Genomic DNA, 122,533 nt, shown 5'->3' with positions numbered 1-122,533 from the left:
AATATAAAAATACTAAAAAAACCACTAAGATAATAGTAAGTAGGGCTAAACTTAAGGCATATGATAACCTATAAATAAACTGGGGACAAGCGAAGGTGAAAAAGCAGTCTTCAAACTAGCAAAAATGAAAGAGAGGAAAGTATAAGGATCTAGATCATATCAAATGCATTAAAAGTGAGGTTCAGAGGGTGTTGGTCAAAAATGACGAGGTCAACAAAAAGTGGCAAGTATATTTTCAAAAATTCTTAAATGATGAATACTTTGGGAGCACACCGTTTAAAGAAACCTTCGACTTAAATGAAGTCGTAGGTCATTAATACATTTGTAGGATTAGGAGATCTAAAGTGAAAGAAGCTTTAAGACGAATGAGGGAAGTAAAGGCTTTAGGACTATATGGTATCCCAATAGAGGTTTGGAAGTGTATGGCAGAAACTAGCATCATCTGGATGACCAAACAGTTCAACAAGATGGTGAGAACAAACAAAATACCAAATGAATGGACAAAAAGTATTGTCGTGCATGTTGTTCGTGGATGAAGAAGTTTTAATTGATGATATCAAGGTGTCAATGTAAAGTTAGACCTTTAGAGGGAAGCTTTAGAATCTAAAACTTAATAGGATTAAGTCAGAATATATGGAATGCAATCTTGGTAATAATACGAATATTAACGAGGAAGTAGTTACGATTGATGACCAATAAATACCTAAAAGAGATTATTTTTTATATCTTGAGTCGATAATCTAGGAGAATGGAGAGATTGAGGATGATGTCGCACATAGGATTAGAGCTGGCTGGGCAAAGTGGAGATGTGCATCCAGAGTTTTATGTGATTGCCGCATAAAAATGAAACTAAAGGGAAAGTTTTATACGATGGCTGTAAGACTAGCCATGCTTCATGGATGTATGTTGAGCGGTCAAGAAACAACATATCCAAAAGATGAGTCTAGTTGATATGAGGATGTCGAAATGGATGAGTGGCACAATAAGAAAGGATAGATTCAAAATGAGTATAAATGAGGGAACTTAGATGTGGCTCCAATAGATGAGAAAATGAAGGAAAGTAGATTAGGTGGGTTGGCCATATGCAACGTAGACCTAATAAGGTTTGAAGTTGTTTCTTCTTCCTCATAGTATAATAGAAGTCTTGAATACCTCAAATCATTTTGAAACTGATGAACCTTAACATATTACAAAGTAAACCTTGTCTCCATAGGACATTTTATTCCTGGGCTCATATTAAACTATCATGAACAATCCGTATCAAGAAGATCCACCCGAAACAAAGCTCTGTAGTCATTCTAATACCAACAAACCATTCTATGCAAAACAAATTAAAGAAGAATATCCTATATCAAGCAAAGAAGCCAATGCACGCACATCAGGCATCCGGGTACTTTTCAAGTAAATTAAGTCCAACTAACATCCTTTTCCTTCATGGATTATCCTGTTTTTAAGGTAATTCAACAATAAATCACTATGTAAATCTTTCATTCACATCTATTCACAAATTTCAAGCCAATAGCTCATGCAGATCCCGGTTCACTTTCAATTTATGCACTAGTCAGAAGGCAAGTCCTTTTGGAAGTAAACTAAAAAATGATGATTTTGAGTTTCTTTACAAATCAATTTTATGATGCGATTCTCTGAATAGGATCAAGCAACCCCACTCCTAAATTAATAATCCAAGCAAACAGTAGACTCCAGCCATGTATGCTTGTCCCATAACCTTAAAACGACAAAATATTGAACTAAAATGAAGAACCTTGAAATCCATACCCTGATTCTGCTGGTTTTCAAGAATGCATTTGAAAACTAAATTGTATCCATCGGATCTAATCGCTTCATTAAAATCAGTAGATCTTTATATTAAACACCAAAATACAAACCAAAATGATCAGTTCTTTTTCTATACATAGATGTTGATCTTTAAGTTGCTTCTGACATGACCTCTCTATAACTAAAATATTTTATAAAGGGACTGGTTTTCAGAAGGGGATGTAGCTCAGAAGGTAGAGCACTTGCTTAGCATGCGAGAGGTACAGGGCCGATACCCCACATCTCCACCTCCTCATTGACTTCTCTAAGAATTGCAACTGTACTCTCCCTTTTCCAAAAAAAAAATAAGACTGGTTTTCTGTATTTTTATTTTTCCTTTTTAAATTTCAAGGTTTTCTTTGATACTTCTTTTAAAAACGCTTAGCTAATCAAACTGAAGTGAAACACATGAGACTCGTATGGATTGATACTTGTTAAGTGGACAAGCAAACTTGATTCAGTGGTTGAACAAGTCGCTATCAAGTGCAATATGTTTACCTGGCTGTAGGCTTGAACAGTATAAGATGAAGAAAAGAATTCATTGTCTTTCTGTGCATGTTTATTTCTTTTTTGAAATTAACAACAAAAAGCTATTCTTTTTGAAAGACCATCAGCATACAAACTATTTATAGCAATTTTTTTTTATATTTCTTAGAGGCATAACTATATATAGCTAATTTTCTTTATGACTTAGTTTTAAATATTGAAAAGAATTCATTGTTTTTCTGTGCATGTTTATTTCTTTTTGAAATTATCAACAAAAAGCTATTCTTTTCAAAAGACCAACTGCACACAAACTATTTATAGCATTTTTTTTATAGTTCTTATAGGCATAACTATATATAACTAATTTTCTTTATGACTTAGTTTTAAATATTTTTCTACAACTATGAAAAATCTATGAATTTTTTTCAAAATTTCTACATGTTCCAATTTTTTTCATTTGTTAAATTAAGTAAATAACAACTAATATTAACTGACTTTTGGTAAATCATCCAACTTACAAAAATGGCTGAATGAGTTGCTACAAGGTGGCAATTTGGATAACTATTATAGATGTACACACTTGTAAAAGATTCCATTCAAATGTTGAAAATGCTCAAACACCAAATATTGGATGGGGAACAGTAATGCAACAGTCTTAGATGGTTAAAATATACAAACCACCAATCAAAAAATAAAATAAAATTATACCCTTGAAGAAGAACGGAATACCATGTCGATTGAAATGTAATGATGATGTCCTATAGTGCATCATTAAATGCTCAAACACCAAATATTGGATGGGGAACAGCAATGCAACAGTCTCAGAGGGCTAAAATATACAAACCATCGATCAAAAAAATATATATATGTATACCATTGAAGAAGCACGGAATACCATGCCGATTGAAATGTAATGATGATGTCCTATAGTGCATCATTTATATCTAGCATTGTGAATGAGGTTTTGCAAAAAAGGGGAATTAGAAAGATTGCATTTATAGGACACAAAGGGCAGTTTGAGCCATATTTATTATGTATTGGACAGGGAAAGAAATTTCAAATGAATAGATACTCTGAGTGTCAACCGTAGTGTTGCAAATTCGAATTCCATGCTCACCAGCAACAGAAATGCACAGGAAAAACTCCATAATGCAATCTAGATACCCACTAGATAAGGCAAGAAAGTCAAGGAAACAAAGTGCAAAGATGGCACATAATCACAAGGAAGAAACCTAAGCTCACAGGGATATTCATTACTAGAACACAATAAGCTCAAGGACCACATACTTTCCTCAAAAATAACTTTGAAAGAATTACTAATGACATAGAATCATTCGGATATTCAGGCATAGGAATGCCGGATCTGGTGTTGAAAGTTGCAAGGCTACATCCCAGGCTCAAATCTCACCATCAGGAAAAATTTAAAAAAGAAATACTAGCAAATTGTTAAGAGAGGAAGAGTAAAGTTGCATTATTGGCTTAGGCATCCAGGAAGACAAGGTTCCGGTCCTTTAAAAAAATACAATCTGCACCAGTGGATATTAAATCTATAAATATAGACTGATTTTTAAGGAACTATATTTGCGGCCGTGGTCATATAGCCCATGGTCAATTAATAATGCATAAATTATTTTTTGGTTGATATCCATAATCAGCTCCATAACATTTTGTGCTTAAATCTTCTTGCCCAACATATCACAAAGATATATTTTCAAACTAATATCTAGCAAAAGGAAAAGGAACCTAATATGCATCGAAAGATGGTTCTTTCAAGTTCCCATCCGCCCAAACAATAATAATGTCATGATTGAATGCTACACAAACAACTCTAAATGAATAATAATAATGTGATCCTTGAATGCTTCACAAACAAATCTAAATGCATAAAGACTGAAAGTTCAAGATCCAAGTTACAGGATCAGGAGGAAGAGCAGTACACAAGAAGCAGTGGAGATGCCTGGATCAATAAAATGATTAAGATGGCTTTTCGTTAAATCAATGTAAAATTAATACCAAACACCATTTCAAGAAAAATAAAACCCTAATTCATCAGCAGAAGCTCAATGAAATATAAGAATCAGGAGCAACATACTTCATGTCTAGACAAGAAATCTAAGCAGCCTGAAATATTCAAGTAAAATGATATTAAAGCAGCACTCTTATATGCAAACACTCTTCACCAAAATCAATAAAGGCCCAGAATATGAATTTCAGTAAAGGTATCTGACTCTATGATGTTCTCACTCATTACATTAAGCAGCTAATTTAAGCTCCGAAATGCATACAGCAATCTTCATAGCAAAGAAAGCCACTTCTGGTGCAGGGGACAACCCAATGTCAACAAATCTGTAAGCTAAAAAAGGGGAAAAATACCTCTACCTTTTTCTTTGGACTTGAAAAAAAAAAAATTAAGAAACCAAATTTGGTAAAATCCTCCTAGGGATTAATACTCAAATGGGTAGAATGCAAAAAAAAAAGTAATAAAAGAAGGAAAGAAAAAGGGAATCTAAGTTCCAAACCAGACCCTACAAAAGGATGAAATCAAATTAAGGCCACACATCCCAATACAAACTACCAACTTGAAAGTCTTACATTGAAATGTATGGAGAAAAATATCCATTTTCACATAAAAAATAACAACCTGCAAAAGATTTCAATGATGAAACGCCCATGCAACACCAAGTATAAACCTGTTACTCAACTACCATGAAAACCAACAAAAAAGGATCACTTTTACTCATCAACCACACAAACCAACAAAACAGAAAAAGAAAATAAGGAAGAGAACAAGGCCCAGGCTTACAATAATGGCGAAAAAAGCACCATGAAGTTATCCAAAAAACAGAAGGAAAAAAAAAACTTATAAATAACCATCTCAATTAATGTAAAAAGGGTACATTTTTCATGCATAAACATCGCCATAGCCATGGCCGAAAAGAGTTACATACCCCCCATCAAAAACATCTCCAAAGACCTCAACGAGCATTCTCCCATAGATTCCACCAAAAACCCATTTAAAAATCACATTTATAAACATATCTCCCATTCAAAATGCCCCCCTCCTTTCTCTGCTATTTCTTTTTCTTATGTATATAAAAATCTACTACTGCCTGGCTCCATCCTGTTTGCCTTCTACACTATACCACTGTACAAAACTTCATTGCATGCTCTCTCTCTCTACCCCAAAAGTGGTTTACAGAGAGAGAAAACAGAGAAGGAGCCATGGATTTCCAGACCAATGTGGGTAGTGAGGCACGGCGACCAAGCTTAGTACCTGAATTTGCAGGCCTTTTGGTGGGTCACAAGAGATGGGTTCTTCTTGTTTCGCCATAAAAGCGTTGAGAGAGAAGGAAGAGAAGCTTCTATCTTGTTTTAGAGCGAGAAAGGGAGGGGTTGTCCTCTGCAAATTTCAGATGGTGGGGTTTACGGGGTGGGGTGCCCTTTAAAAATGAAGAGAGAGACAGAAAGAGGGGTAGGGCTTCGGGAACCCCGCCCCTGAAGGGGAGAGCTGAAATGTGGCGAGGAGTTGGGTTTTTTAAAAAGCAGAAAATGGCGTCCGTGTGCGGTTGTTTAGCCATGGCGTTGGCCGGTAGAACGCACCTTTCCTGCCACTCTTTCTCTCTCTAGGGTCAAGTCATATTCATCTCTCTTGGTTTTTCTCTCTCTAGGTTTTTCTCTCTCCAGCTTCAGATCATATTCATCTCTCTTGATTTTCTCTCTCTACCGTTAAGCTCTATTCATTTCTCTCTCTACCATTAAACCTCTATTCATTGCTCTCTCTTGGTTTCTTTAGGCCCTGTTCATTTCTCTCTCTAGGTTCTTTCCGTCATTTTCATTTCTCTCTCTCTCCTGTCCATTTTGTCCCTCTGTCTGTCTCTGACAATAATCAAATATTTGTCCCTCTCTTGGTTCTATTCATATCGCTCTTTTTCTCTCTCATCAAAAAAACCCGTTTTCAAAAACCCGTTTCTTGAGCTCATGCATTTTGACTCTCTCTCCCTTGAGCTTTCCTTTTCTCTAAAACACCGTTTTGTCTTTCTTGTTCGTACGCTCTCTCTCTCTCTCTCATTATTTTGATCGGAAAAATTTATCAAACTGACTAATTTAAATATGGAAATTTATTTCATGGTTGTAGTGCAAAAAGTGCACAGCATCTATTTTAAAGATGGATTCAAATATGCGTTTACTAGAATTATTTTTTTTAGTTTTTAAAATTTATTTATTTATTCATATTTAATGCATTTCTAAATGGAAAAAGTTTACATAGAGCCAAGGCTTTAAACAATCAAATTAAAACCTACATCAAAAATTTCACTAGAAGAGGTTTTTTTGATGCCCAAGTATCTTCAAATTGGTCATCTCGACATCAAGATGCATTGACACGAGGAAAAAAATGATTTCAAGTTTTGAAAATAGTGTATTTTGTAATGTATTTTTGAACTGTCAATTTTTAAGATTTTCAAGCTTTTATAGATCTGCAGATCTATACTATTTGTTAAGCTTTAAACTTTATAATAAATATGAAAATATGTTTCAAGGCTATCACAAAGATTGTCGGTATTTACACTTTTTGAAGGTACGTACTAATTTGATTGTTTAGAGCTTAGGCTATATACAAACTGCAACCTTTATACATATGCAGGCTTGGCCACATGGAAACTGGGTCCTTTAAATATTTAGAAAAGAAAATAGGTCTGCATGCTATGGGGACCGCATTTCTACATTTTGCGGTCCCCGACGTATAAAGCATCAATTTTAAAGATAGAGGCAAATAGGTAGTTCATCTAAAAACAATTGAAACTAACTGTCCAAATATTTTTTTAATAGAATTATTATTTTTAAGTTTTAAATTTTATTAATTTTTTCGTATTCATGGTATCCATGTTAGAGATTATGTCCTTAAAAATTAGGTGAAAAAATCCATCTAAAAAATAGATTTTTAAGAGGTGATTCATTTTTAGATGGACACATAGAAACGGTGTACTTTAGAAAAATATATAATAAGACTAATTATATTGAGTACATGGAGGCTGTGGAATTGGGTGGCTGCATTGTTTCATTGACTAGGTTTAAACTTATCTAAACAATAAGATTTCACATCCGATGGCTATAGATAACTAATATCTCTATACCAATAGTGAATGGTCTCATGGTACATAATCTCTTTTTTTTATACTATTTCAGCCTGGTAGACAATTTGAAATTAAAGCAAAATATACGAGTAAAATGACAAATACCCAATATTGCAAATATATTTTTAATTATTACCCCTCTCTCCTCTAAAAGCCTGTTTGATTTATCTCTCTTCCGTCGAAAAAAGCCTGTATGCCCTCTGCCTCTCTACGAGCCCATTTGCTTCCTCTCTCTCCTCTAAAAGGCCAGTGCTCTCTCTCTCTCTCTCTCTCTAAACCCCATTGCTTCAATTGCTCTCTCCCACTCTCAATTCTTTTTTGTCTTCTAACTCGCTTCAAATTCAATGCCAAACTCGTGAATATCCTCAGGCTTTGGAATCTCAAATTTCCTGCCAATCTCTATACATTCCCGAGATTGAGCCCAAACCAAAAGGCCTTATGCATACGACATACATGGCTGTGGTTTCTATAAGGTCGCAACCTTAAACAATCCAATTAAGGCGCGCCTTGCAAATTTTATCTTAACAAGTAACTTTGGTGTAATTTAGGATTATCTCAAAATCTATTTTCATATTTAATTATAAAATTTTAAACTTTAACGATAGTTAAAATTAAGTAGATCTATGAGGACCTTGAAAATGGATGGTCTAGATAATGTGTTGCAAGATGCACTATTTTTAGGATTCAAAATCTTTTTTTTTTTTTTCATATTCATACATCTAGTTGTTGAGGATGATCAATTAGAAGGTTTTTTAACATTAAAACAACCTTTTCTGATAGATTTTTAAGGTGCATATATAATTCCACATTTTAAAGTCACAACCTTATATAAACTTTTTCCGACATATATAATAATTGATAACCGCTAACTATCGAATGAAATTTAGCCATATCATCTATCGTTATTTTTCTTTGACTTAGGAAATACATTTATCTCAAAACTCCATAAAAAAAACAATGAATTTGAGTTCCAATTCACACAAATATTTCCGCCCCAACCTTGTGGGAAAAGTAGACTTTGGGCTTACACATTGTGAAGAACCTTAAAGTTCGAAATTTTATTAGCCAAAATATTTTCTACTCCTGCGGTAGTATATTATCCACTCGCGTATAACACATTCTAGATATCAAAATTTGGGTACGTAATCTCTACAACCCACAAACAAATCTTAACCAAAAAAAAACTCTTTCCCAAATAAACTCTCTACGTACTTAAAAATAATAATATCTCAAGGTTGAATAGAGACGTCCAATGTTTGCAGTGTCACAAAAGTTGAAATTCAAATTTTTCTTTTGAAAATAATTAATTATTAGTTCTTATATAGTTCTCAAAATTTTAAACTAAAATAATTGTTTTAAATAGATAATTTGCGTAAGGGAGTAGATGCATAGCATAGTATACTCCCGTAGAAACATAGTATATGTGCTCATTTTATTATAATTTATAATAAGTGGATGCATACTATGCATTTATTTATTCATTTACATTGCTTTCTTAAGTTTTGTAATGTTGTGGTCATCCCCAGTATGAAGCAACCCTTGATGTACCTTAAACGTCACTTGTTGTCCAAATTCTAAATCTCCATCACTCTCTCTATCCACCCCTACCCCACAATGTTCCTAGAATGTTAATAAACATTTGGAACAATATGCTCGACAAAGGCTGACCTCAAAAAACCATGTATAAACGCTATATACCTATTTTAATCCACCATTAGAGGCTTTTCTTTCCTCTCCATCTCTTCATATGAATCCTTACAATAAAACAAGCTCTAGGACACAATGAGAATGACTTGCCCATGTATTTATGGTTTTTTATTTATAGCAAAGTCTTCTCATGCTCCAAACTCATATGCTGAAGTGGTCTACGCATTGAGGAACGCATAACTACATGTGCCTCCCCTGAGGCATCCCAATTGATGTGAAGTTGTATTCTTTCCAAAAAAAAAAAAATAATGTAAATTCAATCGTTTGAAAAAAATTTCAAAAAATTATTATTTTTAGTTTTAAAAATTCACATATTAATGTTTTCCATATTAGAGATTATATATATCTAAAAGATTAGATCGAACATCTATCTCAGAAAAAGGTCATGAACGGGGGACGCATATCTATATATGAGTCCGAGGACTCATAAAAACTGTGTCCAAATCATATAGCGAAAATTACATACATATCCCTTATAGGAATTTTTTTTTTAAAACCCTTTTTTGGTTGCTGAACGACATATTCATAGTATTTTCAGTTGTTCAACAACGAAAAATACACCAAGTTCGGTTCTTGAATAACTGAAAAATGTTTTCTCTCTCTCTTGTGGTGTATTTTCTCTACCTCTCTCAAGTCATAGTTATCTCATAAAATCAAAGGGGAACAACTAGTTTGAACTCCTAACTTTAAGAGAAATCTTAGGGATATGATATTGGAAGATTAGGAGAAATCTTGTGGTGTATTCTCTCTCGGCCTCTTGAAGTCATGTTATCCAATAAAACTAGGAGGAATAGCTAGTTTGAGCCCTTAAATTTAAGAGAAATCTCAGGCATTATGAACTTACCAAAAAAAAAGACGTTCGGTGAAGGGTAGAAAGAGAGTTTAAAAAAATAACATGTTTACCCATGTAATGTAGAGAGAGAGGTGAAGAGAGGATACGTAGACCCACGAGATATTAAAAAAGATTCGGTTATTGAAGAACTAAAATTTTTATTCAAGAACCAAAATTGGTGTATTTTTGGTTGTTGAACAACCGAAACCGAAAATACATTGAATTTGGTTGTTAAACTTCCAAAAAAATGATAAAGTTGTCTTTTTAAAAAATTTCCGTTTTGACATGAAAAAAACGAACACGATGATAATAACGGAAACTATTCGGTAGAGCCGTAATAACAGAAACTATAACGAATATATATGTAATTTTCCAATCATATATGCTTGCCTATCTCCCACATAGGTTCATTGTGCCTCAATTTTGGCATTGGTATTTTGCTTTGAATATAATAATTGCATCTGTATACATTGAAAAAACTAAACTTTGAATATAATAATTGACTCGGTATACATTGAAAAAACTAAAATTTGAATATAATAATTGAATTCGTATACATTGCAAAAATAAACTTTGACTATAGTAATTGCATCCATATACTTTGAAAAAACTAAACAAAAAAATAATGGCAACCGTATGGTAGGTATGATGGTAACATAGCAACAATGTTTAGCAGTCAATAAACCATAAAACACAGTGCTTATCAAGGGAATATAACCAAACGTCAAAGGACAGGTATGAAGTATTATATAGCAAAGAGTGATTCAAAGAACCTTGCTCACTATTGGAATCAAGCTTGCCTCTTAGGTTTTTTAAATAATATTTAGGGGACAAGGTAGGAACAAAATATCCTATTGTGTGGTAGGAAGCAAGGAAATATTAAATGGAAAAGTATACAAAAGAGATTATTTATTTGCTATAAAAGGAAGTCGCAATCACTCTTGTCCGTTAGAATTTAAATCTGATGGTTGTAAGTAAGTCATTGACTAGACTCAAAGTTATTTTAAAAAAAAAAGAACTCGCAAACATCGTGACCCAATCCAAACCATCGAATTTGACATCTAATAGCTAGACTGTAAAAATAGTTAACAGTCTCATAGTATATAATCCCATGTTTTTTTTAAAATAGAGTGTAGCAAGCTTTAAGGTGGAGTACTCTCCTTAAATATTATAAAGAAGAATGTAAAATAAAGCTCTTTTTTTTTGTCTAAGAAATTTATCAGAATACACATAAGGCTATTTAATATTTTATTTATATCTTTTGATTTATTTGCAAAATACCTATCAAAATACACTTGTAATAGTTGAAAAAGGTAAACTGTTAAATTGTTAACAAACTAAAGATATTGCAATAAATTTATCATTTTTATGATGTCAAATTTTAAAATTAACCACAATGAGCTTTTTGTCTTCTATAAGAGAGGGAGAAAGCAAAAATGTGTGGGTTATAGGGAAGGACACAATTAGCATGCCGGCCAAGCCCGTACATGTAGAAATGCGGGCTTGGTAATAAATATATTTTTAACTATAATTTAATCTTAATTTTTAGATAATATATAATCTTTAACATGGAGATCATGAATATGAAAAGAAAAAAAACATTGGAAACTAGAAATAATAATTATAATAAGAAAACATTTCAACCGTTAGTTATAATTGTTTTTAGATGGACTACCTATTTGTATCCATTTTTAAGATAGATGCTTTATACCGCTGGACTGCATATTGTAGAAATGCAGTCCAGCCCGCATGAAACACTTGTTCTATAGGAAAACACATAATTATGAAGAGAAGAAATGCTCTAGAAAGCAATGTGGAGAAAAATATGAAGGCTTGACATAGAAATATTAAAATTTTATGAAGAAACATATGCAAATCCTTCTAATTGCATGTCCATTTTAAGTTTTGAAATAGAAGGATGCAATTACTTGAGTTCCCTCTTTTGACAAATTAAATGAATTAGGAGTTGCAATGTACATTTGTTGCAGTCCTTTTCCTACTAATAGATTGTAGATTGTAGTGCTTTTGGCTCATTAAAATTGGGAGGAAATTCAAGGGGAAGGACATTAAAATCTCTAGAATCGCGTGAATAGATATCAGCTATTATTGGGCATTGTCACAATTTTTCTTTGAAAATTTATGAAATCTTGCATGAGATTTGAACTATTTAATTTTTCATGCTGTTCTTTTGATCTTATACCAAATAGCTCATCATTTTGATCTAATTTAAAATGGCATCATGGGTGATAAATTGGAGGGATGCTTTCTAATTCTACCCCTCTATCAAAACACCGGTTATTTTGCTATAATTTACTTGCGAATATGTCATTCTTTAAGAAATGTCCATAAAACACTGGTTATTTCTTAAAAATTGACATATTCGCAATTACATTATATCAAAATAGAAGCCATGCCTCAACCTTTAATTAATTTGCCTAGTTGAATCTTCCCAAATTGATCTTTATATTTTAGCAAAGAGGTGGAAAACATTTAAAGCTTCTCGGGCCTCATGATAGCATCGAATCATAAAACTTGAAACACCTGGCCTTCATGCAAATTATGATCTGTCACATTCCTTCTAAAATTGATCTTTATTTTTAGCAAAGAGGCAGCAAACATATAAATCTTCTCATGCCTCATGATAAGATCGAATCTTGAAAATCAAGACACATGTCCTCCATGCATATCAATCTTCTCATGCCTCACGATAAGAACGAATCATGAAACTCAAAACACTTGTCCTCCTTGCAAACCATGACCTGTCACCTGTATGTCTCAAAATTAGTCTTTAATTTTAGTAGAGAGCAGTGTTTGAAAACTCGTCGAGTTGAACCGGACTCGCCCGGTTTCGACTCGGGAATCGTCTGCTACCGAGCCGGTTCCACGAAGAAACCGAGAATCACCTGTGTCCAGAGAGAACCAGGTGATTTCCAATAGTGAATCGCGAGTCTCACCAAAAACACCTGTATTTTTTGGGTTTACACGCGGCTGCGTCATGGGATACTTTCTAATTTTACCCCTCTATCAAAACACCGGTTATTTTGCTATAATTTACTTGCGAATATGTCATTCTTTAAGAAATGACCATAAAACACTAGTTATTTCTTTAAAATTGACATTTCGCAATTACATTATATCAAAATAGAAGCCATGCCTCAGCCTTGATTAATTCGCCTAGTTGAATCTTCCCAAATTGATCTTTATATTTTAGCAGAGAGGTGGAAAGCATTTAAAGCTTCTCAGGCCTTATGATAGCATCGAATCATAAAGCTTGAAACATCTGGCCTTCATGCAAATTATGATCTGTCACATTCCTTCTAAAATTAATCTTTATTTTTAGCAAAGAGGCAGCAAACATGTAAGTAAATCTTCTCACACCTCATGATAAGATCGAATCTTAAAACTCAAAACACATGTCCCCCATGCATATAAATCTTCTCATGCCTCACGATAAGAACGAATCATGAAACTCAAAACACTTGTCCTCCATGCAAATCATGACCTGCCACCTGTATGTCTCAAAATTAGTCTTTAATTTTAGTAGAGAGCTTCGACTCGGGAATCGTTTGCTACTGAGCCGATTCCACAAAAAAATCGGGAATCACCCGCTTCTCTCACCGAAAAGACCTGTATTTTTTGGGTTTACACGCGGCCGCCTCGCGGGAGTGACACTTGACACACGTGGCCACACGTGATAACTCACCTCACGTCTGCCCCCCTCACTTTCCAACACGCGCAATGGAGTGTCTCTTACACATGACTTTATAGAGAACCACGCAACACTCATCTTTCGATATGGGATAATTCCCACAAAAAATCATTAAAGCAAGATGATTGAAATAGGAGACGTGGCTGTGTTGGTTGACAGCACTGATTTTTCGGTGGACGTCTTGAATTCGAACCCTTAGCGCATAACAAAAAGTATTTTGAGTTCGAACCCCTTAGCGCATAACAAAAAAATACAAAAAAAATTTTGTTGTAAAAAAAATAAACAAAAGCAGAAAATACTGTTGTAAAAAAATAGAAAAAATATAAAAAAAAGGCTTTTCAAGATAAAGATAAAAAGGATAATACAACATTTTTTTATTTTTCTTGCAAAAAAAATACAATTTGTTGTCAAAAAAATAAACAAAGGCAGAAAATACTGTTGTAAAAAAATAGAAAAAATAAAAGGCTTTTCAAGATAAAGTTAAAAAAAATAATATTTTTTTTATTTTTCTTGAAAAAAATACAAAGTAATATAACAAGTATTTCTTGCAAAAAAATAAAACAAAAGGCATAAAAAAATAAAATGTACTTTGCCAGCATCATTTTTTTATTTTTCTTGTAAAAAAACAAAAAGTAATACACCAAGCAAAAAAAAATGTAGTACAACATCTTCTTCTTTTTGTCAAAAAAAAAAAAAACAAAGATAATCAACAAGTATCATATTTTTCTTGTAAAAAAATATAAAAGATAACATAATAAGTATTTCTTGTTAAAAAAATAAAAGGTATTTCTTCATACAACTTAAGAATAAATGGTCTAATTATATTTTTTATTTTTATAACATGACAGTCTTTAATATAAATGTAGTAATATTAATTTAAAGATAGGATTCATACAATGAGGCCATTTGAAATCTCTCTCTTTCTACTAACAATCTCTTCTGCTAACTTATTCTATAAACCTAAAAATTTTAAAAAAATTGGTACGCATTCTAATAATTTCTACATTGATAACCAAATCTTTTATTTTATTTATTAATTTTTGTATTATAAATCATGTAGTGTACTATTTTTCTTACAGTTGTCAATAATACATTTTAAATTAGATGATATTATAAAATATTTTGGATTTGTTATTATTTATATTTTTTTGTGTGATGTAAATTTAATGGTCAACATAAGTTCATATAGGGAAAGAACATCTAAATATTCATAAATTGATGAAAACAATGAAAGTTAATAATGTAGTACCCTCATTTCTTATTGGATTCCTAAAAAACAATATTTATAATGAATTTTAATAATTTTTTTAAGGCTTAATCCGAGCGATTCGGCCTGATTCCCGATCCAGATCGCCGATTCACCGATCCAGATCGGTTTTTGGGATGCCCGATCCGGGTCACCGATCCGTTTTTTAAACCACTAGTAGAGAGGCAACAAACGCTAAGAGCTTCTTAGGCCTAACAATAGCCAACAAAATACGAAACTCGTAACATCTAGCCTTCATGCGAACCATGACCTACCGCTTCTCCTTCAAATTTATCTTTAGTGTTAAGAGAGAGGTAACAAACATTAAAATATCTTAGGTTTTACATTAATAGCAAACCTTGAAATTCTAAAACACTTGGCCTCCATGCAAACCATGCCACACCTCTTCTCTTCCTCAAATTGGTCTTTAATTTTTGTAGAGAAGCAACGACATTAAAAGCTCCTTAGCTCTTACAATAGTAATGAACTATGAAAACCTAAACATTTGGCCTCTATGCAAACCCAGGCCCATTGCTTCTCTCTCAATAATTTCCCCCATTAGAAAATCTTTAATTATAAGAAATTTGATGAACCAATAGACAAAGCACCCCAAGAACCCTAAGAAGTAACACTTTGATGACTCACACATTCTGTCTCTCTAAAACTTTTCTCACTATAAGAAAACTAGTTCAACAAAATAGACAAAGCCTCCCAAGAAGTTGAAGAAGAACCAAGACTCTAACCTAGAAGATGAGAAACCTAGTTTCTCTAGACACTCTCTTTAACTACTTGTCACTAAACTTGTATCACTTTCAGTTCAGAAAATATGGTAGAATCATCTCAAAAACTTAATCATTTATTAGTAAAATTGTTGATTTGACCACCTTGGTTTTCAAAAGATCCATCCAAAAACCACAAGAGAAAGACTATTTAACATTGTACGCATTTGCAATTATTCTAATTCAAGATTATCTGTTTTTTATAGGTATTTTGAAATTAAATAAAAAACTATGGATAAGGTTTTAAATTATTCATCTCAAATGATAGTCATCATCATCATTATCATTTGAGCCTTGCTCCAATTGTTTGAGATCGACTACATGAATCATGTTCCTCCATATAAGCTTAGGGTTCATGAAAAGATATGGCAAAGTCTTACACCGATTGCCTACCTAATGCAAACCTCCTCCTTTATTGAGGTTTGGGATTGGCATGACTGCCTTAGTAAATTTCCCTTGAATTCTTTAAGGTGGTTTGACCATTTTAATGACATCTTCCCTTTCATTTATATGATTAACACCTTCAACCTTTTGAATATCACTCAAATCTATTAGGCATTCTTATAAAGCATGTCATGGTCATGTTTTATCTCAATTAATACTAATGTATGTTCTTTCTTTTTTCTTGGTAAAAGCTTTTTAGTTCCAATTTGAAACACTAGCCTACTATGTTGTTTTTGACAAAATAAAAAGGAAGGGGCTTAGAGAGAGTGTGGGCATGGTAAGTGGCTGGGGTCTAAAGGAATACCTTTTGTCTATGGATGGTATGGTTATTGTGTGCACAAGAAGATATTGAATGTAAAGCATAAATTAATTGCATGGAAAGGAAAATAAATTTTACATCAAAATTATGATTGACATTGCTTTTGCTAAGATTTGATGCAATCGGACAAGAAAAGCAAAACTTAGGAGTTATATCAAAGGAATTGTTAGGGGAAAGAAGGAAACATATAAATTCCATGAATGATGTACTTAGATTTGAGGAGATATATTGGAAGCAGAGGTCACGAGTGAAGTGATTGAAAGAAGGGAATATTAACACTAAACTTTTCTATTCCATTGCCAATGCTAGGAGAAGGCAAAATGACATTTCGGATTTGTCCTTTGTTAGTGTTGAAAATGATGACATAAAAGGCTTAGGAGGGCGGATTCATAAAACAATTCGAAAATACTTTCTCAAATGAAATGAAATTTGTAGTTAAAATGGAGGGTGCTCCCTTTAGGACGTTGCTTGATCGAATTTCAATATATTTAGAAAGTAATGTTACTGAAGAAGAGCTCATAATGGCAATTTATCTATTGTCATGGATTAGGCACTAGGGGCTAGATGACTTCCCACTCTTCTTCTTTCAAAGATGTTGGACTATGATTAAGGAAGACCTTTTATTAATAGTGGAGGAATTCTAGGAAAGAGGGGTTTTGAATAAAGGCATAAATTCCACATACATTACTTAAATATCGAAGATATCGAGCATTTTTTACATGGATGATATACAACCGATTAGCTTGTTGCCAAGTTTATGTAAGATCAATTCAAAAAAATTAGCTGAGAGATTAAAAATGGTGTTATCTCTACTTATTTTAGATACCCAATTAGCCTTCATTCAAAATTGGTTAATTACTGATAGTGTCCTCATTGCCCAACAATACATACATTCTAGGATTCTTGATGGAGAGCCTGATGTTTTAGTTAAACTAGACATGGAGAAGGCTCATGACTGAGTAGAATGGGATGTATTGTAAATAAATATGATTTATATAGAATTTTGGGATAAATGGCGAGGATGGATTAAAGGTTGCTAATTAATGCCCATTTCTCAGTATTGATTAATGGCAATCCCAAAGGATTCTTTTGTGCAACACCAGAGGTATTTAACAAGGTGAACATCTTTCACTATTCTTGTTCACATTAGTAGCGGAGAGTTTCAGTATGATGTTAAATAATGTATAAGATAAATGTTGATTCAATGGTTTTAAAGTTGCTACCGACAGCCCTTGTGTTTCATTTTATAATATGTTGATGACACCTTTACTTTATGAGATGCAAAGTTGGATTAAAATTTGAATTTGAGAAGATTCTTAAGATGTATTAAGTGGTTTTGGGACTTAAAAAGATAATTGTACTAAACTTCTATCGTTGGGGTACAGTTTTCAGTTGATGGGCTTGCTTTCTTGGCCTTTCATATAGGTTGTATTGTAGGAAGCCTTCTAATTGAATATTTGGATATACTAATCTCTAATTCAAAACTACTTGCATCTGTGTGGGACCTAGTTGTGAAGAAATTTTAGGTGTAATTGGATTTGTACAAAGCAAAGTTCCTCTCTCTTGGATATACTAATTTACTAATATATCAGATATATCTCTTGAATATACTAAGCTCGATTATTAAAACCATGGAGAAAATGATGAGCAATTTTTTGTACGGATCAAACAATGAAGGAAGGAGGTATCATTTGGTTTGTTGGGATATAGTTTATTTGCCAAAGTGTGAGGGAGGTTTAGGCATTCGGAAATTGAAGGCAGTTAATTTGGCTTTGCTTGTTAAAGGGTAGTAGAGATAGCTTTTTAATGAGGATCACTTTTGAAGACTAGTCTAAGTTGTGAAGTATATAATTAATGGTAATACACAGTTGATATCAAGAGGGAGAGGGCATGCATGTCAATCCTATCTATGCCTTTGCTGCAAACTTTTTCCAAAGAGGAACATTAGATGATTATTTGGAAAAGGGGATAAAATACTCATTTGGTAACAAAAATTGATGGGAGATTGCTTTTTAGGGAACTCCTTTATAGAGCTATTAGCCAGAAACTCTCAACCCATGCTAAACTTAGAGAGTTGTATGAAAATAATGGCTTTAGATGTATATGGAATCTTAATTGTGCATACAATAGAGTACTTGATTATGTCATCTTTGCAGTTGACTGATATGCTTTCTCAATTGGAGGGGGTTCATTTATCATAAAATGCATAAGATGAGGTAGTGTGGGAATGTGAAAGTGATGGGGTATTCTCGATGAAATATGCTTATCAAATATCATTTCATAATAGATTTAGGAGGGCACGACTAGAAATGCAGCAAATTTAGGAGATGGAAAATACCTCACTAAGTGCAGGCTTTTTTGTGCATTCTTCTACAAGGTAAGGTGTTAATGATAGATAATCTCCAAAAAAGGGGTAGAATAATGGTTGATATTTGTTTACTATGCGAGGAAAAAGAGGAAAGCGCAGACCATTTATTTATCCAATGCCCTTACATATATTCTATTTGGTGTTGACATTTATCAATGATGGGTATCTTGCAAGTGATACCAAAAGAACATAAGGGGATCTTGGAGCAATTAAATGTTCTTGGTTTACAAGAGGTTGGAAAGTTTATTTGGAAGATTTCTATAGCAACAATTTTCTAAGAGATTTGGCTCAGAAGAAATAGGAGAACATTTGAAACAAGCAATATGAGTGTTGATTTTTTAAAATAAAATCTTACACACTCTTTGGAGTTGGCTATAAATCATTAAAGATTAAGGATATCTAAAGTTGATGTTGCTCTTAATTTATAAATTTGATTAACTTTAGCATCATTAAAGCAATGCCTCAAGCTAGATAGGAACCACCCGTCAGTGGAAGTGTAAAAACTAAGTTTTGATGGATGCCTATTTGGAAATCTAGGGTTTGTAGGTGTTGGCAGAGTTGTAAGAAATCATGAAGGTTCTATCATGTTTTGCTACATTGGCCCTTGTGTTTGTGTGACTACTAATGTAGCAGAACTTTGAGTCTTCTTACAAGGTCTGAAACTCTTAATTATGGAAGGGGATTCTCTAAATGTGATTTAATGGTTTTGGAAGGAATTAATACCACCATGGAGGCTTTTTTTTTATAGTTACAAATAATGAATTGTTGTACTTCCATGAAGGCTAGCTTCAGGCATGTTTATTGTCAGGCAAATGAGAAGGCATATGCATTAGCAAAGTGAGGAGCTGCTTTAGGCAATTTGATTGTTGATGATTTTATTTTTATTTGATATGATAGTAACACCTTGCTTTGATAAATAAATTTGCAATTTTGTCAAAAAAAAAGAAAGATAGAGAGAGTTCAGCTCTAGATTGCATAGTGGAATTTGGAGTTAGTTGTGAGCTAATTGATATAATAAACATGGGAATTGTATATGCAATTTGGGAGAAGCCTTATCAAACATCTAAACTCAGTGAGACAGATAGCACAATCTGAGGGATGAGATCCAAGGCTCATAATGGATTTGACGTGGAAGAGATGGAGAGCTTCAATGAAGTGGATTTGGCAGTGGACAAGGTAGTTTCTCTGTTATTGTCAGTTTTACTAAAGGGGTGAAAATAAAAAGTGCCCTTCACATAAGTTTTGACACATTATTTTGTTTTTTTTAATAGAATTTTTGGAACTATATTATTAAAAAGGGATAGTAACTCGCAACACCTTTCTCCTAAAAAATAGTTTCCATCACTAATAAATCCTCGAGTCCATGAAAAGCATGTGGGATCCCTTTAATTTAAAAAAAATCAAATGGCCAACCCTCGGATGTGGACTCCATCTAGGAATCCAAAGCTAATTGAAGAGTGTTTACAACGCAAAATCAAAGAGATCTTCGAGTGAAGATCCCTCGGATCTGACACTACAAACTTGTTATGAAAAGTGATAGAGAATGATCAATCGATTTTTGATCTAGGGATTGATCTATTCAAATATAAATAGATTTTCCCTTAGATCATCGACAGAACCGGCATTGCTCATTGCACAAAATACTGAAAGAAATGACTATTAAATTGAACCTAACTAAGAACTAAAGTAACTGAAAATGCAAGGAAGAATGCTTACCTGATCGGGTCAGTTGGCATAGGACATCGAAGCTTTAGAGCCTTGCCCATATCAAGACCGCGACTGAGTTTACATCGTACATCCGCATTTTCCTCTTTAGAATTGACTAGGCCTTGGTATGATTGAAATGAGGTTATAGATTGTTGACCTAACTGTTGAATGTTTAGATTTGAGTCTCTCAAAATGGGATAGAAGATCCTAGGGTTCTAGGTTTAAGATTTCATAGAAAATCTCTAGGGATTTTTGCCCCTCTTAAAAGATCGTGCACAAGTCTTGTTATAGACCTAAAATGATTGACACACATTTTTTGGATAGTTGGCTGGTCTACCAACTGAGAATCTACAATTGGGAGGCCAGAGACACTGGTCGACATAAGATGTCTCGCCCTTGTCAAATGTGTTTAGGCGACACATTTTGTCATAAAGCCTTATGCCGACCAAATCCAATGAATATACACAGAATTTGGTCAACGAAACTAGGCGACATACTTAGTGTCACCCCACTGAAATCTCACAAAAATCATGGGATTTTTGTTTCCACAGTTATTTACACAGTTTTGAATCACATTCTAATTTTTTGGATTAAATGCAAATTTCAGCTTATTTTCTTGATTATTTCTATAAAGGATGCGCTTCAAGGATAAAGGATCATATGATAGAGATCATGGACTATGGTGCTATGTTGTCCAAAAGCATTCTGGAATAGTGCGGTCCTAAGGATTTTCCAGGGTTAAGAAAATAATGGATTTTGAAAAATTCAAAAGTGGGTATCTACAACGATGCTATTCACTAATGAAGAGTAGTTACAAGACCACCCCTCGAAGTCTCATGACGCCCTAAAAGTGGATGGTGTAGCCACCGATAAGAGGTTTTGATCTTGATGTTCCAGTATCATAAAGGCTGGGAAAATTTCAAAAGTGGGTGTCTACAAAGAGGATGTTCACCAACGAAGGTGGTCAAAAGACCGCCCCTCGAAGTCCCATGAAGGCTTAAAAGTGGAGGGCATAGTCACCAATAAGAGGTTTGGTCTTGGCGTTCCAGTATCATAAAGACCGCTACCCCTTTGGTCACAATGTTAAGAATGGTGGATACTGACAAGAAAGCCACAATGGACATCCTTTATGGGAGATTGAGAGGGTCAAAACAGCTATTAAAGTGTATTTTTCTTGCTAAAGTGGTCAAGATTATAAAAAGAATGTGGGATAAACAATTGGGCCCCTTGATTTACTATGCATGTAAATATTCATTATATACTTAGAATGTTAAATTCTAAAATATTTATTTAATGTGCATTTAAATTGTTGAGGATTGATGTTTTGTATTATAAGGAAATATATTTTTCAAGGTAGAGTAAAAAAGACAACTTCGGAGGGCCGTTAAAAGCTATGAGGAGTGTCCGACGCAGGTAGACTCGACCCCTACAGGGTTCGGGGGCAGCAGCCCCCAAGAAAAATTTCAGATATATCCGTACATGTGATTCAATATATCTGGGACTTGATATATATCTGTACAAGGGTATTTTGGTAATTTGTACCATATATCTGAGACTCGACATATATTGTGGCGATGGGGTTTTTATTGGGTTAAAGGAAAAACGCAGATCTCTTTGTAATTAGATAAAATAGAGGGGCGTGAGGAAGAGAACTATGGTAACCCTATTCTTCTCCATTGCCAGTAAAGAAGCTCTCATCTCCCATGGACGTAGGCACGTTGCCGAACCACGTTCTTTGCGTTGTGGTTGGTCGTGTCTTTCTTTTGTGTTTGTTTCTTCTTTATTGTTTTCGTGGATTGCTTTTCTTTACTACAAATAGCCTTTCTTCATCTATGTATTTGCTAGGTTTCTACTTCAACTCAAAGTATTTCTATTTGACAACCGAATATTCAAACAATATTGTAGAAGGGTCAGATACGTTATTGTCAGGCTGGAGATAAGCCACTGAAACCAAGTAACGGTAGTGTAGAAGGTAAGAGTTAATGCTTGGGTAAGAATTTCATTGACTTATTACATTTGTGAGGAATAATTAATGCATTAAAAAAAATATGTTTATTAGCTTTCTATGTATAGAGATGCGATAGGATCGTTCATAATGCCATTGGATCTTTCGGAAGTCGACTTTTTAGGAATTCTTGAAGTAAGATGGATCTAGGTTTATTGTTCTTACATATCTTTAACCTCATGAAATATTTTTGCTCTTACAATGCTTTGTACATTTCAATCTAGCTGAATGGTGGGAGATATACAGTAGTGATCCACCTCACCTAAAGAGGATACCAATCAAGGTGATTTCCCAAACATGATTGTAAGCAAATTGGAGTACATTCCAGTTGTTACACACCCTTAGGAGGAATCAGCCTGATTCAGAGACGTTTCATAAGCTGGTCTACATTCACTACAACTTGAACTTCCGAAAGTGACAAATAAGAAGGAAGCCTCAAGACTACGATCCAGTATACTTAGATACAATCTTTGTCACAGATACAACAAAATAATGGGCAGTAGAAAAAGAGCAGCTAATGTTCTATAAGAGAGCGTTCCTTAAGGCTATCGACAAGGTAGATGAAGAATAAAATGGTGAGGATTAGGAAAGAGGAAGCATCCCACATACATATCCATAATTTGTCGGAGATGTCGGTGGTGTTGCATCTATTGAGGGAGAGTGGGAAGGACGTATGAGAAAAAATGAGAGAGACGATGATTCTGAGGCCACCCCATCCCAACCAATATATTCACATATCGAGTAACAACAATAGGAGGGTGGGGGCGAGCATGCCAATGGAGGCGAGAATAAGGGATAGACAAACTTAAGGGATTTTGGACTATGAACGCAACAAATTACTAACACTCAAGGATTTGGACATAGTTAGCTGGCCACTAATGTGGATAATTCACTCTTAGATCGAGTCAATGAATTATATCACCAATTCAATGAATGGAGATAGTGTGACCAAGATGAAGAACAACATCATCTTTATCGTATTTTATAAATTGTATTTTTATTGCAGTACATATATGATTATATACTTCATCTACGATGATTCTATACTTCTTCTTTTGTGTGATGTAAATTTAATGGTTAACAAGAATTCATACATGGAAATAACATCTCAATATTCGCATATTGATGCAAAATAATGAAAGTCAATAATGTAGTACCCCTACTTCTTATTGGAATCCTAAAAAACAATATTTATAATTATTTTTATCAATTTTTTGAATATTTTTAAGGTCGAATCTGACCGATCCGACTGATCCACCAATCTGGACCACCCATTCACTGATCCGTTTTTTTATTCACTACATTGCCAGATTCACAATAACGTGTTGAACCAAGTATATGAAAGAATCGAGCCTTGGTGTCTTAAAATAGATACGCCAAAAAAAGAAAAAAATATTTTTTATTTTTATGTATAGCCCATGCCTTTATTACGATACTTCTTTTTATTTTGGTGTTCCTCAGTTTGGAAAACATTAAATAGTCTTAGGGATGTGGAATTTGTCATAGACAAGTCTATGATGTTTTGAATTTCTTGTTATTCTATCTTATTACATTGTAATTACTTTGACATTTTTGGTATGAAAAAATCTTAGGATAATATTTGAGATGTATTTGTGCTTGCTTTCATAAATTTTTACCCTAATTTCCTCTTGGCCTCTAGATAAATTTTATTTTTTTTCATGAAATCAATGTTACTATTTGTCTTAAAAAAGATTTTTTATGGATAGCTCTCTCTCTCTCTCTCTCTCTCTCTCTCTCTCTCTCTCTCTCTCTCTCTCTCTCTCTCTCTCTCTCTCTCTCTCTCTCTCTCTCTCTCTCTCTCTCTCTCTCTCTCTCTCTCTCTCTCTCTCTCTCTCTCTCTCTCTCTCTGAGCCCCCATTTGAGAGAGAGAGATATCGTTTTCATTGTAAATCAATATGAAAGAGAAATTTGAAAATGCACAAAGGCGATTAACATGTAACTTTTTAGGATTTCGATTCATATTTGCAAAGTATACATGGGATCCAGATCTAGATCCAAACCCGATTGGATCTAGAAGATTCAGGTCCAGCTCCGGATCTAAAAAGTATACATGAGATCTGGATCAAAATTCGATGATATCCAAATAATTATTTAATATTTATAAAAAATATAATTAAAAATATTATACAATATATTTTTAAAATATTGTATGATATATATTTATGTATATATATACTAATATATAATATTTTATTAACCGAATCGGATCCAGATTGGACCCACCAATACCCGGATCCAAATATTCCCAAATCTAAATCAGATCTGAAATTTGGGTTTGAGGTCGGATCAGGTAAATTCTCAACCCTACGGGTGGGAGAGAGCTAGTTAAAATACAGTCTTAAATAATCCCATTACCTCTATGACAAACTCGACCCCACAATCTCAACTCAACCCAACCCTTGAAGCATACATACCATTACCACACGTGAGAGAGAGAGAGAGAAAAAATCCGATCTTAAAACGATTTAGGAGGTAGAGAAGACCTATATAGTCTCAAACAATTATGGTGTCTCAACAAACTCAAACGTATGGTCTCTCAATACTTAGAAACATACACACCATTCCCTGTGAGAGTCTCAACATTAGAAACATACACACCATTCCCTGCGAGAGAGAGAATAGAAATACAATACAATCCCATTATCTTGACAACAGACTCAACCATATAGTCCCAACTTTTGAAACATATATACCATTTCCAACACATGCTTGAGAGAGTAAAAATCCAGTCTTAAACACATGGAGTAATCCAAAAAAGTAGGACTATCATATGCACAACTTTCTTCATATAAGTCCTTGATCAAGGACTCCGCAACAAAACCAACATCACATATTCTTGCACAAATTTTAGCAGAATAAAATATCTGTATGTTCTCCAACAACAAACACCTGCAAATTAGCGAAACAATATGAGAATCTAATTGTGAAATTGAATTCCAATGTGTATAATGTTATGATCTATACTAGTGATGTATACATAACCTATAATTGTTGACATAATGTACACACTATAGGTGATTGGGTGGGATGACACGATGTCTCGTGTTATAGCTCCACAAAACTAAATTGTTGCACCCTCTGATCATTTGATATTAAGAAAAAAGGTTAGACAAATCATCTATAGTTGTCTATTTTTTTGCTGCGCACCTGTTCTACGAAGAACAAGGTTTGCCAAAGACGGGCAATTGTAGAAACCTAGTTTTGAAATTGGCAAATTTTCCTGAGTTTTTAAACTAGTCATCCTAGATAATCCTAAACCTAATAAGTATAGGAGATTGACCCCAACACTAAACTCATAAACCTGAAAACTGATATTCTAAATTCCTAGCTTTGCAAACCCCTCAAAACTTACCTAAATTGGATCAAATTTGATTCTAAATTGTAAAGGAGATCAAGATATTTCGAATAATCTAAAAATCGTTGAATTTCGATATACAGTTTGAAAGTTATGATTTGTACAATTTTTTTTGCATAAATTTCTGAGAAGGCGTAGATGATGGGAACCGCATCTTCCAGACGACATAGTCTACTTTATCCAGACTTAATCCAAGGTAGAATGATCCCAAACGACGGGGAGTCTTGTCTTCTAATCGAGATAGGACAAATAATCTGTTGTTTATAGCTATTTGAACCAATCAAACCGAAATTATGATATCAATGCATAGATACTCCCATAAAATGCATTGGAACGTATGGAAAGGTCTATAAAGGGCGACAAAATATGGTTCATGCTAAGATCTAGATATTTTTAGAAACCCTAAAAAAACCCTAAAAATAAAGAGAGAAAAACCCTAGGCTAGCCTAAACCTTAAAAAACCCTAGGTCATCCAAAGACTCTAATTCAATGAAAGGTCAATTTCAACGATTGGACCCCAAAAATTGTCAAATCTAAGCCCTAGGGAAAAATACGTTTCTTGACGCAACTCCAAATCATTGTTTGAAAAACCGCCCGATTAGATCGGAATCGGCTCCTTGTCGATTTCAGTTTTGGCGGTTTTGGTGATCGGCCGGTATTTTAAAAATAAAAATTCAAAAAACTACCTATAAAATCCCAAAAATAAAGAATTTGATTTGTAATACATTTTTTAATATTTTTTTACATTATGGTAAATATTAAAAAAAAATTAGCCATTAATACTCACTTTTAAAATCCATTTTTTCATAAATTTTCAACTTCATTTGAATGTGTTTACTTTTTCAATCATTCTTTATATGCTTTTTATATTTTAGTAGATTTTTTTTTTTTGCATCTTTTTTATTTTTTTCAACAATTTTTTGGCCGTCCAAGACTTGCCCGGTTATAACGGTTGATTCAGCCAGTTTACCGGTTAGGCCGATTAAACCGCTTCTGGCCCCATGTCTGGTTAACCATTCTGGTTCGATTTTGCAAGACGGTTGAATCGGCCGGTTTACAGGTTGGGCCGGTTAAACCGCTTATGACCCCATATCCGATTAATCGTTCTGGTTCGATTTTGCAAATACTGCTCCAAACAAACAAACAAACAAAAAAATTATAGAAACTCCATTATTTAAGCCAACATAATCAAAATTTTAATTCTATGCAATCCTCCTCTGTCTTTCTCTCACAGTCATATTTCCCACAATTTTATTTACCCAAAAATGTCTCCCACCCTTTCCTCCTATCCTAAACCTACGAGCTCTCTCTCCATTTATAAAAGAGCCCCGATCTTTATCAAGCTGGCTAAAAAACCAGTTTTCTCTCCATAATTTGACAATGGAAGTTTCAGAGCTGGAAGTCCGAACTTCCTAAAAAACTGTTGGACACTTGGAAGTACACACTTCTAAAAAAAAGAGAAGTGTGCACATCCATACACCTTCGTGGAAGGGGCGAGCTTCTCATTGAACGGGAAGAGTGCACTTCTCATGGGAAGCTCGCTCATGGCTATTTTTTAGTTTTTTTTTTTATTTTTTAATTGATTTAACGTGAAACTTTGAGCGTGAGCTCGCCTAAGTTGGGTGCATATATAAAAAATTTAACAAGAAATAAAATGACCATTAGAGGTAGCTCTGTCATTTTCTCTTTTTGATTTATTTTTAATATATTCTTCATATTCATAAGTGCATGTGGGTGAGAAGTATTAATAACCGAAGTTTTAGCTCAATTTGATGTAGAAAAAAATACTTTTAGGTTTATCAAACAGAATTTTCCATAGTCTTTTACAATTCCAAACAAATTATCTAACACAATATTTTATAGTTCTAAATACAAAAATTAGAGCTTCCAACTATCAAGCAAAATATAGTATATTTTTAGGTCCCATGCTTGAGTCTCCGGTTTACGTCCCAAGCATTGAGACTCCAGTTTTCTTGTACTCTAAAAATGTTGTTAAAGCTAAAAAATTTTGTGCTTATGTTGGTTTATACTATGCATCAAATCCCTCGGGTAAAACCCGCCCTCGGATTATTTTTGAGACTCTATATTTTGGGTCAGGAAAATTTATTTCACTTGGGTGTTCTTTATGTATTTGAAGAAAATAGAGCCCCAAAATTGAACAAAGATAATTCAATTTTTGGAGGGTGACATTTAAGTATTGAAAACGTGAAATCTACTTTTTTCTTTTTTTGAAAATATTTATGTGATAAGTAGATCCCACGATTAGACTCTTAAATATTTGAAGGGCGCTAAGGAATATTGTAGAATTTAGTTTTTAACTTCTTTTTCTAAAATAACTATTTCGTGATTATTAAATATTACGTGGATGCCAAAATTTCTTTCCTATAGCATCGAGTAAAGCATATTTAAAGGACTCGGTTTCTATGTGGCCAAGCCCACATATATACAAATGCTTGCCTATTGATAAATCTATTTTTGAGATGGATTTTAAGACTTAACTTTTAAGGACATGTAGTCTCTAATATGGAGATCATGAATATGAAAAATAAATAATTTAAAAAATTAGAAATAATAATTATAGTAGGAAAACGTTTGGACAGTTAGTTTTTATTGTTTTTAAATGGAACAATTACTTGCATCCATCTTTAAGATCCATGTTTTACACTTTTTGGACTGCATATGTAGAAATACCGTGTAGTCTGCATGAAACAATTTTCTTTTATAAGAGGCAACGACTGTATAATATATCCTGCGAGAGTATAGCATAGGCACCAATATTCAAAGGATGCAGTTTAGGGCCTAGGCTTCACGGAAAAAAGTAAAACCTCACCTCAAAACTTCATCTAAAGAATACTTTAGGCATGGAAAACCCTTATAATGGCTTTAAAATCTAGTTCTAATACTGATTAAAAAATTTGTAGTTCAAAAAAATGATACAGGTCTTGCCGATCCATAAATATTTGAAATTGGACGGTCTAGATAATGTGTTACAATATATACGATTTTTAGGATGTGAATGCCTAAATTTTCTTTATCCATAATGGTCAAGATCGAGATGATCGATTTGATTTTTTTTTTTTATCCATGATGATCATGATCAAGATGATCGATTTGAACGTTTTTGGACTCCAAAAGTACAATTTTCAATGAGATGACACTGCTTTATTATTATTAATTTTTTTAATGAGGCCTTATTATAACATTTTTTTTGTAAGCCCTAGGCTTTATAAAAATAAAATAAAACCTCACCTTAAATCCTAGTTTGGAGAACACTTTTTCGAGCGAAAATCTTTCATGATGGCTCTAAAATCAATTTTCAACACCGACAATAAAATTTGAAACTAAAAAAATAATACATATTTTATAGATATTTGAACACTTATTTTTTAGGTTAAAAGATAATTTGTTACAATATATACTATTTTTAGATTTAAAAAGTTTAATATTTTCTCACAACAATAATATTCAAGCCGAGATGATGAAAGTCGTCCTATGCTTAAATTGCAATTTTTCGATGAGTTATGAGGTGTGGCATTATTATTGATTTGGATAGGGCTACAGCCTTATGAAACCAGTTTCCTTAATTAACAGGTTTCAGCTCTCTTAATATTCGCGTCGTTCAATTTACGGAAGGGAAAGCTTAACCTTGAATTGTGCTTTCTCTTGTACTGTTTGAGTGCTTAACTCTACGACATTTTGTTCGTCTTCTTTCTTCAAAATTCCTTCTTCCCTGTTTGGCTACTTTCAAAGTCCAATAACTGCACCACATATTCGGGGACTGAGGTATATCTCTTATTATTGTTTTTATGTTTTTATCTACTTCCGCTGCTGTTTATTCCTGCTGGTATTTACCCTGTTTACTTCTCACCCAATATGTTTGTTGCTATTTATTTTCTCAAATAGATGACAGACATGGTTGAAAAGATTGTAGACTCCCGGGTGACTTGGGAAGGTTGCAGCGTGATTTTGGATATTAACAATGGCGACCGTATTGTATTTGCTCGCCTCAATCCTTCTTCGTATGTTCTCCGTATTTCTCGTCGTTTGTTAAGTTTGTAATTTTCATTAATTCGTCTTGCGTTCTGCAATATAGGGTATTGTGGATATGATCGTTTTTTCTGTAGCTTCGATTCGGATATCGATTTTTTTTTTTTTCTCTTGGTTTTTTCTATTTGAAGGTTTAGGTGTTGTGTTAATCTAAACTGGTGAAGGTTTCTGTTTTAGCTGTTAGAGGTTTTGGAAGTGAGCAATTGTTTTCTTCTGGTCACTGATTGCGTTTGTTACTTATTTGGTTTTGGTATATTTGTCTGCATAATTCTAAAAATAGGATTTGAAGTTAGAATAGTAAGGGGGGCAGTGCTCAGTGGTGAATTTGAGTTTCACTACTATGTTGGCGTATCATGGGGATTTACGGTTTACTTCAGTTGTGGAGTTCTCCATTTAATAGGATTATTTGCATTGTCTTCTTCTTATAAATTTTCCCACTTGTCAATTAATAATCTTTTATGAATGTCTCAATTTTCATAAAAGACAAGTACTAACTACAATTTTTTAAGTAACTAGAAAGAAATGGAGTTTGAGGTGTGGCTGCATGGGTTTATGGTGGTTAATATTGATATTATTTCTTTATTTTTATAAATTGGATTTGGAGTTAAAAAAGTGGGGGTGCTGCTCATTTTTGTAAATTGAAATATGTGTTTTGGGAAATTGTTGATTGACTTTTACTTTATGGAGATATAGAGTGTGGATGTGTGAATCCTGAAATATGAATTGCAGTACCTTGAAGATTGGAAAGAAGGTCTGCTCTCTGAGCCCATTGATTGGGTGCCCTTTTGGTTCTTTATTTCAACTCGAATGTGGAGTGAATGGGCCGTACCTTTCTCGTGTATCTCGCTCTTTGACAGGTTAGTTTTTCTAATTTACAAACTTAGATTTCCATCCTTGTTGTCCATGGTGGAAAACACATCTCTGTTTAGTTGATCCTTGAAATTTGAGTTCTTAAGTTTGATTTTCTTTTACTTTGATTCGTCATATGGTTCCTTATTCCACCTTGTCATTCTTTATTCCAACTGGTTATGTTCATGTGGGCGGGCGGGTTCTTTGTTTCATGAATTTAGTTGAAAGATATAACCTAGAGCTACATTAGTCAGGAATTATTAAATGACTATTTGAGAGAGGAGAAAGAAGATGTGAAGAGAAAGACGAATAGGATAAAGAATGAAGAAGAGACGTGTGAGAGAGAGGGAGAAGAGAGAGAGAAGAGAGAGTAGTGCATGAGAAAGAAATTGAGGAAAAGAAGACCCTTGTGAAAGTCAATAACTCACACATAGCCCTATTGAATCAAGTATTCAGCTTATGTCCCTTGCTACTATACTTTCAGCATGCCCCCTGAAGCTGTAGCATAGATATCAATCATGCCCAGCTTGACAACTATATCTTGTAGTCTATCATGGGCACCTGCTTTGCTGAAGACATCTGCTAGTTGTCTCTCAATTTCACATGAGGGGTACAAATTATTCTGGTACAATTTTTTTCCCTTATGAAATGATAGTCTGCCTCGACAATAAAGGGTTAAGGTAGCTGCGCTTTAACTCCCAAATCAGCCAATATAGTTTTCACCCACTTAACTTCACGTGCTCCATGTGCCATAGCCCTGTATTCAACTTCAGACCTCTAGTCACCACATTCTGTGTTTTACTCTTCCATGAAACTAGATTACCACCAGCTGACATACAATATCCTGTAGTTGGCCTTCTACCAGTTTGTGAACCAAGCCAATTTGAATCAGCATAGATTGCAACACCCATGTGACCATGATTAGTAAACTACCTCCTCCTAGGAGATGACTTGAGATACTTTAGGATACAATGGCATCTAAATGAGTTTTTTGAGGGGCATGCATGACCTAACTCACGACACTAATCATGTAAGATATATCTGGTTGTGTAAAGGTCAGGTATATAATTTGCCCACTAACCTCTGGTATTGACTAGGGTCCTTTAGTAACTCTCCCATCTGTTTATGAAGTCTATGGTTGGTCTCCATAGGTGTGTCCATTGGTCTGGCTGCCAACATCCCGATTCATTGTAATAGGTCTAGCACATTCTTCCTCTGAGAAATAGTGCTTTCTTTCTATGAGCTCGTCTTCTAACAACCACAAAAGATCTCAGTGGACCTAAATCTTTTATGTCAAACACTTTAGTAACATTTAACATCCTCAATATCTGCTATGCAAACTTTCTCAAAAAAGAAAGAAAATCTGCTTTTATATCCACTGTCACTACAATATAATTGATGTATCTCGACACTATTTTTTCTCACAAACAACTTATGATTAGCTTGACTTCTAAACCCAAATTTTAGCAATGCTTCATTAAAAATTTCAAACTAGGATCTGGGCAATTATTTGAGCCCATATATAGCCTTTTTCAGTGTGCACACTTTTGCATCTCTCCTTGAAGCTGAAAACCTGGAGGCATGGCCATGCACATTTTCTCATAAAGATCTCCATGTAAACGGAACTTTTTACATCTAGCTGATGCAGAGATCAAGATTTGTTTGCTGCTAGGGCTGGCAATGGATGCAACCTGATTCGGGACCCGGCGGGTATACCCTAACCTGGTCCGAGTATGGGTCCAAATTTGGACCTGCGGGTAGGGTCCGGGTCCCACAATGTATACCTGAAAATTTTTGGGTATGGGTACGGGTATTGGTGGACCCGTTCCGTAGCCTACCCAGAACCCTAACATTGATTGATCCCTCCCAGGTTAGTATGCTTTCTCGCTCTACCTACCCTTCATTTTATAGCAAACCCCCTCATATTACCTCTCTAATCTTGTCGATGTGAGACTAAAAGATTTTCCCAACCCACAAAGCAACAAAAGAGAGAGAGAGGGAGGAAAAAATAAAAAAAAGGAAGTGGGATAGAAAAGGAGATCAAAGCATATGGAAAGAGGTCATTTTGGTCATTCGAAGCGTTGTGAGAGATGTCTAGACCTACTCATTAAAGCTTACTAGACCCCCTCATTAAAGCTTACTAGCCTAGGTCATTAAAGCTTACTAGACCTACTCATTTCTACCTTTATCATTATAGCTTTCTAGTCTAGGTCATTAAAGCTTGCTAGACCTACTCCTTACTACCTTTCAGAGTTTAGAGAGACATTTAGTCCCACATCGGGCGTCTGCTTCAAGTGTTAAAGGATCAAAGCTTATGAAAGGGAGGCAAAGGGCATATATTTACGAATCATTGCTGGTTGCTCCTCTTTTATGTTGGAGTGTGGGCCATTAACATTAAGTGTGGGCCCCGGTGAATAGAAAATTGTAGGAAATAAAAAGAAAATGTAATAATATACATGATAAGGTGATATTGTCGGGCACGGGTCTGGGTCCCAGGTCCAACATCACCCGTCGGGTACGGGTATGGGTATGTTTAAATTGGACCCAAAGGGTACGGGTCCGGGTTCAGCTGGACCCGACCTATTTCCACCCCTATTTGTGGCTGAGTGAGTGATTCTAATAGTAATTAACTTCACTGCAAGGGCAAAACTCTCTTTGTGATCTATATCATGAACATGCGACTAAGTAAAACCTTTTGCAACCAATGTCACCTTGTATCATTTGATCATGCTATCCACCTTGTATTTCACTATAAATACCCACTTGCATCCTACCAGCTTATACACACACACACACACACATAAAGGGCTTGCATTTCCTCCCACATCGCAGCCTTCCATTGAGGTTGTGATGGAGCGTTTGCTACACGTAGGATGAAATGTCAAATGTGATAGGAAAGCACAATAAGAAAGTGATATGGTATTATAGGAAAAAAAGTTGTCTTATAGGAAATTGTATACATGAATGCTTTTTTTTTTTGAAATTGTTAACTGAATTGTATATATGAATGCTTACCTTTGCGTAATGCATCAGGAAAGATTATTTATTTATTAATTTTTGAATAAGTTGACTAGCATCAGGTAAGTCAAGGTTCTGACCCTACGGTTGAGCTAGGAGTTGAGGAAATAATAGGTACATGGTTCCAAGTCGACACTAGAGTCATGATCGTTCTGGACTTCAGGTTGTGTCAAGTTCTTTATGTGAATATATGTCTTCAACTCCTCCTTGGGTGCAATTGGGGCATTTATATCTTCATTTTTGAACATTTTAGAAATAAAGGGAGTTGAAAAAGATAGTTAGTGGTGCTAGATTGCTCCCTTCTTGCCTACTATTCTTCCCATTGCCGTTCAGGAAAGTAGAAAAATATGGAAGCATTCAACGAAGGAAACAACCATAGAGATATAACGAACGTCATTAGTAGGATCATAACATTTGAACTCTTTGTGATTTGCTGCATACCCTAAGAACTTACACTTAATGGCTTTAGGGTCCAATTTGTCTCTTTCTAGATTTAGAGCATGGACAAACCACACCAAAAACTTTGGGAGGTAAGGGAAACAAAGGAGAATCAGGAAGAAGTATTTGGGTAGGAGACTTGCCTTGAAGAACCCTTGATGATGTACGATTTATCAAGAATGCCACAGTAAGAACAACTTTAGACCATAAGGTGTTTGGGGCATTCCTAACAAGAGAGTTCAAATGACTTCCAACAAGTGTCAATTTTTTCTCTCAGCAACTCCATTTTGTAGAGTATACCCTGATCCCTCTGATAATCCCTGAGAACCTTAGAGACATATTCACCTCCATTATTAGAACGAAGTACTTTAATACTTGCACTAAATTATACTCTAACCATTTTGTGATAAACTTGAAAAAGCATTGCAACTTCATCTTTATGTTTCATTGAATAAAATTGTGGTCAATCTGTTGTAGTAATCCACAATTTTTTTTAAAAAAGTAATACAATTGGGGAAGGTCCTCAAACATCACAATCTATAATAGAAACAGAAGTTCTTCAATGTTTTGATAGCTGACAAGTCTCAAATTTTAATTGAACTTGGTGCAACGACGAAGAATTCTTAGGAAACAAAGAATGCAAACTAGAAAAGAGGAGCAAGAGGCAAATGCACAAGAAATATACCTATTCTTTATTAGCAAGGAAGGACAAGGCGGCTATTTGAGTTTTTGTAGGAGCTTGTTTTGGTGTCTCTAGAAGTACAACACTCCATCCTCACAACTGTGTGTAAATGCGTCACCAAGTCCTGAAAAACACAATAAGATGGGAAAAAGGTTACATTACAATTTATTTATTTATTTTTTAAGATTTCTAACATATAGAAGATTATTGGACAACTTCGAAACATGTGAAGTGGACAACAAATCTATGGATGAAGTTATTCGAACAATATCTTTCCTTTAAGGGAAACAAGGGATCCATTAGCAATCTTAATAGACGCTTGGTTTGAATAGGTACCATAAGTATAAAAGAGATTGGACGTATCAATGATATGTTTAGTGGCTTCTGAATAAATTATCCAAGGAGCTTGAGGAATCGTGGAAAAATGGTGTTCAATGAAGATATACCGGATTCGGTGAGATGTGACTTGAAGTAGGGGGCTCATCATGAATGAAGATACGTTGTTTGTGATCAAGAAGTTTCATGAATGGTCACTAATTCATCCTTAGGTAAAGAATTATAGTCACAAAAATTGATTCAAAAAGTAGTCATCCGAGCTCCTGGATGACTGCCTAGGTGGGCTAGGGGGGAACTGGGGGATTGCTTAGGCCTGGGTGGACCAACTAGGCTTTCTGTCCCTGGGCCGGTGCCTAGGGTACCTGGACGGGAGCCCAGGGGACTGCGCTCGCCTAGGTGCAAAAATACCCTTTGGGTGGGGTATTTTTTTGTTTGAATTATAGAAAATGCATGAATATGCATTTTTTATACAAAACCTGGACTTAAAATAGGATTACTGGACACCCCTATTCAAAAGGCTACCTAGGTGCTGGGCAGCATAGACACCCCCCCCCCTGGCACCTAGATGCTACCCAATGTTTTTTTGGAACACTGGTCACAAAGTAGATGGCTAGTAGCATCTTGTTGTTTAGATACAATATGACTAGTCTCATATATATATATATATATATATTTTTTTTTTTTTTCTCTTTGTTTTTTAAAACGGCCTGCCAAGTGCCTAGGTGTCCAAAGGGCCGGAAATCTATGGGCGCCGTTTCCTTAGCGCCTGCCCAGATAGGCGGGTGCTTAGGAAAATAGGCCCCTTGTTGGCGGGAAACCCCTTGAGGTCAAAAAATTTAGTCCTATCAAACTCTCAAAAATTCATTTTTGAATATTTATGATCGAGGAAAATTGTAAAATTTGAAGAATCATCCAAAAGCTTGACCTTTCTTAGAGGAATCATTTTTCGGGTGGTAGTGAGGGTATTAGAAGACTTTTGGTGTGAGTTTGAACTTGATCGATATCCAAAACATCGAAGAATAGAGATCGAGCACAAATTTTAGTTTACAATCTATATTTGAATTTCTTTCTTAGGTTTGATATGTTTTCCTCGCTGTCTACGAGTTGGGATCCAGGATTGAAGTATTTTATTAACATAGACTTGGACAAATAGGTCAAGAAACATCTTGCCGGTATTGAGGGGATGTTACCCCATGTAGAAAAGTACCCCAGCTTGTGAAGAAAGAGATTCTTGAGTACATAGAAGCCGAAAAAGTGGAAAGAGTATCAAAGGAGAAGGATATAATAGAATTGAGGGTGGGGGCTAATGATGAAGTGAAAGTAATAAACCTTTTAGCTAGCATTTCTTGTTTTTGTTTTTTGACTTTAAATAAGAAGATAATCTTGTGACTCTTAAGATGCGAAGCAAATGCTTTTTGTCCGATGCATGTCCATGGTTAAAAACTTGTCATTATAATTGGTTGTGGTTATGTTTTATTCTTTAAGTGTTCTCATGTCAATTATTTAGTCATTTATTATCAGTATGGAAGTTCTAATTTGAGAGATCTGTTTAAGTGCAGGTGCTTCTAAAAGTGAAGATCAGAATGATTGCAAAACCAAGGATAATAGGGCATTAGTTGACAGCAACACGGCCCAAACCCTTTCTGGTGATGATATAGATGTCATGCGCAGGTTTGACATTGTTTTCCGTGTTTAAAGATGACTATAGCACCTTGCATGCGGAGTCCTGCATAAGAATTGGAATTTTTCATGTGTTCCTAGCTACTGACAAAGCATAATTAGAAATTAGCCAAGACTTGATGCATATATGCTTGCATTTTGTGCCTACATGATCTGGCTATCTGCACATTTGGATGTCCACGTCTACGAAGCTGTTACTAATTTGTCTGCTTGTTTTTTTCAATATGAGATGTAGATTGAATAGAGTGGTATTCTTTGAATTGTTATTATTATAATTAATTTGTTTTGCTTGCAAACAAATTGTGCCATAGCATCAGGGGAAAAATTGCAAGTCTAAACATCAAGTACACACATGGATAGAGAGTACTAGAGATTTTGACACTAAAAGATTGTACGAGTCAAAACATCAAGTCCCAAATTTATGCACCTAGAACACTAGTGTTTGATTTTGTGGTATTACGATTCCAAAAAAAAGTCAAATCGAGACGCTATGAGGGTAGAAGCAAGATTCGATGTTTGATTAATTCGTTGTTTCTTGCATCTACAAATTGCGGTACTTGATGCTCAAGAATTTGGATTTGAAAACAATCAAATTGAGTGTCGTTATATGTGGAATCCAGATTGAGCAAATATAGTATCAAGATTCCACAATTGTGGAATTGAGAATCAATAAATCTTGGAAATGAAATTCTATAAGTGTTGGAATCGAGTTTCCTAAAATCATCATTGTTATCATCATCGGAGCCTTATCCCAACTATTTAGGGTTAGCCACACGCATCCTCTTTCGCCATTCTGCTCTATCAAAGGTCCATACCCTCTGTGTGATCATAAGTCCCCATGTTTTTTCTCAATACTTCTATCCATGTCCTTTTGGGTCTTCCCCTGGACCTTTTAGCGTCTTCCAGTTGAACCAAATCGCACCTCCTAATTGGTGTTGTGTTGGATCTATGCTGCACATGGCTCGCCCACCTCAATCTACTTTCCCTCATCTTATTGGTTATTGAAGCCACACCTAAGTTCCTTTGAATCTTTTGAATTCTATCATTTCTTGTCTTGTCACTCATCTATCTCAACATCCTCATCTCAACTACACTCATCCTATGGATATGTTGTTTCTTAAGCGCCTAACATTCCGTCCTATAAAGCAAAACTGGTCTCACACTTGTCCTATAGAATTCCCCTTAAGCTTCATTGGTAAGGAGTCGATATTCGTAAAATAAGGAATTGAGATTCCTGATTTTATGGAGATAGATTATGTGAGGATTCCTTATCAAAATTGCGAAATCGGGATTCTGGATCAAAATTGCGACCTTGGGCAAGAGATCCCGGTAACTATGTGGCTGACCTCTCTTTCTTGTCTACCCCTTACGACAAAGTAGCATGGTGAGAGCCTCCATTAACTGAAGGGGAAATACCCGGGCCCATTAAGGAGCTCGTCCAGGATGGAGCCCCTGGCCTTGATGTCTACCTTTGGCCCCTTCAGAATTTCTGGGAATCGTTTCCATGAGTTTCAAGAACGAGGTATCATCCATGAGGCTATGAATGCCACTTTCATTGCCTTGATTTCGAAAGTTGAAGAAACTGAAGACCTTAAAGACTTCAGGCCCATAACCCCGCTCAAATAGCTCATATAAGATCCTCTCTGAAGTCCTAACTACCTAACTTCGGGAAGTCCTTGGTTAGGTTATTTCCTCGAATTAGAGGCCTTTATTAAGGACCATCAGATCCTGGACGAGTCCCTAGTAACGCACGAACATATCCATTCAAGGCATTTGTCTCAAATCCCGTGGGTGGTGATCAAACTTGACTGGGTGAAGGCCTATGATCTTGTTGATTGAGCCATCCTGGACGAAATCGTCTACATAATAGGTTTTGGCGACTGGTGGAGGACTTGGATGAGGGGATGCATCTCCAACCCTTTCTTCCCCCTCCTTATTACTAGCTCATCTAAAAGTTTCTTTCCCTCCTCTCGATGCCTAAGGCAAGGGGACCCCCTCTCCACCTTTTTGTTCATGGTTGTCACCAAAGTCTTTAGCAGATTAATTGCCAGGCTGTATCAACAAGGTGTACTATAAGAAGCTTCAAGATTGGGAGATCCCGCATCTCCAATATCCTGACTACACCCTACTGATTTATGATGCCATGCATTAACAGGTTGACACTCTACTCCTCTTTCTCTAATGTTTTGAATTAGCCACAAACTGAGGGTCAACATGGCTAAGTCCAAAATGATGGGCATGGCAGCCGAGGCCTATGTCATCCGGAAACTCGCCAGCCATTGGGGCTGTGAAGTCGAAAGCCTGCCATCTATGTATTTGGGTCTGCCATTGTGTGTAGGCAAACTGAAATTGCAACAATGGGACCGTGTTATGGAAAAATTCGGCCGCAAGCTTGTGGGATGGAATGAAAGGTTGTTCTCTACTTGATGGAGATCAAGAGCTGGGTGATTGAAAAATATAAAATTTTATTTTTTGAATTTCATGGATGTGGGTGTATATTTTATTTTTTAAGTGGGATATTTATTTTAGGAATTATGTTGATTCTCCAATACTCAGTTTCTCTCTCTCTCTCTCTCTTTAATTTTTTTTATTTTTTACTATTCATGAGCACTGTTCATGGTACTGTCCATAGTTACTATTCACAGGTACTGCTCATGCATTACTGTTCACAGGGGTATTTCTGAAATTTTAAAATTATTTAAGGGTATTTTAAAGTCTTAGGGTTTACTTGGATCTCAAGTTAGTTTTAGGGTTTCATAGGCTTATAAAGGGTTGTATGCCAAATTTTGGGATGCTTATGTTATTTGTGGTGAAATTTAGTTTACGAAAAGAAGAGAGCTTCGATTTACAGCCATGGTTACCCTTTATTGCTGATTTGGATGTTTAAGGATCGGGAAAAAAAGTGGATTTTGCTTTTCATTCCTGCATCACTACTGTAGGGGAATAACCAACATAAGGCTACCCTTTTAAATGCCCCTATATACCATATGTCGTTCTTCCACATGCCAGCTTCGGTGGTGACTCGCCTAAATTGGCTGATGAGGAGTTTTCTATGGTCCGGGGAGGGCGAGGGGGGACAAGAAATTTGACCTCATTGCTTGGACAAGGTTTGTTTTCCTTTCTGGAGATGGAGAGTAATGCTTAGTATCTTTAAGGTTTCCCCAGTTCAATGATTAGGCCGTTGGACCCGAAGTTCTTCTCGCTCTCCTTTTTGTCACATAGGCAAGTGGTGGCGGCGCTTTGGCACACAGGAAAACCATCTATGGAGGGAGATGAATCGCCACAAATTTCACTGTGTAGAATCTGGTTGACTACCCAAAGGCATGGCTAATGGTCAGTCTTCTGGTGTGTGGTGTTGCTTGATATATTGCTACAACCTTTTCAAAGAAAACATTTGTTTTTGGCCTAGTATGGGAAATAGACTCAAGTTCTGGACTGACCTTTGGATTGCAAATTCTATCCTTCACGAGCAGTTCTATGGGTTGCTTCTCATGGCTTGTGATTGACATGCTACTGTGGCCGACCCGTTCGAACTATGGGTGACTCGAGAATCTGGTATCCCAACTTTAGACGGCCTCTTTCATACAGAGAATTGGCTGAATTTTGAGTCCTCCCTCCTACAGTCTTACCTTCCTCCCCCCCACTGGTGCTGACTAAATGATACGGTCACCAGCCGCCTCGGAGATCTTTTCGGTGTCTTCTTTCATTGCGAGCTGTGCCAGCCCTCAACATTTCCCCTTGCTCCCCCTTCCCTTACCGTGAGGGCTTGGCTCACAGCTATTCCACCCAAGGTCCAAGTGCTTAGCTGGATAACTACATCCTAGTGGACTCTGATAGTGGACCTGCTACAAAAAAGGGGCATGCCAATCCCTAACTGATGGATAATGTGTAAAGCAGCAGAGGCAACCAATGCAGCCCTCTTGATCCACTGCTACTTGCGTTGGGCCATGTGGGGCGATTTGATGCAGCTCTTCAACGGATGTGGGTGATTCCCAAATCTGCCACCCCCCACCTTTTTAGTTCCCTCAAATCTCACCCCCTGGTCAAAGTTGGGGATATTTCTTTGGAGGGCATCTGTGGCAGCCTCTTTGTGGACGATATGGACTGAAAAAAACCATAGGATTTTTTGAGGGGAGGACTCCACCATTAGTGCACTAAAAGATCGGATCAGAACTTTGGTAATATTTTCCGCTGGGAATCATAACCTCTTCAACCATCAATTCAATACTGATTCATTCAAGATTGGCTGGCTGTGCTAAATTTGAGGTCTTCCCAAATCCCATGAGTTTCGCTTTGGAGACCAATGGAGCAAAGGCTAAAAACAAACTAAATTTGGATGGTTGTTCCTTTGGCAACCCCAGTCCGGCTGGTAGAGGGGGCATGTTCAGGTACAAGGACGGGACAATTCTTTCTTCCTTCTTCTAATTCATTGGTCACACCGATTCCACAGCAGCAGAGACCATTGCCCTCCTTGAGGACCTTAAACGTGATTGGTCATCGAGGGGGATTCCGAGAACATTATTTCATGAGCCTCAAGTGCCTCAACTTGTCCATAGAGACTTGAGCACATTTTTGATGAAATTTTTGACATCATGCACTTCTTAATGGGGCATACGTGATGGGGGGCTAACTCCGAAGTCGACATCCCTCACTAAAGGAGCACTCCAAACAGTACATCAGGGACTTTTTTGGCACCTTTTTGAGCTATCGGCCCTGTGAGCTCCCCTTTTTCCTTCTTTGCTGAACCTATGGCTATGCCATGATTTTTTGGATGTATAGCATTTTTTGGTTCATATCTCATTTTTTGTAAAGTGCATCCAGCATGTGGGCTGGCTTATGCCCCCTTTGTTGTACCTATGTCACTCATTGCTAAAGTCAACACCTTTGGCTTATACCCCCTTTTCTGTACCTATGTCACTCATTGCTAAAGTCAACACCTTCTAAAAAAAAAAGAGAAAAAAGAAGCAATTATTTACTAGAGATTGACTCATTTTTTAATTTTCTATAGGTTTGTACATGTGCCTGCACAGATGTTTTGAGATGAATTTTATGGTACATTATTTGAAATTTAGTATGTGGTGTTTTATCTTCCATTACGAAATATGCGGCCTTGGCATTTTAACCTGGCAATATCCAGAGATCTATTGGTGTTTATAGGTAATGCTGTGATTTCATATTGTGGTTTTGGTGTAGGCAGTGTGTACTGGGTGTTACTTTTCTGATGTTTTCTTAGAGCATGTCATCTTTTGTATAATGTCATTTAATTGCTTTATTACCTGTAAAATAGATTTTCTAAACCTTGAAAATCATTCATCATTATTAATTTGAGCTATACTAGTAGTTTAATTTTGTTAATTTTTCCTAGGGAGGGGGCTACTGGTGAGCAAATTATTGAAGCTCTTATAGCTAACAGCTCAACATTTCAGACAAAAACGGCATTCTCACAAGTAAATTTTTGTTTCAAGAAAGTTTGACGTTAGCTGTATTCTCCATTTGGATATCATTATGGCTTGATTGCAATTGCAGGAGAAATACATACTTAGAAAACAAAAGAAATATGCTCCTACGGTACTTTTAAGACGCCCTTTTACTCGAAGGTAATGAATGTGAAATTTTAACTGTGTTGAATTAATTTATTAGTTCTTGTAAGAATTAAGAGCAACTTACTACTACTTGTCTTGCCATTATTCCTTTTATTTTTGAGGTTAACAATTATAGATTACAATTGTGCCTCTTGCCTTTGGGTTTGGTTTCAACTACCAGGTTATTTTAGAGTGTTTTGGAAAATGTTATCCGATATGTAATTGTGAAGGTTGCATCCTGTTACTAAATGATTAAAGATGTTTCCTTATTTTATATTGGAAGAGATTGATGATTTCTATACTAGTATAGTTATATCCCTAGTGACAAGCTAATTACAAATCAGATAAAATAACCCCTTCAAATTCCTTTTTTTTTTCTTATTCTTTGTGATCGGAGTCCATCTACATTCCATTGATAAGTCCCAATAGCCCAAATGCGACTCAATTTCTTTATTGGCTGTAATTCATATATGGGATGAAACACAGGGAGGGAGCGGTGGGGAATGCAAAGTTTAATTCGTGTTGCAAGAAGGACTTCGAGACAGTATTTGCTTCACTACTTGAAAAGTTTCTCCTTGGTCTATTGAAACAAGAAGTTGAATGGTTATTGAGACCATCAAATCACAGGAATTCTTGCCTGTGTGAAACAAGAACCTTCACTACAAGTGGGTCAGATGGTATTATTGTTTTTGAAATCAGAGAGCTTTTACTTCATTGTTCTATCCTCCTCCACTACAAGTAGGTCAGAATTCTATGGGCATGAATATCTTCCAAAAGAAAAAGCACAATCTTCTCCTAGACAGAAAAAGCACAATCTTCTCCTAGACACTAGGTGCCATCCCATATTCCTTCAGGGGAATATACTTCCTGCCAGACACATCCCATCCACTAGGCCCAAAGATACTGTTTGAACCAATCAAAGGCCCTTTGCTGCTCCCTTAAAAGTTAACAGAATCTGAGTGTAGGCCTATGCAAATATCATCCCTAACTGCCATTGACTTCCTTGGAGTCCAAGTGCCATGATAATTTGCAGTTTTAACTGAAAATCTGAACTAATTCGTATTGTGGATCTTCTGCCCATCCACCACATCCATCTAGTCTCATGAAAAATCTTAGTACCTGATCCTTGTTTAACTTTTGGGACTGTATTCACCTGTCTGGGGAGTGCATTGAGGCCCGAATATATGACGACATAACATCTTCATGATCTACTAAAGTGCATTATATCAATATGTCAAGACATTGCACTATACTCACACATCTGCCATTATCTTCCATGTCAGTGAAAAAGAGGAGATGAAACATGTGTGATAATATTTTATGAATCATGACTAGCTGTGGGAAATCTAATTTAGAGATGAAATATACGTGATAATATTTTATGAATTATGATTAGCTCTGGGAATCTAATTTATAGATGATTTCTGCACCCTTTCTTGAAATATCCTCCACCATAGCCAAAGGTGATTGCAGTTCATTTCCACACGCCTGAATCAGAAATTTATGTCAAAAATCACGAACCTCTATCTAGTTCAAGTGCAAAGTCTTTAGATGTGAGAATGGATCATGAACTACAGAAAATAATTCGTAGGTTTTTTGTCTGTCAATTTCATAAAGTCATTTAACTACATGTGTCCACTTTTTGAAATATTGCTACTACATTTTTTTGCATCATAAACATGATAAGCTAATTTGGGGCAACACTTTTGAGGTTTACTTCCTCCCATGTTGTTGCAATATGTACCGTACGTAAATGTGACAACTATGAAGATTGAAAGATGAAACCCATCCTTGATTCTTGGTTAAAGTTTATAAGAACAAGAGGTCAATTGATTATGTTTTCCAATGAGATGAAAATAAAGTGTGTCCTCACCAACTTGGCGAAGAAACATGAGTCCTTACCATAGGACTCATAGGACTTAGGTCTATGTGAGTGATGGGTCACTGTAATTCTTTAAGGAGGCTATTCATGGTTTAGCAGACATTTTCATTATTTTGATTGGGCTTTTTCAATTGCATATCATGTATGGTTGCTATAATAATGATCTTTTGTCGTTCTTATGCATTCCATTAACAAAGCTTTTAATAAAACCTGCTTTTGCAATATATTTCCAGATTATACGTAAACTATTACTACTTTTTAGCTATTGAAAGTAAACAATGGAAAAGTGAATAACTTAAAATCTTTGTCTTACTTCATCAGAATATCTATGCTGATTTGCTTATTTGGTTTTGCAGTATATGTGAGGCATACTTCAAGAAACTCCCTGCAAGAATAGGGTAAGAGGAATTCAATATTACTTGGTTTACTTATATTTTAATTTGCACAAAAAAATTGGATAGTTGGAAATAGTAAAATACTTGGACACTTGACTCTGTTCATGAAAACATGTTGCATATTGTCAACAATTTTCACAATATGGTATTTCTTGTGATACTCAGCTTTGAATTTATAACTGCCATTGAGTTGTGATCTTGAATTCGGAATTTGGGAGGAGAGAAATGATGTATAGGAGTTTAATTGCGTGCTAAAATTTATTAGAGGAGTTGATAGTGATAGTATTACAAACCATGTATACAGCAAGCTTCAGAAGCCCATTGATGAGCAGACAACTTTAATTTACAGTTCATATATATTTAATTAAATTCATCTGGATTTGATCAAGCTGTGGCCAGTCTCCAAATGGCCATCATGAGCAATGTGGACTTTAAGAAGATTTTTTGGTGTCATAAGTGGAATCAAAATTGAATAAAATAAGTTGCTCACGCATTGTGTAAGTGATTTGAATGGTGGAAAACCCCTAAGTTCTCTTACCTAAGCTTTATTTTTAGTTCACTAGTTTTTGTGTTTATGATTGCTAATTTGAGCGAGAGAGAGTTGTTAGAGGGTGAGAGTGGGGGTCAGTTGCAGTTCAACATTCCCATTTTCGTGTCAATCTCGAGATGAGAGGATCTCCAATCATAAAGGACTTGGACTGGGGTTTCAGAGGGAAGGATTGTGGCCAGTGTTCACAAAATCGAACAGGAATGGTTAACCGGACGTGGGCCCGAAAGCGGTTTAACCGGCCTAAGTAAACCGACCGATTCAACCGTTCTAACCGGGCAAGTCCCAGGCGGTCAAAAAAGTGTTGAAAAAATAAAAAAGATACAAAAAAAAAATATATTGAAATATGAAAAGCATATAAAGAATGATTAAAACAAAACACATTCAAATGAAGTTGAAACTTAATTAAAAAAATGGATTTAACGAATCCATTTTTTAATTAAAGTGAGTATTAATGGCCAAGACAATTTTTAATCTTTACCATAATATAATGAATATTAAAAAATGCATTACAAACCAAATTTCTTATTTTTGAGAATTTATATACATTTTTTTGAATTTTTTTTTAAATACCGGTCAATTACCAAAACCGCCCAAAACCTGAACAGACCAGTTCTGATCTAACCGGGCGGTTAGCGGTTAGATCACCCGGTTTTTCCAGCAATGATTGTGGTAAAGAGGGGAAGCTCCAATTAATCTGATTCTTTGTGCTAGTTCACTGATGCGAGACTCTAATGTGTCTTGGGGAGATACCTAATCGAGTCAATTTTTATCTCAGGTGAGTTAACTCGTTAATGTGGAAATGGTATAGTTCAATGGTTGGAGGGAGGATGATCTAGAATCTAAAGGTTTTAAAATTAGCTGGACTAAGACAAAATAGAAACAAGGAATTTGTTTATATCGATGGCCAAGAAGTGTCTGAAAGAGATTATTTTCAATATCTTGGGTTGATAATCCATAAGAATGCAGAGATCGGGGAAGATGTCGTACATAGAATTAGAACTGAGTGGATGAAGTGGAGATGTGCTTCTAATGTGATCATCGTATACCAATGAAATTGAATAGGAAGTTCCATAGGACGGTTGGAAGGCCAACCATGCTTTATTAGACAGAATGCTGGGCATTAAGAAACAACATATTTATAGACTAACTGTAGTTGGGAGAAGATGTTGATCGATGGGTGGCTAGACGAGAAAGGATATGATTTAAAAATTATACATCTGAGGAAACTTGGGGTAGCTACAATAGGCAATAAGATGAGGGAAAGTAGATTTAGGTGTTTTAGGCATGTGCAATGTCGACTGAGAACAATGCCGATTAAGAGGGTTGATTTGGTTCAAGTGGGAAGGCTCTGAAAGGGCAAGGGAGGGCCAAAAAGGACATGGATAGAAGTAGTGAGAAGAGATGAAAACTTATGGTCTGAGTGAGGGTATAGCCCTTGATAGAGCAGAATGTTGGAACATGATGTGTGTAGCTGACCTTAAATAATTGGGAGAAGGATCAGATGATGATAATGTAAGTACATAAACATCGGAATGGCTATTCAAATTCATTTTCTTTTGTTTTTTTTTTATTGTGCCCTATACCTTGTCATGTGGCATTAGTAGCGTGATGGGTGCAAATATAAATTTCCGTCATCGAAAATAGGATCAAAACAATTAAGTCACAAACATTCATTAGGGAGGGGTGAGAGAAAGGGATAGCTGCTGGAGCTTCAACTTGATGTTTTTGAATGGGTGCACTATTATGGTTTGGATCTCGGAGATTGATATTTTATGGCGTTAAGAAGGGAACTAATAAACAAAGCTTCCTCTTGAACTGGCAGGAGTTTTAGGTTTTTGATTTTTTTTTTTTTTAATGAATTTTGTTATAAACTTGCCTTCATTATATTGACTCTGATGAGTCATGCGAGTTATCGTGAGACTTGTCCAACTCTTTTTCCCAGTTCCCCGCGTTGGTGCTAGTCTTAAGTCTTACTCTCTTTTTGACACAATTTGACCCTTAATACAATCTAGCTTAGTGTCATTCTAGGTCAACTGTTCTGAGTCAGTGCAACAATTTCTTTCTTTTTCTAGAAAGTACTAAGGAAAATGAACCTTGTTTCAAAAATAATTTGTTATTGTTATATTTGAGGATATTAGTGTCTTTTAATTGTTGTTTAGGACATATGTCCTATTTCATTCTTCACGGGCAATATTGTAATTTGGTACACGTTAATATAAAAAGAGGTACGTGGTCATTCTAACCATCACACTTGTCTCTTTTTCTCTTTTGTCTCTCTCTTCCTCATGCCACTTTCCATCTATCTCTTCACTTTCTTCTTCCTTCTCTTTCCCTTTCTTATTATTCTTGAATAACTTCTTTTCTCTTTTCTCTTCTTTGATTGAATTATCTTAGATTACTTTCAACTTGGTATTAGAGCATCAAAGAAAAGGTTAAAGCATTGAACAAAAGGTGTATGGTGGTATGATTTAAGGCTGATGTCAATTTTATTGTTAGATGACATCATCATGCCCTAAAACCCTAGTTTCCAGCAGTGATTGGGTTGATTAAGTTTAGTTCTTTGGATGATTATTTGATATAGATCATGTGTTTGTTAAAGAACCTAGATCACTGGTGGATTATGTTTTATGTATCTCAGCCAAGAAAACATCGGTAGTGCTGTTTGTAAGGTTCTTTGAATCCAAAGAGGTATGATCGGATCTGAGGATATAACCAGATCTGTAAATCTCTTTTTAGAAGAGATCTGAGATGTTCTTTGAATAAAAAAGGAGGTGTGATCAGATCTGAGGGTGCAATGAGATCTGTAAATCCTGTTTTTGAAGAGATCTGAGGGTGTAACCTGATCTCAGCTGTTGATTAGTTCTCAGGGTGTTATAGATTAACCAAAATTTAAGATGTCTTAGGAGTAATTTGGACTCCAAATTACCAAAGTTGAATTTGATGGCACAAATTATTTAGCGTGGGCCAGGGTTTATTGATTATTTGTTGGTGGAAAGAAAAAATTGGGATATATTGAAGGTCAAGTAGAAAAATCAGATCTCAAGGGTCCCAAAGAGAAAATAGGGAAGCCGACGATATGGGAATTATGAATTGGTTATTGTATTCTATGCAGCCTAATCTGAGTCGAACTTTTATGAACTACAATACCTCTAAGGAAATATTGGTGCAGTGTCTGAGACTTATTATTAAACGAAAAATATTGCAAAGATTTATGAGCTGAGGCAACAAATCAATTGTTTCAAATAGGGGACCTGTCAGTGGGAATTATTATACTCATCTTCATGGTTTTTGGGATGAAATGACTCATTATCAACCCATGTAGATCTCATCTTGTGCAAAGGAACAAAGAGAGATTAAAAAAAAGGAAGATTTTTGATCTTATGAGAGGAGTTAATGGAGAATATGTATCAATTATGCCAAATGTTCTAGGTGGTGAGGCTTCGCCATCACTTGGAGCTGTTTTCTGTCTTCTTTAGTGTGAGGAAACTCGCTGCAAAATAATGGCAGTGTCTATAGGCGAAATAGAAAGATCTGCCCTACTCTCAAGTTCAAGTGGTAATCGAGGTGGAGGCCGTGGTGGTGGACATGATCGTGGAAGCCCCTCATTTGATGAGAAGCCCGAATTAAAGTGCATCCACTGTGGGAAGATTAGACACAAAAGGGATGCATGTTGGGATTTGATTAGACTCCCTAGACGTAATGTTTCTCGAGCAAATTGAACAACAGTTATTGAAAGTGCTACTCCTGTTATGCATGGGTGGCAAAATACTAATGCCTTTGAACCTGAAGAAGAGTTGGTGGCCATTTTTAAAAAAGATCTTCTTGATCTCAAGCAGCAGGCTTCAATTAGGGACCCTCCTTATTTTAAATCCTATGTTGCCCAAATTGGTATATTTGCATTAGCTTATCGGGCCTCCTAAATTCATCTAAAACCCCTTGGACTATTGACTCTGGAGCTACTGAACATATGAATGATATGACTGATCTTTTGTCTTCCTACATTCCTTGTTCTAATCAAGAATCTGTTAAAATAACGGACGGTTTCCTGTTACCCTTATTGTTAACCTATCTTTCTAGTAAATTCTTGTCAGTTAGTAATCCCACAAAAACTTTAAATTGCAGTGTAGCCTTTCTTCCCTCTTATTGTGTCTTGCATGACTTCATGATGGGGAAGACATTTTGGGCGTGGTCATGAGGATGGAGGGTTGTACCTTTTGGAGACTCCAGATCATGCCTTGGCTACAATCATATCTTCCATAGCTAATAAGGTCATCTATCATCTTTTATTGTGGTCTTTATTTCCAAAACTGTTTGAGTCTCTGAGTCGAGTACAATATCAGTGTGATATGAGTAACTCACAAATATCATTGAACAATTCCAATCAACATTAATAGAAAGAGTGATATTCCCTTTTCTCTCACATTCTGATGTGTGGGGTCCTTCTCCAATTGACTATGTGTTTGGTTTGTGCTTCTTTATTACATTTGTGGATGATTGGTCTAGATTAACAACTATTTATTTAATGAAAACAAAGATGAGGTTACTAATCTATTTCAAGTTTATCCCAAAATGGTTAAAACTTAATATGATGCACAAACTAAAGTTTTATGTTCTGACAATGGGCAAACCAACTCAGAGATTATCTTATTGATCAAGGGATTGAGGTCCAAACAAATGGTCTATACACACCTCAACAAAATGGTATGCTGAGAGGAAAAATAGGCACTTGTTGGAAGTCATCCGAGCTCTCTTGCTAGGAATGAAGGTCCCAAAAATTTTCTGATCTGAACTGGTTCCCACTGCTGCCTTTTTGATAAATTGCATACTATCTCTTGTTCCTTAGGGCAAATCTCTTGCTGAAATTATTTTTCGAAACTCTCCCCTGTTTCCTCTACCCCCCAAAGTTTTTGGTTGTATATGTTTTGTCTATATCCTTGGTCCAAAGAGGGACAAGCTTGATGCTAAAGATGTCGATTGTGTTTTCCTTAGAGATCCATCTCATAAAAAATGATTCAGGAGTTATGATCGTATTAACAAAGCTCGACTATGTCTCCATGGATGTTCCTCTCTTTGAATCTGTTCCGTACTTCTTATCTATTGGTCATGAGTGCTTTCTTTAGGGGAGAATAAGATACATTTCAATGTAGAGAGCACTCCCCTTCCTGTTCCCACACCACTTTTATTTTAGGAGAATGGTTTATATGAAAAGAATGGTGTACACCCTAAGAAGGAGATAAAGACATATAACAGAAGGAAGAAGATGGTACAACCCGAAGTTCACTAAGATTATACCCCGCATGCTAACCGAGAATCAGGAACTGTTCCTGACTTTGGTAATTCTTTCACTTCTATGGGAGACCTTACTTGGGCTTACCCATTGCTGTATGCAAGGGTAAGCATTCCTGTACTCAGCATCCTATAGAGAATTTTGTACCATATAATTCTATGTCTTCTTATTGTTGTTCCTTGGTATTATCCATGTCTTTTGTTCGAATATTTGTAGAGGCCCTTTCACCACCTCAATGGAAGGTTGCTGTGGGTTATGAGCACTTGAGCAAAATAATACATGGGAAATCACCAACCTTCCTAAAGGGAAGAAGGTCGTACGATGTCGATGGCTCTACACTATGAAGTACAAGGCTAATGAAACCATTGAAAGATATAAGGCTAGATTGGTTGCAAAGGGCTTCACTCAGACTCTTGGTATAGACTACCAGGACATTTTGCTCTTGGGGCCGAGATGAACATTGTGAGGATCGTTCTTTTTCTAGCTGCTAATAAATCTTGGCCTTTCCATCAGCTAGATGTAAATAATGCTTTCTTGCATGAACACTTCCAAGAAGAAATCTATATGGCCATGCCTCAAAGTTTTCAGATTAAAGGGGAGATATGAAAGTTGTGCAAGTTAAAATAGGCAATTTATAAAAAAGGCACTGCTGAAATTTTGATTTATAAGAAGTCAGGCTGATCATATGCTCTTTGAAAAGAAGAATAGTGCTCGGATTACAACCCTTATAGTGTTTGTTGTTGATATTTTGTGATAGGGGACAATGTGAAGGATATTGAGGATCTTAAATCATATCTGAGCGAGGTGTTTGATGTCAAATATTTAGGCCCTCTTAAGCATTTTTTGGGCATTGAAGTGGCAAGATCAAATAAAGGGATAGCCACCTCCTAGAGAAAATGTCCTAGACCTATTACAAGAAACTGGTATGTTAGGAGCTAGACCAGTTGATATTCTTATAGAAGTCAATCATAAACTTCATGGAGAAAGGGGATGGTTTCTTGGAAATCCCAACCAGTATCAACAAAAAGTGGGCAAGCTCAAATGCCTCATGATGACATGACCAGACATCTCTTATGTGGTTAGTGTGGCAAGCCAATTTATGCATGCCCCATGAAACCACATTTTGATGCAGTGTATCATATACTGGATATCTAAAGTTTGCTTCAGGGAGAGGGATATTTTTCTAATCCAGGGCATTGTGATGTTTCTATTTACACTGATGCTAATTGGGCTGGATGCCAAACTAATAGGAGATCCACAACTGGCTATTGCATGTTTTTAGTAGGAAAACTGCTCTCTTGGAAAGCAAGAAACAAAATGTGGTGGCAAGATCAAGTGCTGAAGCTGAATACAGGGCTATGGCTCATCATACATGTGATTTAATGTGGGTAAAAAATGTGCTGTCTGATTTGGGGGTTGGGGTTAAGGTTAAGCTTCCCATGACTTTGTATTGTGACAATGAAGTTGCCATTCATATCTATGAGAATCCTGTATTTCATGAGAGGATTAAACACATTGAAGTAGATTGTCACTTCCTTCGAGAGAAAGTTACTACCATGATCATTAATAAGTCTAAACGTCAACTTAAAAATATCTTCACTAAAGCTGTTGGATGGAATAAACTACGAGATATTACAAACATGCTGGGGATGATTGATATCTATGCACCAGCTTGAGGCAGAGTGTTGGAAATAATTAATTATTGTTATATTTGAGGGGTGTAAATGTCTTTTAATTGTTGTTTACGATTTGTATGTCCTTTTTCATTCTTCATGGGCAATATTCTTGGTAGGCATTATTAATGTAAAAGGAGGTGTGTGATGGTCACTCTCTCTCTCTCTCCTCTTCTCTTTCTTGTTCCTCCCCTTCTCCTCTCTTATTACTTCTTAATGACTTCTTTTCACTTTTCTCCTTTTCTCTTCTTCGATTGTTTTGCCTAGATTACTTTCAAAGGGTCATAGAGTACTGAGCAAGTGACAAGTGAAGTTCTTAGTTGCAGGGAGTATGAGAGGGGGAGTGGAAGCAATGCTACACTATGATTTTGGGAGTTAATATCTTTTGAACTGTGTAATCTAATGAATGCCATGATTTGAAAGTCTCTGTGATTAGCTATCTATAGCCGTTATTATCTCTCAATGTAAGTATTTGAAACATTTTGTCAAGTTCCAATGATGCCTAAGCACATGGATGTGGTTAGAGAGGGTGACTTTCTTTCCTTGCATTTCATTCTAATTATGCATGTTAAACAATTACTGAATACATGTTGTTTGCAAGAATTGCTTAGGTTCTTGCGGATGGATACTATATCTCTTCTACTTTCAATGGCAAATGTTAGCATCTCTTTGGATGTACTTGTGGTGGATATGGTTGGAGGAATTCTTACTGGTGCTGCGGCAGAACGCTTGGGAGGTACTGTTTCATTTTGGGTTTGTGCTTGTTGAAAGTAATTTCTTTATTCCAAATACGGTGTGAACCGATTCCACTTACTCTCCTTTTGAGGTTTGGGGGCTCTTGGATTTTGGAATTGTCAAAGTCGTGCTTCCCATAATTTGAAAAGCTTAGACATCTAACCCATGAATTAAGTATATAAATTCACAAAATACAGAATTAATTTAATGAGACAATATCTTCCACTTGATTTTGTCATTTCTCCATCAGCTGATTTGGTGTTGCTGGTTATTACTATCTTGGCATGTAAGTGATGAGTAAAATCCTTTCCAGGTCTTGTCTTATTGTACATAACATATTCTTCATTTTTATAATTATACTGATCTCTAGCTGAGTTTTTTCCTTAAATATTTTCTATATCTTTTCTAGAATAAAAGAAGGATTGTCATCTATTTGCTGCCTTTTAAACAAATTCTTAATCCCCGAAATAGCCAAGTACCTTAATCCATTGCTTTGGATAAGTGTTGAAGCAATAAATTAAATGATTTATTGGTGAATAGTTTAGCCTTAGTTATCCATGATTGTATAATTTTAAAATCCATGGTTAGGCATTATGCAGCCCCCAACCATAATGTGACAGATAGTCTTTGTATGCTGAGTATAAATGAATATTGAACCTCGTTGGTTTCCTTTTACAGGTACAGGATATGTGTGCAACACCCACTTAGGGACTAAGCAATATCCTATGGATATAGTGGGGATATTTAATTTTGACAAAGCAATTTCAAGCAGGTTTAATTTTTCCTTTTTACCATTATGATTGATCTTACTTAGAAAAACATGAATACTTATGTTCTTAGAGCCAGTTTATTTGTACTGCTAGTCCGAGGCAGCAAGTTGCATGTTTTTCTTTTTCGGTACTTTATCATTGTGATGGGCTAAATATAGTGGTAACACTGTACAATTTAGATTTTCTGATGTGTTCGTTGAGACCAACATCTTTAATCCAATGTTTCCTACCCCTTTCTGATCATATTATGCATTTTCACTCAGAATTTGTTTATTAATGATCTAATTCATGGAGCTATGTGCATGAGGTAGTTCTAAATGATTTTTAGCTATGTATTTGCTCACTATTTTGATTCTAGACCTTGTTGTTGAGTGTTAAAGCAATGTAGAGGCATGGATTTGATTTGAGACAAATACCTGAAGGAAATCACTACTAAGTGAATGCTACATGGTTCTATCAGCTTGATTAGGAAGTAGAATTATCACTTAAGGTTATCTTTCGGATTTTCCCCAACTCCCAACTTCTTACTTTGTAATTGACAAAGTTATAAACATTGACGAAATGAATTATACAAATATGAGTCCCTTGTACGTGGTATGTGCAATATGACATGGCTAGCAAGTTCTTGATAAAGTGGGAAATGGGATCTAAAATGGTGCAGTACAGAGTTTTGATGGACAAGATAAAACAGAAATTAGGGCTGAAAATTCAATTGATTCAGTAAAATTGAAGCACAAGATGCTGCAATGGAGAAAAGTTTATCTACAATGATAAAATCAGCAAAATTACTCTCTGAACTCTCTATAGAAGTTTAATGCCCACTCTTCTAAACCCTAAGTTATAATAAAACAGCAAACTATCCCTACTATTAATAAATTCCAAACAATTATCAAAAACTGCACACCACCCCTAAACAATATTAAAAATCCCAGAAATTTCGCTCTGAACAGTAACCCATAAGCAATAACCTGTGAATAGTTAAAAAAATAAATAAAATAGAATTTAGGTATTGGATATGACAATACTGTGACATCAGCAGGACTGCATCAATCCCCCTTGATTAGAAGAACTCACCACGTGTTCTGGTTAGTATATTACTTCCGCATGTCAGGATACTCTTTGGAACTAAAATCCACGATTCTTCTACTTCATATTTATCTTTTCAGTGCACAAGATATTTTGTATATGATCTACACCTCATAGGTAATTATCATGACTGAATCAATCACCTTGACCTCGAATTCTGGCAACTGATATTTCCAATCAATCTCTATTTCGTCGTTTTTCTCACCATGATAATCATGTAGATTAACAATGTTAAATATTGGCGAAATATCATAACCTGCTGGAAGTTCCACTTTATATGCACTCTCTCCCAATCTCTTCAGAACACGACAATGCGCAAAGCTCCTAAACTTCAACTTATGATACTGCCCTGGAGAAAATCTCTCTTCCATAGGTGGACTATAACTAAATCACCCTCATTAAACTCTTTTTGGCATCTGTTTTGATCAACACTCTCTTTGTAACACCCCATGTTTGTCTTAAGCTTTTGTATCTGTCTTGAATGTGTTCCACTCAAGCCTCTGCATCATTGCTAACTCGCTCCATATCAAGCAAATTCTCCATATCTAATACCTGCTTTGGGTTCCTGCCATAAACTGCTTCAAAAGGTGATCTCCCTGTGGTTCTAGTTTTGGTACTATCATACGTGAATTCAGCTTGAGACGAGAACAAATCCTATTGCTGCGATAGTCCTCCTGTTAAATAGCACAAGGATTGCCCAAACTCCTGTTATCTACCTCTGTCTGACCATCAGTTCAAGGATGGTATCTGCTGCTGAATTACAATTTACTCCATCTTGCATCACAAGGTCCTCCAAAAGTGGCTCATAAAGCATGTCTCTTGATCTGAAGTGATAATTTTGGGAACTCCGTGGTGCCGAACAACATCCCTGAAATACAGAATGGCTGTCTATGTAAGCATCTTTCAGCATGCGATAAATGCATCATCTTCGAGTAGTGGTCAACCACTAGGAACATAGAGTCCATTCTGCAGGCTGTTTGTGGCAATCCCACCAAAAAATCCATACATCTTCCCTTGGCTATCTTGGTACCAATAATAGAGTGCACTGTCTGGTGTTCTAAGTCCTTCCTTTTGCTAGCTGGCATGTATGCTTCCGTCCATGTACCTCACAACATCTCTCCTCTGTCGCGGCAAAAACTACCTGTCCTCCACCAATGCTAATGTATGGTCTTGGCCAAAGTGACCTCCAAGCCCTCCACAATGCAAGTCGAAGAGTATCTTCAACCTCCGGAGCTATCTGATATGTAGAGGCGATTTCCCCTAGACAGAAAGCCATCCTGTAAAACAAATGTTAGTAGCTTCTGGATCTCCCTTCCGTACTTGTTCAACAATTTCAGAAAATATGAGTGAGTAGCATATTGTCAAGGGACTGCTTCAAAGCCTCCAATTGATGTCGATAGAACACACACCATGGATCTTCTGTTCAACGCCATGGATCTCCTGCTCAATGCATCTGCAACTCGGTTTCGACTTCTAGCCTTGTGTTTGATTAAAAAAAGTGAACTACTGTAAGTATGAAACCCATTTGGCATGTCTTCTATTCAAAGTTTTCTGAGTACTCAGGAACCTTAAGGCCACGTGATTGGAATACAAAACAAACTCCTGCTCAATCAAATAGTGCCTCCATTGGCTAAGGGGCATGCACTCGCATAGATATCCGAATCATATGCCAAATAGCGTGACTTAGAATCACTTAACTCCTCACTGAAGAAAGCAACAGGCTTACTCTCCTGGCTCAAAACGGCCCCAATTCCAACATAGGATGCATCACAATCCACCTGAAAAACTTTATCAAAACTCGGTAAAGCCAAGACCTATGGTTGTGTAATCTTTTCTTTAATCAATATCTGAAGCAATCATTGGTTGCATCTATCCAAACAAAGTTGCCTTTTCACATACAATCTCTAATGGGAGCTATCAAGCTGCTGAAGTTCTTAATAAATTGCCAATAAAATGTAGCTAGTTTGTGAAAACTATGCACATCCCAATACAAGTCAATGTTGCCAGTCAATGATTGCTGGACCTTAATCGAATACACTTTAATCCCCTCAGCAGATACTGCATATCCCAAGAAAACAAGATTGTCTTTCAAGAAAGAAAACTTCTTAAGATTTATAAATAATGTTTCAGCCCATAATGTTTCCAAAATCCATCTCTAATGAATCAAATGTTCCTCAATTGTACTGCTGCAACTCAAAATATCATCAAAACATAACACCACAACAAATTCCCTATGAATGGTTTGAGCACTAGATTCGTAGCTTGCATAAAAGTACCAGACGCAAAAGGCATCACTAAGCATTCACATAACTCCTCCCAAGTCTTGGATGTTGTTTTCTATTCATCTTCTGATCTAATTCTGATCTGATGATACCCACTTTGTAAGTCAATCTTGAAAAATATCCTTAGATCCCGATAACATGTCCAACATATCATTTAAGCAGGGTATGGTGAATCTATATTGGATTGTGGTATTGTTTATGGCCCTACTGGCCGCACACATTCGCAGTGCCATCTTTTTTGGGAGTTAACATTGCAGGGACAACACTGGACTTAGGCTCTCACGAATCGACCCCTTATCCCATAGGTCTGAAACGTGCCTATGTAGCTCATCATGCTCATGCAGACTCATGCGGTAGTGTGGTATATTTGGTAAACTAACTTGCAGAACCAAGTCTATGCAGTGTTGGATATCTCTTACGGGAGGTAACCCACTGGGTAATTTTTCAGGCATCAAATATTGGAATTCATCCAAAGGCTGCTTAGCTACCTCATTCCCCACCGCAATGTGACCATTGTCCTTTATTATTAAGGCATACATAACCCCTTTTTCACTACTTTAAGCCAAAAAATGTTGCGTGGACAGAACTACTACTTTCTTTTTCACTTTAACCCTCTCTTTATCTTCAACTCTTAAAGGGTGTGGTTTGACATTCACACCATCCTTGATAATCGAATACCTATTGTTCCATCCATTATGAATCATGGAATGCTCGTACTACCAACGACGTCCCAAGAGCAAGTGCCAGGTGACCATTGGTAATATGCTGCACTATATGGAGCCATTATACTGTTTACCAATAGAAAATGAAACTAATCAATGAGAATCAGCAAGAGCCTTACATTACCTTGTTTGAATTACTGTATCTTGTAGGGATGGTATGCTTCTCTTCTTGAACTTTGATTGTTCACCATCTCTTGGGAGACCAAGTTCTTGCATCTCCCACTATCAACAATGACTGTGCATACGTTGCCTTGTACAATACATCTTGTGCAAAAGATGTTAGTGCGCTACCATTGACTCATCAACAACCTTGGTTGCAGCTAGCATAGGTTGAATCACTAGGAGGTTTCCGTCATTGACGTATGTGTCCTCTTGGCCTCTATCGATATCAGCCTCACTCCCTTCATTGGTGTGCACATCTTCCTCCTCATTACCCTCCACGGATTCCCCTCGTAAGTGTAGACCATCTTGGCGCTTTGTACAATCATAAGACCTATATCCCTACTCCCCACACTTGAAGCATGTTTCTAATTTACGGCTCTTTTGGGGCTGTAGTGTGTGCTAGGCTTGTGTTTGGAGGTTTGGCCCTTAAATCTGCGTTCTTCCTCACCACGGGACTGGTTAGGGGTTTGCCCCCTACCTCTTTGGACTTTATAGTGGCTGGTCGCTTATCTACAAAGTGATTGAGCCCAGATTTGCGCAATTTGGTCTTTGCTACGGTTGGCAACGGGCTGGGTGCCAGCCTTGGCCTGGCCTCAGTCCCTATAGGGCCAGTCCGAGCCTAGCCCGGCACGGACCGGGCTGAAGAGGCCCTGGTAAAGGCTGGGCCAGGCCAAATACAATCCACGAAAATAAAAGAAAAAAGTAAACTAAGGGCCTGGCCGGGCTGAGCGGCAACTGTTTAACCCTGGCCTTGCCCAGGCTGGCTCTACCCTTAAGCCGTGGTGGCCTGGCCCTCGAGCCACATCTTGTGGCCCAAGTCCTGGGTTTTTAGGGCTGGGTCCACTAGGCTGTGCTGCCAAGGCCATTGTCAGGCCTAGTCTTGGCATTCTAAGCAAGCTGATATGCCTGATCCAAGGTAAAAATCTGATGCATAGCAACATATCTTGTATTGCCATACGTAGCCCACTGGTATATCTGCAATCACTTGGTCATTAGTCTTTAGAATATTATTCTGACTCAACAACTGATAGAAGGCTTTTGTATGATCCTGTAATGAACCATCTTTTTGCCGTAAATAATGCAGTCATCGGTAGAGATCTTGCATATAAGCTTTGGGCAGAAAATTTTCCCTTCAAACACCTCTCCATCTTCTTCGAACTGCGGACCTCTTGCTTCCCTTTCTTGTGAGATTGACTTATATTTGTTGCCATGTCCTTTTAGTCTTGGTACCAACATATCCTATCTTTTAAGCTCTGCCATATCCTTTCATCCACAAAAGTGTTCAAGACTTGTAAGACAATCAAGGAAGTCATCTGACTGTGATCTTCATGTAGGAAATTTGAAGAATAGTAAAAACAGCAAGAAATTAAGCCAAACACAAGCAAAATTTGGAGAAACCATAAGGTTTCCGCTTCATCCCAAGTTAGATTTCCAAAATACTATGCTTTTCTTTCTTTTTCAATTCTAAAAATCATGTGGAATGACCAAGGGCCTTTATCTAATTATTCAAGAACATTAAATGTCCATACAAAGAATAAAATAACCCAAAAGTCCTAACTTAATTACAAAATCCATAATGACAATTTTACTCCTATGAATAATAACCTATGACCGGTACCCATGAGTAGTACCTGTGAATAGTACCCTAGAATCCTAAAAATCTTAAACGCCCCAATAATAAACCCTAAAACTAAAATAAAAATATACATCATTCGAAATGAAATAAATATTAAGAGTAAGAGTAATTTTACCCTTCATCATTCTCCCCTGGTTGGAGAAAACTCATCCTCGAGTTTTGAAGTGTGTCAAGATGAAATTTGCATTAGTCCAACAATCTTCTTTAATCCAAATATTGTAAATATGATCCTGGGATTTGTGGGTTATTGTAGTAATTAAAACACAAAGATTGTGCATTGAAACTGAGTCCATGCAATCAGTTGATATATCCATAAACACTTTTGAGAAACTCAAAAGGAAAGGGTTATTGTATGTTGATAAAGTTTGTTTAGCAATATGAACTGGTTGAAATTGCATCAGTTCAACCATATAGCCTTGTTGAAATTGCCTAGGCTAGGCGCTAGAGCGCAGCATGGGTGCATCTTTGAGATGAGTGTTGGATTCGGTGACTGAACCAACAACTTTACCCCTTGATTCTCCTTGGAGTAATCTTTTACTTTGTCAAAGATTGGTTTAACAATGGAATGTTGATCATCATTATAGATCAGATCTCCTATAAGATCTTGTTCTTCATCTAAATATTTATCGAAGATTGGTGGAAAATCAATATGCGGATTATCGATAGAACTTGCGTAAATACAAGAATGTCCTCATTCAAATAAAAAAATGCTAGATTGATGTCCCCCAACATCGAGATCTTCGAACACTTTCCTCGACACTCGACTCTTCATGTGGAGCATGGGGATGAAAAGGGTTATACTCGACATCTTTTTTGACATAAAGATTACTGTCTTGCCCATGAATGATGTTCAGAAACTGCTGCGTTAGTTGTTGAATTTGCCTTTTAAGTTCCTCAATTTCTTCATCTTTGGGATCATGAAGTGGGTCTATGAAAGTTCCCCTTCCATAGATTCTTCTGGCTGCCATAGATTCTGCGTAATCACAAACCCTAAGCATAGGATCAATAAAAAACTTTACTGAAATTAGGAAGATTCAGGCTGTTTTGGCAAAACTTGGCCAAAATCAACAAACCCTAGATTTGGCTGTAGTTTCCTGACCTTATTGTTGAAGAAACCTTGAGCTATGATACCAAATTGATATAGGAAAATTTGGAAAACATTAAAAACAATAAGAAATCCAGCCAAACACAAGCAAAATTTGGAGAAACCTTAAGGTTTTCGCCTTACCCAAAACTTAGGGTTCCAAAAGGCTAAGATTTTCTTTCTTTTTTAATTTTGAAAATCACGTGGAATGACTACTCAAGGGCCCCATGAGCCTCTTAAGTAATGTTGATTTAACTGTTTAAGGCAGTGTTTGAAAAATTGCCAATCCGATCTGAAATCTGGCGATCCGGATAAAAAATCGGCTAGACCGTTCTGAATCCAACTATAAAACGGGATCCGGCCGTGTTTCTCACATGATGACGTCACAAATCGTTGATCCGACCTTTTTTCTCACATGATGACTTCACAAATCGTTTCATGACATCACATATCCCGTTTTTTCTCACTTGACATCACAAATTGTTGACCCGGCTGTTTTTCTCACATTATGATGTCACATATCGTTTCATGACATCACATATCCAACCTCATTGCTCCACGTCACAGAACGTTCTAGACTTTAAAACACAAACTCTCCACTCATGCGCGTACTTTTAAAGTACACGATTCTCCACCTCATGCTCATGCTATTTCAAGTGGCCCATTCAATGGTATTTATATGTGCTCGTTCAAGTTAAAATTTTCAATGTGGGATTGCGTTGCGAGCAGTGCGCATAACTTACAAGTGGTAAGGTTCGTAGGGACATAATAAAAAGTGCATATACCATTGTCCTGCAGGATCACAATATATTGAAAAAGCATACTTATGTTGTAGTTTTGGATCTAAAATATTTTATTTTGAACAATAAAAAAATATCTAAAATATTGTGTTCCACTATACAATCTATCAATATTATAAAAATAAAAAATAAAGAATAAAGGAAAAAAGATTTTGAGCTTCTAAATACTTAGTGAATTTTTTTATTTTTTCTTATAGTTGTTAATAAGATTTTTTCTTAAAATATTAGTACTAGCTCATAGGATATCAGTAAAACCAAAAAATAATATTAGTTTATTGAATATTAAAAAAAAACTAGTTTATGGAATATTTTAAGAGAAAAATAACAATAGCTCATACCACTTTAGAATTTATTTCAAGTCTCTTTATCAATTATCCCACATTGCAAATATGAATATTTTTATTTATTTTCCTAATTTTATTAAAATATGATTGCAAATTTATGTTACTAAATTCTATATTTCTATCAACACTAATTATTACACATTAGATTCATTTATTTGTGAGGGTCATAGCCTTGTTTTTTGAATCATTTATATTATAATATTGTGATTAGTAATTACACTAATTACAAAGATAATTAAATCTTATATTTTATTATTAATATATTTACATTATAAATTATGCAATGTATTATTTTTTGTTATAGTTGTAAATTAGATTTTTAAATTAGATGATATTATAAGACAAATTTCAAATTTATTCTTCTTTGTATGGTAAAATAATGATAAAATAATAAAATACAAACCAATAATTCTAATTTCATTGTGTAACATTGTATTTATAAATCTTTGATGAGAATCTTCATACAGGGAAAGAATATCTCAATATTCGCATATTGATGAAACAAAATAAAGTTTATTAATGTTGTACCCCCATTTTTTATTGGATTCCTAAAAAACAACATTTATAATGAATTTTTGTGATTTTTGTGGATTTTTTTTTAAGGTTTAATCCAACCGATTCGGTCAATTTCCGATCCAAATCGCCGATTCATCGATCCGGATGGGTTTTTGGGGTGCCCAATCCGGGGCACCGATCCGTTTTTTAAACCATTGGTTTAAGGACATTAAATATCCATACAAAAAATAAAATGACCCAAAAGTCCTAAATCACAAAATGCGTAATGACAATTTTACCGGTGTGAACAGTAACCCACGAACAGTCTGTGAATAGTACCAGTGAATAGTAAATAAAAGATGATAAAAAATCTCTAGGATCCAAAACAACTTAAAAACCATAAAAGTAGACCCAAAACTAAAATTAAAATTATACGTCATTTGAAATTAAACAAATATTAAAAATAAGAATGATTTCCCCCTCTATCAAATCTCCTTGTAAAATCAGGAACATCTACCCTAATACTTTATTCACAGCCTTTAAGCATTTCTTGTCGACGATCGATGTGATTGCAGGCTATCACAGTTTGAATCATCCTCCGAATTCGTATTTGGTTTGCGTCCTAAACCTTGGGGACACATGTTATCATCTTAGGTTTATCCCCTTGCTGCGCAACTCTATTGTAACATCTCTGATCTGGTGTACCTCGGCAGCTAGCATGTTGAATCTTTGAAGAATAACCTCCAAATCCTACCATCATGGGTCTAACTTTGGCGCCTCAACTACGACCCTCTAATAAATCCTCCTCCCTGCAACCCTTGTGCTGCCATCCTCGTGTTGCGAAAGAATCTGATTGCTTCAGTGCATGGATAAAAATTGATTGGCTCTGATACCAATTGATGCAACAATGAGCATTGATGGACAAGATATAACAGATATTAGGGTTGGGAATTCAATAGATTCTGTAAAAGTTAAGCACACAATGCTTCAATGGAGAAAGTGTCTCTAAAATGATAAAATCACAAGACTACTCTCTAACCTCTGTGTACAAAGTCTCAAATAGCCAATCTTGTTCTTCCGTTTTTTTCTTGGAAAGGTTACATAGGAATGGAACTTAAGAAGTAGTGCTATGAAAACCCAGCTGCTATCGCCTTGACCCAAGCCCGACTCCTAAACCCTATAGTATAATAAAAAACCAAATTACCCCTACTAATTAATAAATTCCAAAAGAAAATCTTAAAAACTCCACACCACCCCCCAAATAGCATTAAAAATTCCAGCTATGCCCCTATGAATAGTAACTCATGAACAATAACCTGTAAATAGTAAAAAATAAATAAAATAGAAATTAGGTACTAGAGATGACATCAGCAAGACTGCATTCATACCCTGTTCTCTCCGACTCCATTCATCCATTTCCTCTAGGCATGTGTAGCAGGTGTCGTTGTCTTTTATTTTTACATTATTTTTTGCTTAGAAATGTCAGAACTCTGATAGTTATCAGAATTTTCATCAGCAATTAATGAAATGACCTTTTTACATGGGGTAATGTCTCAATATCCAAGACATCTGAATCACATTTACAGGTCTTAGCATCTATTTCCAGCACAAAAAGTGTCTCCTTTCTTGAACTTTTCTTGTTTATGCTGGACCTTGTTTTTAGTATTCTAGTATTTAATAGTCGTACATGGAATTTATCTGATTGATCTGGAAGATTATTAAATTCCTCCCATAAAGTAGACCAAGATTTTCTTCAGAAACACAGTGGTTTAATGACCTTCCCATATGCTGTTTATGATCCTATCCGGATACTCCAATGATTTGACATTTACCATTTTATGGTTTACTTTGTTGTTTAAGACTTTCCATGCATTGAATTGTTATGCAGGATTGTACGGTCTTCTCTTTCTGACCTTCATTTGGCTAAGAAAAGTTCTGAGGCTCATATATCGAATGAAAATTTGCATTCTATGAAGCTATTAGGTAATGATGGCCATTCCTTGGAATCATCTAATGGTCCCATATCCATTGTGAAGGAGAGCTTAGTTCAAGAAGAAAATTCTTCTCATCAATGTTCATCAACTACCCTAAGTTCTGAGAGTGAACAATCTACTTCCATGGACTTGGACACATGTTTTAAGAAGTGTTCAAACAGTGTGGATGAGAACAAGGATCCATCTTCCCTGAAAGTTTCAAAATCATTAAAACCTGGCAGGCAAGCATCAGAAGAAGAGATCAAGTTATGGAAAGAAAACGGATTTACAAGGTAATGTCTTTTATCTATCAATACCTTTAGGATGGATGACCATGTTCAGTATGTTCGAGGACATAAAATTATGGAGCTAAGCGTAAATTTAATCTATATGAGTTAAACTGATGTTTCTGAAAATCAAAATTTGTGCAGCCTGATAGTTGCTGCCCCAGAGCTGGATCCCTGGAATGCTATTCAAGAACTTCTTCCCCTTCTATCCTATTCTGCACCATTTGCCATCTATCATCACTATCTTCAGGTGTGTAACTTTTGATTTCTGAGAATGCTATTTATTTTGATTTAGTTCTATGTTTCTTTTGCTTAATGATGTTCCTGTCTGGTGTGGGGATGATAGTAATAGATTCGTTGGTTAGAGGGAAATGCAACCTTGATTAGGAATTAGGAACATTCAGTCTTGATAGTTACAATGCACATTGTGTCAGATGTGATTCATGCATGGACAGACATGCTTTGCTACTACACAGGTGATTTGGTCTGTTGTTTTGGGAGCAAATGTATTGAAAGAGTCAAGCTCTTGTGGATAGTTTATTTTCCATGTTCTATTGATTTTATGTATAGTAGTGTCATTTCTTAGCTTTACCTATTAAATAGAAAGAAAATGGCCGTAGTTAAAATATATGCCTTCTCTTTAATGTACTTGCCTTTCTTATATACAGCTACAATATTTTGTTTTTTGCAACTAATCATTATGACTTTAATATCTTTCCTTTCTAAATGTTGCAGCCTCTTGCAATATGCATGCACAATTTACAGGTAAAGCAAATGGCAATTGGTTTGCAGATTTCTGAACCCTGGCTACGGGAGTATCAGGTGATTTTTAACACTACCCATATATTTTGATTTAATAACAAAATACCCATAAAAGACGCATGATTCTAGAAATGGACTTTGGGCCTTGATGGTCAAAGTGGTAGGTGTTATAATATGATGTTTAGGGTTCCATTCTTACCCCAGGTTGGGGACTCCTTTACTATTGATTTACCAAAAAAAAAACATGGTACTAAGTTGGAATTATATCAAATGGGTAAAAAATTGAATAGTTCATCTCTTATGGGTATTTTGATAAATTTTCCTACGTATTATAATTTTGTGTCTGCATTTATATTGCCCTTCAAATTAGGATTTAGGCTGTTCTAAAGGGCATTGCATAATCCTTCCCATCGAAGCATCCGTTTTTCATTATAACTATCTGGGCAAAATAATTGAATTTTGATTGATGGATTGAGTATTCTAGTCTTGCAAATGCTCACACTATTGTGCAGGTCCTTCCATCAAGAACACATCCACAAATGCAGATGAACTCGTTTGGTGGTTACATTCTAAGTGGAACTCGTGTATTCAACAGTGAATCAGAACAAGGGAGCACGTGATGAGTCCCTTTATTTATCACCATTCACCTATTATTTACCTATAATTTTTTAATAAAAATGTATTATTCAGTAAATTATTGCCCCCAATGCGGTTTAGCCATCTGAGTCATCTCAACCATCAATTGGCTGTGCAAGAATGTGAAGATTACGAGAAGGTCCACATGGGATTTCTCAACCCCAAAGTAATTGCCTTTGTTCATTTTTGTGTTCCGGTAGGTCCTAATGGGCCCAAAGTTTTGATAGTTTGTATTGTAGCAGTTCGAGCATCAGTTGCAATTGTTGAGCTTTTGTAAATGAAATTGGTTTTGGCAATGGATAGGACATTTTTGGATGCACTTGGATGGGGAAAATAGGAATCCGCATCTCATCTCATGCAACAGACCAAAATGTATAACTATATTATATTTCTATTTTTCTATTTTCGTATTTCAATTTTCTCAAAAAAAAAATTAAAAAATTCAAATCAGATATATTCAAAATGCAACCCTTGTGTCATGTGTGTAACCTCTTTTTTTCCATTCAATTTTATGTTTCAAACAAAAGAAATAAGTGCTTCTAAAATAAGATTCTAAGATAGAGAGAGCACATTTCGAAAAACGAAAAGTTTATATAGAGAGCTGAGGCTCTAAACAATCAAATTAGAGCTTGCTTCAAATATTTCACTAGAAGAGGTTGTTTTGATATCCGAATATCCTCAAATTGATCATTTCGACATCAAGATGCATGGACATGAGAAAAACATGGATTCAGGTTTTGGAAATAGTGTATTTTGTAATGCATTTTTGAATCGTCAATTTTCATGTTTTCCAAGTTTTCATGGTTCTGTCGATCTTCACCATTTTTGAAGCTTTAAGCTTTATAAATAAAGATGAAAATATATTTTAAAGCTATCATAAAGATTTTTAGTATTGAAACTACATTTCTCGACATTATTTGAAGGTACGCTCTAATTTGATTGTTTAGAGCTTAGGCTCTATACAAACCACACCCTTTCGAAAAAGGGTTGTATGCAATGAGGCCATTTAGTAAAAGAATGGTCGCAACAATTTATAACTATCCAATGTGAAATTCAATAGCTTGGATGTGTTACAAAGTTCGAAAATAGTTCTTTTGAACTTTGAGCTTGGTCATAAATGCATCCGCCCAATTTCCCATCTCAATAGTCAAGATTAATTGCGACTATCCTGTACAAAAAATAAACGCGTACTTTTTCTTTAGAAATTTGAGTCTCTCTCTCCCCTTTTGTTTCCTGTACGCATGCATGTGCATGCATATATGGAAGGGCATAGGTGCCATATGTAAATATGTGTGAATATATGGATGCATTATACATGTTTTGGCAAATGGAAATATAGTGTTTTGCGTGCTCGCCTTAGAAAAGAGATGTTGGATACGTGCAAATAATTTGGATAGTTAGAGAGGCATGGGTCGTCTAGAGAAATGATTTGAGGTGCTTCACCTGAAGGATTTCATACTAGCTGATATTCATCTCAACCGGGGTGATCTTCCCTCGAGAATGGAGGGTGGAGATCACATGTAATATTCACACGTATCGTACACACGAGTTATTATAGGATAAATCGCAATAATGGTAAACTTAGAACTTCTTAGAATGTAGATTGGAATATCTTTAGGCACGGGATCAATGTTGCAGTGAGCGTGTTCTTCCTTGAGAACGAGATGACCTCATCATTCAACTCATCACATCGATGGTATCGTTTTGTTTTGTGCAGCAAATAATGCACTCCCTGCTAACATTGATCTTGATATTCCATTTTGGAAGACGTCATTAAAGTTTATTTTTGTGAACCGTTTGTGTGGAATTTTGCCTTTTGGTATTTTGACCATGATATCATTTGAATGTAATATTCAAATGTTTTCTTCCATACCATCTCCGATACAGAGTAGGAAAAAAAGCAAATGAGGGATCAGCTCTTGCCTGCATGTTTTGGTCTAGTTTCAGGTTAATGACTTAAGGTCATAAACAAAAACCTGCATCTTTTGATCTGGTTTCAGGTTAATGACTTAAAGGTCATAAATAAAAACTTGTTAATGAATTTCCTTCAATTTCTGCTATAGTTCCATAGGATACTACATGTAGAATTGTCGAAAGTCACTCCCAATGACCATTATTTTTCCCCAAATGGTAGTGACGATGGCATGATATCTTGGAATGTTCTATCTACTACTTTAAAAGCATATTTTATCAGTGCTTCATCTTATATTATAATTCGAGAATCCTTTATTTAATCCATGATTTGGTGGATGTGGTGGGAGAAATTAACATTTCAATCAATGCCACTCTAATCAAATGAACTTCTCTTTGAAGCTGATACTCATCTTGCTTATTGGAAGCTTCTTCGCACAACTTTTATTTGCGCTCTATCATGCTCTTTGTACATGAACTTGTATTCTACTTCACAACTTTTATATTGGAGTTGACGTCAGCATTTATATGATAGTTATAATGGAGGACTAATTTCGAATTATATAGAACAAGCCATGTATTTATTAATGGTATTGACAATGTGTGCCATATAATTTTTTGGAGTTCTTTCTTTTATAAATTGGGTAGTTGTCATCTGTTAAAATTGTCGTTCATGAGAAACTATATGCGTAGTGGAACCTGGCATTGTGTTTTTTGTTTTTATCCTAGGCCTATATGGGCCATATCTCATATGCTTTATTATTTGATATAGTGTGCGATCTTTGTTTTTATCGGGCAGCTCGGTAGAAACACTTGCATATATGATTAACATCATATATACGCTATTTTTTAAGCTTCAAAATTTATTAATAAATATAAAAATATTTTTGAAGGCTATCATAAACATTTTCAGTATTGAAACCACATTTCTCGACACTATTTGAAGGTAGGCTCTAAATTGATTGTTTGGAACCTAGACTCTATACAAACCACACACTATGATGAATGGTCTATAATATTAACTATGTTCATTTAAAGGTACGGTTTGTATAGAGCCTAGGCTCTAAACAATCAAATTAGAGCCTACCTTCAAATAGTATTGATAAATGTGGTTTTAATATTGGAAATCTTTGTAATAGTCTTAACATATATTTTTTTGTAATAGTCTTAACGGTCCAAAAACGTGTATTTTCAAACTTGAAATCCATTTTTTTCCCATGTCCATGCCTCTTGATGTCGAGATGATCGATTTGAAGATATTTGGGCATCAAAACAACCTCTTCTAGTGAAATTTTTGAGGCGGGCTCAAATTTGATTGTTTAGAGCCTCGGCTCTATATAAACTTTACTCTTATATAAAAGTATAATAAAATATTTTTTCTGTCAACAATATTTATAATTACACAACCAATATTAATTACTTAAATATTATTATATTTAGGGAAAAATTTATATAGAACCGAGGCTCTAAACAATCAAATTAGGGCCTACTTCAAAAATTTTACTAAAAGAGATTATTTTAATGCCCAAATATCCTCAAACTGATCATCTCGACATCAAGATGCAAGGACATGAGAAAAAAATAGATTTCAAGTTTTGGAAATAGTGATTTTGTAATTTATTTTTGGACCTTCAAGTTTCAAGTTTTCATAGATCTATCGATCTACACTATTTTTGAAGCTTTAAACTTTAGAACTAAATATGAAAATATATTTTAAGGCTATCACAAAGATTTCCAATATTGAAACTACATTTCTCGACACTATTTGAAGGTAGGCTCTAATTTGATTGTTTAGATTCTAGTCTCTATACAAACCGCACCATATATTTAATATATGTATTATAATATGATTGAATGTGAATTCACTCTCATTCTACCTTTTTACATTTGTTTTTTTTAAACTAGAATTCTTTTATATATATATATATATATATATATATATATATATATATATATATATATATATATATATATATATATATATATATATATTGCCAAGTCCGTTATTAATCCAACCGTTCAATTATAAAGAGTTGATTAAAAGCAGGAATGTAACAACAAACAATACAAAAATCAATAAAAAAAACACAAAATTTGACAAAGACATCTTTATTCCACATACAGAGCTTGAGCTTGCGCGCCACATCTTGCCAATCCATCAGCCAATTTAATTTTTTTTCTCTGTAGACATGCTAAAAAATCACATCTTTGCCTTGACACATCCATTACTTCCTTAAATAATTCCACTGTCCTCCAAGGAAAATTATTCTTCCCATTATACTAATTTATCACATTAAGAATGCCCCTCAGCAACAAATTTATTCCCCATTTCCTTTATTATCTTCAGACTTTGCACCAATGACTTAAATTTAGCAACATTAGCAGTAGCTTCACCCACAGGGCCATAATATTTTCTTAGTACATTCGCTTCACTATCTCTTGTAACCCTTCCTATATCACCTACCCCAGGATTTCCCAATGAGCTTCCATTGACATTGAGCTTTAATACCCCTCCATTAGGCGCAACCCAATTGCGCACCCTCTCCTTTTTCCTACAGCTTATATTCAACACTTCATCCATTTTATACATTAAGTCAGTCCTCAGCCAATCGCAAAATTTCTTGCAACCTGCTGTATGTTCAACCACTCTAAACAAAACTCTTTCCTAAATTACTTCGACATATTCTCTAAGATTTTACCATTCCCTTCCTTCCATACTTCCTACACCACCGCGCCTCTAAGTGTTCTTATAAGCATTCTTCCGACCGCACTAACACTACAGTTAACAACTCAGCAGCTTGATCATGAGTCTCTATGTTTAACCCATTCCGACATTCTTCTTACTAAGGAGCATTCAACAAAGAAACGGTCCACAGACTCCTTGTCATGCACAACTATAATACAAACATTTAGAATATCTTACCCCTCAGCATATCAACAGATAATAGCTTTTTGAGACATATTAATAAGAGAAACATCTTACCTGATGAGGAATAGGCAACAGGCATTAAACCAGTTACACTGCTCTCAAACCGGTCACAAAATATTAAAGAATAAGTCAACCTTACTGAGAAATCTCCATCATCACATAACTCCTAAATAATTCTCTCTTGACCCTTGGACCACACGTATATGCATGCATTGCTGAAACTGAGAAATCACCTCCTGTTTTTGTCGATTATGACACTAATGCTCCGTACAGTTTTGTATCCTTCACCCTCCGCCATATCATTTACTGTAGGATTAGTATCGTCCAGTTTTCCATACAGAGCAGGAAATACAACAATCACCTAGCCATTTTTTATGCCAAAACAAGCTTTTCCTTCTATCCCCAACCCACACCGATGCGTTGCTTATGAAAACTATCGTGACAGTCACATACCTTTCCAAACAATGGAAACACCCTTTCTAGTAATACTTTAACATATCAAACCATATTCATAGTCCCAACCATACTTCTCCTTAAAAAGATCTCTCCATTAGTCTCTGACACAATATTCGTAGTTCAAATCTTTTTTAAGCCCATCCCACCCATCTTCTTCGGAGTACAGACATTATTCCAAGCTACCAGACTAAACCTTCTCAGATCATTAGTATCACCTCACAAAAACCTCTTCATTAGTTTGTCAATTTGCCTTGCTATATCATTTGGGTAAGTATATCATTTGGAATTCGATACAAAGACACATTAAAATGGGCAGATTAGAGAGAATCGACTCGATCAAAGTCAACCTGCCTCCAAAAGACAAATATTTGGATTTCCATAAGTTCAATTTGTATTGCATTCTTTGAAGATTTAGATCCCATATAGACCTTCAGCCCTAGTATCCATTAAAGGAACTCCTAAATATTTGACTGGAAATTCTGCAGCCCTACATTTCATAATCGATGCCATCTCTTTAACTTTTGATTCTTCACAAGCCGCCCCAACAAATACAGTTTCCTTCATATTAACTTTCAGCCCTATTATGATCTCAACATAAAACAAACCTTTTCAACACTTCCACATTATTAGTACTTGCATCACAGAATACAGTGTCATCCCCATATTGTAAATCAAAGTACCTTTTGCCTCTATTAGCAACCTGAAAACCATGAAACAATCTAGCTTCCTCCACATTCTTCAACAAAACTATGAACAACTCAGCTATAATGGTGAACAAATAAGGTGACAGAGTGATGCAAATAAAAATTTAAAAAGTTTGCATAGATAAGGTGAGGTATGAGTTTTAGTAGAATTGGGGATATGGTTGATTTAGGTCTCCTATTTTGATGGATTTGAGAGATTTACTTAGAGATTTATAGGAGATTTAAATAGAGATGGATTTATAAGAAAGATAAAGATGGAGAAATTTTGGTGCCTGAGGATTTAGGAAGATAGGGAGGAGAGAAAATAGGGGGGAGAGAGAAAATAAGGAGAGAGAGGTGGCATGTGAGGTTAAAAGAAAGAAGATACGTGAGGTTAAAAAAAAGAAGATAGGGGAAGTACATACATTTTTTTTAGAGAGGTTTTATTTTATTTAAGGTTTTTTTAGTTATTTATTTATTTTATTTGAAGTGTATTTAAAAAGAAGATATACCTTATTATAAACAGATCAAGAATGATCAGAGAATGAAAGTTGAATAAAATTGATCGTGTGATAATATCTTTTTGGGGTGGATTCCCTTGCATGCTTTTGTATTTGGGGTGGATTCTCTTGTAGACTTTGAGAGAGGGTATATTCTCTCAACGATTTTTTTGTGTATTTTTATTATTTCACTTCTATTTTCTCCGTGCATCACAGAGCATTACTCCCTGAAAAAACTTTAAAAAACTTATCATTAATCAATATAGAAAAATGTGCATATGAAAGACACCTTTCCATCCAAAATCTCCACAGAGCACCGAAACCAATTGCTTCCATTGTCCTTAACAAGACTTTATCCAAAATCTCCACGGAGCACCGAAACCAATTGCATCCTTTGTCCTTAACAAGACTTCCCAATCCACCCTGTCATAGGCTTTCTTCAAGTCTAATTTACAGACCAACCCAACATTGTTATCAGCTTTTCTCGAGCAGATACACTCTTGAGCAAGGAGTATATTGCCCATAATTTCTCTTGCGTTGATGAAGGCAGATTGGAGTCCCAGAAAAATACCAAGCAAAACCTCTTTTAACCCTTTAGATAACGTCTTTGTAATGATTTATAGAGGCTTGTTAATAAACTAATTGGTTGGATATCATTCAAACTACTAATCACTGCCTGTTTAGGTTTCAATGCAATATAACTAGCGCTTACCACTTTTGTTTATTCGCCCCATAATAAACTCATTTGCTATTGATATGAAATCCCCTTTAATGGCTTCCCATAAGTGTTGAAAGAAAATAAGTGGAAAACCATTAGGGTTGGGAGCCCTGTCCCTAGACAAACTAAAAATAGAATCCTTTACTTCCTGTTCTAAAAATGGCCTTTCTAACTATATTTTTTTGCTCATTAGAGAGTTTGAATAACTGTATATGTGACAAATCAATAGTAGATACTCTCTCAACTGTAAATGCCTTTTTTAACAATTGATAATAGCATTTTCAATACCTTCCCAATTATTCTCATGTACACCTTCAATCTTGATACCCTATAAGTTGTTTGTAGGTCTTCTGGCATTTACTATAGAATGAAAACATTTAGCATTTGAGTGCCCCTCTTTTAACACTTTATTCTAGACCCTTGCCACTAATATATCTCTTCCTACCTTACCTCTAGCTCTCCATATAACTCCATTCTTCGCACCTTAGAGACAACATCAATAAAAACTCTTTCCTACTCAGATTTGTCAAACTCTCCAATCATTTCCATTATTAAACCAGTTCTTTCTTTAAAATTGTTCTTATGCATCCTCCTCCACTCTATCAGCTGCCTTTTAATATTGTGTCTTTTTCGAAACTTGATAACCATACCACCCATTTTCATTACTCGACATCCACCATTCATAATCACCTCACATGCATTTCTATCAGAAAGCCAGCCACTTTCGAAAGCTAAAGGGCAATGAAACCTTACCAACCCCTATTTCAACTAATAACGGCACATGATCAGATGATAGCTTCTGCACAGGTTTGCAATTAATAGCTGGAAAAAACTCGCCAGAGAACCAGAAAATAAGCATCAATCAAATTTGGCCATGATAGTATCACCCAAATAATTATTTGTCTTCGTAAATTATGCTTCAAAAGTAGGTAAGTCCATCAATTCATTTTATAGATTAAAATTAGAAAAACCTTTCATAAACGGAGTAATTCTACTGCAAAAAGTAGATTCCTCAGGCCATCTTATAATAGAGATTACCAATAATCATTTTTATAGCCATGAACATTTTGGGCCACATACATTTGAAAACATCCAGTTAAAACCATTACAAACAAACAGAAACTAACCAAGTACCACAGTCAGATCAGATTAAACTAAAAGACGTAGGGTCCCATACTGTCCAAATACCCCCTGACTAACCCACTGATTCTTTTACTACATACTGCATTGACTTTAAACCCCACATTTGCAGTAACTTTTTGTACCTTAGTTTCCTGCAAAACCAGATTATCAGGACTTTCTTTTCTTATCCAAAAAAAAAGAAAATCATTCTCCCTTCTCTTGTCCCCAAGACCATGCACATTTCAACATATTATCTTCCTTTAAATTTCAGGCCAGCCCCACGGTGAGCACCTTCCCTAGTGCCAGCTCCTGCTGCTTCATTTTGGCCAACCAATGTGGCCACTTTTACCACTTCCTGCATCACTTTTTGTCCTTTTGCTGCATCATCAACTTCTTTACCCACAGTGTCTTTGTCCTCTTTTATTGAGCTCTCATGCACCATTGAAACTACCTCCCTCAACTTCATTTTCTTCTTGCTTCACCTTCATAGTGATAAGCACCATTTTCACTTCTCCTTTCTGCATCACCTCGCTCTCATTAGCTTGATCCAACTCAACTTCACTTGGTATCACTCGGATAGGCTTAGCATCAACCAATGTTTCCTCTTGTTTGTCACCCTCCACCTCCTTCATAAATCTTCATCATCAAATCAATCGTCTATTTTAAATATTCCTCACCATTCGGAGCGAAAAGAGGCTTTTCATAGAAATTATAGAAAATCGAACATAGTGTCATTAGGACATGACCGGCAATTAAATTGATGAGGGGTTTGGTCTAATCAAAACTAGTTCGACTGCTAATCAAATCAGTTGGACTAAATTTTATAAAAATGAAAATAATAAGTTAAAACTATAAAAACATATAAAAAATTATCAAACTTTATTTTGTAAGACAAATATATCAAAATCAGTTGGTCCTACAGGCCGAAACTGATAAAACTTGGGTTTTGATTGATTTTCAACTAAACTTGATTTCTGGACTAGATTGACGAATGCTACAATTGATGGTTCAACAGGGAGGACCAACCACTCTGGTCCAGTCTTGATAACTATGATCAAACAAGCCCCCCAACCTTTTGAGGATTACACATGTGATTGTATCACGGATCTAGAATTCTATCTCAATCTTCTTATTGTTTACTAAAATTGTCATGTAATCAAGTTTTAATTTGAAACCAGTTTTTTTGTCATGGAGAAGGTGCAGTAGTGTTGAATTGCCTAGACAAATTGAACTATATATGAATTGTTTTCCCACTAGTTGAGTCTTACAAACTAATTAAAAACAATTTTTTTTTTTTGTTTTTGGGAATTCAGTAGAGAAGACAAGCCCCTACCCGTTTTTTTTCAATAGATAGGGGAGTTGTGTTAACTGGAGGTGTAGGAATAGATACCGTAACTGGGCGTAGGGATGCTACCACCACGATCCCAGCCCCTTTTCTAATTAAAAACAAATGTTTGAGGATATAATGACAGTTTACAATGCTTTTCGTGTATAGCATTAAGCAACTACTGAAAGGAGAAGCGTTATTTATAGTTTTTAAGCGACTGATATATCAATCATCGTCTTTTATCTCTTATTCCAAATGAGCAATTTTCTAGGTTCTTGCAATTATATTTTTATGATAGTGACAATAAAGTTTCCAATTGTCTTAGGACATTACAACATGTTCAATGATGAAAAAATCAGCCTTGAGTGTGCTCCTAAGCGCCTTGACGGCACCTAGGTGCAACTTTGCCCGAGGAAGAAAAATGCCCCTACGAAGGTTAAAAAGGTATATCGCCCCTCCCCTCCTAAAATGGAAGGAAAAGGTTTTTGGAAGGCATTCTAGCCCCTAAAAACCATATATGCCTAGTGCCATATAATAAAAAACTAAAAAAGAAAGGAAAACACGAGTCCCTTAAAAAACAAAAAAGTTTACGCCTGTTCAAATGTTTGAGCCCCTTCTCTCTCTCGGTCACAAGGCCAAGTGCTCTCTCTGCATAGAAGAAAAATAAAAAAAAAGAAGATGGCCTCAAAACATTTGCTCGCACACACACACATATACCATGTGCATGTTTATATTTTCTGACCCACCCACACCAACTCCCCCTCTCCCCCCTTTCCAAAAAAAAAAGTGGCACTTAATCCTACCCGTATTGCTTGGAATATTGAACATGTTGAACCCTACATTGATCGAACACCTTACACATATTTTGCGATAATATAATCCTTATCTTTCTGTTCTTTGAAGCCTAAAACTTCCTTGATTTAAGACCATGAAGATTGGTGATCAACTATGATTCAATACTCGATCAAATAGTTCATAATGAACATATTATATCACAACTTGCTGCAGTTTGGATCAAGAAAGATAATGATGCACATATTCTGGTTCGAAATATTATTATTCAAGGGAAATATTGAGAAACATTTACAGTGTCTCAATTTAGAGGTTCTTATGATCCATTATAACATATCATTACTTTTCCCTATGGTGACATAAGATGGCGTTCTAGGATACCGAGAAAAGCATAATGTGTTAAATGTAAAGAAAGGATATTATTTGTCATGAATCTTACATATATAAATTGTGAATAAAGTCTAATGGAAGGCCATCCTATTGTAAAGCAGATGGCTCTTACAATGTACATAAAGATAGAGACGTTTCACTTACGATTTTTTACAGACAATAAACAAAAATTGAGAACTAAGTACTACTAGGGATTTTACAATGTCATTATAGATAGACAAGTTAGGGAAAGTAAGGTTGGGAAATGAGTTATATTTGCAACTTCATTTATTGGGGCTCCAACAGATTCAACCATGACATTTGGATGCAACGACTTTAGTTCAACAATTTGGAAAGCTTGACCTTTTTATTTTTGAAAGGAGTACATTCTTGGGAAAGGGGTTGGGGTTGGGGTTGGGGCTGGGGCTGGGGTGTAGCTCCCCCACACCCTAGTCATCATGTTGTGGTTTTCATTCCCACTACAAAACACCATCCCCCTAGTACTTTAAAAAAGCTAACTCTTAATCTACTTGAAAAAACGGGTAGGGGCTTGTCTTCCCTAATGAATTTACCCAAAAAAAAAAAAAAATTATACATTCTTAATTAGCCTAGAGTTAAAGATCATTTGAGCTCTTGTGGTGAAGCTTACAATTGGCCAAATCTAATTAAGAGTGTTGAGGGTAAATTTGGAGGACATCAAAAAGTATATTATATAAATTAATTTCTTTAGAAGAGTAATTTCTCATGTACATATCATTGAGTTCTTAAAGAGAGGTCTGACCCACACATATATGCTATTAACTATGACAAATAATGATAATGTGAAAACAATTGACCAAGTTCATGCAACAGTTTCAGCTAAGCTACCATTGAAATGAGTTATATTAGCAGCTTCATTTAATGGGTGTCCAAGAGATGCAAGCATGATATTTGGAATCACCTTTCTATTTCAAAGACTTACTATCCTAACTGGCCTAGAGTCAAGGTCATTTGAAACTCTGGTGGTGTAGCTTACAATCAAATAGATCTAATCTGATCCTAAACGGAAATTAGTTTTCACTAGTTTTCGATGAATCTTAATTTTTGCATTGGACCTCATCAGTCAAAACACCCATTAATAGTCCAACCAGTCAAACCAACTGGTACGGTATTGATAATGCTAACTAGGGCTATATTATTGGTAAGAGATTGTATACTATGAGATCATTTATCTTCGTTATAAGGAGGTTACAATTAGATGTTTAATTGGATAGCTTAGGATATATCACGAAGTTCAATTTTTTTCTTTTTAATTTTGAGTTTAGTCAAGACACTCTTACAACCACCTGATTTGAAATCTAACAAACACAAGTAATTATACCTCCTTATACTAAAAATAAATGGTCTCTTGTATACTTTTTCTATTGATAATACATTGTCATAGATCGCATTTCTCCGTATGTCAATGTCTAAAGCTAGAACAAGCTTATTTGTGGATAAAGAGAATAGCAACAAACCCAAACACCCAACTTTAAAATTAGGACCTTTTGTACCAATGCTAAAAGTCCAAGCCCATCATATTTCTCATGGAATTGAGAAGTTGGAGATATCAAACCCAGTCTAGCTAGCACGTGATGAAGAAACCCAATACAAAAGAAAGGAGCACATAATGGTGAACTTCTCCAATTCAATAAATAAACAAACCCTAATTGCAAGTGGAGTTAATGGCGCGTTGAGTGGTGAAGTGGTAGCTCCATCCTCTTCCTACTTTCAACACAATAATCACATTCCCCTTTGGAAAAAGAGAAAGACAGAGAATGAGTGAAAGAAAGAACACTGGCCTTTTATACGCTTGGATGGAGACAAAGATGCTCCAAAAAGCTAAAACACCATTCCCAACTGATAGCTACTCTACATATGGCCCACCCACCACAACTATCCACCTTACTTATTAAATTTCATTGCATGAAATGGAACCCACTTTTGAGCAAAAAGACCCAAGAGCAAATAACCAGCTTACACAACGCCTAAAAAGACATTTGTCACTATGCTAAAAGGAAATTTGTCACTATACTAAAAGGAAATTGGATTTCAAATCGAATTTCCTTAAATTTGTTACTCCTTAAAAGAAATTTTTACTGTACAAATTTTGAGTTAATGAAAGATTTTCTATTTTATAGTTACATAGTCATTGATGCGAGTCAAAAATGCAGCTTGGGGTGTGCGAATAATAACTGAGAAACATAATTGGTGTGCATGAATCGCCCCTTTCTGTTTTATTTCTTTAGAAAAAGAAAAGGGAAAGGTTTTTATACTTCCCTTACTGCATAGAGGATATATGCTTCCCCTCTATCCAGCCATCCAATTTTGATCAAAGTGTGCCACTAACCGTTTGATCTAGATATGACGTTTCAGAGTATTTTATTTTTAGTTAGTTTGCTACAAATTACATGAATGAAATTTGATACTACCATCATCTTAATGGAGCTCACCTAAAAAAAAGTATTAAAAACTATTTTTCGACAAAATATAGTGACCAACATACCCCTTGAAACTTTCTAAGTGTATTTTGGTCATTTTTTTATATATTATATTAATTTTATACTTTTTACAGGTGCAAATTTAGAAGAGGAGTGGACGCCAAAAATTTGGTGTCAAAATAGTTTGTAAAAAAAAAAATTAAAAAATAAAATAGTGTAGAGATGTGACATTGCGATTGGGGCCATCTCAACAACGTCCATTCTATTCATAATAGATGGTTGGATAGGGGGGAGCATATAAGTTGAAAGCTTGTTCAAAAGAAAATGCCTCTGCTAAATTTTTTGGGGTACCAAGTTCTTGGATGTATGTCAATTGTATCACAGGCAATATCACCATTTTAATTTTGAAGCAAAAGTATTGTTGTGGACCCCCAGTGCGGGTGTACCAAAACTCTTGGCTTGTTGCCTCAGTTTGCAAGTTCAAGATTACTGTGATGAAGGATTGTAAAAAAAAGCAAAAAAAGCTAGCCCTATTTTAGGAAAGCAATGTCCTCATCCAAAAAGAGAAGAATACCAAAAAGCTTAAAGAGCTCCCTAGCATCCACACCCATTTCTCAATCATCATCCCTCTGTGGGTCTCTCGTGAAGATGCCCAGCGTTATCACTAAGCAGTGTAGAGATCCTTCCATCTCATGCCATATCACACCAAAAATAAAGAAGCAATAACTTTATACATTCTACATTTTCTTTTTCAAAGCACAACAAAACAAACTGTTCAAAAGAGAGTTCTCAACTACGCAAAAGGGTCCCAAACTAAGAGACAGATACTGTTTCTTAAGAGTACTAATGCTTTATCAAATAAGGCCCATTCATGTTGATTTGGGTCCCCACCCCTTCTTTTCTATAACTATTATTCGGAGGGGGATTTAACTTTAATGGCCTCTGATTTGAAGGCATTGAATCCCCTTGCGGGGTCCGCTTCGATCAACATTTGCACGACCTCATTCATTTTTGGTCGATATGCTGGCATGTTGTTGGTGCACAGGACTGATATTCGGAGAGCTTTTACCATATCATCCGTGAACAATTCTGCTAATTGCTTGTCGAGAACATCCTTGGTCCCTTCTTTGGTGGCCACTTTCTTAGAGATCCAATAGACTATGTTCTTGTTTTCCCCAAATTCGGCCTCGACAGGCTTTTTCCCAGTTATGAGCTCCATGAGGAGCACGCCGTAGCTATACACATCGCACTTTGTAGTTGCCTTTGATGAATAAGCATACTCTGATAAAAGGACAAAATTTTCTGGTTAAAAATGCCAGAAAATAACTATAAAACTCAAATTTGCAACCAGTTTGAATATAAAAACTCAAAAATGTGATCTTGTTACGAAATCTGATCTTGTTAATCGAAATCTATAGATATGGCATTAATTGCAATAATTATAATTGCGTTTTTGACAGGCATCTTAATTTGGGGTTTGGCAAAAAAACTTAGGAAGGATTAGTTGGATTTTTCTAATTTTTAATTGGATTTTTCTAATTTAGAGCCTTCCAATTGAATTATATGGGCTGAACCCAAAATTAACTGGCTTAATTCTAGAGTAATTGTCCTGACCTTTTTCCACAAAGAAATCTTAATTAATAGACACAATGATCAGAAGCTCATCTAAGCAAGAACCATGATTCTTATAGAAACATATCATACGCAACGTGCCACAAGTTGGAGAGATTTAGTGTGTGTGAGAGAGAGAGAAAGAGAGGGGGGGGGAAAGAATCAATTCACTGGTCTGAAGAGAATGAGAGTAAGGGAAAGAGAGCCACACAACTTACTTCAATGAAAGAGAGGGAGAGAGATGAAATACCTGGTGCTAAGTATCCATAGGTCCCAGCAATGGCAGTCATCGTGATCGAATCCCCAGAACCACGAGATTGCAAAACCTTTGCTACTCCAAAATCTGCAACTTTAGGCTGGAAATCAGCATCCAAAAGTATATTGGTAGACTTAATGTCTCTGTGAATTATAGGTGGGGACAAGTCATGATGAAGATAACTTAATCCTTGAGCTATTCCGAGAGCTATTCTGTGCCGCGCTGGCCAATCAAGCAAACAAGTCCCCTTATGCAAAGCATCCCACAAATTTCCATTTGGCATGTATTGATAGACCAATAAGTTCGAATAAGGATTCGAGAAACAACAGTAAAGCTTAACAATGTTCTTGTGCCTTATGCTTCCTAGAGTTTTGACCTCAGCTTCAAGCTCCCTATCTATAAACCCTATATCAGAAGCTTGGTTTTTGGCTCTCTTAGTCCAAAGCTTTTTCACAGCTACTGCCTCTCCATTTTTGAGCTGAATCCGATAGACTGTTCCTGACCCACCATGGCCAATTACATTTTTTTCATTCAAGCTTTCAAGGATTTCGTGTTGGTCAAAATTGAGTTTATGGAAACTCTTGACATCCCATAGGAAAGAGGAAACAGAGGAAGAAGCCTCTATCTCTACAACCACTTTCTCTCTTCTAAACCATCGTCGGAAAAACAAGAGGATTCCAATAAAAAGGGCAATGATGGAAACGAGTATCACCCAAAAGCTATGAAGCCTCTGTTTCTTGCTTCTCTCTTGGCATGGGGGGATTATATTTGGCTTTAGCGCGGAGAGAGAGTCGGCTTGAATGCATATATCTGGATTACCCGCCAAGCTTTCTTCTATTCCCCCTCTAACGATGGCTAAAGGAACCGTACCTGAGAGCCTATTGTTTGAAAAATCGAGCGAATTAGGCAGCAGTTGGAAGAGGCTTTCAGGCACTTTCCCTGTCAATAGATTGTTAGAAAGATTAAGAACATTGAGCATTTTCAGCGCTGAGAGAGAATCAGGAATGGCTCCAACCAAATTGTTCTTTTGAAGGAGGAGAAGATTGAGCTGGGTTAGCTTCCCAATTTCTTGTGGTATTGAACCATTCAGCAAATTTCCACTTAAATCAAGCTTCACCAAATTGTTTGCCCCTGAAATTTGAGGAGGAATTTCACTGGAAAATTGATTGTTTTGCAAGTACAGTTCCGATAAATTCTTTGCCGTTTGAATATTTGGAGGGATTGATCCTTCGAAACCATTGAAAGCCAAATCAATAATGGAGATATGAGGTAGTTCCCAAAATCCTTCAACAATTTTCCCACTCAAACTATTATTGCTCACTCTAAACCTCAACAATTTCTTGCAGTTCGTATAAGACTCGGGCAAACCACCTGAAAACTTGTTATTGAGAGCAAGAAAGTATTGTAAATTGCCAGAACTGCAGATTTTTGCTGGAAGTTGGCCAGAAAGTTGGTTTTCCGAAACATCAAGGAGGATGAAATTCGAGAACTCACCAAGTCCGGGGGGCAATTCCCCGGTAAGGTAGTTCTCATACAGTGACAGGCCCATCAAAGAGGTCGAATTTCCAATCGCTTCTGGTATTTTTCCAGTGAGACAATTGTTGTAAAGCTGGAGAGAGGCAAGGTTTGGTAACCGGAAAATCTCTTCAGGTATATTTCCAGTGAGTTTATTCACCGAAATATCCAAGTCTCTGAGATTAGTTAAGTTTCCAAGCTCTTTGGGTATTGAACCGGAGAGTTGGTTATAGTAAAGCTCAAGAAGTTGCAGGTTTTTTAGCCTTCCTAACTCCGCTGGAATCTGACCCACAAGGTGATTTCCACTGAGCTCGAGGTCCTGAAGCTCACTTAAGTTAGCCAAGCTTGCAGGAATCTGACCCACAAGGCCACAAGTGGAGAGAATAAGCTTCCGGATTTTCGTGAGCCTAGTAATCTCTTGAGGCAATTCTCTCATGAAAAATTTGGGGATCATATTGAAATTGAGCACTTCGAGATTAGTAAGGTTCGACACAGTCACTGGAAACTCACCAGAAAATTGGTTGTACGACAAGTCTAGGACTTTGAGAGAGGTTAATGGCGATAAATCAGGCAATTGACCAGAGAAATGGTTCATGGTTAAGTTGAGCTCTTCTAAGAGAGAACAGTTTACAATACCTACAGGAAAATCGCCATGAAACCAGTTACCACCAAGTTTAAGCGTACGCAGCTCCGGCAAGAAGTGGCAAGCGTTGGCTGGGAACAGACCACCGAGAACACGGCCAGAGAAGTTGAGCTCCATTATAGAGCCAAAGGTGTCACATAGGACACCTTCAAAGTTACAGTAAGCAGATGAAGCGATGGAGCTAGTGGTGTTTGGGTCTTCAAAATTAGGCCAGTTCAGGAGAGAAGGGGTCAAAACAGAGTCTCTCAAGAGAGATAAGAAATGGAGTTGGTCTTGGTTGGATTGGAGAGAGAAACCGATGAGGAGGATGAGGGAGAGAAGAGAAAGGAAGTGGGTCTTGGAAGCCATTGTTAAGACAATGGAGGAGCACTGAATTTTAGAGAGATGAGGTGTGTGTTTGTGAGTGAAAGGGGCATGGGCATGGGCATGCAGGGGGTGGGTGATGGCTGCCTATAAACGCTAGAGAGGAGAGGAAAGGAAAAGCGGCTTTTCGGAGTTTATACTCCCTGCTTTGCTTTTAATCGGAGATTCGGTGTGTCCTCGGGTGGCCAAAACAAATCCTTGAAATTAAGAGACACAGTGAAACAAATCCTTCAAACTAAGAGCGGGAAATCCGAGAGACCACAATCCTAGAAACTAATTTTCCAATAAATTCCGTTCCGTTCAGCTTTTTGCATAAACCTTGGAAAGATGATGTGGAATTCCGATGGTGCCATCTCCTTTGTCTATCATGCTTAGACAAGATTTTCTACTCTCGGGGGCGTATACTATTTACCTAATTCTTCCAGCAAAACACATGCTCGCCATACTTTTTATATATCTCAAATTTTGAAGATGTAATCTCTACAACTTATAGAATAATCTCAGCAAATTTTTTTATTTTTTGAAATAAACTTTGTACGCACTAGAAAAAAAATTGATGCTTCAAGATTAAATGGAGACTATCTAATTTTTAAGTGCTAGATTAAAACGGCACACACTCAAAATTCAATATTTTTTCTTCTTTTAAAAATAATCATCTAGTGATTCTTATATGATTCCCAATATTTTTGTCTAAAAAAACATTAAGCAAAAGCACAATATGCTCCATCGGGAGCATTGTATATGTCCTCTCCCAAGAAACTAGACCAAGTTGCAAGCAAATCAAAAGATGTGGGCCCAAAATGATTTCCGATAAAACGTGTCATGGGAAATATAAGACAACATACTTTCAAATGTGGTCGGGCTTTGTTAGATTCGAAGTGTCCCCACCATATATCATTTCTTATGGAAAAAGTTTATATTGAGCCGAGGCTCTAAACAATCAAATTAAAGCTCGCCTCAAAAAATTCACTAGAAGATGTTATTTTGATGCCCAGATATACTCAAATTGATCATCTCGACATCAAGATGCATGGATATGAGAAAAAAATGGATTTCAAGTTTTGAAAATAGTGCATCTTGTAATACATTTTTGGACCGTCAATTTTTAAGATTTTCAAGTTTTCATAGATATACTAGATCTACACTATTTTTGAAACTTTAAATTTTATAATTAGATATGAAAAATGTATTTTAAGTCTATCACAAAGATTTCCAGTATTGAAACCATATTATTCAATACTATTTGAAGGTGATCTCTACTATGATTGTTTAGAACCTCGGCTCTATACAAACCGCACCCTTCCTATATAGGCCAGTTTGGCTTGTATGAGAGAAATTTGCAATCAAACGGTCTCCAAGGTTACTGAATTAGGGTTTCCGAGGAGAGGTCATTCGATCTTACTTCTAACTAATTTTGGATCCATAAGTTGTGGCCAAACTTGGTATGATCCCCTCTTAATGCTACAAAAGGAGTTAAACTCTCTCTCTACTTTTCATCCCAATTTCTTTTTTTGTTTTGCGAATGCATTAGGAACTATTTCTTTTATTCTTAATCATTTTTGCCGATGCATTGGGAACCATTTTTTTATTCTTAATCATCATTAACGTCGTTGAAGTTTTTTTCCAACTAATTGTGATCAACTACATGAATCCTCCTTGTTATTTAAGGGTCATACCCTTAGTTTAGCCATGCTATTTCTTCATTCCTAATGTGTTTTGCAAAACAGACCCCGTGTTCTACAAATTGAGCACAACTATTTCTTTAGGGAATAGTTTGTATAAGGTTCAGGCTCTAAACAATGAAAGTAAGGCGCACCTTGCAATAGTATCTAAAAATGCTATACTTTAGTACTAGAAATTTTTGCAATGGCCTGAAATTTATTTTTATTTGAAATTATAAAATTCAAAGCTTCAAAAATAGTGTCGATAGAATACATAAATACTTAATTATCTTGAAAATTGGCGGTCTAAAAAAATACATTACAAGATACACTATTTCAAAGACATGAAATCCATTTTTTCTCATATTCATTCATACATCTTGAGAAGTTCGAGATGATGAGGATTGATAAGCATTAAAACAACCTGTTTTAGTGAATTTTTTGAGGTGCGCCTTCTTGATTGTTTCGGGTCTGACCCCCATGTAAACTTTTCCCTTTGTTTATTCATTTCCCAAAAGAACTGTGGGATAAACTTGTTCAGTCCTTGGAATGATTGGGAATTCTTATCCTTTCCCACCAATTGGCATCGTGGTACTTCATTTTTTGGAGAAGGTGACATGGTATCTTTTACTTTTCCTACTGCGAAAGGATCCATAGGCTACCATACCTCTTGTAAAAACATTCTTCTCCACATCCACTTAAATTTTACAAAAACTTATGCAGGAAAACATCCAGTGGTTGCCCTTTGTTCAAATTTTGGGCCATATTAGGGTGAGGTCCTTTATTTTTTTGTTAGTTTTATCTTTTATTCTCATTTTATCTGCAGTTCAATAGGTATGGCATTTTTCGAACCACTCAAGATATGAAATTTGATGTATATCAGCAGTTCGAAAGACAATGTTGTTTTGATGCCCAAATATCTTCAAATTGATCACCTCGACATCAAGATGCATGGACATGAGAAAAACAAATAGATTTCAAGTTTTGAAAATAATGTATTTTGTAACGTATTTTTCGAACGTCAGTTTTTAAGATTTTTAAGTTTTCATATATCTGTCGATCTACATTATTTTTGAAGTATTAAACTTTATAAGTAAAGATAAAAATATATTTCAAGGCTATTACAAGGATTTCCAATATTGAAACTGCATTTTTCGACACTATTTGAAGGTAGGCTCTAATTTGATTGTTTAGAGCCTAGGCTCCGTACAAACCGCACCCCAAATTTAATTTTATTTCATTCAAAGATACTGTCTTTTTTCATATCTATATTTATCTTAGTTTTATGTATGGTTTTAGTGAACTAGGCCTATTACAAACATAACATTGTATGACAACAACAAAAATATAGAATGAAAAAAGGAGAACTAAATTTCCTTGGAGGTAGCGCTGGCAATGGGCAGGGCTTGGGCCTAGCTAGGCCATGTTTCCAATAGGACCGGCATGGCCCTTGCCCTATGAGGGCTGGGCTGGGCTAGATAAAAATTTAAGAAAAGAAATAAAAAACAAGGTTAGGCCAGGCTGAATTGGTTGGTCTTGACCCAACCTAGGTTTGGTCGTGGGCCTTGTTCTATGGTGGTCAAGTCCTCGAGCCACATTTTGTGGGACATGCCCTAGTTTTTTAATAATTGGGTTGAGAAAATCGGTCTGGGGCACCCGACCCATTGCCACCCCTGGTTGAGGGTTGCTCTTTTTTTTTTTTTCTGACAAAAGTAGGAAGATTTTAGGGAAAATTACAAAAAACCCCCAAGACCACCATTTCTATGCAACTTTCTCCCAACCTAAGTTTTTCTCTCACTTTTTTCCAAAAAACACACTTTCTATGCAAATACGTCCCAAGGAAAAAAGTTTATTTTTTTTAAATGTAAATGCCATTCCTGTACACAGAAATCAATTTGGCCGGATTTGACGTTGACTTTCGGAGCTCATTGCCGGAACGAACCACTGTAGTGCTGGAGCACATGATTCATTGCCGGATCACATATACGCAGTGCTGGAGCGCATGATTCACTGCCGGAGCACACATACGCAGTGCTGGAGCGCTGTGACTCTAGATTACACTGTCGGAGCGCACTTACACAGTGCTGGAGTGCATGATCCACTACTAGAGCGCACATAGACAGTGCCGGAGCGCCGTAACTCTAGAGTATTGTACTGCTGGAGCGCACTTAAACAGTGTTGGAGCACATCATCTATTGCCGGAGCGCACATACACAGTGTCGGAGCGTTGTGACTCCAGATTCCACTGCCGGATCACACTTACACAGTGCCGGAGAGCATGATCCTCTGCTGGAGCGCACATAGACAATGCCGGAGCGCTATGACTCCAGAGTGTTGTAGTGTCGGAGCATACTTACACAGTGCCGGAGCACACTTACATAGAGAAGAGAGAGGTGTGGGTAAGGTGAAAGTAAGGGAGGGTAGATTAGGTATTTTTTTATTTTTTATTTGGTTAGGGGGTATTTGCATATAAAGTCTATTTTTGAGAAAAAAGTGAGAGAAAAAGTTAAGTTGGGGGTAAGTTGTATAGAAAGTATAGTCTTAAGGTTTTTTTTTTTGTTTTTTACAATGTTTCCAAGATTTTATTGCTTACTCCTAATACGTCTTTTCACTATAACACCAGCCATATACACTTCAATGGATAGTACTCAAGGAATTATTCATTTCTTATCCAGCAAAAGTAAATGACTAAAGGATCAAAACCAGAATGGAATCAACTTAAATTTAAGGTTATCTTCGAGAAAGTTCAGGTTTTCTTTCTTCAATATTTTGATTCGAGGAGGAGACGGCATTTCAAGAGGTGTATACGCTTTTTTATAGCGAGGCTCAAGTGTGTGCTAGCTAAGGTGATACATGACCTTTAAATTTGTCTAGAGATAGTAGTTTTGAGGTTAGAAACCTCACGATAGCTAGAAATCTTATTTTATCTTTAATTATAAGTTATAAATTTTAAAAATAATATAGATCAAGCAGATATATAAATATTTATTTATTTATTTGAAAATAGCAGTCTAGAGAACTTGTTACATGAACTATTTTTAGGACTTGCAAATCTTTTTTTTTCATATCCATAGTCGAGAAGATCAATTGGAGGGTGGGTTTTCTAGTCATCAGATATTTAATTGGATGTTTTTATTTTTTTTTAATCCGATAGTTGAAAATGTATATTATTATTTGAATTTTAATAAAATCATATCACGCTAAAATTTTGCGTTTGTACTACATATTGGGGGGTAGAAAAAATATATTATATAAAAAAAAAATATTTTCCAAAATTTAAAAAAGCCAAAGTACCACTAATATATGATTGGGTAATTTTTTTCATTTCAATTTTTAAAAATATATATATTTATATATATTTTCATGTGATGTTTGATGGTGTCAAGGTATATAAGCATCAAATTTTAGCTTAGTTTGATTAGTTAAAAAATGACTAAAATTCAAATAGAAATAAGTAGTTTCAATCATCCGAGCAAGATTTGACCAGCTGGGAGCATAATGTAAACAACTATTCAGCACAACTTAGCGCGTGTGTGGAGAGAGAGATGAAATCATTTATGTAAAGTGCCAACTTAAACAGTAGAAGTAACATGCACCTTAAAAACCCACAAAAACATAGTGTTCTGGTACTACAAAACCCTCAAATTGTAATGTGCATGAGATTGCATATTATAAGACTATTCACTTTTAGTACAAAAAAGTCGTAATTACTCTTGGCCATTGGATATAAATCAAATAGATTGAAATGTGTCATAAATCAATAGTACATCCCATCTACTTGATTTCACATCCAACGGTGAATAATAATAGTAAACTCCTAATATGAAAAGCAAGTGGTATTATTGAATATACACACACTCTCTCTCTCTTGATGGCATATTATTCATGTCTCTAATATATATATATATATATATATATATATATATATATATATATATATATATATATATATATATATATGTATATATATATATATATATATATATATATAAATAAAAAAAAATATGTGTATTCAGTATTGGTATTACTGAATATACACACTCTCTCTTAATCACCAGATGGATGCCATGAACCCCATATCAGGCTTCATATCCATCTACAACACCACACTAAGGGAATTGTTGTAAATAATTGCTCACTCCTATTTCAGAACCTCCTGCTACTAATTATGCTCATAACTTGCCCTCCCGTTTAGTTCCTTGAGATAATGGTGTTCACCCATTACCATCTTTCTCAACTCCGATTTTGACCTTAAAATGGATTCCATGAACAAGAATTAGGTCGTAAGGCATGCAATGCCAGGCCGAGTTAGCTTCATCCCATCTGTGCATTGACTCGTCAAAGCTAGGAAATTAAAAAGGTTGTAAATAAACTCCATAATCGTTTCCCCTACTCACAATGACTTTCACATTCTTGAGGATGCAAATATTTTCAAGGGCTTCTTAAGAAACAGAAGAAAAAAATTAAGAGACATTACTGATATATTGGTTTTTAACATGATGTGAATATATCAAATTGTATACAATGAGACTATTTATCCTTGTTATAAGGAGGTCACAATTATTTATAACCATCCAATGTGAAATTAGATACGTTGGGTGTGTCACAAAGTTCGAAAAGCTCTTTTTTGAAGTTTATGCATGGTCAATGGAATCAATGCCACTATCCAATTTCACATCCAATGGTCAAGATTAATTGTGACCACCTCGTACCAAAGGTAAATAGTCTTATTGTATATTTTTCCTTACTATATCGAGCCTCCTAACTATTTATTTTTGGAAAAAGTTTATGTAAGGTTGACATTTTAAAATGTAAAATCAAGATGCACCTCTAAAATCCTTCAAAAAAGATTATTTTGATATCGGAAAAATATCTAATTGGTCATCTCAACATTGAGATGTATAAATATAGAGAGATAAAAAAGAGATTTCAAGTCTTAAAAGAGTACATCTTGCAACACATCATCCATTTGTAATTTTTTTATGTATTTATAGATGGGAAATGTTTCTATACTTCCCCTACAACATAGAAGATCTATGCTTTCGCTACCATCCAGCCATCCAACTTTGATCAAGAGAGCCACTCACCGTTTGATCTTAGATCCGATATTTCAAAGTATTTTATTTTTAGTTTCTTTTTATACAAATTGTATGAATATGAAATTTTATTCATGCCATCTTCTCATTGGGGCACACCTATGAAAATATTAAAAATAATTTTTCGATAAAATATAATGACCAAACTACTCTTTGAAACTTTTAGGGGTATTTTGGTTATTTTTTTATTGAAAATAATTTTTTATATTTTTCGCTAGTGCTAGTTTAATAGAGGATTGGAAGTACAAAATTTAGTGTGAAAATAGTTTATTTAAAAAAATAAAAAATAAAATAGTGTAGAGATGTGACATTGTGATTGGAGCAATCTTAGCCCTCCATTCAGAATAGACGGTTGGATAAGGGGAAGTATATAAGTTTTATGTTGTAGGAGAAGCATAGAAAGCTTGCCCTTTATAGATATGATTGATTTGAATTATATTTGTAATTAAAAAATTTATAATTAGAGATAAAAATAGATTCTTACACCATCCTAATAATTTTTGATGCCAAAATTGCATCTCATGACAAACTTTAGAAGTGCTCTTTAGTTTGGTTGTTTAAGGTTGCAACCACACCCTTTATTTTTTTACTATAGCTCTCTTATGTCCAAGTGTAGGGGTGGCAATGGACTCGGACCTTACTTGGGACCCGCCGGGTATACCTGACATGGTTCCGAGTATGGGTCCAACATTTGGATACATGGACCTAAACACTATTCAAGTCCGGGTCGGGTCCCGTTAGACCCGACCAATACTCATAAAACTGTTGGAGATAAAATACTTCAAGCTCTATTCATTTGAGTGTATTAAATATTGTATGCAATAATAACTCATAGTCATTTTTAGTTATTAAAGTACAAATTAGACGGCTTGAAATTTAATGGTAGGTGATTGTTGCATTGTTGCCAATAACCAGGAAGCCCATAGTTCGGGTGGCAATAGACCCGATCAGATCTAGGACCTGACGGGATAGACCTGAGATCCAATGGTATGAATATGGGTCCAAAACTTAAACCCAAATTTGGGTCCAAGTCCAGCTGGACCCGACCTCTTGCTACCCTTATCCCAGTGGGAGAGATAAATAACCGATTTGCCCCTCCTATTTTAAAAACTGTCTTATGTGATCTTACGAATTTGGATGTGCCCATCCTTGCACTTAAAGTATTTCATTATCTACTGTTTAAAAAATAATCACTTTCCTGCATTAAAGCCCTAGTCCCTCCATGTTTCCTCAGTCTTTCTGCTTTGTTAATGCCTTAATCTCTCACACTATGATTTTTTTCTCTCTCTCCCTCCTTTAAACTGCAGTCAGTCTCTCTCCCTTGCTCTCTACCTGCATTAAAGCCCCCTCTCTCTCTCTTATTCCATTGCAAAAGCCTAAAAAATGTGAATTTTTTTTTTCGGTTTTTCTCTAAATTAGAAGTTACATGTGAATCCCAAAATGTAGCCTCAACAAGATTTCCTGCATAAAACAGACAATTCTAGATGAAATACTAATGACATTATTGAAGTGATTGCAAGAAACCAAAATTGGGTAAAGGGAGAATTCTTACGAGTTTAAAAGAAGGACAAAGTTTATATAAGGATGCAACCCTATAATGTAGAACTACGGATGCACCTCAAAAATCCATTGGAAAAGGTAGTTTTAATGTTGACTTTGATTGATCATCTCGACATCGATATGTATGACCATGAAAAATATAAAGATTTTAAATCTAAAAAATAACACATTTTACAACATATTATCTACACCGTCCATTTTCAAGATTTTCATATATTTATAGATCTACTTGATTTTAACCATTTTTTAAATTTAAAATTTTACATTATATATAAAAATAAATTTTGAGATAATCCTGAGAACATTTTATATCTAAATTATATACCATGATAAAATTTGAAGTTCCACCTTACCACTACAGTTACGGATGCATCTGTATGGCAATTGCACCCTTATAGAATTCCAAGAGGAAATTAGAAGCAAGGCAAAGTGTGCAAATGATATTGACGGCTACTCTCATTACGGTTCGTGCCACCACTCTTAAATGGGGAAAAGGAAAGAGGCTTTAGAGAGAGAGGGAAAAGGATAAGAGGTGAGCCATGAGAAAGATAGAGAAATAGGCATTTAAAGAAATTATGATGAGGTAAATGGGGCATATTAAAGATCGGGATCGGGGAAGATCATTGTAAGAGAGTTTTTTTTTTTTTTTTTTTTTAAGGTGTTAGTGGAAATAGAAGTCACAACATGAGGTAGGAGAGTGCTACTACCACGACCCGAAGCCCCTTTCCCATTTGTGAAGAGGGAATTGGGTTTTTAAAAAAAGATGAAATCATATCTCTTCTTGCTTGATCCCTTTCATCGCTTTTCTCCATGAAATTTATACTCCTAAATAATCTAGGAAAACATACCCTAACTTGTCTCAAGGTAACCCCCGGCCAGAGGACCCCCCTTGTACCACAGTGCTTACTCCTAAAGACCCTATTCCTCCATACCTCCCCATAATACTCTGCTAGTGTACATACCACCCAAAGCTGGACCCCTTGCAAGCCTGATGTTTGCATCCATTCTCCTCATCCTCTTCTTCCCCTTGCTTCTCAACTCTCATCAATCATCCTTTGTCTGGTAACCTTTTCTCCTTCTCGGCTTTGATAAGTGCCAACATATGTTACCATGCCGTTTGTGACACATTTGGAATGGCATGACCTCATCTCTTATCCTTCATTGCTGATATTTAAAGTGGTTGATTTTGTTACTGTGCTAAAAGGACACCAAATCTATTCTTTTTGTTATACTTCTAAAACTCAAATAGAAGCCAAATCTACACAATAAAACAAAAGAGCAAAATGCATCTGAATGACAAAAAATTACTTCTTTTTAAATATTTTACAACATTCACGAGAGAGCATTATATCATTATTATCATCATCAAAGCCTTTTTTCAACTAATTGGAGTCAGCTAGTGAGAAAATAGTATAACGCTTAATAGAAACAATATCCAATTCAAGTTTTTGGAAAGGCCACAATAGAAATATTGTTTTTTCTTTTTGAGATGAGAACGTAACAAAATAAAAAAATGTATATTACATAAAACAAGATAGGAAAGTGTGTACTACACAATTGTATTACCATTATATATACAATGAAAGAACCGCCACAAAATAGTGTGGGGCACAATTATTTTTCTTAAAAGAGTTCATCTCTCTCTAAAATTTATATATGGTATCAGAGCATCACCGATTCTCTCAGCAATTCATCTTGAAGTAGTTTCTCAATCTAAAGTGGGCAACAACCTCATCTTGACTCACGACACTTTAATCTTTCCCCATCTTTTATTTTTATTAAGCCATTATCGTTTTTTTGTTATACCACTTTTCCTTATCACGTTTTTATTTTTTCCGTCTAGCCATTAAAAACTCTCTTTACCTCATTGTTTTACCTTCTTGGCTTCTCTTGCATGCTTACGCTTCATCCCATCCCACGTCCAACTCTCTCTCTTTATCTCTCACATATTCAAATCTCATGTCTTTAATTAACCTACTCCCTCCATCACCATTAAAACAGACCCCATTCTCCATATTATTTCCTACCCTAATAACTAAGTCACACACAACTCATATCACCCTCTCTTGCGTACCCAATTTCCCAAAAAAAAAAAAAAAAACCCTCAAATCCACTCTCTCACCCTCTCCCTTCAAATACCTACTCACTCCAATGGATACTTTATCCTCGTCAAACAAATATCCTTATTCCTCCACCATTAACATAGGAAACTTTGCTTCTATTAAGTTGACACAGAACAACTATCTCTGGGAAAACTCATGCTCTCTCTCATTGAGAGTCAGGAACTTTTTGGATTTATTAATGGTGATTGCTCTACACTAAGTCAAAAGATTTCCTCTTCTGATGGTAAGAGTGAAATCGAAAACTCAAATCACAAATCATGGTTAAAATACGACTGCTTTTTAAAGCTTGGATCACATGGACATTATCAGAGGAGTGTCTTGGCCTTGTTGTTGGCCTCAAGATTTTTGCAGAAGTTTGGAAATGCTTGAAGAATACCTATGCAGGTAATTCTCAAGCTAGGGAATTCCAACTTACCCAGCAACTCTAACTCTAAAAGAAAGAGAATTCAACCTTATCAAAATACATATACAAATTCAAGAGTATATGTAATGATTTGGCGGCTATTGGAAAACTTGTATTAGATGCAAATATGGTTTTTTGACTTATTAATGGACTTGGTAAAAAATATGAGAGTTTTACTACCACCATGCTTAAACCTTCTGTTCCTTCTTATTTTGAAATTATACCACTTCTTCAAAGCCATGAGATTAGCAATCAGCCTCATGTTTGAAGAACACTCAGATCTAAATCGAAATATGGCCTTTATTGGACATCAAATTTTTTTTGGACCCAATAGAGGTAATCAAAATTACAGAGGTAGATGGAGGAACAACTTTGCTGGTCAACATTTCTTCAACTCTCGAGCACATAGGTTTGTTCAAGCTACCCAGATCAATAATGGGGGTTGTGGGATGCCTCGGAAAATCAAGAAAGCGATGATACACTTCTTATGAGATACATGGATCGAGGCTTCCAACAAGATTTCCGGATACAACAGTCAGCTCAGACACCTCTTGAAAAGTATCAAATTTGTGGGAAACTTGGACATACTGCATTGAAGTGTTGGCATCGATTCAACCACACGAACCAAGTAGAAGATATTCCTCAGGCCCTTACTGCAATGACTATAGCTGATTCACAAGACTCATAATGGTTCCCAAACACAGGTGCCTCCACCCATATGACAAGAGATTCAGGTAAGTTACAAAATCTTTGTCCCTATAAAGGCACATATAGAGTCATGGTTCGGAATGATGAACAATTAACTATTTCACGTGTTGGTGATATAAATACTGCTATTGGTTCTAAAAATTCAATGTTTCTAATGTCCTCTTGGTGTCCGAAATGAAAAAGAACATATTATTTGTTTGTCAATTTATAACAGATTTCCCTAGTATTTTTAAGTTCTCATTAAATGATTTTTTGATTAAAGAAAGGAGCACAGGGAGAACTCTAGCTATCAGGAGTAGAAATAGAGTATTGTATGCACTTGACGAAGTGAAACAAGCTTTATTCTCTAATCGGAAGAAAAGAACATCAGAAGATATGTGGCATCAATGTCTTGAACATCCTCAAAATAAAGTTGTTCGTTACTTAGAATCTAAAAAATTGATAAATGTTGATACATGAAATAAATCTCATTTTGTTTTTGCTAGTTGTCAGATGGGAAAAAGTTGCAAGCTTCATTTTAGTGGTGCTGATAAAACCTCTCTTTATGACTCATTCAGACTTATGGGTTCCTGCTCCAATTTTATCTAATCAGAGCTATCAATTTTATGTGGTGTTTGTGATGATTATACTTGTTTTACTTGGATTTATCCTTTGAAAAGAAAATGTAAATTTTTTGTATCATCGCATGGTTGAAAGGAGGTTTGATAAAAGAATTCGAGTTTTTCAGACCTTACAACGATGTTTCATGTAGGAATTCCTAAACATTTTTGGATTGAAGCCTTTCATACTGCAGTATTTCTTATCAATAGAATTCCCTCTACCAATTTAAAGATGGATTCACCATACTCATTATTGTTTGAACGGTTACCAGACTATTTATCTCTTCGAGTAATTAGTTGTTGGTGTTTTCCATATCTTCAAGACTATGCTACAAATAAATTTAGTCCCCGCTCTCTTTCATATGTATTATTGGGCTATAGTATCCAATGTAAGGGTTATATATGTCTAGAATGTTGTATTTGATGAAAATATTTGTCCTTATATTAACCTCAATTCTTTGTTTGATAGTGTTCAGGTTCAAGGGGAGTTATCCACCTATGCAGAATGGTCAGATTGTTAAGCGTCTGATATACAAACTCCTTCCTCTTCTGATTCATCACCTTCACCTATGCATGACGTCCTTCATGTATCTGGCTCTTTAGTTCCTACTTTGCCCATCGCCAATGATAGTCCTCCAATTTCTCTTGTAGATGTAGATATGACCACTGCAACACCAATTCGAGATGTTTAGGATGATGCAATACATAATCATAATGACGAACGTGTTGCCACTCATGAAACCAACTAATTGAATTTTTTACCACCCTCTGAGCATCCTCATCATCACATTGTCGCAAAATCTCAAGATGGTATTCGAAGACCTCAGATTCTCCCCTACATGGCAGCAATTTTAAGTGCTCTTACTTTTGAAGCTATCCCTTAAGTGCTTAAAACTATTAAGTCTGCCTTGGGTCATCCAGGTTAGCATCATGCGATAGAAGAAGAAATTGAAGTCCTACATGTTAATTCAACTTGGCAGCTAGTTCTACGTCTTCCATGTATGAATTTTGTTGGTTGTCGTTAGGTCTATAAGACTAAATTAAAATTTGATGGAAGTCTAGAGAGACTTAAGGTTAAACTAGTTGTTAAAGGATATAATCAGGTTGCTGGAATTGATTTCTCTAAAACATTCAATCCTATTATTAAGCCTGCTAGTATTCGAATTGTGCTCTCCAATGGTTTAAAAAACGGATCGGTGACCCGGATCGAGCTTCCAAAAAACCGATCCGGATCGGCGAATCGGCGATCCCGATCGGGAATCGGGTGAATCGGTCCGAATAAAGCTTAAAAAAAATTCGAAAAAATTATTAAAATTCATTATAAATATTGTTTTTTAGGAATTCAATAAAAAATGAGGGTACTCCATTAAGAATTTTCATGTTTTTGAATGAATATGCGAATATTGATATGTTCTTTCCCTGCATGAACCGCCATTCAGCATTTAATTTACAGTATTTCGTGCTCATCCCTACACTGTTGCTGTTGGGACTCGATATGTGAATAATATGGCTGGGATAGGGTGGCCTCAGAATCATCATCTCTCTCATTTTCTCTTTGAATAATATGGATTAAAAAAAAAAAAAACAAATTTTCAAAAAAATCGATCATGGATTAAAAAAAAAATCACAAATTTTCAGAAAATTCTATCATGGATTACAAAAAAAAATTCGATCATGGATTAAAAAAAAAAAATCACAAATTTTCAAAAAATTCAATCATAGATTACATAAAATTCGATCATGGATTACATAAAATTCGATCATGGATTACAAAAAAAAATAAAAATTCAATCGTGGATTACAAAAAAAGAAAAAAACAGATCGATCATGGATTACAAAAAATTCAATCATGGATTACAAAAACTCTATCATGGGTTACAAAAAAAGCAAAAAACAAAAAATTCAATCATGGATTACAAAAAAAAAAACAAACATTTCGATCATGGATTACAAAAAAAAATTAAACATTTCGATCATGTATTACAAAACATTCGATCATGGATTACAAAAAATTCTATCATGGGTTACAAAAAAAAAAAAAAAAACAAAAAAATCGATCATGGATTACAAGAAAAGAAAACAAACATTTCGATCATGGATTACAAAAAATTCTATTATGGGTTACAAAAAACCAAAAAATTCGATCGTGGATTACAAAAAAACAAAAACAATTCGATCATGGATTACAAAAAAATCGATCAAGTATTACAAAAAAATCTATCATGGATTACAAAAAAAAAAAAAAAAAAAAAAAAAAAAAAAAAAAATCCGTACTTACTCGCCGATTCACTGTTCGGACTCGCCGATTCCGTACAGTGAATCGACGATTCACTGTACAGAATCGTCCGGTTCTCTCTAGAACCGGACGATTTCCGATTTTTAGGCGATCCGGTCCCCTTTTCACGATTTCCGAGTCGAACCGGGCGAGTCCGGTTCGACTCGGCGTTTTTTAAAACGCTAGTGCTCTCCATAGCTACTGTGTGCCACTGGCCTATCAAACAACTTGGTGTGAAAAATTCTTTCATGCATTGCTTTCTTAAGGAACCTATATTTATGGAACAATCTCATGGATTTCTGAGCTCAAAATAGCTAAATCTCGTTTGCCGATTAAAAAAAGCTTTATATAGTCTTAAGCAAACATCTCGGGTCTGGTTTAAATCGATTTAATGCCTATTTATTATCATTGGGGTTTTATTGCAGCATAGCTGATTCATCTCTATCTGTTTCTCGTACTACTTTAGGCACTATTATCCTTCTTCTTTTTGTGGATGATATTATTGTTACTGGTGATAATTCAGATTTTCTAGAATTGTCCATTTCCCAACTTGGAATGAAATTTGCAATGAAAGATCTTGTACCTCTTCACTACTTTCTTGGCATAGAGGTATCTTATATTTCAGGTGGGATTTTTCTCTCACAAAGTAAATATGCCCGGGAAATTCTTAATCGGGCTCAGATGCTCGGCCTCAAACCTATTTCAACACCAACGGTAATAAAGAATAATATTCTTGGGAATTCTGATTCATTTCCTGATTCTTCTCTTTATCGAAGTATTGTTGGTGCACTCCAATACATTACCATAACAAAACCAGACCTATCTTATAGTGTTAATACAATGTTTTCATTTATGCATGCCCCTACGATTGCACATTTTCAGGCAGTTATGCAGATTTTTCGTTATATCAATGGTACACAATCTTGTGGTTTAAGAATATTATCTGCCAGTTCCTTAGAGTTATATGCCTTCTTTATTGTAGATTGGGCTGGGTGTGTCCAACTACTCGTTGTTCAACTATTGGTTTCTGCACTTATCTGGGTTCTAACTCATATCTTGGAGTGTTAAGAAATAGTCAACTGTGGCTCGTTCTAGTGCTGAAGCAGAATATCAATCTATGACATCCACTGCTGCAGAATTGACATTACTTTATTTTATTCTTAGGGATATTGGATTGCCCCTTCCTCAGCCACCAATACTTTTGTGTGACAATATTAGTCCTCTTTATATGACAGTTAATCCTATTTTTCATGCACGGACAAAGCACATTGAGTTAAACTATCATTTTGTGGGTATAAACGTTGCTTTTGGATTACTTATCACACGTTTTGTTTCCTATCGCAATCAAGTAGCTGATATCTTCACCAAGCCTTTGCCACGAGATGTTTTTCGAGGTATTTGCTTCAAACTCGGCCTTCAAATGCCTCCTTAGCCAAGTTTGAGGGGGAGTAATAGAAACAATATTCAATTTTAGTTTTTGAGAATGCCACAATAGAAATATTGCCCTTTCCACAATAGAAATATTGCCCTTTCCTTTTGAGATGAGAATATAACAATATAGAAAAGTGTCTATTGCATGTAACAAGATAGAAAAGTGTGTATTATACAATTGTATTACCATTATACATACAATAAAAGAACCACCACAAAATAGTGTGGGGCACAATCATTTTTCTTAAAAAAGTTCCTCTTCTCTCTAAAATTTTTATAACGCCAAAATGGGAGTGATGAAAAACTCAGGTATGTTCATATGTAATAAGTATACGAGTGATGTGAGATTGACTTGGTAATGAGCGAGCAATGTTGTCTTCTCTTGGTGATGAGTAGGGCTTGAACCCATCATGGGTAACAAAGCCAACGCGATTCAAAAAACCGTTAGTGCTTATAGGAATGAAACTTATAATGGACCTTCGTTCACATTGCCAGCAATAAACTACCTCTCATACTGTTATGATTGTTAAAAACATCAATTCTACAATTAACCTTTTAGAGGTGACATGTTTTGCTTGTCATTTAAATAAACAGGACTATGTTATTTAGGTGACATTAGAATACTTTTATGACAAGATTTAAATAAAAATAATAGAAGTGTTCAAATTTCTAAAGTGACTTACATGAGTATCATATCCTTAATGTGTTGACACATTCTAAAATCTTTACTCTATGGTTTAGGGCCGTTAACGGACCCTTGATGGTGTGTGGGCTTTTGGGACGGCCCAATTTGCGCTGGATTTGGGCAACATGTTTTGGCCTGATGGTCTAGCCTAGTCTGGGATTGGTATGCCCAAAATATTTTCGATTGGGCCAGTCTAGAATTTTGATTTGGCCCAGAAGTATATGTTATATATTATAAATAAGTTTTACTTGGTACGGCCCGATTTTCGATCAGAGCAACGCTTGAGCCTTGACATCATGATCTTTGATCTAGCCATAGCCAGCCATGAATCAAATTTCTAGGTCCGAATTTGGCATGGGCCTGCCCAACACTTTCTTAGTCGGGGCTTGAGGAGGGGCTAGGAACTCTACCTAACTGATCAAGCCAATGCGAGACTAGTTCCTCTACCTTCCAAAACCTGAATCTTGGATTTATTATATAATATTATTTTACGGCCATTGGACTTATGACATATTCTTTTTACTTTGCTCTATTTTGTCTTTATAATGACTAAGCGAGCTTTTGTAAATCATTTATGTTCTTGTTCTCATGGTGCTTGTCAAAGAATAGCTTCAAAGCTATTCTTTTGATGTCTTCTTTATGAGGATTAGATGTCGATTTCATGCTAAAACGACGCGTTTTGGTCCCCGGCCTGTAATACCGCTTCCGAAAAAGAAGCGGTATTACAAGAGCAAGAAGCACGTTCTTGCAGAAGCGGCTGAGCCTTTGGATCCGCCCGAGTCCTTTCCTGAGGAAGAAGTGCCTCGCTGCCCTGATCTTCCTTTGGATCCGCCCGAATCTGTCCTGTTAACCATATCTTAGCACATGCATTTTAGATGATATGATACCAAGGCTCTAAGGATGTGCTCTCCTTTTGGGGGCCATAAGGAGGCAATAGCGCGGCCCTAAAAAATTTGGGCCTGGGTTAGAAAATTAGGACCGAGACGGGACACCACGACCCTAGGACCAGGCCAGGTTGGCCCTAAGGGGATGAAGGCGCTGGGGCCAAAGAGATCCGTTCAAAATTCAATGAGAAAGTTTCTGAAGCTCCCTTTCTCTTGCCTGTAATCGAATCCAACAGTGGTGGAGCAAATCCATTCAGAGTGTAAAAGATTAAAAGTCTCATGCTCAAATCAAGGCATCTATTTAAGTGCAGTGTTCGCCTTCAAAATCTTTACAAAAGCAAAATTTACCATTACTCTGAAAGACACAACTTCATCCAACCGTCTTTGGAAGTAGGATCGAATTCAAGATGCAGACAAGAACCATACAACAAGAGGGCCACATTAGGCTCTCTCTCTCATCCTCAACTTTAATCATTCTCTTTTCCCACTATTTTGATTTTTAGAATGGGGTAACAGTAATATGGATCTGCATCAAGTAACATTTGCACCACACCTCTCATGGTGGGCCTTAAAGCTGGAAGCCTTGATGTGCATAAAACTGCAATCCTCAAAACCTTCACTGCCTCTTCCCTCATGCTCTCTTGTATCCTAGAATCTACTACCCCCAAAACACTCTCTCTACTGGTCATCTTACTAGACACCCACATTACTATGTCCCCATGCACTCCAAATTCTGGTTGAATTGGCCTTTTCCCAGTGACTAGCTCCATCAGAACTACGCCGAAGCTGTAAACATCGGTTTTCTCGCTCACGTTGCTACTGTAAGCATATTCTGCAGCAGTAGAGATTTCATTCAGGTATATTGGAGGTTGAGAGTTTCAATTGAATTTAGGTTAAGAGCAGCAGTGTAATAGAATTTTGAAAAATATTTCCTCTTTTGGGTAGGTTAGCTTGGATTCAAGACTTGATGCTGTATAGTTTTACACTTGTACTGCAACTGTTTTGTTTCATGTTTCAAGGATTGAGCCAAAAAGGCTATCCTCAAATTTTGTTGCTATACACCTAGGTCACAATAATTTTTAGCCCCATTGTCAAATTCGACAGTTTGGGTTGTACAAGAAAGTCTTATAAATTTTCCTTTGAACCTTGGTCTCGGTTTTAGTCCTTTGTCAGAGACCAGGATAAGGAATCTTTGGAAATGGTTTCTGGTTATGACATTGTAAAGAGTTGAAACCTTTGGAAATGGTTTCTGGTAGAGATAGTAGGAAGCGTATCAACGGAAGAGAGAAAAACGCCAAACTGGTCAAAGATATTTTAATGGAAGAAGCCCTTCATGCACTGGCAAGTTAGTAGCCTCCCAAATTTTTACATCTTCAAAATCGACAGTCTATAGTTTCGATACACTCCAACAATATTTATTCAAAATACACAAGATCATTCCCCCAGAAGTAAATAATCTCGTTTTATACTTTTTCGTAACAAATTGGTGTTTTAGCCTAGGCAAATGCAACTTAGGATTGATTAAACCATTGGGTCCTTTCCAGCTGAGTCGGAGGGGTTGAATAAAAAAGAAATGTAAAGAAGAAAATAATAAAAAAAAAAAAAAAATATTTAGTGGGACTGTAAATTGATTTGGGGGTTCCATAGATTTAGATCATCAGCCAACTAATCCCGATCTAGATGGGGCAAATTTTTGAAACCCGGCTGAAACCAACAAAAAAGTAGAGATGGAGATTCAAAAACAGGGGTTAGACCCCAAAAATGAGAGAGGGAGAAGAGGATGAAAACAGGGTTGAGAGAGAAATTGATTGATAAACAGGGGCATAGAGAAAGGGAGAAAGTCTTACCGGGAGCCATGTACCCCAAGGTACCTGCGACCGACCTTGAAACCTCCCTGCTCCCCACCCTCTGGACCACCTTCGCCAACCCGAAGTCTGCAATCCTTGCCTCAAAGAACTCATCAATCAATATATTACTCGACTTCACATCTCGGTGCACCACGGGTCTACGACACCCATGGTGTAAATACTCCAGACCCTTTGCTGCTCCCAAAGCAATCTGATACCTCCTATCCCAATCCAACTCACATTTCTCACTTCCATGTAACCTATCCCATAAACTCCCGTTTGGCATGTAATCATACACCAGTAATTGGGATTCTTCACCGCTTATACTGCAATATAATTTCACTACATTAACATGCCTTATCTCACTTAAAGCTGAGACCTCAGCCTCAATTTCTTGAGAATTTGATGACCTCCGTTTCTTCAGCATAGACACACTTGTTGTAAAGTCTTCATTTTCCTTGGGTTGAATCCATATTTGCTTCACAGCTAAGGTTTTTCCATCACTCAAATCTACTCGATATACCTCACCTGAGCCCCCTTGTCCTATCAAGTTTTCTTCCTTCAAAGAGTTGAGAATTTCTCTCTCTGTAAATGTTAAGATATGGAATGATTTCAGGTTCCATGAACTCTTGGATGAGAAATTTTTTGAGCTTCGTCGCTTTAAGAAGAGGAAAGAGGCTAATAATACAACCAAGATGGTAGTTCCAATTACTAAGCACACAATGATAGTTATGACATTGGGGTCGCCTGAATTGGACACACATTGACGGAAATAGTGAAGATTCTGGCTACAAAGGCCGGAATTTCCAGCCAACCCATCTGCATAAGCTTCTGATTCCAGGCCTTGGGGTATAGGTCCAGTTAATTGGTTATTAGAGAGGTCCAAAAGACTAAATCGAACCACTGAAAATCTTGTCGGAATTTCACCAGAAAGTTGATTATCTGACAAATTCAAGGAATTAAGTACCTGAATTGACGCCAAGCTCGCCGGGATCTGACCCACAAGCTGGTTCCCAGCAAGATTTATGTCGCTTAAAGATGCACAGGAGCCAATTGTGTCAGGTATTTTGCCAGAAAATTTGTTGTCTTGGAGATGGAGTTTATTGAGCTTTGGCAACTCTCCAATGGTAGCTGGAATTTCACCTTCAATCTCATTAACACTGGCATTGATCTCAATTAAGGAAGAAGCTTGTGAAATTTCAGACCAAAGTTGGCCAGAAAATCGATTATTTTGTATATATAACTCGGTAAGAGACTTGGCGTTTCGGATTTCAAGACCCACCTCACCTTCAAATTGGTTCATGGCAAAATCTATGATCTCAAGTTTTGGCAAACCCCAAATTCCAGCACTAATCTTACCAGAAAGTGAGTTATTGCTCACCCTTAATCGATTCATAGAAGAACAAGTAGCATAAGTAGAAGGCAATTCCCCTGATAATTTATTATCAAGCATGAGTAAGAAAGTCATCTTACCTTTAAGGCACATATCAGGTGGAATAGGTCCAGTAAAACCATTTTCAGAGACATCGATGAAATAGAATTCAGACCAACTTCCAAGCTTTTGCGGCAGAGGGCCTGAAAGATTGTTAGAGTACAATGAAAGGTTCACCAGCTCTCGAAATTCACCAAATTCAACAGGAATTTCTCCTGAAAATTGGTTGTAAAAGAGTTGTAAAGAAACCAACTTTGTCAAGGACTTGAGCTCTGTAAGACCTCCATCAAGGTAATTCATCGAAGCGTCGAACTTTTGGAGATTCACTAAGTTACGAAAACCAACAGGGATTGTTCCATTGAGCGAGTTGTTATAGAGCTCCAGCTGCCATAGCTTTGAAAGTTTCGAAATTGAAGCTGGAATCTCTCCATAAAAGGAGTTATCCGAGAGTTCTAAGTTCACGAGCTCAGTGACGTTTCCAATATCTTGCGGGATGCGTCCGGAGAGGCCACAATTAGAGAGATAAAGCCAGCTGAGTTGAGAAAGAGCCAATATCTCTTCAGGAAAAGGGCTCGGATCGAAGGGATTATCACCAAGGCTCAAAGAAACCAAGTTGGGTTTGTTTCTCAAAGAAGTAGTAGGGAAAGGACCAGAGAAGCCATTATCAGAGAGGTTCAAAAGCTTCAATTCTGAAAGATTAGAGAGATCAGGAAAAGACCCAGTGAAGGAATTGAAAGCTAGATCAAGGTATTGAAGCTTTTTGCAATTGGTAAACCCATTAGAGATGTTCCCATAAAGAGAATTTTTCCCCATGAAAAGCTTTTCGAGCGAAGCAAGCCCGCAAATGGATTCTAAAGGCAATTCTCCAGCCAAACGTTTCGAACTCAGATTGATTTCAGTTACATTTCCTTGCAAGTTGCAGTGAATACCAGTCCAATTGCAAGGAGATGTATCATTTTTCCATGAATCCAACAAACTAGTTGCAGAGGACTTTAAAAGAGAGGCCTTCAATTCAAGCATTACCGGTGCATCTTGTGCCCAGCTACCAGTGAAGCAGGAACATAGTAAGAGAAAGAAGAGGGAGCTGCAATGACCAGAGGTGACCATTTTTCTGGTTTTGAAAGTCTTGGAAGGTCTTCTGTGTCTCTTTAACTCTGAAAGTATGAAGAAGAGAGGAAGAGATAAAGAGGAGTTCTCATCTCACACGACTTCTTACCCATATTGCTGCAAGTTCACGTTCACACACAGGTTACCTCTGATAATTTCTCTCTCTTCCCTTGACTTGAAAGTTGGGTTTATAGAGAAAAAGTAGTTTATAGTCGTTTATTTGTCAAAAGGAAGAAACTGGGTGATCTCACTTTACTGTTGCCTTAAGTTTTTGTGACAGAGGGGGAGAGCAGTTGCACCCTCCCTCTGGCCGCCATGCTTGACTCGCTCTCTAAAAAAAACGTGGGGGTTTATATTCTCTCTCTAATAAAACATGTGTGGTTTTAGCTTAAAAGATTTTCTACTCCCACCGGTGTATACTATCAATTGCTCCCACGCTATATCGCATAGTAAGGATACTGTTTAGATCTCATATTTTACGGATGTAATATCTAGAATCCATAAAGAATCTCAACAAAAAATGATTCAAATGAAATGTTTATATGCTAAATAAAAATGATATCTCAAGATTGAATAAAGACGTCTAATTTTTTGAAGAGTTAGATCTAAGCATTACAAAATTCAACATTCAAGTTTCTTTTAAAATAATCATCTACTGGTTTTTAGTTTTTATGGGGCTACCAATATTTTAGACCGAAATAATAGCGAGTTGTACGAGGGAGTAGACATGTAGTATGCTCCTGCGGGAGGTTAGTGTACGTGCTCGCCTTTTTATGGGGCAGATAGTTAGTGGAAGTCGGTCACACTGAAACGACAACTGCCTAAATTGTTTTTTTGGGGTCCACAGATGGATTTGGGTCCACGATATCTGACCTTTCTATAGAATACGGGCGGCTTAGAAGAGCCACCATAATGAATCATTGAATACTGCCCTTTATTTATTTATTTATTTTTAAAATAATTATTGTTAATTCGTCAGAAAACAATTAACATTTACCAAAAGAAAAAAAGTTTATATAAGGTTGTAACTTTAAAATGTAAAACTAAATATGCACCTTAAAAATCCATCGGTTAATGTTGTTTTAATGTTGAAAACCCCTCTAATTGATCATCTCAACATTGAGATGTATGACGATGAAAAAAACAAGAATTTTGAGTCCTAAAAATAATGCATCTTACAATACATTATCTAGACCGTCTATTTTCAAGATTTTTATATGTTTATAGATCTACTTGATTTTAATCATTTTTGAAGTTCAAAGTTTTATAATTAGATTAAAAAATAGATTTTCAAATAATCTAAAAAATATTTACATCAAAATTATATGTTATGATAAAATTTGAAAGTAGATCTTAAATGAATTGTTTAAAATTGCAACCTTAGAGAAACCACACCCCGTTATCGAATGCCATTTTTATGAATATATAGATAGAAAGTCAATCAAACTAAATTCTATTGTGTGAAGGTTAACCATCTATTGCCTCGTACTTACTGTTGTTAATTTGTTGATTAAAATTAACGACCAGTTAAATGCCTTGTAGCATATATACGAATATAGGATAAAAGGAGTCAAATCTAAGATTTATGGTAAAAAAATATCTATCATAGGTGTAAGTTCTCAATAACCTGCAAAGATTTGAGAAAGTACCATGAAATACATTTTTTTAAAACGTATATGACCCTTCTTTTGTCCTTAGTCTTTTCAATAATTGAGACCTTTATCTATCGTGAAAGAAAAATAGTGTAATTTCCAAGTTGGGATATCGTGTGGAAGAGGTTGGAGATTTTCTTTAAGGGTGCCGCTGGTATACCATCCGTAGGTGTAGAGATAAGGCTCAATTTTATCATCGAATATAATTTTCTGAAAAATGTTGTTAGCATTTTATCAAAATCTTTTTTATATCTAACTATAAAATTTTAAATTTTAAAAATGGTTAAAATCAAGTAAATCTATAAACATATGAAAATCTCGAAAATGGATGGTGTAGAAAATGTACTATTTTTGAGACCTAAAATCTTTTTTATTTTTCATGGTCATACATCTCGATGTCAAAATGATCAATTAAATGGTTTTTCAACATTAAAACTACCATTTCCGATGGATTTTTTAGGTGCATCTATAGTTCTACATTATAAGGTTGCATCCTTATATAAACTTTTTCCTTTCTTTAATGATACAACCATCCCCTCACACTACACTTAGTTTACGGGTATTTCATAATGGGAAATGATTCTATACTTCCCCTACAACGTAAAAGATGTATGCCACCCTTACCATCTAGCCGTTCATTTTTATCAAGAGAGTCATTCACCGTTTGATCTTAGATCTGATGTCTTAATTTTTATTTTTAGTTTTTTAAAAATAATTTTTTGATAAAATATAATGATCAAAATACCCTTTAAAACTTTTGGTCATTTTATTTTATTGAAAATATTTTATTTATATTTTTCGCTAGTGCAAGTTTAATAGAGGATTAGACATCCAAAATTTGGTGTCAAAATAGTTTATAAAATTTTTTTAAAAATAAAATAGTATAGAGACATGACATTATGATTGGGGCAATCGTAGCCCTCCATTCATAATGGATGGTTGGATAAGGGGAAGTATATAAGTTTTATGTTGTAGAAAAAACATATAAAGCATGCCCTTTTATAATCTAGAATGAAGTTTATTGGCGACCTGCAATGGCCAACTTGGTAAAAAATAGGCAAAAGAACTAATGAAAACCCGGATCGCCTACCAATTGACTTTGATGTGGATCAATAATTATCAATCTAGATAACTGGGTTCTAAGTCCCAATTTTGCATGTTTCATATATGCTTTGCTTTTAAATGCCTTTCAATGAGGATATTGATGCAAAAATCCACGCCACCCATGGAAGAAGCCATACGTCTGTTGCTTCAAGACGAAGCACTGCTTAATGAGGTCTTATTTACTAATTCGCATAGGAGGTCCTATAATAGAGGAAGATATCGTAGTTCAGGAAAACTCCAAAATAATAAAGAATCTGAACACAATATCAAAATAATGAGAAAGGCAAGTCTTTGTAAAGCCTATAAATCAAAGAAAGGTTCCCACTATACTTGTGGGAAAGTTGGACATTATGCCATTTGGCACAACCAAAGAAATTATATTGCCCATGAAAAATAGAAAGAAGAGAAAGGAGTTTATGATGATAAAATTGAAGAAGCAATTTGTATCAATGAGGGGGTATAAGAGCAACTACCAATGTTACATAAATTCAATCAACATGGTGAGATCATATGACCCAAGATACGATATTTTTATGATGATAAAATTGAAGAAGCAATTTGTATCAATGAGGGGGTATAAGAGCAACTACCAATGTTACATAAATTCAATCAACATGGTGAGATCATATGACCCAAGATACGATATTTTTACCGCTAAAAAGCCCTTTTTTGATATGTCAGGAGTCTTGACAAGGGATATTACTACTATAAAAGTTGACGGAATGAGAAATATTATACTAGAAATTCCCAATGGAGATATCAAGCATTTTTCCAATATCCTCTATGTTCTAAAACTCAATAGATGATGCAAATCGCATTCCAATATTTTTTATTATTAGTATCTTTTTATTTTTATGATTGTTGGGTTAAATTTGATGGATTGGTAGTGTGAGGGGTTAAAACATTATTTTTATATTATTATATGTTGGGTAGTCATTTTGCAATATTTCCCTTTCTCGAGGATTAAGATAGGTCTTCTTGATTTAGTTAGTTTTCTATTTCTATGGGAAAGTCATGTAGAGCCTAATTTAGTGGGAGTATAGATTTTTTTTAGAAAAGAGGATTTAGGTGGTGATTGATATGATAAGGGTCCATGGGATGTGATGATGGATATCATAAGGGTCCATGAGAGGAAAGTAGATCGCTGAAAGGGGCTCCTACATTCATAGGATAGAAGTTATTGGGTTTGCATGATTTAGAGAGAGATTAACTTGGGTTTACATTCATGGAAGTTATTGGGTTTGCATGATCTAGAGAAAGACGTGTAGATAGAGAGATACATGGGTTGGAGAGAGAGAGAGAGAGAGAGAGAGAGAGAGAGAGATCTGGGATGTAGAGAGAATTTTTCTTATAGTTTTGTTATTTTATATTTAAGAGGGTTGACATCCTAATTAGAAGGGACTGAAATATTTTTGTAGAGAATTTGTTTATGGATGAAGAAAGATAGTTTCTTCTCCATAGCATGATTTACATTCATATTTTCGCTCCAGTATTGTTGAATTTTTAATTGTTTAAGATCAAAAGAAGATCGGATTTAATTTTCTGGACTCCTTTTGCATTATTTGGTATCAGAGCATGGTTGGGTTAACAACTACGATTGATGGTTATGGAGCTCGCAATCATAGGAATGTCGAGCAAGATCAAATATACAAGAAAATTGACAACTTGATGGAGATAGTTGAAAAGTTGTTGCAGAAATATAGATCACAACAACATACATCGAACTAGATGAGATCTACGGTGTTGGATCTATATTGCTCGAGTTTTTATGGAGATCAGCATAAATCAGTGCACGAGACTAAGAGGGAACGACTTGGTGTTTTGCTTGATCGCACTTATGGATTCGATACACAACGACATCGACTGGAGCATGACTGCCTAGAGAAATTGGGTAACCAATTACCTCAAAGTCGATGTGATTGGCACAGGGGAGTAGACCGAAATCAATTTAGAAGTGAGCAAATAAAGAGTTTTACTACATCCAGATCCACCCCTACCGTATGATCATCCCAGGCTAGGAGATTGACATCTCTAACCCCGGTGAGTTGTTATTCCTATAACAAATCTACGACCTGAGCATCACACAAGTAAACAGAGAAAGATATGTCATTTCTTTAATAATGAAAATCGTAAGTTTTTCGTTAGAAATGTTGACGCATTGAAAGACACAAAAAGCCCTAAATCTAGTGAGAAACTAGTAGATTTATTTGTATATCAATATGCAGAAGAGATAATTGGGGATATGCCTAGCATTTTATTGATGAAATTATGGATGATTCTAAATCTGATAATGAGAAAATTTAGCATTGTATCAATCAGAATGAAATGTTAATATTTAACATTCTTTATGTTGAAGACAAAATTGGATTTGTAAGTGATTCCCTCCTTGTGAATGCAAAAGTGCAACCCCTAACTACAATGAAATGGGTTTTAGGATTGGATGAGAAAACAAAGATAGCGGTTTTTTATCAAAGCAAATTGTCGATGGTCAGAAATAAACTATCTTTGTTGCCATTAAGTGATGAAACTCCACCTAAATCTTTTAAAGAGGTGGGTGTGGCTCGATTATCTATTCGGCAACTTATTAAAGAAAAATGTTGATGATATCTGAATTGTAGTTGATGATGTGGTTAGTGTTGATATGGATGGTAAAAAGTACGTGTACGCATTGAAATTGTCTAGTAGAAGTGATGAAAATTATGGTATGAACATAGAGAGCCGTGACTGGTTGTCTGTTTAAAAAAAGCTTAATCATGGTGTGTGGAATGATTATGATGAATTCGGATGGTTCGGTCGTTTATTGGAGCCATTTCATATTTGGTGTGAAATCTTTGAAGTATGGTTTCAAAAACATCATTTTGTGCGGCATCTGCTTATTAATGTTGATGATTGGGGATGTTCAAGAGATGTGGGGATAATAACTTGTCGTGGGAGTATGTTGATGTTTGGTCAATGCACAAGAATTAGATTTAATGTTAATTACCAAGAAAAAAAAGCCTCCTAGTCAAGTACGGAAACCATTTGATGGCATTTGGCTTGTGAAAGAAGTTATTAAATTGCTAAAAGGGCGAACGAAGTTATTATACGTGCACAAAAAGATATAAGTCATCTCTTTGTCAGCTTTGTTGGAACTGAACAAATCTTATATGGCCCTACAAGTAAAGGGACTGATTTTGCAATCAAGGTCTTGATGTCCATGAGAAATAACATAAAAGGTGCTTATATAGAGAATGAGGAAATTATTGCAAGAGACAATGATTTAGCTAATGTAGAGATAACATCTCCATGTGCCACGTATGTTTTGAAAATTTCTCTTGATGTGTTAAAATTTTTCCTTAGGGAAGCTTGTCAGCTTAGGCACAATCGTATGAGTTTTAAACATCTAATTTTTAGTTTGCGATGTGAATGGAAAGGGTTTATTGGATGTGTGCTTGAAGCCCATGGTGTTGATCGACAAAGTATTTGTACACATGCCAGTTGTATGGTTGAAGAATGCAATGAGGATGTTGCTGATAACTTTTAAGGGGGAGTATAGAAAGTCACATAGTTTTTCCCAGTTATTATTCTTCACAATACATTGGCTTGATAATTGCTAAAGCCAAAGATGGTCATGTGATTTTTATATTATCGTTGCAGGGAAAATCTCATCTAGAAATTACACAAGGGAATTCACCCCTTAACAAGCTTTTTGAGACGCTTGATGTGATAGTAGCCTATATAGGCTTTAGCAAAACATGTCAACTACCTTGAAAGCTGCATGTCTTGATAGTAATGCTTGCATCGTGGGAATGAGATACAATAAAATGATGAGGCTCATATCAGATCTACATTAGGAGTTGCAACATTCTAAGCAAATTGATGACCTAAATTTCAAGACATGGTTATCACAAGAGTTCAAGACAAAGAAGAAGCCTCAGAAGAAGAAAGCCGGTCGAAAGAAAGATGTTTCTTTTTTAAGGAATCAATTGGTCGATATAATTAGTTGAAAAACATATTACGTGGGCCCGTATTTGAATATAGTTGGATGTTTGTCTTGGGAATGGCTAGGTGGATGGAGAATTTCTTCATTCTTTAGATTGTTCAATGTCGTGCCTTGCGAAGAATATTTGCGTGGAGATGTTGGACTTCACCATCGGCTAAGAGTAGTCGATAATGTCGCAGCAAAAACTAGAGACGAGTTTTTTTTTCAACCCGGGGAGTATGATGCAAATCGTATCCCATTATTTTCTTATTTTTATTATTATCTTTTTATTTTTATAATTATTGAGTTAAATTTGATGGATCGGTAGTGTGAGGGGTTAAAACATGATTTTATTTATTATTATGGGTTGGATAGTCATTTTACAATATTCCCCTTTCTTGAGTATTAACATAGATCTTGTTCATTTATTTAGTTTCCTATTTCTATGGGAAAGTCATGTAGAGCCTAATTTAGTGGGAGTAGTGATTTTTCCTAGAAAAGATGATCTAGGAGATGATGGATATGATAAGGGTCCATAGGATGTGATGACGGATATGATAAGGGTCCATGGGTGGAAAGTAGATCACGTGAGAAAGGGGCTCCTATATTCATGAGATGGAAGTTATTGTGTTTGCATGATCTAGAGAGAAATTAACTCCGGGAGAGAGAAAGACGTGTAGATAGAGAGAGATACGTGAGTTGGAGAGACATTTTCTTTTAGGTTTTTTATTTTGTATTTAAGAGGGTTGGCATCCCAATTAGAAGGGACTGAAATATTATTGTAGAGTATTTGTTTATGAATGAAGAAATATAGGTTCTTATCCATGGCTTGATTTACCATCATATTTTTCTTCCACTATTGTTGAATTTTTGTTTTATTTAAGATCAAAAGAATACCAGATTTAATTTTCCGGACTCCTTTTGCATTAGTAGATCAAGGCATATTCATGTTATTTTAAGTGAAAGAAGCTATGGAAAGTTGCCTTGGCTGTAGTGAAAGGTTGGAAGCCTCATCCGATGGATGTGAAAAATGTATTCTTATATGGAGAGATGGAAAAAAAAATGTATATGCATCAACCCGAAAGGTATAAAGATCCTATGAAGCCTTGACATGTGTAAGTTAAAGAAGGCTTTATAGAGCCTGAGAAAAAAGTAAGGGAGTTGTGTCACTCACAATGACGTGCTCTCATTAAAGTAGATTTCTACATATTCATCAATCACTCTTCTAGGGAACAATTATTTGTGGAATGTATGTTGATGATCTAATAATTACGGGCTCCAGTAAAGTTAAAAGAAATACATATTCTCCGTCTCAAATTCAAAATGAAGAATTTGGGAGAACTTCAGTATTTTATTGGGATTGATGTTATAAGAGGTGTACGAGGCATATTGGTCGTCCAAAAGAAGTTCGCATTAGATCTCTTGCGAAGTTTAAGATGATGGATTCAAAGCCGATTGCAATAGTACTTGACATTAGTTACAAGCTATTAAAAAATGATGCCAATTTCATTAAAGATACGAGACATATAGATAGACGGTAGTAGACTTATTTATTTTATCTATAGCCCAGCTGCTCCAATTGGGATCATGACTCAATTTATGCAAGCGCCACAGAAACTACAAATGGATCCACTAAATCTGATAGTAATGTCACTGTGATGCGAATTGGGCAGGATGTCGAGCTACTCATCGCTCAATGTCTTGATTCAATTTCAATTTAGGTTCTAGAAATGTATTGTAGGCAACCAAGAATCAACCTAGATTAGCATCATCATCCATAGAAGCAGAACATAGAGAGCCATGATGACAACATGTGTGATCGACAAAATTACCCAATGAGGTTGGAGAAGTTGCAGACTACAATGCTCCAATTGTTATCATATGGATATGTATTGTATGGATACATATCTTTTGATAAGATTAAGTGTTCTTGTATGGATATGTATCTCTAGATTATGATAAGATTATGTATCGTTGATATGTATGATAGATATCTATTTATAACTGTAACTAGTTGTATATTGATACATTACTATACAAAGAGTTCTTTGATACATTACTATACAAAGAGTTCTCTACATAGTTTATCATACTTTATTATGGTATCAGAGCCACATATTTTTTTAATAGCTATTGCCGAATTATAAACCTTTGATATGAATTCTTCTGTTGAGTCGTGTTTCGACTCTTCGTATTTGCTTCTCACCTATTTGTTGCTGCTATATTTGTTGTTGTTGTCGTCTTTGACGTTATCTACTTATGGGAAGTCACGATTAGACGTACTTCTTCTTCCTCTATCAGTTTGTAAATTAGAAAATAAAGAAAAACATACATAAAAAAGGGAAAAGCTTATAAGACTCAGCTATTCTTGAAGCTTTAAGGGAGCAATGGAACATAAGAGGAAGAGGAGACTATGCCAAGTTATTGAGACGCGCAACTCTCTTATTCTCAAAGATTTTCACGAAAAAGAAATTCATTCAACCATAGCCAAAGGAGAAAGAAAAGATTTCACATAACAGAAAGGAAATCCATAACAAGGTTCGCAAGACGAGCGACTCATTTAGTTTTGAAAATTTGCAAGAAGAAAGTGAGGCATCTCGAGAACTAGTTGGAAACAAACATGGGTTTTACATCAGTCAAGATGATGTCGAACTGATTGTTTTGGCACTTCCTGTGGAATCTACCAGTAGGTTCAGATGTTTTGTGAACTATAGTGTGAATTCCTCTGGTCCTTTTGCTTTGCTCAAATCCATTCTCTCACACCTCCCTTGCCATCCACACCCTTTGTTGTAGTACACGTTAGACCTACTACCTCAAATTACTGCAACTATAGTGTTTCTCTTCTTGATCTTTTAAACTCATGAAAACCCCACCAACTGCTAGCTTACCAGGGTTGGCTTGTAGCCATGGCATAGTATGATACGACAGCTATACATACAATGATAAAAGCACAAATACCCATTGTAGCTTTCGTGTCGTTAACCCTGTAACCTAGGACTCCATTGATGTCAAAATGGAATATGTTGAAGTGCTTTGGCAAATATTTGGGTTCCTTTACAACCCTCTTAATGCACTTTTCAAGATATTAGCATACAACTATGGTTGGAAGTTATATTAATTAGTCAGTGGAAACTGAAAGGCAATTAAGAAACCTCCTTTGGGTAACAAATTCATTCCTGTACTTATTTACATGTATGTGTTTGTGGGGATGTTCTTACATGTTTGAAGGCTAAAATGCTGTGGTGTGTTCAATGACAGTGAAAAGGGCATGGTTTGTGTGAGAGGGTTCAACTTGAGAGAGAGGAAAGGGAACAGGCCATTCCACTCCCCTTAAGCATCCCAAACCCACAAAGCCCGAATTTTTTGTTTAAATTTATCAAATATCATGAACATATGTGTGCTTTGCGAGTGGATTCCATAAAAACATGATCAATTGTGAAATTACGATTTGGATTTTGAGGCAACATCAAGAAAAGAAGTGGTGGGAGAAAATAATAAAGTTGAGCTTGGAAAAGAAGACTTTGAGCCTTTTTGATTCCCAATGCATTATTTTCATCTTCAGGATACAGCATGGTGAGTCCCTCTTGATAGGAATAAGAAGATCCATGTTGTTGAGGGATGGTGAGAGAACTAAGTTGGTGTGGGATCATGGGCTTGTACATGACCTCTTGCCCTTTAAACCAACACTCGTGCCTCTGTGCATTGGGAGTGATTTCAACTAGCAGTAAACTTTATCTTCATTTTTTTTTTTGGGTAGATCAGTGGGGTTGGGATTACATGCCCCTACCCATTTGGAAAAGGGTCTTTTTTAAAAAAATTTTAGTGGGAATGGAGGTCCTGACCCTTAACTAGGGCTTGGTAGTATTGCCACCACAACTAAGCCCTATTCTCGATACATATAAAAATTGTTAATTATAAAGTGCTATTTAAGATATTTTTTTCGTAACAATGCCTCTCTCTCTCACTCTCTAAACCAATATAGAAATATAGGAGATTGTGCTTTTCATAATATGATGAGAGGGTGATTTGGATGAGATAAGGGAGCCATATGAGACAGATGGTTAGGATGTATAAAGAGATATTACGTGAGCCTCCTTGCTAGATTTGGTGTCATTGTATGGCGATATAGAGATCTTAACTATTATAAGATTATATATTTTTGATATATATGATAGGTATCTATACATAACTGTTACTAATTGTATATTTATATTGATCTTGTATATTTTTTGATAGAACAATATACAGAAAATTCTCAATAGATTTTCAAAGACTCTATCCCAACCCACAACGATAAAATCAGTTCAATCATGCTAGCATCAAATCCAAATCTTTCATGCATACACGAAGCACATCGAAGTGCACTATCACTTTGTTTATGAGCAAGTGTTGAGCAAGGACATTCATTTGATATATATTCCAACCACGAGGCTAACGTCCTCACTAAAGAATTAAATCAAAAGAAGGTAATAAAATCCAAAAAAGCATTGGGCATGAAAGATGCTAGAATAACTTAGTCATGAAGGACGAAGAAATTGAGTCATCAAATTAGTTAGGAATCCTATTCGTGTGGACGTAATGATGTCATAAACTGTATCGGTTAATGCCTAATAAATTTTTTCTTTTTGAAAATGAGGGGCGGCCCACCTTTCTTATTTCTTTGGACCTATCGGTCTGATAATGTCATAAAGTGTATCGGTTAATACCTAATAAATTTTTTATTTTTGAAAATGAGGGGCGGCCCACCTTTTTTATTTCTTTGGAACCACGTACAATACATAAACAAGGCCAACCTCCTGTATGTCACATTGACAAATAATTATTGTACATTTATAAGTTATATAAGTATATTTTCTCCCACCATCTATCGATGTAGGATATCTCTTTTATCTTAGCAATAGAGTCCACAATTAAAGGAAACGTTTTCATTAATAGCTCTCTCTCATATAAAGAAACAGTCATCTATAAAATAAATGGTTTACAAAATAAAAAATTTATTTTTCTTTTTTAATTAATTATATTCATTTTTTTTTTATAATTTACTAAAATAAAGTACATATAACTAAGTTTGAATTACACATAAATATAGAAAACAAATTACACATAATAAATTTACAAGAAGTAATATAATTATATGAAATTGTTGTTATTTATGTTAATAACTCAATATAATTATGTTAAACTTATGTCACTATAATTATGTGAATATGAATATATTAAAATGACAATAATATTATTATGTTAAAGGAATGTAATTGCGTAAAAATTGTTAACTTACTATAATTATTTTATTATAATTATGTTAAAATTGTTATTGCTAAATTGAATTTTTTATTAATATAAATACATTAAAATATCACATAATTTAATTTATTAAATTGCTATGTTATTTAACAAATTATTATTGTTATATAGAATATGACAACATTCTATCATTTACTTATTTTTAATGCTAAAATTTTAAAATCCTTAAATACAAGCTAGAATTTAAAATTTTGAAACTTAATCATCATTGCCTGAGAAAATATACTTGTAAATCTATTATTTATATTTATATTGAATGCTTGAAAGAGGTTTAAATCTTACTCAAAGTTTTGTTACATTTTTTTTTGTAACAGCTGTGCGTATTGCCAAGAGGCATTTTTTTTTTTTTAATTTTGATATCTTTATTTTCTATTTTTTAAGGTAAATATGCTTTTGAAATATTTTACTTTTATTTTTAATCATATGATATGGAAGAGTTTTTTTAATATTTTTAATCAGTTTATTATAATATTATAATTAATAATTATAAATTGATAACGAAATATTGTATTTTAATTATTAATTTATTTGTATTATAAATTTGTAAAGTATTATTTTTTCTTATTGTTGTAAATAAGATTTTTGGACTTCGATGATATTACTAGACTTTGTAGATTTATTCTTATTTTTATAATAAGATAATTATAAAATATACACCAACAATTTCAATTTCAACATATAATATTATAGTTAGTTAGATTGTGATAATTTTGGATGAGTAAGTGAATTAATAAAATGTTTGATATTTTGATGTGATTTTAGTTTCACCTTATATGATAAATTATTTTTTTAATCTTAAACTATGGCAGTGTTCTTTAATATTTTAAAATTATTTTGGTGCATATTATAATACTATATTATATTTAATGATTATACAAACATCTAAACAAGAAAATAACGTCGTGGTATTCACCTATTTTTACAAAGTAATGAAAATACATAATGCACCACTATTAAATTCTTTTAGAAACTACAAGAACACTATTTTTAGATATTTATAGTGATTTTTTAAAGATTTTATGGAGCAAAAATTGCCAATTCTCTGATTCGATCCACCTATTCCCCGACCCGACACAGGTATGGATGTGACCGATTCGAGTCACTGATCCGTTTTTTAAAACGTTGGTTTTAACCCAAGGATCATGTCCAGATGTGGAAGTCCAGATGTGCAATCTCAAGAGAACAATTTTTATGAACAACAATCATTAGCAAACCATGTGGGTGTGTTCAATCCAATGGTTTAAAAAGCGGATCGGTGACCCGGATTGGGCACCTCAAAAACCGATCCGAATTGGCGAATCGACGATTCGGATCCGGAATCGGGTGAATCGGTCAGATTAAAACTTCAAAAAATCCGAAAAAATTATTAAAATTCATTATAAATATTGTTATTGTTTTTTAGGAATTCAATAAAAAATGAGGGTACTCCATTAAGAATTTTCATTTCTTTGCATGAATATGCGAATATTGATATGTTCTTTCCCTGCATGAACTACTATTTACCATTTAATTTACGTCACACAAAAGGATAAACATAGAATTATCATGGAATAAGTATATCAACATACATGGACTACAATAAAGCATACAATTAGTAACATCCAATCTAAAAATAAAATGACAGACGATGTCGTTCTTCTTTTTGGTCACGCTGGTGCAATTGATTGAATTCGTTTGACAATTCATTGATTCGATCTAAAAACAAATCATCGATATTAGCAGGCGTCTTACTATATCTAAATCCTTGAGTGTTCTGTTGTGTTCGAAATCCAAAATCCCCGAAGCTTGTCCATCGTTCATGCTCACTTACACTGTCATACTCATCTCTACCCTGTTGCTGTCGGGACTCGATATGTGAATAATATGGCTGGGATAGGGTGGCCTCGGAATCATCATCTCTCTCATTTTCCCTTAGACCCCCTTCCCACTCTCCTTCATTAGGTGAATATCACCGACATCTCTTACGAATTGTGGATACGTTGGCTGGCTGCTTCCTCTTTCATGCTGCTCATCACCTTCTTCAAGATCTTCCTCACCGATAGCCTCAAGGAACGCTCTCTTGTGCAACACAGGCTCCTCTTCTACTACCCATTGGTCTGCTGCGTTTGTGACAAATATTGTGTCTAAGTCTATCGGCCCATAGTCTTCAAGCTTCCTTCTTATTTGTCGCTCTCGGAGGTTTAAGTTGTAATAAACATAGACTAGTTTATGAAGCTTCTCTGAAGCGAGTCGATTTCTCCTAGTAGTGTGCAACCATTGGAATGTACTCCAGTTGCGCTCACAACCAGTAGCAGAACATGTCGGGGAGAGCACCTTGATTGCTATCCTCTTTAGGTGAGGTGCATCAGTACCATATATCTCCCACCATTCAGCTGTATTAAAATGCAAAAAGCATTGTAAGGGCAAGAACAATTCATAAGATTAAAAATATGAATGAACAAAATATTAGCTAGGGGATAACCTGGATCCATCTTAGTTCGAGAATTCCTGGCAAGTCTAGTTCCGAAGGATCCTATAGGATCCCTATACATAGCAAGCTAAAACAAATATATTTCGTTTTAGTGCATTATTCCTCACAAATATAACAGCTCAATAAAGTTCTTACGCAAACATTAAATAATACCTCTTGTACTGCTGCTACCTGATTTCGATGGTTTCTCTCAAACCTGGCAATAATGTATCTGACCCCTTCCATAATCTTGTGCGGATGTTCAGGTGTCAAATATAAAACTTTTAGGTTGAAGAAGTAACTTGGAAAATATATCGATAGAGAAATGTTATTGGAAATTTCATAAAAAAATAATTTACAATGAAACATTCTAATGATATAAATATATATTTACCTGCATAATGACTTGGACGTCCAAATTTGGTGTTCCACTTCCGTTCTATAATCTCGATCACTTTACTAGCAAAACTACACTTCTCCCCAATAGCTGATTTCGCTCTTTAGATACTTTCATAAAGGATGCCCATGGTAGCTTTCTTATCAGCATCCACCAATCTTAACACCGTGACCAAAAGGGCAGTGGCCTCTACGACACTGGAACATCGAGACCAGAACCTCCTATTTGAGACTATGCCGTCCACTTTTATATCGGTACTGGACTTCGAGAGGCGGTCATTTAATCACTTTTCACAGGTAAACAATCTCTTTAATTCACCTTCAGATTCTCGAATGGAGTCCACAGCTAAATAATTGGTCGCAAAGCGGGTTATGGCAGGCCTGATTATCTCTTTTTTCTTAGAGTGTTCTCTAAACAGAAATAATATTTTAGAGTGGTTGTAAATAAATCTCGACACCAACCTTGCTTCATCTAGAGTCTCCTTCACAATTTTGATCTCACCGATCTCCTCTAACATAAGATCGATGTTGCGTGCAACACACGACGTCCATACTAGATACTTCCTCTTATCCATCAACTTGCTCCTCGCAGAAACACATGCACGCGCATTGTCCGTAATAAACCGGACTACATGTTTATCTCCTACCTTCTCCACTATCTGATCATATAGTCGTACGTAGAAGTTTGCATCCTTCTTTGTTCTTGATACGTCTTTGATAGACAAAAAAGCTGTACTTTTTGAGGAATAGGCCAAGAAGTTTAAAAACTCCTTTTTGCTAACTTTATTCAACCAACCATCACTCGTGATAGTAATGCCTGTCCTTGGCCAACTTTGTTTATATTCTTCAATCGACTTAGTAACTTCCTCCACCTCTGCATCTAATAATGGCTCACTGAGCTCATATGCCGTCGGGGGTAGTTCAACATGAAAAATAATCACCATGTTTAGTGATAATATGTTGGGGTAGTTCATGTAGTCATATTTGTTGTTATTTGTTATTGCAAAATACCTCTATTGACAATAATATTTTCGTACATATCAATTACAAACATACAGGATAATATAATACAAAATTTAAGCTCCAAACATGGCTACAACTCAATTATCAAGAACATACATTTTTTGCTTTAAAAAATTGATAATAAAATTGAAAAAATGCAGGATAATATAATTGTCATATATGCCACGATTTTTTTACAATGATATTCACTTTAATTCCACACGATAATACAATTTAACAACGTGTATTTTTTGCGTTCAAAATTTTAAAAATTGAAAATACATTTTTAATTCAAAGCTACATAAAAAATATAATACAGTTTTGCATTAGAAATATAATAACATGTATGTTTTTTGTATAAATATTCTATCAACATGCAATTTTTTCAACAAAAACTTTAACAATAAAAATTAAAAATATGGTTTAATACCTCATGATAATCAAAACCTGGTCACTATTTTCACATCTTTTCAAAAAATCATGATTTTTAAAATAAAATCCATCATGTACAAAAAAAAAAAACAAATAAAAACAATTCTTCATAGAGCCACATAACATAAGTTATTCCAACTCAAAAAATGCATTAACAATAGATTACAAAAATACAGTTTTGCATTAAAAATATAATAACATGCACCTTTTTGCATAAATAATCTATCAAATTACAATTTTTTCAACAAAAACTTTAACAATAAAAATTTAAAATATGGTTTAATACCTCATGATAATCTAAACCTTGTCACGATTTTCACATCTTTTCGGAAAATCATCATTTTTTAAAAAATTCGATCATGGAATAAAAAAAAAAAAAACAAAAAGTACAGCAAATTTTTATAAAATACGATCATGGATTACAAAAAACAATTCGATCAAGGATTAAAAAAAAAAAATCACAAATTTTCAAAAAATTCGATCATCGATTATGGATTACAAAAATTCGATTATGGATTACAAAAAATTCGATCATGGATAACAAAAAACTCGATCATGGATTACAAAAAATTCGATCATGGATTACAAAAAATTCGATCATGGATTACCAAAAAAAAAAAAAAAAACAAAAAATTCGATCATGGATTACA

General features: G+C 35.5%; 2 protein-coding genes across 3 annotated transcripts; one reads left to right on the top strand and one right to left on the bottom strand.

The window, feature by feature from the left end:
• Window positions 1-29,384: 29,384 nt before the first annotated feature.
• On the top strand, window positions 29,385-66,437 carry LOC18442466 (eukaryotic initiation factor 3 gamma subunit family protein). 2 transcript variants are annotated; one of them, XM_006852682.4, is made up of 13 exons: window positions 29,385-29,708; window positions 29,829-29,944; window positions 30,702-30,829; window positions 36,855-36,966; window positions 42,341-42,422; window positions 42,502-42,572; window positions 44,796-44,837; window positions 52,956-53,080; window positions 53,758-53,851; window positions 64,349-64,726; window positions 64,865-64,970; window positions 65,456-65,542; window positions 65,995-66,437. In XM_006852682.4, exons 2-13 carry the CDS (start codon window positions 29,829-29,831, stop codon window positions 66,100-66,102), a joined length of 1,449 nt encoding a protein of 482 aa, XP_006852744.1. In that variant the 5' UTR covers window positions 29,385-29,708; the 3' UTR covers window positions 66,103-66,437. The 2 variants fall into 2 exon arrangements, with proteins under 2 accessions (XP_006852744.1, XP_088711507.1); XM_088855381.1 differs by lacking the exons at window positions 29,385-29,708; window positions 29,829-29,944; window positions 30,702-30,829; window positions 36,855-36,966; window positions 42,341-42,422 and having other exon boundaries at window positions 52,946-53,080.
• A 13,659-nt stretch (window positions 66,438-80,096) lies between these two features.
• Window positions 80,097-105,640, bottom strand: LOC18442464 (uncharacterized). Its single transcript, XM_006852680.4, has 4 exons — window positions 103,045-105,640; window positions 101,668-102,029; window positions 81,246-83,859; window positions 80,097-80,665 (listed from the first exon to the last, which is right to left on the bottom strand). Exons 1-4 carry the CDS (start codon window positions 105,581-105,583, stop codon window positions 80,295-80,297), a joined length of 5,886 nt encoding a protein of 1,961 aa, XP_006852742.3. The 5' UTR covers window positions 105,584-105,640; the 3' UTR covers window positions 80,097-80,294.
• Window positions 105,641-122,533: the final 16,893 nt, after the last annotated feature.

The sequence above is a fragment of the Amborella trichopoda genome, chromosome 13, assembly GCF_054954075.1.
Source record: "Amborella trichopoda isolate Santa Cruz 75 chromosome 13, AtrichopodaSantaCruz75HAP2 v2.0, whole genome shotgun sequence".
Taxonomy (NCBI): domain Eukaryota; kingdom Viridiplantae; phylum Streptophyta; class Magnoliopsida; order Amborellales; family Amborellaceae; genus Amborella; species Amborella trichopoda.
Note: the sequence above shows the minus strand (reverse complement) of the source record. Positions and strands in the feature narration are given on the sequence as shown.

Coding starts and splice junctions, on each gene's coding strand:
- LOC18442466 (XM_006852682.4), top strand. CDS start 29,829: ATGACAGACATGGTTGAAAAGATTGTAGACTCCCGGGTGACTTGGGAA. Junction 30,830..36,854: donor TGTATCTCGCTCTTTGACAG/GTTAGTTTTTCT, acceptor GTTTAAGTGCAG/GTGCTTCTAAAAGTGAAGAT. Junction 44,838..52,955: donor AAACTCCCTGCAAGAATAGG/GTAAGAGGAATT, acceptor AGAATTGCTTAG/GTTCTTGCGGATGGATACTA.
- LOC18442464 (XM_006852680.4), bottom strand. CDS start 105,583: ATGGTCACCTCTGGTCATTGCAGCTCCCTCTTCTTTCTCTTACTATGT. Junction 102,030..103,044: donor CTTGGGGTACATGGCTCCCG/GTAAGACTTTCT, acceptor CTACTGCTGCAG/AATATGCTTACAGTAGCAAC. Junction 83,860..101,667: donor TAGTGGGAAAAGAGAATGAT/TAAAGTTGAGGA, acceptor TAGCGTTTATAG/GCAGCCATCACCCACCCCCT.